This window comes from Tachypleus tridentatus, chromosome 13, assembly GCF_004210375.1.
Source record: "Tachypleus tridentatus isolate NWPU-2018 chromosome 13, ASM421037v1, whole genome shotgun sequence".
NCBI lineage: Eukaryota > Metazoa > Arthropoda > Merostomata > Xiphosura > Limulidae > Tachypleus > Tachypleus tridentatus.
In genome coordinates, this window is record NC_134837.1 from 252,907,848 (window position 1) to 253,046,417 (window position 138,570).

The 138,570-nt window shown below is 35.1% G+C and overlaps 1 protein-coding gene across 1 annotated transcript; it reads right to left on the reverse strand.

The window, feature by feature from the left end:
• Positions 1-44,598: 44,598 nt before the first annotated feature.
• LOC143236651 (glutamate-gated chloride channel-like) lies at positions 44,599-109,646 on the reverse strand. The gene is made up of 10 exons (XM_076475024.1): positions 109,125-109,646; positions 65,475-65,561; positions 64,486-64,565; positions 60,287-60,351; positions 59,635-59,855; positions 57,539-57,621; positions 56,411-56,555; position 56,263; positions 52,517-52,948; positions 44,599-51,110 (listed from the first exon to the last, which is right to left on the reverse strand). Exons 2-10 carry the CDS (start codon positions 65,552-65,554, stop codon positions 50,796-50,798), a joined length of 1,422 nt encoding a protein of 473 aa, XP_076331139.1. The 5' UTR covers positions 65,555-65,561; positions 109,125-109,646; the 3' UTR covers positions 44,599-50,795.
• Positions 109,647-138,570: the final 28,924 nt, after the last annotated feature.

The window sequence follows — 138,570 nt, forward strand, 5'->3', positions numbered from 1 at the left end:
AAATAAATTTATTGTTTACATGGTTTTTACGAAGATATTTTAAAATTTGTTAACGTAAAACTATTAAAAGATGTTTACGGTACATCATACTGTTCTAAAAACAATGTAGTTTTTATTAGCAGAAAACTTGTTTTGTTCTTAAATAATGTGTTCTGAAATTTATTACAATTCTCTGAAATGTGCTTCGTAAATAACATATCGAAGACAGTTAATCTTTATCTTGAAAGTCTTTTTGAAATCTAACAATAGTATAGTTTTATAATACTTATATTTATTGAAAGAGTTTTTAATTAAAGAAGCTAGTTAGTTTGAAAACTAGTGATAACTTTCTGTCAACTGAGTGAATTTTAGAAACAAACTGTATACAGTAACAATTTGAAAATGTTTGTAGAAATGTTTTGTTCATGTTTAACACTGTTGCAATTAAATAAATGTTCACTGTTCTGATTCATATTATTGTGATTTTCAAAGTAAGGGCGATTCCGTTTCTTAAAATACTGCTCTATAATATTATGACTGCAGAATAAAACACTATAACCACAAAACAACACATTGCACTCTATTATCACAACACAGTGTTGCAGTATAATTGATACTGGAAAAACAAGAAAACTAAGAATTCTTTTAAAGCTCTTTAAATATAATATCTCTGGAAGTCTACATAATTAAAGTAAATACGTAGAGTAAAGAGGCAGAATAAGTGTTAAGTTAACATGTACATACCTGTAAATTTAAAGCACATATATTTTCGTGACCTATTAATTCCATAAGCATTAAATACAAGATTGAAAACTATTTTTACACCAAAATTAGTTGAAGAGCTACAAACGTCTAGGATTAGAGGGTACATAATAAAGTAGGTATTAAACCCAAATATGGCGAGGTGATAAGCGTGCTCGACTCTTAATCTGTGGATTGCGGGTTCAAATCCCGTAATACTAAACATGCTCGCTCTTGCATCCATGGGGGCGTTATAATGTGATGATCATTTCCCCTATTCATCGTGTAAACAGTAGCCCAAGATTTGACGATGGATGATGATGACTAGATGCCTTCTCTCTAGTTCTAAACTGTTAAAAGAAGACAGTTAGGGCAGATGTCTTTGTCTATCTTTGCACTAATTTAACAAAAACACAGTTACACACAAAAGCTACTGATTAGTAGTGAGGTTCAAGATGCAGTTAGTTTTTAAGGGGCCTTACTTGTAATCGGAGTATGCTGACGCCTAAAGACATGAAGCTAGATTAAAGATTTCCCTTTGTGTGTGGTACTCCACTAATTTTGAGTCGCGTGACGTCATACATACAATGGCATCAGAGAGCTTTAAGTTCCAGATTGTTAATAAAGTCCATATGAAATTATTTCACATGAATAAGTTATTGTAACATTGCTCCTATTCTTCAGCAAACAGTTTTCTAGGTTAATGACCAACTATAGAACAAATATACCATTCCGTGTAAACTTTTCAAACAGTGGCTTGTGAATTCTTTGTTCTACCAAACATACTTGTGCTTTTAGCCATTCGGACACAATAACGTGATGGTTAATCCCATTTCTCGTTGGTAGAAGAGTAGCCCAAGGATTCGCGTAGGGTGGTGATGACTAGTTTACTATCATTTTACTGCTAAACTATAGATGGCTGGCGCAGGCAGCTATTGTGTAACTTTGATCGAAATTCACAACATATCAAACTAGACCGTTGATAGATCTGAGTGGTCAGTGAACGAAAAAACTTCTTCGTCATAAAAGTTATTAAAGAGAATCGAAAAGAAAAGTTTTATAAGTAATGAAGTTTCTTTTTTGTACGTTGTTTTGCACATTGGTTACAGTGATGGTTACTTGTCAATGTTAAATATTCAGTTTTTATTTCTTTAGGCCAACGTATTTGCAAGATAAATTGGTATTTGTGTTGTCATGTATGCAAATCGTAAAGTGAAGCTAAATTGGATTGTAATTAGCTCATTTTATGTCTATTGAATATATGTATACACTGCTGGCCAAAATCTTAAGGACAATGAACATAAAGAAAAAACTATGCATTTTGCGTTGTTAGACTCAACCACGTATTTGATTAAAGCTTCGAAAGATGAAAATAAGAAAAGGAAAATAAAACTCTTTTATCATTTAATAGGGAAAATATAAACACCATGAAATTAGCCTAAATACTAGCTGATCAAAAGTTTAAGATCATACTGAAACGAAGCGTTAATTGGTAAACACGTTACAAAATTTAGTCACTTATGTTCAAGCATTAGCGTTGTCAACATCTCCTGTGTTTCATTGGGTAAAAACATGGCAAAGGCTAAAAAGTTGAAAGAATTTGAACGTGACAGAATTGTCGAGCTGCAAAAGCAAGGTCTCTCTCAAGGTGCCATCGCTGGTGAGATTGGGCGTAGTAAAACTGCTGTTGCAAATTTCGTAAAAGACCCTGAAGGATACGGAACGAGAATTTCAAGTGGTCGTCCCAAGAAAATTTCGACGGCGTTAAGCAGGAGGACTCGACTGGTTGTCCGGCAAGACACCAGCCGATCGTCGAACCAGATTAAGGCCCTTACGGACGCAGAGTGCAGCTCAAAAACAATAAGACGGCATCTATGAGATAAAGGCTTTAAGACCGTAAACGTCTTTAAAGGCCACACCTCCTTCCACACCACGAAACAGATCGGTTAAACATTGCTGAGAAGCACCAAACATGGGAAGTAGAAAAGAGGAAAAAAAAAGTGGTTTTGTTCTCTGATGAGATAAAAATTTACTTGGATGGTCCAGATGGCTTCCAAAATTACTGGCGCGATAAGGATGTCCCATTGGAAACTTCTTCTATACGACACAGTGGAGGAAGTTCCATCATGATCTGGGGTACTTTCTCCTTCTATGGAACAATCGAGCTTCACGTAATACAGGGGCGTCAAACAGCGGCTGGCTACATTGGCATGTTGGAGAAAGCATCCTTATTAACTGAAGGTCTTCGCTTGTATGGAAATGACTGGATCATTCAGTAGGACAACGCTGCAATCCACAATGCCCGCAAGACAAAGGATTTATCGTGGCGACTAACGTGATCGTTTTGGACCATTCAGTGTATTCACTCGAACTGAACCACATTGAAAATGTTTGGGGATGGATGGCAAGGGAAGTCTATAGAAATGGACGTCAATTCCAAACAGTGCATGATATTCGTGAAGCCATCTTCACCACTTGGCATAACATTCTAGCCAGCCAGAATTTTTGAAGTAATTCGCAATGACGGCTATGCAACTCACTACTGAGACCTCTTGTTGGGCATTTCCTACCATGTTTTGGACTTCTTTTTTGGTATAGTCTTAAACTTTTGATCAGCTAGTATTCAGGCTAGTTTCATAATGTTCACATTTTCCCTATTAAATGATAAAATAGTTTTTTTTTTATTTTCCCTTTTCTTATACTTTTCTGATACACTGGCCAGTAGTGTATATACATATATATATTAAACGTTATATGCTAATATAAAAATAGTTACGTACATTGCAACTTAAATAAGCATATTTATAAATTATTAAGTTCGCCGTGTAAACTTGCCCCTGGTAGCACATTTTCAAACTTTCTGCCTCTAATAACTTATTTTGAAACTATCCGCCCACTGATGCCATTTAGTAGAACTATGACGGCACGTGTGCTCCAGTCCTTAAGGAATAGCACTCACTGAGCGGTAGGTAGCCTTTGATCTTCCTTCTCCTTCATGTCATCAAACGACGGAATCCTTTGATTTCAGGTGAAATTCCTCAACTACTTTTATATATATTTTACATTGAAAATGAGGTATTTCATTCCGTTCTTTTGTCATTTTTTTGTAATGAGTTTTGCAGTAGACAAAAAACTTAAAATTACTCAAGGTATTCTATCTTCCGGAAGTAAAGTGTAAACAAATAAGGGTTAACTTATAACGAGTTCTGTGTAATGTGTGTGTAAACTTTTTATAGTTTGTTTATTTGACAAAAGCTTGTGATTAAAGTGGATTAGTACAATGAAAATGTTTAATTCCAAAAAAAATTTCGGAATATTTTCTTCCTTTATTATACTATTTAATTAATTGTAGTTTGGTTTGAATTTTGTGAAATCTTCCACTAGAACTATCTGCGTTAGCTGTTCCGAATTTAAAAAGGAAACCATCTAGTCATAAACACCCACAAAATTACAAAATGAGCAGATTGAGGATAATGAATATAGAAAAAAGTAGAATCTTTTCTAGTTGGAAGAAGACATTTAAGGAATTATAGCTCAAGAGAAACAGAAGGATCCTGACTAAGTACAAAGGTAAAAAGGGTTGTAAAAAGTGAGAAAGAATAGCAAAGACAAACAAAAATTGTCACAAATATGAGAGGCCATACAACAACCTTTCCAGGGTACCAGAAGAAATCAATGATATGATAGAATGCAACATATCTTTGTTACCAGAACAGTGAAGAATGGAATTAGGGTTGGACAAGAAGAGTTATTTAGTATGTTAAACATTCCTTTTAAAATATTTTTATTGTTCAACGCAATACCTTATTATTCTGCTTTTTATCGATATCTTGAGTGTATATGCAAAGTAATCAAACTATGAAACCAAGTAAAGATAAATATTATTAAAACAATGAACATCGAACATCGAGATTGTTAATATTATACCTTTAGTCCATGTCCCTGAGGTATGATAAAAATAACATATATAAGGTATGTGATAAGAATGTGATAACAGAATATTATCTTCACAGTTTATTCTATCTGTCAGCAGAAAACACTAAGTCATAATAAACCAGTAAAGTGTTTTAATCAACAAGTGAGGATAATTTGTTAATCAAGTGGTGGGGATTTCTAACCTTGGCAACATTTTAATCAAGTGGTAGGGATTTTTCAATAGTGTTGTGAAATGTAGAAACACTCATCTGGTTGAAATCGTTTCGGTTTAAGCACAAATTATTCTATTTGTTTCTTCTTAGGCCGAGAATGACACCAACGATATTTACGGGGAACTCGTACAGTAAACTACACTGGACGTAGCGCTGATCTAAAAATTGTTCCTACTGCTGCCAATTATAAATGGTTTAAGTTAGCACAAAGCTACATGAGGGTTAACTGCATTAACAGCCTCTAATTTATTTGTGAAAAACTGAAGGGAAGGCAGCTAATTATCACCACCCACCTATAGCTCATAGAATGATTCTATAAGCAAACAGTGGGATTGACCGTAGCATTATGATCGACACATGGATGAAAGGGCGAGCAAGTTTGGAGCTGGGAAGATTGTGATCCAACGCGCTTACCACCTGGTAATGCTGGACTTAGAATCAAAGTTTGTTTGTTTTTTGAATTTCTCGCAAAGCTACAGGAGGGCTATCTGCGCTAGCCGTCCATAATGTAGCAGTATAAGACTAGTGGGATGGCAACTAGTCAACGCCACCCTCCGCCAACTTTTAGGCTACTTTTTTATCAACAAATAGTGAAATTTACCGTTACAGTATAACACCTCACAAGGCTGAAAAGTCGAGGATGTTTAGTGTGATGAGGATTCGAACCCACGATCTTTGGTTTACGAGTCGAGCGTCTTAACTACCTTCCCATGCTGGGCCAGGACGTATTGACAACAAGTATGAGCTGAAAACGGTCTTACCTACTCTCACAGTGTCAATAAAAATTATATTTTTCTAAATAAACTTATAAGTAAAAAAGAAAACGTTCCTTTCGATGAGGTTAATTTGTTTAACAATTTTTACTAATCTTAAATCAATATGCTTCAATTTGTGACAGAAATATCTGTTTCCTCGGAAAACGGAGTGTTTTATTACAGTAAACTAAAACGACGTCACTTTTACTGGTGAAGCGGAATATTGCTTAATAATAAACTACAACCACGTCACTTTCAGACGATCTCAAGTTTTACAGCGGACTTACATTGCTAAAAAACCGGGTTTCGATACCCATGGTGGGCAGAGTACAGATAGCGCATTGTGTAGCTTTATGTTTAATTCAAAACAACAACACTTTCAGACGGGAATCGGAGTATTGTTTTCAAATAAACTACAACGACGTTACATTTACACATAAAATGGAGAATTGTGTTACAATAAATTGCAACAACGTCCATTTTACACGTGAAGCGGAGTATTATATCACAATAAATTACAACGACGTCACTATTACACGAGATTTCTAGTAATTTCGTAACAGTGAAATCGAAAAGCGTTCAGCACGTGTATCATATATAGTTCAATTTAACGGTAACATTACTGATCTTATTGTACCTAAGTACATGTAACAGTGTAATATTGTCTGAAATAACGTTTAGATCCGTTATTAGAGAAAAATAGGTTTATATTGATACATTTATTTCTCAACTTGGAACTTTTAAGTTACTTCAGGTAAATCTTTAACTTCACAAAAGTTCAGCAGTTCTACCTTCTAAATAACTTTTAATCTTATGCGTTACATTGGCTAACTTCCAGTTCACTATATTAACACTATTTTTTATGTGTAGAAACAGAGTATTATTAGTTGTGGCCCAGCCTGGCTAGGGAGGTTAAGGCGTGCTTCTCACAATCTGAAGGTCGCGGGTTCGCATCCTCGTTGCACAATACATCCTCGCCTTTTAAAACGTGACGGTCAATCCCACTATTCGTCGGTAAAAGAGTAGCCCTAGAATTGACGGTGGGTGGTGATGACTAGGTGCCTCCCCTCTAGTCTTACACTGTTATATTATGTATCGCTAGCGCAGATAGCCCGCGTGCAGCTTGGCGCGAACGTAAAAAAAAACAAAAAAATTATTATTCTAACTTTTGTCATTTTTTTTAAATTTATCTGCGAATCTTGCACCAGAATTGCTCCCTGTTTTTCAACAGCATATTTTTTCTACAGATTGGCAATGGGGATATGTATATTGACCCCTCACTCTTAATTTTGGAGCCCACTATTTGCATAGTATGTGGACTTATATCGCTATAAACCGGATTTGGATAGCGGTTGTGGTCAGAGCAGAGATAGTCCACTTGTGTTTAATTACAAAGAAACAAGCACAAATTGAAAGCGAACAAAGAAATGTCAGTTGCTTCTTTGTTTTTGAAATTCGCACAAAGCTACCCGAGGGCTATCTGTGCTAGCAGTTCCTAATTTAGCAGTGTAGGACTAGAGGGAAGGCAGCTCGTGATCACCACACACCGCTAACGTAAAGTGGGAATGACTGTAACTTTTAATAAAATCCTGCCTTGAGATTCAACACAATCTGAAATCTTACATTTCCGTCCCATATCTCTTTACAAAAGATAATTCAAAATAAACGGAATACTTAGTTTTTTTGTAGATATTATTTCTATTTGACGACATTAATAACAACCCACGTTTCTTTTGTCACTTCGTTTCTCATAAATATTTCTACAATCACGTACACAGGAAGTAATAATATCTCGTATTTAGTTTTACGGATGATAACGATGGTTATCAGTTAACGCACCTCGATTTTTTTGGCGTTTATCTTTACGTGGGATTAAAAACAAAAACGGGCAGTTTGGTGTGTAAAGCTGTTGGTGTTTTATAAATGAAACAGGAATACCAACATGAACAATAATGAGTACTCGGAAAATCCGATTTTTACCACAAATGAGTTTGAATGATGAAGTTACCCCCAGTAGCTCAACGGTATGTCTGCGGACTTACAACGCTAAAAATCGGGTTTCGATACCCGTGGTAGGCAGAGCACAGATAGCCCATTGTGCAGCTTTGTGCTTAATTCAAAACAACAATACAACAACAACATGATGAGGTCAAGGTTTTAATCTTAAAGTCCAAACCTCAGGTGTATACAACTACATATCTTTAGAGTTGTATGATATATTAACCACATCTCCTACGAGCTCTTACGTACAAACATCGGGAAAAAAGAACCAGATAGAAGCGCAGTTGACTTTTTAATAATTTAGGTACAATGCATCTAAAGTCATATAGTATCTAATAAGCCATATTCACTATAGATTCAGGAAGATGAAACAGTTTATCAAAGAGTAAAACACAAATATAAAATATTGGTTGTGGTATTTATGAGGAATCTCAGGTGAAAAGTATTTTACGTGGATACTGTTCTTAGAAACGAACTGATCCTAAATTTAGTTCAAGAGAGCATGAAGGCGAAGTTAAAAGAGTGAAAATTGATATGGTTGAGGCATTGAAAATTGAAAAGCGCCCCCTAACCAACTCACCATGCCGATCCAGTGAACAATCTGAAATAACTGAATGGCATTATGGCTTCAGACTTTGCATCCGTGTTGATTGCTTTTCCTATTAAAAGAGAATACACACGAAACTTCAAATAAAATTTCGTTTCTAATTCATTACAAATAATAATCAAGACAAAGAGTTGCGACAACAGATGAAAACATTTTGCACATGCAAACATGACCGAGTTACGAATAAGGGGGGCTCGAATGACCAGGTAGTTAAGGCACTAGACTCGTTATCCGAGGGGCACGGGATCGAATCCCCGTCATACCAGACATGCTCGCTCCTTCAGCTATGGCAGCGTTAAAATGTGAAGGTCAATCCCATGATTTGTTGGTAAAAGCGGTGAGTGCTGATGACTAGCTGCTTACTCTCGTGTCTTACCCTGCAAAATTAGGGATGCATAGCACAGATAGCTCTCGTATACCTTTGTGCGAAATTCAGAAACAAATAAACAGTAAACGTTTATTTTAATTGCAACAGTGATAAACATAAATAAAACATTTCTATAAACATTTTGTAATTATTATTGTATAAAGTTTGTTGCTAAAATTTACTCAGTCGGTAGAAAGTTATTATTAGTTTATTAGTATCACACAGAATAAATGGCGAAACAAGTTAAGCCTAATAACGTCAAAGGTAGCAATTTGGTGATAAAGAACGTTACTTCACGCCTGGTAATAAAAGAAGCAAAACGTTCTTAACGTCTAAGGCCTGATAGAAAAACGCTATCAGAAAAATGTTTATCTAATGAGTTTGTTTGTACTTAAACACAAAGTTACACCACAGGCTATCTGCGCTTTCTTTACGACAGGTACCAAAAGATAATTTTTGGCGTTATAAATTTGCAAATATACAATTTAGCCAAGAGGATAAAAGCAGCTCTTTAGTTGACTTAGGAACCCAAGGTTGAAATGACAATTACCTCTGTAACGTTTCGTTATTAAAAATAAATTGAAGTGACAGATAATTGAGTGAAGTTTAGCTTGAGAGACAAGGTTGAAATGCCAAACACCCAACTAAAGTTTCGCGCTTGGCATGGCCAGGTGGTTAAAGAACTCGACTCGTAATTCGACGGTCGCGGGATCGAATCCCCAACAAATATGCTATCCCTATCAGCCGTAGGAGTATTATAATGTCACCATAAATCCCACTATTCGTTGGTAGAAGAGTACCAAGAATTGACGGTAGATGGTGATAAGTTGCTGCCTTTTCTCTAGTTTTACCCTGTAAATTAGGGACGGCTAGTGCAGATTGCCCTCCTGTAGCTTTGCGCCAAATTCAAAACAAACTAAAACTATATATGTAAAAACGGCTCGTTTGGGTTGAGAAAACACCCTATCAGACACTAACAAATTAAAGCCAATACATACAAATCTAACTAAGACACACGAAACGGAACTAAACAAAATACTACTAAAAAAAAAATCCAACACAATTTCACAAACACTTTATTTCTACCAACAAAAAACCGACTCACGCACACCACAAATATACGGTATCCCAAAACCTCATACACTAGATTGTCCATTACGACCAGTAATGTCCACATATAAATCGTTAAATTATAACCTTGGTGAATACATAGCATGGGCATTCTCCAAATATGTAATATCAGCCAGCTCATTCATCAAAGACTCTTTTAATTTTAGGTCTAATCTTAATCAACTTAATCATAAAGCCTTAATGGCCACTTTCGATGCAATATCTCTCTTTACAAAAGTTCCAACCGCTGAAGATGCAAGATAGCTTTAGAACTCTATATCCGAGACCCAAACCCATCTATAGACATTCCCAGCAACCAATTAGTAATCCTCACAGAATTCACCACAATGAAGACAAACATCATGTTCCACAACCACAACTATATTCAAAGAAATGGCCTAAGTATGGGCAACCCAGTATCACCAGTTCTAGCCAATATTTTTATGACACAAGTTGAAACACAAGCAATTAACAGAGCATTACATTTACCACTATACTGGTACAGATATGTAGATGACACGGTTGCGGGATTCACATGTACAGAACATACACTTAATTTTTTCAATCACATTAACGCTATACATCCCAACATCAACTTTACATGTGAACAAGAAAAAAGCAATCAAATATCATTTCTTAACCTCAAAATTACAAGATCCGATCCACAATTTAAAACAGAAATCCACCAAAAAATCACCCATACTGGACTATACATTCCTTGGGACTCAGCACATAAAACAAAACAAATACTCAACGTACCAAAAAACCAGATAAACACAGCAATAAAACAGTGACAAACACAACACCAACATTATTTATAAAATACAATGTGATAACTGCCACGACTTCTATATTGGGAGAAACAAGTAGAAAAATGGAAACCAGATTCAAATAACATAAAAAGTCAACTTCACACGTTTTCGAACACTGCAAGTCAAATAAACACAACATAACCATAGAAAACACTCAAATACTAAATAAAGAAACAAACATAAAGAAACGCAAAATTAAAGAAGCCTTACTTATACAACAACTTAAACCCAAAATAAACCAATACAAAGGAACACCTTTATACCTATATTTAAAAAAATAAAATAAAATAATATATTCAAACATCTGACACCGCCCTCTATATTCCGACACTCAGTTACACAACCCCTTTCAAACATGTGGTCAGCTTCCGGTCAGTTACCTATTTCTTTCTTTGTGATCCTTACGATGACCGAAGAAGGTCGAAACGTTAATCGCTCTTCTACGTAAAATGTTTTCTCAACCCAAACGAGCCGATTTTACATATATATTTTTTCTCTACTAGTGTTTTCTCGACATCACTGATTATTATTTCAAACCAAAATCTAACGTTTCGCTAGAGAGAGAGCCACGGACCAAGATCTGGAGGAATGGAGGAAGAGGACTTGTGCACCTGACCCCCCTGGGTATTTAAAAAACTCAACATACCCAAATACCCACAAAGAAGAAGCGAAGCGCTAGAGAGAGATTAGGTTGAAATTAGACATCTTGATGAAGAAATATATGCCTTAAGAAGGAACAAACGTTTCTTTATTAAAATGTTTAAACACATTGGTTGTTTACAGTAAATGAATGGTAATAGTGGAGTAATGTTATTTTTTAAAGATTCCTTAAGTGTTTGAGAAATTCTTCGCGATGTGTAAAATTCTTCGCGATGTGTAATAGTGCTTTTAGTACAAAACCTCTTCAGAGAATTTGAAATGCCTCATTTTCTATCAGTATGTCATAGAGGAGCCTCACTACTTGTAATATTATGTCAAGTAAGACACTTTAAGTATCTGAAAGATCTCTCACTGTGTTTCATGTAAATATTTTAACTGTGTTAAATTTTCTTAATCTTTCTAGTTGTGCATCAAGTACATGTTAAATGACTCAGATATGAGTCACTATTGAAAGTGTTACTTCGTCATTTCTTCTCACGAATGAGCAAATTAATTCAAGAAAACAATCATTAATACAATAATACATGATGTAAAAATAATTAACAATTAAAGAGTTCATTGTTAAAAAATCCTTATTCTAATTCTCTTGTTCGCTGACTTAAATAAAACTGATGAAAATAATACTTCACCACTTACTCAATCTCACACCGTAAAAGCAATATAAAATGGAGTTTCAACCCATTACTATAATGGGGTTTTTATAATTATTATTATAACACAGAAACAAACTAACGGCATCATTCTATAAATTAACTAGTGCACCAACCAAGTTTATTTCACCATACAACATATTTCAAGAATCACAAATCATAAAACAAAATACTTAAAGGACAAAACTCACGTAAATATTATGTATTTTCTCTTTCAGGTCTCGGGCACAGGACAGGTAAAACTTTCGGCGCCTGTCCTGTGAAAGTGGGTTTTTCTCGGGGCGCTCTCGTTTCCCCCACAGCAAAAACTAAGGCATTGGATCTTTAGATCCTAGTCCAGGCAACTTTATTGCCATGCCCTGAATCGGATCGTTTGTGTTCACATTTACTAAGACAGCTGCCTTGCGGGACGGGATTTGGCTGTTTTCTCCAGTGCTACCTTGGCCTTGTTCATGAATGATATTAATTATGGCCAACTTCATTCCTTCACCCAAAAAATAGTTAAAAAATAAATAATAATAATAAAAAGGTAAATTCAATAACCTTCCACGAAAGGAGACGAAGAGGAACCACAACGTTCCCGAACACCCCAGTTGGAGAGAGAATTCTTCTGATTTCTCTCTCTAAACTAAACCCCTGCCACGTTAGTTTGCGTTTGCATTATTATAATTGCATATAAGAGCCGTATTAGTTATCACACTAATGAGGTCACTCCTTATTTGTAGAATTGGTTTGACTTATACATGTTGTGTTTCAGAGACGTCTAATATTTTCATCACATGTTCAGTTCAATACATAAATACAATAATATCATAATAAATGACTTACATAACTTAATCCTCTTGTGTGATGGTGTGAGTCAGTTATTTTATACCCAAATTACATCGTTAATTGAAACATTTTCCCATCCAGTTGTTTTCAGCTTTTGCCTCAAAGATGAAATATTAATTTGTGATAAAAAAACAAACCGAAACTGATAAATGACGTTGGAAAAACCATAGATCTACAATTAAATATTTCGAGACTACGAGAAATGTCTTTGACATAGAAAATCTTATTACAGAAATTACACATGTATAAACAAGTAAACAATATTCATAAACATACGTTTGTCGTGTTTGATTTGAAATGTGACAATAAATGTTTTATACTTCGTGGTACTTTCATTGTTTTTCAGGAACGTTCACAACAATCTAAAAGGGGACGTTAATTTTGTAAGTAAAAGTAAGTGGTTGACAAAAGCAGTAAAAATTGTTATAATATAATGGAATTTTATATCAATGACTGACTGTTATCAAACCAAGTACAATTAAAAGTTATCTTTGATACAATAATATAAAATGTTTCTTTAGATATTGTGGAGGACACACAATACATACTACTGTTTAACTGTCTTCACTATCAGCAAATTTAGGTTTAACATCAACGGTACTTTTCAAGCATGCTGTTTACTGTTGCCGTCTATAGCATTAGGGCTGGCCCGACATGTCCAACATGTTAAGGTACTCGAAACGTAATCTGATGGTCACGGGTATGATTCTCCGTCATAATAAACATGCTCCTCTCGCTTTTTCAGCTGTGGAGGTGTTATAATGTGACGGTTAGTAGCACTATTCCTTTGCGGTAGTTGGTGATGACTAGCTGTCTTCCCTCTTGTCTTAGAGACTTAGGAACGATTATTAGAGACACCCTTCGTGTAGCTTTGTGCAAAATACTAAAAAATTTAAAACAAACGAAACTATAGAATTAGGAATGAAAGTTATATTTCATAGCTCGTGTTGTACAGACATAAACTATTGTCACTGATCTACTATTTTTCCTGATAGTGAACAAAACGTAGCGTTGGTTCTTAATTTTGATTTTTATGTAAATACTAAAGATAACTTGTCGAAGTGAGTTAAATGTCGACGTAGTATGTACAATAGAATCTCGTTATCATAAATCTCCGAGTCAGAAGTGGTACAGTATTTACAGTACAGAACTTGGGCTCATGCTGGAGTATTGCTACCACAGTGTCGTTTCCCGTTAAAAGTGCGTTATAAGTATGGTAATTAAATCTCACTGTTTGATTATAGTATCCTAAGTGAACGCGGTGGGTGATGTTATGTATAAGTTTTCTCTCTACCGTATCAGTCACAATATAAGGCTGGTTGATAAAGATATCTTGATTTTAAAGATGCAGAAACTGTTCGGGAAATTTTCATCTTTTTTATTTTTAGAGCCAACAATTATATTTTGGTGAAGGAAGGAGTCTCCAGCTGAACAGTTCCCATCTCCCATGGCTTCCTTTCCGTTCCTGTTGAATGATTTTGGTATCAATTAATTGTTAGTTTGTTACAAATTCTTCGGGCTTACATGTTACGATTCAAATCATATCGGCTCGATATGGCCAAGCGTATTAAGGCGTTCGACTCGTAACTCGAAGGACGCGTCGCACCAAAACCATGATCGCCCTTTCAGCCGTGGGGACGTTATAAAGTTCGGTCAATCCCACTATTCGTTAGTAAGAGTAGTCAAAGAGTTGGTGGTGGGTGGCGATGACTAGCTGCCTTCCCTGTGATATAACACTGCTAAATTAGGGACGGCTAGCACAGATAGCCCTCTAGCAGCTTTGTGCGAAATTCAAAAAACAAACAAACAAATACTTTGCGGTTGTCTGATGTAAAGACGTTAAGAATTTAAATCTAACACTAAAGGGACGCTATTAAGCCTGAAATAAACATAAGATTTGCGTACGTTGATATTACTTAAAAGTTATATTCGTAACAGATTTCCCACGCTATTTCTGAGGTTAGAGCACTGTTAGCCTATTTATAATTAATCGTTACTTAATTAGTTAGAATCCTTCACACTTGCCCTAATAGTCTTTTATAGCACGAGTTCTGTCCGTCTGTTACGGAGAGTGAACAACAAATTTCAGGTGCACACATATCGGGGGGTTCATCACAGGGCTACGCTCGACTGTTGTTTCGTCATACGTGCACCCGCCTTATCAGTAATTCAGAAACAAAATGCTTGGAAAAACCAACAATAAACAAACGTGTAATATTGTTCTCTTGTTATTATTACTGGTCGTATCGATTTGATATGCTATTAAGCATTTCTTTTTAGTTACAATTACAAATGTTACACGTACGTGGGTGTAACAGTATTTTCCAAAGGATGCGTGTATAAAACATTTAAACAGGGTCAAAAAACAGCTTCAGGTTTAACTAATTGCAGTATTATTATTGAAAATAGGAACATGCTCGGTATTCGGTCCGTGTTTTGGACCAGGAAGAATCATTTCCTTTTACCAACAAAAGTAGTGCCCTATATATAGATTCTTGAGTAGACCCATGAATTACAAAAGTAGTACCAAGAAATATAAAACATTTAGTATGATATGATACAAAAAATAAATGTATGTTTCTAAATATTGTTCAGTGTAATTTGTTTACACTCGCATAACTTTTATAATAAGATTGTTTACATCAGACAAATTTCCCGTAGTCTTAAAGCAATCAACTCTTGATGATATGGTTTCTCCAATGTTATTTGACAATTTCGTTTATTTATCAAAAATCAATATTTTATCGTTGAAAGTAAAACTTAAACAACTGTGGTGAGTTTTTCTTCAAACAGGATGTACTTGCTCATCTGATAGAGCACGACCTTTGTTTGATGTACTTTCTAGACAAGAATTAACCCTAAAGTTCAGAAAAAAGACTTTAATATATAATATATTGGTTTAAAGTCGTATTGAAACGATCATAATAATCGAACGATAGTTAGCTTGGAAATAATTTTATTCGTTATGAACCCGAAAGTAGTTGGGAAACACAGACTGTATTTCTCTAAACTATTAAACTTACTGCTTTGTTATCGTAGTCCAGCTTACAAGATGATGACAGTTATATAAATATTGTTTGTCAATTTGTTTGTTTGATCGAAAATAATGGTGAATTTAAATTTTAACTTTATTAAGAAATGAAGCAAATCGAAAGCAATTTTATTAATTAAAATAAGAACCTATTTGTCAACGATAAACAAAGTTATTTATATCATAACGATAAAACTCTGAAGTTCTAGAACTCAAAAATTTTTTAAAGACATTCTCTGCTGCTGTTCAGTTGTTGAATCGTTTGTCCTGTAATAAGTTGTCCAAAGTGGTAGTCGGTGGACGACACGTCTTGGGAGTAAGGAGAATGAGGCAATGTTTCATAGCCCAATTCGTTGAGCTTCTGGAGTGTCATATGAGTAACGTGTGGACTACATTATTATTAACTAAGATTGGTACTTATAGATTTACTGATTTTGACATTTTTTACGCTACTTTCTATGGATTTCTTCCATTTCTTGACAGTCACTCTCTGTAGTAATATTCTGGCCCTGGTTGAACAAATTGTAATGGATAATACCGTCCATAGATCATTATACAGGGACCATAATCTTCTGTTGGTGCAACTTTGGCTGTAGAAAAAGTTTTGAAGCCTCGTCACGGTTGAACCATTGTAAAGGTTACTTTCTGTTTACGTAAAGAGCCCACTCTTCGCGGCAGGTCATAATAAAATCAAGAAATGGGCCATTTCTGTTGAGCAAAAACAGCAAAGCATAGTTCGAAACGGCGATTTTACTGATTCTTACTGAATTAGCGTGAAACCTACTTGTAGAGATTTCTAACTTTTGAAAATGCTCGACATGGTCCTAAATTGTGAAAATGCCAACACACAATTCTTGTGACATTTCTCAAACAGATTAGCACGGGTTTCTTTCCACTAATGCTTTCAATTGGTCGTTTTCAACAGAAGAAGGACGTCCTCTGCCCTCCTTATATTTAAGACTGACATCTGCAGTACGACGTTGGTTCCAAAAGTTTCATCGATAATATTAATACTCAAATATTAAGTAAAATAAGATAACGTCGAATAAACTTGTCAGCTTTCTACAACTATCTGCCGGCAGTAAAGTGTGATCCAGATGTTGAACGTTGGGTGTTTCAGTACTCATATTTCCCTCTCCTAATTACTATTTCTATTCTTTACTTATTATATTTTGTATCATTATTTGATTATTTTTATGTCGGACTGGGGAACAGAGGTGATGTCTGAAAGAAGGTGTATCCCCACCACATGGTGGATCCTTCTTCCCTAGCCACCTCCGTAGCTAAATATTTCAAATAATTATAACCCACATGCATATCTAATGTTTACTGTAATTAGAAATCATATATTGTATGTTTGCCAAATTCATCAAGTTATTTAAATCTTTTTGACTCAGAGTACCTAAATATAATTATCAAAAAATAACCAACTTACCATTTCTTTATCTGTCATTTATAGAGATAACCTGCTTTATTTCATTTAGTCATTTATCTGCCCAGTAACTAATTTATTCATAAAACTATAAAGATAAATTTTTAACAAGCATTTTATGTGGTACTTTATCACGTGCTTCGTAAGAGTCTAAGTTATCCAAATTCACACCAATACTCTACAACAGTAATAACCTTCTGTTTTATAAATGTAAACAGATTAATAAAGAAAGATTTTCCTTTCGTGAAATCTAACAATATATTTAACTTTGTTTACTTACTGTACAAACCATCTTTTATAAATAGGACTTTCAAGAGTCTTTTCCTTCATTGATCTAAGAACTGCAGCTCTCAAATTATCTTGATAAATCATATCACTTCCCACGATAAGAGGAAGGACATCTCTTCTGTGGCTTTAAGATTAAAATCTCATCTTATATGTGAACGAAACAAGTATTAGTGTTGTAATGTGTACTTTGATTACAAAAAAGGGGCCGAAATACAAGAAAAATATTAAACAAAATCTTGATATTGGATTTATAGAAAATGTGGGAAAAATAAGACTTTTGTTAAATCTCAGAAACTAGTTTGTATTTTAAATTCTGCTTTCAATTAGGTAATATAGATATCACAGATAAGTGTGATTTTTATAAATTGTTCAACTTCACGAACAGTGAGAGAAAAGTAGAAGACAGTTTACATCATGTAGATTTAAGGAAGTGGGTTTTATTAAATAAAATCAAACTAACAGATATCGATTAAACTTCAGTAAACTGTAACAGGAAATCCATATTACTGATAGATATAAGGGATCCCCAAGAACATCCATATTACTGATAGATATAAGGGATCCCCTCTGGGTTTTTTTAAGCGTTATCATCCACACTTGAAACTCACACACTATATATATAGAGACATGAATTAAAAGAAATAATATTGTTGTATATTCCTACTATTATCGCAGCAGTCAGATGGTATTTCTGATTCTCATGATATAAATGATATGATTCTCATGGCTACTTCGAGTAAAATGGAAATATTTTCTATGTTTTTACTTTGTGTTTATTTTCTGTCCCACCAAAAGATTCTCATCGTTGAATCCAGCTCAAGTTCTGCATGCCCTATAAGGTAGGATTGAAAGATGTTTGAAATAACGATATTACTTAGGAATAAAGCAACTGACTTACATCAGTACGTAAGTGGATTAAGTTATGTTTGTCATTTATTAATATATTATTGTATGTATGTATTGAGCTCAACATATGATGAAAATATTAGACGTCTCTGAAACACAATATGTAGTACTCCAAACATTTCTACAAATAATGAGTTATTACATCATGGTCTTAATAACGAAACTTTACTCAATTATCTGCCATTTCAATCTGGTGTCACTGATATATCTGGCATTTCAACTTGATGTCATTAAGGTGTTTTCCTTCCCCTAAACTTCAAACTTTAGCTTTCGATGCATGTCATGAGCACAGTGCAAATAACCTATGGCGTAACTTTGTGCTTACGTACAAACAATCTCATAAGATGAGCATTATCACATCGCGTATTTCCATCCTGCCTTGGACGCTAATATCGTTTTGCTTCCTTTATTATCAGGCATAGACTGGCGTTCTATATCATCAAGTTGCTACCTATCATATTACTAGGGCTAACCTGTTTCGCCTGTGATTCTGAGTGATAGTAAATTTAATTAAATAACATAAGAAATTAACAAATAATTGAATTTAAGATTATATTATTAATACCTACTGTACAAATCTGTTTTGTAAATCACTTGAATAATAATTTATAACTATAACGATTTAGCTACTGAATCTAGTTCACATCAAAAGACTGTGCTACTGAACATGGTTCACACAATAAAATACATTGTACATTGTATATGATCATTTTTGTCGTTTTGATGAAACCTCGTAGTGAGTGAAGGGCCTTGTCGACCTTAAATATGATAGATGAAGTGTGGTTGATATATCGTAAAATATTCGTCTGTGCTTTCTCTCATATATTTAAGTAAATATTAAAGAAATCAGTAATTCTAACAATTAATTTTAAGTATATATGTATATTATTATTTGTAGGTAGTTACAGATATTTTCATATTTCAGGAAAACGACAGAATCGTCCAAAATGATCCCAATAGAAAAGCTTACATTTCAAGAAATTCAAAATGGTTGCGTTAATATTGCACGAAAATATCCTGCATTCTTCAGTCAGGAAATTAAACTGAAACTATTTTCAACCGGAACAAGTCGTTCAGGGAGGGACTTCAAACTCTTATTAGCTAAAATTAAAATTATCCGGGAGCAAATCATTTATTTTCTAGCTTGTAATAACAACAACCGGTCTGTCAAGTCAACAGTACCTTTCATTCCTTCAAGAAATGACAACATCCAGGTTGAATGTGCTAGAACTGAATGGGGTTTGAAGCGTGTTAAAAGAAACAATTACCTTCTGTATCCAATAAACTGCGATTGCAGTCCTATAGGCGGAGCTACGTGTTCTTTAAAATATCGAGTGTGTCATTGTTTGAGAAGAATGAATGGCACGAGTGCGATCGATGAGTCTAAAGCATTTATGAGACCTGAATGATGACGTAACGTATCTGATTTAAAATAATATATAACTTATTGATGACAAAATCTAAAATGCTCAAGATTAATTTCCTAGATCTTTCAAAACAGATACTGATTATATTGGTATTGTTTTTGTATTTTTGTTAGACAGTCACAATTTTTTCCCGCGTTTTCATTGATGTTGAATTAAAATAAATTCAATGCTTAGATGGTATTCACATAAATATTTAAAATTTAATAACGTTAAACCATTAAAACGTGTTTACCGTACACCATACTGTTCTCAAAACAATATTTTTTATCAGCAGCAAACTTTTTGTTTTTAAAGAACGTGATCTGATATTTATTACAATTCTCTGAAATGTGCTTCGTAAATAAGATATCGAAGACAGTTTTTCTTTTACTTGAAACGTTTTGGGAAATCTTAGAAGGGCATAAGTTTTAAAATATTTATATTTATGAAAAGAGTTTTTAATAAAAGATATTCCTTATTCTGAAAAGTAGTGATAACTTTCTACCGACTGAATGAATTTTAGTCGCAAACTTTATATAATAACAATTTGAAGATGTTTATATAAATGTTTTATTCATGTTTATCACTGCTACGAGTAAATCAAAGTTCATTGTTGTGATTCAGACAATTATTATTTTAAAAGTATCGGACGATTTCGTTTCTCAAAATATTTCATTATAATATTACTATAGCATGTAGCACTATAATCTCAACAGAAAACATCGTACTCTAATATAACAACAAAATTTTGATACTGGAGAAACGATAAAACTAACTATGCTTTTAAACCTTTTGAACAATCATGTCTCTGGAAGTCTAAAGAATACACAAAAAAGAGTAAACACATGGAGTAAAGTGGCAGAAAAAATGTTAAGTTAACACCTACATAACTTGTAAACTTAAAACATATCTTTTTCTCATGAGCTATTAATTCAATTATCAATTTAAATACAATATGGTAAACTATTTTTTCACCAAAATTAGTTGTCAAACTACACCTTTCTAGTATTATAGGGTATCTAATCAAGCAGGTATTACACACAAACATAGCTATGTGATAAGGGAACTTGACTCTTGATCTGAGAGTTGCGGATTCGAATCCCGTAATATTAATCATACTCGCTCTTTCTGCTGTGGGGTCGTTATAATGTGATAACCATTACCCTATTCATGTCTGAAGACAAGAAGCTTGATCAAAGCTTTCCCTTTGTGATACTACACCAATAACTTGGAGTCACGTGATGTCATACATACTGTGGCATCAGAGATCGTTAAGTTCCAAATCGTTAATTTAGTCCATAATAAATTATTTCACATCAATTAACTATAGTAACATTGCTCCTATCCTTCAGCAAACAGTTTTCTAGGTTAATAACAACCTATAGAACAAATATACCATTCCGTGTAAACTGTTCAAACAATAACTTTTTCTCGTGTTGTGTAAAGAATGTGAAAAAAAAGCTACACTTATTATTTTAAGTTTCGTTAAAGACAAACAACATCTGTTTGTATGTGACAACTTTTGGTAGAAATATTAGAAAGAGAGAAATATTAGAATATAAGTTTTTTACATGAAAAATAAAAGTAAGGATTTTCAAACGACAGACAACAACAACAAAGAGGAACAATTAAAATGTGCTTTGTTTATTTATTATATTTATAACTTATACCAGGGGCAGTTCTAGACAATTTAAATAAGGTTGGACAATGAAGAGTTATTTAGTGTTTCAAACACATTCCTTTAAATATAATGTTTTATTATTAAACGCATTACATTTTTATTCTGCTTATATCGATTGTATCGATATCTTGAGTGTATATGTAAAGTAATCAATGTGTGAAACCAAGTAAGGATAAATATTATTAAAACAATGAACATCGAATACAGTTGAAAAAACACTGTGATTGTTTATATTATCCACATCATCCATGTCCCCGAGGTATGATAAAAATAATGTATACAAGGTATGTGATAAGAATGTGATGACAGTATATTAACTGATTGCAGTCGTTTCGGTTTGAGCACAAATTAGTTTATTTGTTTATTCTTTGGCAGAAAATGAGACGAACGATATTTAAGGGGAACTCTCACAGTAAACTGCACTGGACGTAGCGCTGGACTCAAAAGTGTTCTTGTCACTGCCAGTTATAAATGATTTAATTTTAAGTTAGCACAAAGCTACACGAAGGTTATCTGCTTTAGCCGTCTCTTGTGATAAACTGTCGGAAAGGCAGTTAATTTATTACCATCCACCACTACCTCGTAGGAGGTCGTTACAAGCGAATACTGGGATTTACCATAGCATTATAATCCACACATGAAGCAGAGTTTTATTAATGATAAATTACAACGACGCCACTTTTACAAGTGGAACGGAATATTGTGTAACACTATACGACAAAGATGTCACTTTTACACGTGAAGCGGAGTATTGTATTACAATAAATTACAATAACGTCACTTTTACACGTGAAGCGAAATTTTGTATAACTGTAAGCTACAACGACTCAATTTTACACTGAAGTGGAGTATTATTGAATGATAAACTACAGTGACGTCACTTTTAGATGTCAAGCGGAGAATTACTGAATAATAAACTAGAATGACGTAACATTTTGACGTAAAACGGAGTATTATTTAAAAATAAACGAAAACGATGTCCCTTTTACACGTGAAATGAAGTATTGTATCAGAATAAATTACAAGACGTCACTTTTACACCTGAAGCCTAGTTATTTTGTGAAGTCCTGAAGTGTATTACTCACTTAGCCGTAAAATTACTGATCTAATAGTGTCTTAGTACACGGACTGAATACAGAGTAATATTATTTAAAATAACGTTTAGATCCATTATTAGAGAAAAATTGGTTCATATTGATACATTTATTTCTGAACTTGGAACTTCTAAGTTACTTCAGGACTAATCTTTGTGTTCACAAAAGTTCAGCAGTTATTCCTTTCAATTAACTTTCAGTCTTATATGTTATATTGGCTGAATCCCAGTTCGGTATATGAACAAGATTCCTTATATGTAGAGTTTTATTTGTTTGACTTTTTGTCATTCTATTCTGGTTTTCTGCGAGTTAGTTGCTTCTTTATATTTGAAATTCGCGCAAAGCTACATGAGGGCTATCTGCGTTAGCAGTTCCTAAGTTAGCAGTGTAAGAGTAGAGGGAAGGCAGCTAGTGATCACCACCGTCAACGTATAGTGGGAATGACTGTAACTTTTAATAAAATCCTCCTTGAGATTCAACGCAATCTGAAATCTGTCATTTCCATCCCATATCTGTTTACAAAAGTTAATTCAAAATAAATGGAATACCTAATTTATTTGTGGATATTATTTGTATTTGATGACGTTAATAACAAGTCATGTTTCTTTTGTCACTTCTTCTCTGATAAATATTTCTACATTCACGTACATAGGAAGTGATAATATCTCGTGTTTAGTTTTACGGATGATAACGAAGTGATGAAGGCTTGGTATTAGTTAGCGAATCGATTATTTTTGCGTTTATGTTTTCGTGGTTTTAAAAACAAAAGAAAACGGATAATTTAGTATGTACAACTTTGGGTATTTCTTAAATGCAATGGAAATACCATATCGTATTTATTAAACATTATTTCATTTTGTATGGCATCAGTTTAAACAATTATGAGTTGGTGGTAAATCCGTTTTCACCACAAATGATTGATGAGGTCAAGGTTTTAATATTACAGTCCAAACCTCAGGCGTATACAGTTCCACATCGTTAGTGTTGTGTGTTATATTAACCACGTCTTCTATGAACTCTCACCTACAGATGTCGGTAAAAAAGAACCAACCTAAAGCGCAGTTAATTTTCCAATAATTTAGATACAATGCATCTAAAGTCACAAAGTTGTCAAATGAAAAAGACGTGATTGAAACAATAAAAATTGTCAAGTGAAGAATACGTTATTCAGTCAGTAAAAATTGTCAAGTGAAAAGATGTGGTTGAAAGAGTCAAAATTGTCAAGTGCAGAATACGTTATTCAGACAGTAAAAATTGTTAAGTGAAAAGATGTGGTTGAAAGAGTCAAAATTGTTAATTGTAAACGATTTGGTTGAGGTAGTATTGAAAATTGAAAAGCACCCCCTAACCAACTCAACATGCCGGCCCAAAGAACAATCTGAAATAACTGAATGGCATAATGGCTTCAGACTTTGCATTGGTGTTGATGGCTTTTCTTGATAAAGAGAATACACATGAAACTTCAAATAATATCTCGTCTGTAATTCATTTCAAATAATAATCAAGACAAAAAAGTTGCGATCACTGATGAAAACATTTTGAATTTGACCAAGTTAGGATGAAGGGGCCATGAATGACCAGGTGGTTAAGGCACTCGACTCGTAATCCGAGGGTCGCGGGTTCGGTTCACCGTCATGCCACATACGCTTTCCTTTCCGCTGTGGAAGCGTTATAATATGAAGGTGAATCCTACGATTTGTTGGTAAAAGCGGTGAGTGGTGATGACTAGCTGACTTCTCTTTTGTCTTACTCTGCAAAATTAGTAACACCTAGCACAGATAGCTCTCGTGTACCTTTGTGCGAAATATAGAAACAAACAAACAAACAGTGAACGTTTATTTAATTGCATCAGTGATAAACATGATAAAAAATTCCTACACTTTCATGTACCATAAACATCTTTTAAAGATTTTACATTAACAAACATAAAATATTTAGGTAAAAGCCATATAAACAATAAACTCATTTCTAATACAACATCAATGAAAATACCGAGAAAAGTTCTGAATATTCAACAAACAAATGATACTTATATATGTGTGTATTTTCTTCTAAAAAAGCTACATCAGGCTATCAGCTGAGCTCAATGACGGAAATCGAACCACTGATTTTGACGTTGTAAATCCGTAGATATACCGATTTACGAGCGATGAGCGATACTCATATAATCAGTTTCTATCCCATTGTTCTGAAAGACGTAGTAAATTATTCTTGAGTCTTTTAAATTTTGTCATCATCACGTTTATATATTGATTTTAAATCAGCTTAAATGCCTTAGAGAACCTTATTGACATCATCATTCAATCCTCGATTTTGTAAATGCCTTAGAGAACTATTATTGATGGCACTGTTCCAATATTCAATCAAAAGTATATTTTTCTCAAACAATGTCTACATCCTCGCCTACTATTTTTACGTACCTCAACAAATCGCTAAAAGTAGCGTGGTGGTCAGAGCACAGATACACCACTTGTGTTTATAGGACTACAATCGCAGTGTATTGGATAGAGAAGGTAATTGTTTCTTCAAACACGCTTCAAACTCCATACAGTTCTAGCATATTCAACTTGGATGTTGTCAGTTCTTACAGGAGTAAAAGGTACTGTTGATTTAAAAGAACAGTCGTTGTTGTTACAAGCTAGTTATATGTTGTTACATATAAACTATATTAACTACCATGGAAACGAGATAACTCTTTCTTTGTACATTTGTTTTAAGTACTAAATGTAGTGTTTCAGAGACGTCTAAAATTTTCATAACAGCTTCAGTTCAATACCTATTTACAATAAAATAATAATAAATGTCTAACGTAACTTAATCTTCTTACGTGATGGTGTAAGTCTGTTGCTTTATTTCTATATAATATCGTTATTTCAAACATCTTTCAATCCTATCATGTAGGGTATGCTTTCATGGAGCTCCATTCAACGATGATTTTTTTTTGCTCAGACTGAAAATAAACACAAAGTAAAAACACAGAGAAAATTTCCATTTTACTCGAAGAAGTAAATTTAAATTATGAGAACCAGAAATACCACCAGACTGCTACGAAAATAATAGGGACATACAGTCATTTTATAAGGCCTTTCTTTCCACTGCTGCCTTTGCCTCCACCCAAAAGAACATTTAGTGAGACATTCTCCACCCAAAAAGTCAAGAATAATAACGATAATTAATTTATTAAAATAATAATAAAAAAAAACCACCACTTAATCTTAATAACAATCCACGAAAGGGGACGAAGAGGAACTACAAAGTTCCTGAACACCCCAGTTGGAGAGAGAACTCTTCTGATTTCTCTCTCTCTAAACTGAACCCCTGCCACGTTAGTTTAGTTTAGTTTAGTTTAGTTTAACTTATAAATACAAATGAAGACTTTTACATATCTTATTTTAACTCCTTTAAATAATACAAGAGCAAAGTAAATAATCTCTGTATATATGGAAACAGTTAAAAGCCTGTAAATTAAAAATTACCTTTCATACAAGGTTTTAAAGTGTTCATCTAGATCTTGCGGAGAACGGACAACAGATACAATGGACAGCCTTGTAAAGCTCGATTTCTGTCCGTCTGTTACCGAGAGTGACCAAAAACTTCAGATGTACACATTACCGTATGTTCTTTATTGGGCTACTCTCGACTGTTGTTGTGTTACATATACACAAGCTTTATGAGTAACAGTGATAGTATGTAACTCAGAAGGAAAATGTTGGGAAAAACCAATAATGAACAAACGTGTAATATTATCCTCTTGTTATTAAAACTGGTCGTATCTATTTTATATGCTATTATTTTCTTTAATCAACTGATAATTAAAAAAAAAGGTTCTTACAGTAAAATTAATTTGTTTAACACCTGAAACAGAGTATTGTGTAACAATAAAGTACAACGACGTTACTTTTACACGTGAAGCTGCGTAATTTATATCAATAAATAACAACGACGTCACTTTTAGACGTGATTCGCATAGTTTATGACAATAAATTAAAAAAGTCCCTTTTTTCGCGTAAAGCTGAGTATTGTTTGATAATAAACTTCAACGATGTCACTTTAACAAATGAAGCGGGGTTATTTTGTGACAGTGAAGTCTTAAAGTGTTTCACATGTTTATCACATATAGTGTAGTATAGCCATAAAGTTACTGATCTAGTGGCGCTTAGTACACGTTACAATGTAATATAATCTAAAATAACGTTTATATCCATTATTAAATAAAAGCTGGTTAAAATTGATATACTTATTCCTGATCTTCGAATTTCCAACTCATTTCAGTTATAATCTTTGGATTAATAAAACGTTAGCAGTTCTTTCTGTGAAATAGATTTCAGTCTTATATGTTATATTGGCTGATCACCAGTTCACTGTAAAAATAAATAGATTTCTTATCCGTAGTCCTCAGTGGCTGAGCGGTATGTCTTAAAGAAAGATAAGTCTCTTTGGTCACGTCAAATTTCCCCGAGTGTTTTTAAAGAGGTCAAGGTTTGGATATGCGAGCGAGTTGTCACTATTTTTGTTTAGTTCTTGAATAATGGACAAGTACCAACAGATTGGAAATTAGCTAATGTCACTCCTACCTACAAGGTAGATGATAGAAGTTGTCCCAGTAATTATAGGCCTACTAGTCTTATATCAGTTGCAGGAAAAGTTTTAGAAAGCCTGGTTTAAGATAGTTAGCAAAGTCATTTAACAAAGTTCAGAATTTTATCACATAGTCAACATGGTTTCATTAAAAGAAAATCTTGCCTTACAAATCTTCTAAAATGCTTTTAAAATGTTACTGCATATATGGATGAAGCTGAGGGTGTATATTTGGTGTATCTGGATTTTCAAAAATTATTTGACAAGCTGCCGTTTGAAAGATTTGTAAATAAGTTATCTCTATAGGTGTGTGGGTTAAGTTAACTTATTGGATAGAAGAGTGGCTTGATGAAGGAAAGCGGAAGTTTTTTATAAATGTAGTTCAGGGCTCAGTGTTAGGATCATTGCTGTTTTATTTACATTAGTGACGTAGAAGAAAAAATAGTGAATAAATTACTTAGGTTTACAGATGATATTAAGGTTTTGGATCCTGCTAGCTGTTAAAATGCTGCTGGTGATTTTAAAAAAGTATGGATTTTAATTACAATACATGCAAGGTATTGGATGTGGGATATCATAACTTATTATTATATTATACGTTCAATTTATATAGGAATAACTTAAGAACGTCGTTAAAGAAAAGGATCTTGGTGAAATGGGTGATCAGTCTCTCAAGTCATCCAAGCAATGTGCTATTACTAAAAGTAGGATTTTATAATGTATCAATGGAAATATTACATATAAAAGTAAAGATGTTATAATTTCAATGTATAGATCATTGGCTGGGCCACTTTTTAGGTATTCTGTTTCTTCTTGTGCTACTTACTTTTGGAGAGATATTGAACTGTTTTAAAGGGTTCAGAGGAGAGTCACTAAAATGGTACCTGAGATGGAGCAGTTGTCATATGAGGAGAGGTTAAGATCCTTAAAATTTTCTCTACAGAAAAAGAAGAGTTAGAGAGAACGTGATTCAAGTATTTAAGATTGCAAAAGATTACCATTCGAACGCCTTAACTCACCTGACCATGCTGGGCCATGACGTAAGTAATGCCAAAACCTCCATGGAAACCAATTTTTTATGACTATAATAATCTATTATCCACAAAGATTTGAGTCGGTGTTACCTCCCCATAGAGCAGTATAAATTAATTTAGGTATGAAAATAATGTTACATGTTATCAAATTTATTATTCAATATTGTTTAGCAGATCATCTGTTTTATGATTATATACATGTGAGTGTGTGATTTAATGATTTTTTTTAATTTTTACAATAGAGAAAATTGAAAAGAGAATCTTCGATATAGTGACCTAATGCATTGTTGATATACAGTAATCTATGCTGCGGAAATTTCATCCATTCAAGAATTAAAGGAACAGCTAGTATCAGCTAACGAAAGATATACCATTAGGCCTCTTATGATGATCAAGTATATATTATATTTTTGTGTCTTATTAGTTCATTTTACTTTACAAAGTAAATTTAGGGCTTATCAGAGCATTTTATTTAATCACGTAAATTGCTTTTTAGTTTAGGTTTTCTGCACTTTGGCTATTGTGGGGAATCGAATCTCGTATTTATCCTGTAATGCATTAACTCACTGCTGACCAATCGGAAAGTTGGTTCGTAGTTACCGTATGAGAAACGGGTAAAAATATATTTCTTAAACCGTAACTACATACGAAAATAGTCCTTGTGATGAGAACGTCTGTTAAAATTTAATCCTTAAACGACGGCCGTGATCAACTGATGCTGCTACCGACAACATTCCCTCTGTTTAAGGGTTAATATTTTGTAAATATCGTTTTCCATTAAGTTTGTCTGAGTTTATCTGTTGTTGTTTCAAAATTTAATAACAGAATTTGTCACCCGAAAACTTTCAGGGGTAAGGGCTTTATCATCAAGTTACAATAAGGACCAGTCCCCTGAAAACTTTCACGGGAAAGAGGTTTATTACAATATTACAATAAGAATCGGTCACCCGAAAACTATTAGAGGGAAGAGCTTTATTATAAAGTATAAATTTAAAAAATTCACTATTCCAATACACTGAGCTCGTGCTATGTTATATTATCATCATTAGTGTCCGGTAAATATCTACCGTGAGTTGAAATGGCTTATTGAACTGGAATAGCATATCAGTGTGAAAATTATGACACTGACCTCCCACGGCTAAAAATGTGCAAAAGGGTAATAGGAGACCTGAGTATGCGCACACAAGTTTATTTTCTAGCTGGATCGAGAAATTAATTAAACGTATTGGTTTACATTCTGGTAAGTAAAGTGTCTTGACATAACCAGAAATTTACACATTGATCAATTCAGTGGTTTTACTTTCGGTTTTCACTTCAGCCAAACATTTGAACGCATTTGACGAATTCGTAATTAATACTATTCACCGCGAATCTAATAAATAAAAATTGAAATTGTGAAATTAAAAAAAATAATAATGTGTGGTATCGTGATGTTAAATTCATTGGCCTGATTTTAGGACCTCGTAAAAGACACGAAGAAAGTTCTGGAAGTAAAGAAGCCGAAAACCGCCTTCACTTTGGATCAACTCGCGTTTAAAGAAAGAATTCCAAAAGAACCGATATGTGACAGATGAACGACGTCAAGGTTTGGCCAAGGAACATCAGCTAAACGAATCTCAAATTAAAATATGGTTTCAGAACAAGCGGGCTAAAACTAAAAAGGCCACTGTTCAGAAAAACCCCTTGACCCTACAGTTGATGGCAGAGGGACTCTATAATCGCAGCACCTTACTTGATCTTAAAGCTGACGACCGATGAACTAAAAACACATTTTTTTACTGATGTTACAGCTGATGACCCAGGGACAGTAACTTCTGCAAGTAATATACAGATAATGACAGAGGTTCCATATATAATCCTAACAGTTTACCGTTTGATGATGTAAGGGGATTTATAATCATAGAACATCATGTATCCTTACAGCTGACTATCAAGGAGCTCTATACACACAACCGACCTTAAAGGTGATGACCAGAAACACTATAATTATAGCAAATTACCTGCCCTGAAGTCCTAATAATCAGTAAAACTTACTTAACGTTACATATAATAACCTAGAAGCTTTAGTAAACACGACACGTTAGTTGACCTTACATTTAATGACCTAGAAGCCCTAATTATTACAACACATTTTTGACCTTATATTCAATGATTTTGAAGCTCTAATGATCACAACACTTCACTTGACCTTACACTTGATGACGTATAAACTCTAATAATTACAACATATTACTTGACCTTTCCTATTAATCTGTATTTAAACACTTAACTCATCTCAGTTTATGTTTATAACGAAAAATATTTCAAAATTTCTAAATCAACTTAAAACCTAAATTATGAAGGTAAAGTAAAACTGAGTTAGAATGTATTACATTAAGATTTTGATGTTAATCTATACAGGTTGTGCTTTAACTAAAGTCTCATGCACACACATAAGCGACATATCTGAATTTATTGTTTAGTATATTGAAACATGTCACTGAATATTAAAATTAGACACGAATTATAATACATTCTAACTGTTCACAAACGCCTGATGAGTTATCATTACTACGAGATGGAGCTTATTTAATTTTTCACTGTTTTATACTCTAGACTAAAATAATACTTACTATGAAATAATAATATTTATATTGAAATATTTTATTAAAATATTAATGTTACAGTAAAATGCTTGAGTGCTTGTAAAAAAAATCGATTATAATAAATATATATAGAGTACATAAATCATGGTAGTACTTTACAGGATAGGTGTTCCATTCCCCTCGATGGGCTGAGCAGATAGCCCTATATAAGAAAAAAACACACACACACACTTTAAGGGCGCCATCTAATGTGTTATAAACTAAATTCCACTTTGCCTTACACCGTGCTGTCCTTATTTAAGGAGACACGTCTAAATTAAACGACACTAAACGTTAATTTTACAGAAATAATCACTGAATAACGATACTATGTGTTGTCCGTGTGTTACATTTTGTTTGTTGTTTCACAAACACTGAAACACACGAAAGAAGAAGCTAAGGTGTGTTTATGTTTCTCCGATGTCTTCATTACGCAGGTTCATAAAACATGGAAAACTTTCTCCAATTTAACTGTTTGTTAACAGTCTACGGCTACAGTAAATATTGGAGAATACTGATAGCAAAAAGGTGTTTCGAATGTATATGTATATAAATAAAGAAATAAAACTAAAATATTGACCAAATAATAACGCTTTGTTAGTGTTAGAGTAAAATTAGAAAAAAACAAAAACATAGACAAAAACATAAATATCAGTTCTGTGACTGACAAAAATATTCTTCAGTTTATAAAATAAAACACTTTCTGATAAGACTTATGACTAGTATATTGGTAGACCCGAAGTCGGAAATCTGCAGTTATATTTGGGTGTTTTTTATTTATTTTCTTACATTAGCCATAATCAAGAATATTTAAAAATATCTTAAGTTTTTATATTGTTTCAATTTATCCATCATATTTTTGAAAAAATTATACCTGGTTCTTTTCGATATCTTATTTACCGATAATATTTCAGAGAATTGTAAAAAATATTAGAACGCATTCTTTAAAAACAACAAACGTTTCCTGATAATAAAAATTACATTGTTTTAGAACAATATGGTGTACCATAAATATTTTTTACTTGTTTTACATTATTAACTTATTTACGTAAAAATCCATCTAAACAATAAACTTATTTTTAATACATCATCAATGAAAATATTGGAAAAGTTTTCAACATTTAACAAAATAATCTATGTAAAAAACATGTAAACAATAAATTTATTTTAATTCAAATCGATGAAAATCCAGGAAAAAAATGTGACTGTTTGACAATAATACAAAAACAATAGTAATATAATCAGTATCTGTCAAAGTAAAAAATCTCTTGTGTTGAAAGACCGAGGAAATTAATCTTGAGCCTTTTAAATTTTATGATCATCAAGTTTTATATTATTTTAAATCAGACACGTTTCGTCATCATTCAAATCTCATAAAAGCTTTAACCTTATCTATAGCACTCTTTCCTTTCAATCTCCTCAAACAATGACAAACGCGATTTTAAAGAGCACGTTACTCCCCCTTTTCGGATTACAATTGCAGTTTATTAGACACAGAAGGTAGTTGTTTCTTTTGACACGTTTCAAACCCAATTAAGTTCCAGCACATTCCACTTGGATGTTGTCGCTTCTTGTAGGAATGAAAGGTACTGTTGACTTGATAGAGCGGTCGTTGAAGGTACAAGCTAAAAAATAAACAATTTTTTTCTCGGTGATTTTACTTTTAGCTAATAAGATATTGAAGTCCTTTCCCAAATCACTTGTTCCGTTGAAAAATAGTTTCAATTTCATTTTCTGACAGAACAATCTAAGACATTTGCTACAATATTAACGCAAAAACATTGAATTACTTGGAATGTAAGCTTTCCTATTGGGATCATTTTAGCTGATTCTGTCGTTTTTCTGAAATATGAAAATATCAGTAATAAGCTACAAATAATAATATATCTATATATATTTAAAATTAAAGATAAGATTCTTTAACACTTAGAGATATGAGAGAAAGTACAGACGAATACCTTAAGACGTATCAACCACAATACATCTATTATATTTAAAGTCGACAAGGCCTTTCACAGACTACGTAAGCTCATCAAAACGGGAAAAAATGAGCTGGATCCTATTTTTATCATAAACGATCGTATACAATGACTTTTATGATGAAAACTAGGTTCAGTAGCTAAGGCTTAAGGTGTGAAATGGGTTCAGTACGAAAGTCGTTATGGTTATCAATTTTATTTAAATATTTTACAAAACAGATTTGTACAGTCAGAATTAATAGCATCCTTTTAACACTGATTACTTATTTAATTTTACTTTAATGTCGATTATTTATTGTTCTTTATATTTTCATTATTTTATTTGTATTAAATTTATTATCACACAGAATAACTGGCGAAACAAGTTAAACTAAATAACATCAATTGTAGCAATTTGATAACACAGAATGTCAGTCTATGCCTGATAATAAAGGAAAGAATACGTTATTAGCGTCGAAGTCCTGATTGAAAAACGCTTTCTGAATAATGCTTATCTCATGAGTTTGTTTGTACTTAAGCACAAAGGTACGCCATTGGCTATCGGTGCTTTCTTTTCGATAGTCATCGAGAGCTGATGTTTGGCGTTATAAATCCACAAACATGCCATTAAGCCGCTAAGGAAAGGGAGGCTCTTTAGTTGACTTATGAACGCAAGGTTGAAATGACTGAATTGAGGTAACAGATAATTGAGTGAAATTTAGCTAGAAAGACAAAGTTGAAATGCTAAATTCCTGACTAACGTTTCGCGCCAGCCACGGCAAGGTGGTTAAGGACTGGATTTGTAATCCGACTGTCGCGGGTTCGAATCTCCAACAACATGCTCGTCCTTTCAGCCATGAAGACGTTATAATGTGATGCTCAATCCCTCTATTCGATGGTAGAAGAGTAGCTTAAGAGTTGGCGGTGGATGTTGATAACTAGCTGCCTTTCCTCTAGTTTTACACTCCTAACTTAAGGACGGTTAGCACAGATAGTCCTCGTGTAGCTTTGCACGAAATTCAAAACAAACAAACCCACATCCAACCTAACGTTTCGCTTGAGAGAGATCATGCAAAAATTGGAGTCCTCAACTTAAAAATATATTCCTTTCTTTGTGCTTTATAAGGAACAAACGTGTCTTTATTTACTATTAAAATGTTTAAAAGCATTTGTTTTTTAATGTATATAAATGATGATAGTGTTTTTTAAGATTCCTTAAGTGTTTGAGAAATACTTCGCGATGGTTATAGTGCTTTTAGTATAAGACGTGTTCTGAGAATTTGACATGCCTCATTTTCTATCAGTGTGTCACAGAGGAGCCTCATTACTTGTAATATTATGTCAAGTAAGACACTAAGTATCTGAAAGATCTCTCACTGTGTTTCATGTAAATATTTTAACTGTGTTAAATTTTCTTAATCTTTCTAGTTGTGTATCAAGTACATGTTAAATGTCTCAGACATGAGTCACTATTGTAATTGTTACTTCGTAATTTCTTCTCACTAATGAGCAAAGTAATTCAAGAAAACAATTATCAATAATACATGACGTGAAAATACATTAACAATTAAATAGTTCATTGTTAAAATATCCTTATTCTAATAAAATGTCTGCTGCCTAAAATTAAACTGAAGAAAATAATATTTCACCATATAGCCAATCTCACACAGTAAAAGCAATTTCAAATAGCGTTTCAACCCATTATTAGCAATTACATCTAAGAGCCGTATTAATTATCAATCCAACGAGGTCACTCGTGATTTGCAGATTTGTTTTGAGTACTACACGTATTCTTTCTGAGACGTCTAATATTTTCATCACATGTTCAGTTCAATACATAAATATTATAATATCATAATAAATAACTAACATAACTTAATCCTCTTACGTGATGTATAAGTCAGTTGTTTGATTCCTCAGTTACATCGTTAACTAAAACATCTTCCCATCCAGTTGTTTTCAGTTTTTGCCTTAAATGTTAAATGACGTTTGAAAAACCATAGATCTACAATTAAATATTTCGAGACTACGAGAAATGTCTTTGACGTAGAAAATCTTATTACAGAAATTACCCAAGTATAAACAAGTAAACAATATTCATAAACATACGTTTGTCGTTAATTTTTTGAAATGAGACAATAAATGTTTTATACTTCGTGGTACTTTCATTGTTTTCAGGAACGTTCACAGCCATCCTTATTGGGGACGTTATTTTTGTAAGTTAAAGTAAATGGTTGACGAAAGCAGTAAAAATTGTTATAATATTATGGATTTTTATATCACTTACTGACTGTTATCAAACCAAGTACAATTAAAAGTTATCTTTGATATAATAATTTAAAATGTTCCTTTAGATATTGTGGAGGACACACAACAGATACAATTGTTTAACAAACTTCGCTCAGCAAATTTATGTTTAACATCAACAGTACTTTTCAAGTATGCTGTTTACTGTTGCCGTCTACAGCATTAGGGCTGGCTCGACATGTCCAAGATGTTAAGGCACTCGAAACATAATCTGATGGCCACGGGTATGATTCTCTGTCATAATAAACATGCTCGCTTTTTCAGCTGTGGAGGTGTTATAATGTGACGGTTAGTAGTACTATTCGTTTAAGGTGGGCGGTGATAACTAGCCGTCTTCCCTCTTTTCTTACAGTGATGAATTAGGCGATTGTTGGAGATAACCTTCGTATAGCTTTGTGCAAAATACTAAAAAAAACGAAACTATAGAATTAGGAATGAAAGTTATATTTCATAGCTCGTGTTGTACAGACATACATTATTGTCACTGATCTACTATTTTTCCTGATAGTGAACAAAACGTAGCGTTGGTTCTTAATTTTGATATTTATGTAAATACTAGAGATAACTTGTTGAAGTGATTTAAGTGTCGACGTACTATGTACAATAGAATCTCGTTATCATAAATCTCCGAGTCAGAAGTGATACAGTATTTACAGTACAGGACTTGGGATCATGCTGGAGTATTGCTACCACAGTGTCGCTTTCTGTTAAAAGTGCGTTATAAGAAATGTAAAGAAATCCCACTGTTTGAATAGAGTATCCTAAGAGAATGCGGTGGGTGATGTTATATATAAGTTTTCTCTCCACCGTAACACTCAAAATATAATAATGGTTGATAAAAATATTATTATTTTAAAGTTGAAAAAACTGGTCGGGAAATTTTCATCTCTTTTATTTTTAAAGCCAACAATTATATTTTGGTGAAGGAAGGGGTTTCCAGATGAACATTTTCCATCTCCCATGGCTTCCTTTCCGTTCCTGTTGAATGATTTTGGTATCAATTAATTGTTATTTTGTTACAAATTCTTCGGGCTTACATGTTACGATTAAACTCATATCGCAAACAATAAAGTATCGATTGGTCACACCTTACTTAATGTAAACAATACTGGTAAGGTGTTGTATTAAAGATATGCTGTCCATGAGACTCTATTACTGTATGCTCTTCTTATTGTTCAACGTTCGCAGGTACTAGTTTAGGAATATAATGCTAAGAATATAATAAGTTTCGTATAATGGCTTTTAACAAATTTAATTATTTCTATCATGCTTTGTAAATTTTCAAAAGGCGTTCATACCATAATAAAGGTTTTTTTCACATGTATCTCATAGTGTTACTTAGTTTTTCGTTATTAACGCTGATACATATGATGCGTTTTTTTCTTATATTCGCGTCAAACTGTATCCAAGGTCTATCTTCATTAACTAAACTTATACTTTGACTTTTAGGGTAGAATAAAAGCAGCTAGATAACAGCACTCACCGCCAACTCTAGGAATATTCTAATCGATTGTTGTGGGATTTAACAATCTCAGTGGGACATAGCTTGAGCTCAAAGATTTTAAGTCCGGCACCTAAACAGTGATTATAGCTAAACAGTTGTATCTGTTGTTCTCCACAATATCTAGAGAAACACTTTAAAATATTGTATCACAGATAACTTTTAATTGCAATTAGTTTGACAATAGTCTATAATTATTGTAATTTGTACACCTTCTAACTATTTCCACATATAAACATATTATTTACTTTGCGATTGTCAGATTTGAAGAATTTAAATCTAACACTAGAGGGACGTTATTAAGCCTAAATTAAAGCATATAATTCACGTGCTTAGACAATACTTAAGAGTTATTTTTGTAAGAGATATCCCACGCTATTTCTGTGCTTAGAGCACTGTTAGCCTATATCTAATTAAACGTTGCTTAGTTAGTTATAGTCCTTCATACTTGAGGTTACAACCCTAATAGCCTTGTATTTCTGTCCGTCTATTACAGAGAGTCACCAATGAACTTCAGGTGCACATATTCCGGTGTAACGATTTCAATTTACCCCGTTTTCAAGTTATGCCCCCGGTACTATGAAATCGTTTTTGGAGGATCGGGGGAGTAACATGAAATCAAGTTCAAATTACCACTTCTTCTAACGCCAAAATGACAAACATAATGATTGCTTTTCATATTTGTAATGTGTGCCGAGTACGTATCTAAGTACATGATAATAGGCAAAAGGCAAACAAAAAGACGGGGTTTACACAAAATAAATAGTTCATATGTGATATAGTCGGGGGGGGGGGGTGACAATACGTTTTTTTTCCAAATAAATAACAAAATCTTTTTCGTGAACAGCAATTTTATTTGGTCAAATCTGACCCTTTTGACAACAATGAACACTCTTTGTTCCTTTTAACGTCGATATATATATATACAATCGATCAGAAAATATCACCTGCGTCCGCTCGCGGTAAAAAATAATTATTACTTGCGCAAAATATATTTTATTTCGTTTATTAAAATTGATGATTTATATAAGATAAAAGGTATTTTAAGGGCTCGTCCTCGCCAGACCACAAGGTCTACATACTGTCTTCATTCAATATTTTGTAATTTATACATATTAATTTTTTTATATTTTTTCATGCGCACTGAAATAAAAATGAGTGATTGATAGCATGAGTTATAGAACATGATAAATATTAGAATTTTTACATTATTATTAATGTGTTAATTTCCTTTACACACACTGAGTGCGATAAAAACGTCTAGCATCTTAACAAACCGTTAAAACGAGTCTATCGGGAAGAGGGTAGTTTGAAATCAAGGGATGTAAGATGAAATCGATTTCAGACTACCCCGGGAATAACCTGAAATCGATTTTGTTCTACCCCCAGTAATATGATAACGAATTCAAATTCATGGGGGTAGTTTGAAATCGTTACACCGGGGGGTTCATCATAGGGCTTCGCTCGACTGTTGTTTCGTCATACGTACACCCGCTTGATCAGGAACTGTGATAGTATGTTACTCAGAAAGAAAATGTTTGGAAAAAACCAATAATGAACAAACGTGTAATATTATCCTCCTGTCATTAGTACTGGTAGTATCGATTTGATATGCTATTAAGCATTTCTTTTTAATTATAACTACAAATGTTACACGTACACGGGTGTGACAGTATTTTCCAAACCATGAGTGTATAAAACATGTAAACGGGGTCTAAAACAACTTAAGATACGGCTATATGCAGAATTATTTTCTCCAAATAGGAAGTACTTGTTCAACAAATAAATAATGACCTTTGAAGTACTTTCAAGGTTTGAATTAACCCTAAAGTACAGAAATATGTCTTAAGACATGAGGTATTGCTTTAAGGCAGTTTTAAAACGATCATCATAATCGAATGATAGTTAGCTTGGAACGATTTTTATTCGTTGTGAACCAGACGTAGTTTCGGAAATCTGGATTTTAGTGTTATAAGCTGCTAGTCCTAGTGCATTGTTATCTTAGGCCTGTAACATATCTGACTGAAAATAATATATATCTTGATAATGACAAAATCTAAACAGCATAAGATTAATTTGCTACGTCTTTCAGAACAAAGGGATTTGTTATTTATAGATACTAATTATATGAGTATCATTTTTTTTGTTAAATATTCAAAACTTTCCCAGTACTTTCGTTTATGTTGCATTAAAATAAGTTTATTGTTTAGATTGTTTTTACGTAAATATTTTATATTTATTAATGTAAAACCATTAAAAGATGCTTACGGTGCATCATACTGTTTGTAAAACAATATGGTTTTTTATTAGCAAGAAATGTTTTTTTGTTCTTAAAGAACGTAAATTTTAGCAACAAACTTTATACAATAACAATTTGAAAATGTTTATCCAAATGTTTTATTCATGTTTAACACTGTTTCAGTTAAATAAATGTTCACTGTTGTGATTCATATTACGGTTAGTTTGAGATTATAGGGCGGTCCCGTTTCTAAAAATATTGCTCTATCATGTTACTGCACAATAAACCACAACATAACACATCGTACTATAATAACATAACAAAGTGTTGCACTATAATTGACGATAAAACTAAAAAGTCTTTTAAAGCTTTTCAAATACCATATCTCTGGAGGTCCACATGATTGGAGTAAGTACGTGGAGTAAAGTGGCAGAAAAAATGATACGTTAACAAGTACATTCTTGTAAATTTAAAACATATTTGTTCGTGACCTATTAATCAGTGATGTCGAGAAAACCCATTTGTAGAGAAATATATATGCAAAAACGGCTCATTTCGGTTGAACCTAACGATGACCCAAGAAGGTCGAAACGTTGTTCGCTCTTCCAGGTAAAATATTTTCTCAACCCAAACGAGCCGTTTTTACATATATATTTCGTGACCTATTAATTCCATAAGTATTTTGACAACAATATTGAAAACCATTTTTCAACCATTTTTAAACACAATATTGTAAACTATATTTGCCCAAAAATTAGTTGTGGAACTACATTTTTCTTGGATTCCATGGTATCTAATAAAGTAGGTATAACACACAAACCTGAAGAGATAATTAGGGAGCTTGACTCTTAATCTGAGTTGCGAATTCGAATTCCATAATACTAAACATGCTCGCCTTTCTGCCATGGGGGCGTTATAATGTTATGATCATTCCCGGTGTTCATCGTAAAAAGTTTAGCGCCCAAGATTTGACGATGGGTTGTGAAAACAAGATGCCTTCTCTCTAGTTCTGAACTTGTAAATAAAAACAACTAAGGCAGATAGCTTTTGCCGATCTTTGCACTACTTTAACAAAAACAGTTACCCACAGAAGCTACTGATTAGCAGTGAGGTTCAAAATGTAGTTAGGGTGTATAACTTGCAATTAAAGTATGCTTAAGTTTTATGGGGCCTAACTTGTAGTCGGAGTATGCTGACGCCTGAAGGCATGATGGTAGATCAAAGCTTTCCCTTTGTGATACTACACCAATAACTTGGAGTCACGTGATGTCATACACACAATGGCATCAGAGAGCGTAAAGTTTCAAATTGTTAATTTAGTCCATAAGAAATTATTTTACACCAATTAATTACAATAACACTGCTCCTATCCTTCAGCAAACAGTTTTCTAGGTTAATGATAACTATAAAACATATATACCATTCCGTACAAACTGTTCAAACAATAACGTTTTCCTCCTGTTGTTTGAACTAAGTAAAAAAAGAAGTAACACTTATTATATTAAGTTTAGTTAAAGACATGTATCATCTGTTTGACTATCACAACTTTTGACTCGTGATGGAGTTTTTTTGAAAAATGGGATTGACCGTCATATTATAACACCCCAACGGATGAAAGGGTGAGATTTTGGGTTTGGAAACCGCGGCACTCAAATTGGAAGTTGAGCGTCCCTAACAACCTGGCCATGGCCGGGATAGTAGAAAGTTTACATAGTTATAACAATGAAATCCGAGGTTTGATTCCACTTAGTAAACACAGCAGATAGTTCATTGAAACTTGGTTCTAAAATATAAAAATTTATAAAGACACCTTTGTAACATGTTCTAATTTAATTGATAAACAAATGTCATATCTTTTGGAAAAAAACACAAAATTTTCGTGGAATTATGTATAAAGTTTATAAAGCTGGTTATTACTTATCCAGCAAAAAGAGTGATACTAGAATCTAAGAACTATTAAAATGTGCTAAGTGTATATGTAAAGTAATCAAAGTGAATTGAAGATAAATATTATTCAAACAATGAACATCGAACGTAGTTGAAAAAACACTGTGAATGTTTATATTATCCATATCAACGTTTCTTTTGTCACTTCTTCTCATAAATATTTCTACATTCACGTACAAGTAATAATATCTCGTGTTTAGTTTTACGGATCATAACGATGTGATAAAGACTTGGTTATCACTTAATGAACTCGATTTTTTTTTTGCGTTTATCTTTCCGTGGGATTAAAAACAAAAGAAAACGAATAATTTGTTGCGTACAACATTCGGTGTTCCTTAAAGAAAATGGGAATACCAAGATTGTGTTTATAAAACATTATCCCTGTTTGTATTGTATCAATTTAAACAATTATGAGTAGGTGTAAAATCCGTTTTCACCACAAATGATTGATGAAGTCAAGGCTTTAATCTTAAAGTCCAAACCTCAGGTGTATACAGCTGCACATCGTTAAAGTTATATGTTATATTAACCACATCTTCAGGGACCTCTAACGTACAGACGTCGGGAAAAAAGAACCAACCTAAAGCGCAGTTTATTTTCCAATAATTTAGGTACAATGCATCTAAAGTCACAAAGTACCTAATAAGCCATATTCACCATAGATTCAGGAAGAAGGAAATAGTTTATCATAGAGTAAAATACAAACATAAAATATTGGTTGCAGTAATTATAAGGAATCTCAGGTGAAAAGTATTTTACGTGGATACTGTTCTCAAAAACGAACTGATACTGATTTTCGTTTAAAAGAGCATGAAGTGAAAATATTCAAGTGAAAAAATCGTGGTTGAAACAATAAAAATTGTCAAGTGAAGAATACGTGGTTCAGACAGTAAAATTTTTAAGTGAAAAGATGTGGTTGAAAGAGTCAAAATTGTTAATTGTAAACGATTTGGTTGAAATATTGAAAATTGAAAAGCGCCCCCTAACCAACTAAACATGACGGCCCAAAGAACAATCTGAAATAACTGAATAGCATCATGGCTTCATACTTTGCATTGGTGTTGATGGCTTTTCTTGATAAAGAGAATACACACGAAACTTCAAATAAAATCTCGTTTTTAATTCATTTCAAACAATAATCAAGACAAAAAGTTGCGATCACTGATGAAAACATTTTGAATTTGACCAAGTTAGGATGAAGGGGCCATGAATGACCAGGTGGTTAAGGCACTCGACTCGTAATCCGAGGGTCGCGGGTTCGGTTCACCGTCATGCCACATACGCTTTCCTTTCCGCTGTGGAAGCGTTATAATATGAAGGTCAATCCTACGATTTATTGGTAAAAGTGGTGGGTGGTGATGACTAGCTGACTTCTCTCTTGTCTTAATCTGCAAAATTTGTGACACCTAGCACAGATAGCTCTCGTGTACCTTTGTGCGAAATTGAGAAACGAACAAACAAACAATGAACGTTTATTTAATTTCAACAGTGATAAACATGATTAAAAAATTCCTATAATAATTTTCAAATTGTTATTGTATACATTTTTTTTTGCTAAAATTTACTCAGTCGGTAGAAAGTTATCACTAGTTTCCAAACTTACCAACATCTTTAATTAAAAACTCTTTGTATAAAAGAAAGGTATTCTAAAACTTATTATCTTCTTAGATTTCCAAAAAAGTTTGAAGATAAAGAAAAGAAAATCTGTCTTCGATGTCTTATTTACTGAGAACCTTTTAGAGAATTGTAATAAGTGTTAGAACGTGTTCTTTAAGAACAAGAAAACGTTTGCTGCTAATAAAAACTATATTGTTTTAAAACACTTTGAGGTACAATAAACATATTTTAATGGTTTTACATTAAGAAATGTGAAATATTTTCGTAAAAGCCATCTAAACAATAAACTTATTTCTCATGCAACATAAATGAAAATACCGAGAATAGTTCTGAATATTTAACAAAAAAATGATACTTATATAAGTGTGTGTATTTTCTTCTAGCAAAGCCACATCGGGCTATCTGCTGAGCCCATCAAGAGAAATCTAACCACTGACTTTGGCGTTGTAAATCCGCAGACGTACCGCTTTTCTAGCGAAGAGCGATATTTATACATTCAGTATGTATCAAAGAACAAATCCCATTGTTCTGAAAGACGTAAGTAAATTATTCTTGAGTCTTTCAAATTTTGTCATTATAAAGTTTTATATTATTTCAAATAAGATACGTTACGTCATCATTCAGGTCTCAGAAATGCTTTTTACTCATCAATGGCACTCGTTCCATTCAATCTTTTCAAACAATGACATACTCGATTTTTTAAAGAACATGTAGCTCCCCCTATAGGACTACAATCGCAGTTTATTGGATACAGAAGGTAATTGTGTCTTTTAACACGCTTCACACTCCATTCAGTTCCAGCACTTTTAACTTGTATATCAGTTCTTGCAGGAGGAAAAGGTACTGTTGACTGGAGACACCACTCGTTGTTAGAAGCTAGGATATGTAGGATTTTCTTCCTGGTGATCTTAATTTTAGCTCATATTTTGCATTTACAAAATACCGTAATGTGATGCTTACAACCTATTTTATCTAATGTCAGTTGTAATGGAGTAATAGTGTTACTATATGTGTTACTATTTCAATTACCACTTCGGCATTTGTTTTTACTGATGAGTAAATTTATTCTAGAAAACAATCATTAATAATACATGATGTAAAAATACATTAACAATTAAAGAGTTCTTGTTAAAATATCCTTATTCTAATTCTCATGTCCACTGACTTAAATAAAACTGATGAAAATAATACTTCACCACTTAGTCAACCTCTCACACTTAAAGCCATAAAAAATGGCGTTCCAACCCCTAATTTATCTTCAGTATTATATACTGCCTAAAAGAACACGGGTATTTGCAAAGGACCTCGTTGGAAGTGAACACAGCAGACGTAATTATGATAATATACTGTTGTCTACACGCTTTAAATTCACTCGGAAATCATTATTAATAATTAAATATAAACCATATTAGCTACCATGGATACGAGATAACTCTTCATTTGTACATTTGTTTTAAGTTTGTTTGTTTCTTTTGAATTTCGCACAAAGCTACTCGAGGGCTATCTGTGTTAGTCGTCCTTATTTGGTTGTGTAAGACAAGAGGGGAAAGCAGCTAGTCATCATCACCCACCGCTAACTCTTGAACTATTCTTTTAAGAACGAATAGTGTGATTGAACTGAAGGAAAAGTATCAAAAATTGATATAAGTGTTATTTATGGAAGTTTGTTAGAATTCTCGAATACTGTTTTTTTTTGTAACAAATAAAGTTAAACGTTTTCCATCTTTTAATGTTAAGCCTTGAAAAATATATCTAATAACGAGAAAAAAACAAGAATTTTAGGTTCTAAAGTTAAATAAAATAATTACTAGGACTCTGACAGGTTAAACAAGTTGATAACTATTCCATCAGATAATTCGCAGGACGTAATTCGTCCTATTTGAGGTATTATGTTTTACACAGACAGAACTTCGCTCAACGGGCTTGTTTGTAGCACCACTGAGATTTCGTAACATAATTTATAAAATAACACAGAAATACGCAAATAAATCTACAACGCTGTAAGTAGTAACTTACTAACCCGGAGAATCTGCGTAATTAACATATAAGGGTTGAATTTTAGGTGAAATAACCCCCCTTCGGGCAGAACTTATGTCTTCCTCCTGCGTTGAACAAGGACATCAGTTAGTAAGTATTTCATGAGTAATGTTTACACAGGAGTGACTACAAAACACAGTTTCATCGTACTAAATTATTAGGAATATTTTATTAGTTCTGTATCTATAACGTTATTCTACACCAAACACAGAAAGAAGGTTTAATTTTAGCAGTGTAGGTTAAAAATTAAAAACTTAAATTAACAACTTCCACAGTTAACTGACCAAGTAAGACAATTATGTCTTCATCATGTTCTCTCCCCACACTTCAGTCATTAACGTAAGACCATAACTACAGTTCTCAAAGTACAAGTGAAAGAAATGTCGTTGTGAATTACTGAGTAAGAAAAGCGACTTAACACAAAACTTTGATTTCAACAATACAGGTTATTAAGACTAACACTGAAACAGATTCATGTGAATATTTAGGAAATTTCGTTTAATACACTGATATGTAGAAGAAAGATGGGAGGTATATTACATTACAAAGATAAAGTTTTAGCTGTGGTCTAAAGAAGTTTATAATGACCATAAAGTTAAACGAAGAAATGAGTCTATCTTTCCTGGGAAATACAAGGCTTTATTAACTATGTTAAAACTACACATCTATAAAAATGGAGAAGTTGAAGAAGAAATATATTAAGCTGGAATATATTTTAGCTTCAAGAAAGGTGATAAAAGTTGTCACAGTAATTATAGGCCTACTAGTATTATATCAGTTGCAGGAAAAGTTTTAGAAAGCTCAGCGAAAGACATTTAGCAAAATTCAGAATTTTGTCAGATAGTGAACATAGTTTCATTAAGAGAAATTCTTGCCTTACAAATATTTTGACATACTTTTAAAAATGTTACTGCATATATAGATGAGGCTAAGTGCGTACATTTGGTGTATCTGGATTTTCAGAACGCATTTGACAAGCTGCCGTTGGAGAAACTTATAAATAACTTATCTCTATAGGTGTGTGTGTTAAGTTAACTTATTGGATAGAAGAGTGGCTTGATGGATGAAAGCGGAAGTTTTTTATAAATGTAGTTCAGGGCTCAGTGTTAGGATCATTGCTGTTTTATTTACATTAGTGACGTTGAAGAAAAATAGATAATAAATTACTTAGGTTTACAGATGATATTAAGGTTTTGGATGCTGCAAGCTGTCAAGATGCTGGTGGTGATTTTAAAAAAGTATGGATTTTAATTACAATACATGCAAGATATTGGATGTGGGATATAACTTGAGTTATACGTTCAAATTATATAGGAATAACTTAAGAACGTCGTTAAAGAAAAGGATCTTGGTGAAATGGCTGATCAGTCTCTCAAGCCATCCAAGCAATGTGCTATTACTAGAAGTAGGATTTTAGAATGTATCAATGGAAATATTACATATAAAAGTAAAGATGTTATAATTTCAATGTATAGATCATTGGTTAGACCACCTTTGGGTTATTTTGTTTAGTCTTGGGCTCCTTAACTTTGGAAAGATATTGAACTGTTGTAAAAAGTTCAGAGGAGGGTTACTAAAATGGTACTTGTAATGGAGGAGTTGTCATATGAGGAGAGGTTAACGTCCTTAAAATTGTTTTCTCTTGGAAAAAGAAGTTAGAGAACATATGATTTAAGAGGTTAAAACTGTAAAACGAATTGATAATATTGATGTATCATCATTTTTCATACTTAAAAGTGAGAATCATAGAACTAGGGAACACAAATATAGATTTAGACAAGGCAAAAGCCGTCTTTAGATAACACAGTTTTGTTTTTTCAAATAAGGAGGTTGGTAGCTTATGAAATAGGTTGTTGGTTTCGGGTATTGTGGAGGCAGAAATATGAACGGATTTTAAAGATGTCTTGATAGATATATGAATGATAAGGGCTAGTCTTAAGTTTTTTAATAGTTGTAGTTTGGCTTATAGAATGGGACAGCCAAAATTTCCCTTGACATTCCTAATCATTATGTTATATGTTATATTAAACTAATATCACTGTTGTAACCATTTCACGCAAAGCTACACGAAGGCTATCTGCGCTAGCCGTTCCTGATTTAGCTGTGTAAGACTAGAGGGAAGGCAGCTAGTCGTCACCATTCACCGCCAACACTTGAGCTACTCCTTTACCAACGAATAGTGGGATTAACCGTCACATTATAACGACACTACGACTGAAAGGGCGAGCATGTTTGGTGTGACGGGAATTCGAACCTGTGACCCTCATATTACGAGTCATGTGCCTTAGCCACCTGGCCATTTGAACTCAAATGATTTTTCTTAAGTTACCATACTTGGCGTATACTTCAGTTGCTGCCTGTACTAAATACTATCTGATACCATCATGTTGACTATCTGATTTCATTATATTACTAATTAATGTCATCATATTACCACCTGATATCATCAAATTAATACTTAATCTCATCATAATACCACTTGATATGATGGCATTACTATTCCATACCATCAGATTTCTATCTTATCCCATAAGGTTTCTACCTCATATGATTATATTTCTACTTGATATCATCATTTTCCCAAAAGGGAGCCAAAGACCACCTGAACGGGTCACCTATTTTAGTAAGTCGCATCATTATACAATAGCGTGTTGTCTGTCAGTCAGTCAGTAGCTGTTAAAATGACGTCATAAGAGAGGGTGAAAGTTGCAATCTGAACTGTCGTGACGTGGGGAAAACGTGGACATGCTATGAGTGATGAGAAGAACCACGCACACTACAGGCTACAACACAACATGATATATGAATTTCAAAAGCAGAAAACAAAACTGTTTTACCCTTAATTTTGGTTTTATTTACCCTTTAAAGAGAACACTATTACTATTTGATAATGTAAAGTTATTACCTTGTATTATCAGAACTGGATCCATTTCTCATCGCTTCATTTTAATATGAAAAATTTAAAAAAAACAAGGCAACGTGCAATTTCAATGTACCAAAGTAGAAGCTATTCATTCCGATCCACTTCAACCTGGACAAACACGAGTGATGTAGGGTCATTGAATATGTTTTATAGCTCAAGTCTGGTTGAAACATCACAAAGGATACACCTAAAACACACCGGTTTATTTCAAGAGAACAAGGATGAAGTAACTTTGGTTTTATCGAAATGTATTTTGTAACAGTACTTTATGAATGTATTTAACACTGTTTTTCTCTGTACAATGTGTATTGTAAAGTTCTTATGAGAAACACTTTTACATTTTGGTATAAGGACTGCTGTAGGTAGAAGAGAATTGTATCTTTTATTTATCAAAATTGCCAGAGAAACAAATAAAATAATATTTGTCACATGCTGGGCCTAATGTGTTAACACTAGAAGTATGTATCTAGTAAGTGTTTCTACTTGTGTTTTACTTAAGTGCCTATATTTCAAGAGCGTACAACACTGATACCACTAATTTAGTCTTCAGAATTATTCAGCAGGTAAACTGTGTAGAGTATTAAATATTTAAATATTAAGGCCAATCTATCGTTTGATTCACAAACTGTCACTGTGTTATAACGGTTTAGGGGAATTTCGGGTAATGATAAACCAAACAACAACGTCAACATATGAAGAGGGAACCCAGTTAGCCGCGACTGCAAATAGATCTCAAATCAGTCAAGAGATGGGGCTGTGGGTTAAAGGTTTGTACTTGAAAAAAACACAAAAACAACAACAACAAAACTGAAAGCCGTTATTTCATGACTTAAAACTAAAAAAAAAAAAGTACATCAGGGTTACTACTCACGTGCATTGTATATTTTATATTTATACATGGCTTTTAATAAAACACTGTAATTAGTCAGTCGTTGTAGAAAGATTTATCTGTTCGTAGTTAAGAACAAAGCTGTGCCCACAATGGGTATCGAAACTCGATATTTATCGTTGTACATCTTTAGACATATCGCTGTGCCACTGGGTGTGTTTTGTAGGTTTTGGTTGCAGTTAAACTCAAAGCTACACAATGGGTTACTGTGCTTTGCCCATCACGGCTGTCGAAACCCGGTTTATAGCGTTGTAAAACCAGAGACATCCCGTTGTGTCACTGGGGTCATTATTGTAAGAATAATAGTGTAAAGAACTGTTGGATATTATTTATAATTGAAATAACATGTTTAGTAAGAGTCAACACATTGGCAAGAAAAGCTTGCCCAATAGGATGGAATGCTATTATCGTATTAGTATAAAGAAAACATACCAAAAAGCGTGTAAAAGGCTCCTAACATTAGTCGGAATGTAATAGCCAATATAAAAAGTAGAGAAATATTCATTACACTAGAAGAAGTGAACTATCATTATTATATCTATTTACATATTCTATAAATATGTACGAATCAAGGTATAAAATTTTATAGTATTTTTTTTTTAATTTCGCACAAACTTCCTCGAGGGCTATCTGTGCAGTGTAAGACTAGATGGAAGGCAGCTAGTCTTTACCACCCACCGCCAACTCTTGGGCTACTCTTTTACCAACGAATAGTGGGACTGACCGTCAATTATAACGCCCCCACGGCTGAAAGGGCGAGCATGTTTGGTGCGACGAGGATTCGAACTCGCGACCCTCACATTATGAGTCGCACGCCTTAACGCGCTTGGCCATGTCGGGCCACTTAATATAATTAATTATATATTATTAATTAGTGCTAAGTTGGGATAAGTTAGTGAAAATATTATGAACGAATACAAAACCTGCTAAAAACCAATAAATTGTTGGTCAACATATATTCAATTAATTTATAAGTTATCTCCAAGTTCTTGAGGCTACTTATCATAAAATATTTTCTGCGAAATTCAAGGTATATTAAAATAATCTGACCAAATAAATTCCAATTATAAGGAAAGATCAAAACCTGTTTTGAAAGTAACTCAATATCTGATTTTATGCGCTAGACTTCTCTAGTATTGAACGGATAGACATAGAAAAGGAAGCTAGTAACCAGCATGCTACACCAACTCTGAGACTAGTGTAATCCAATAGTGGGATTTGATCGCCAGTGTTATAATGCATCCACGACTTTAGTTTTACAATAACAGTTGAATCAGTTACCCCTGAATTAACCCACGACTTTAGTTTTACAGTAACAGCTGAATCAGTTGTCCCTGAATTAACCCACGACTTTAGTTTTACAGCAACACCTGAATCAGTTACCCTTGAATTAACAATCCGACATGCTAACTACTAGACCACCCTTGCCAACTCCCATTTGTTACATATGTATATATCATGTGAGTGACATCTGTGTTACCTTCTTGTATCGATGGAATTGTTTTCATGTATTAATTCTAATATAGCTAATGAACAGAAAAATATGTAACAATGAACCGTGAATATGAATGTTACTTAGTGTAAGGCAGACTCTTTCACTTCTAAACCATAAATACCTAATTAATTACATTCACTAGATTGACCAACAATGTAATACATTGTCCCTATTAACACCAGAGTATTAGAGCACACTCTATATTCGACGTAAAAACAAATCAAAATACAGGGTGTTCGGAAAGTCACTGTACACTTATACATTTATTAAAAGACATGTTTCAAAAACAATACAGGAGGTAAATATGAATGACAATTATAAACAATGTTGAAAGTGACCCCCGTTGGCATCAATACAGGCCTGGATCCTTCTTATTTTGTTTCTAAACACCGCTATCAGTTGCTGGCTTGAAATAGACTGAATGAATGCTGTTATCACTGCTTTCAAACTGCACAGTGACTTTCCGAACACCCTGTAGTATTCCATATTTTAAATTAACAGTTTTCTGTTAACTATATACAAACTAATATTATTTAAACTTTCCTTTTTACCAGCACAAAGCAATTTTCAGGCACAAATTCAATGGAGGTAATAGAGAATCACTCTTCTGAGAAACCTCACTTCTCTTGTAAACGTTAGGGCTCATTTAATTTCTAGAAATCAAAGATAAAATTCGAGATTTTCGCCGCTTGAAAGAATAGCATATAAATAATCCAGTGAAATTACAATAGTGTGTGATGCATTGTAATATACAAATCAGAACTGACAACCTAGATAGTGAATAATCCATGAACAATAACTAAATGCGAGGACGAAAAGGTTTTATACGTTTAAAAATTCTAATCTCGACAAAGATGTGGTTTGTTTAGAACTGTAGACATTTCCAGAAGAGCTGATGGAACGTCACAATAGAAACGTTGCATTAGAAAAACAACGGTCTGCAACAATGTTGTTACTTCATCTCGGAAGGAAAACTGGGAATAATGAAATATCCAATACTGAGTATTTTCATTTGTGTTTGTTTTTTTATCATAGAGCTATGCGTCTTCTCTCTCCTATGTTTAAGCCACGTAACCCAAGGATTGAAAGAGCACAATGTTTTAGCTCTGTACAGGAGGAAGTTGTTTTGACTGTTTATCATCTCATTTTACTCAGTAAGAGTCCAGTTTTCGTCTTGCATTGGTTCAATCACTGCGTATGTTAAGAAGAATCCCAGAGCGAAACAAAAGAACAGCAAGGGAAACACCAGTTTGGAGACGTTGTCAATCTTCTTGGCAAGTTTTGGTCGAGTTCCCATGCACGGTTCTCCAACAACAGACCGGCACAACCAATCAACAAACGAAGCAACAATTCTGGATTTTCTTCTGCGGAATCGGTTTACATCTATCGTGGGAACCTCTGGTTGGATATTATTACTTTCATGGATGTTGTCTTCGAGTCCAATCTTGTGAGAACAACTACCCTGAACAAAGTAGAAAAAACAACAACAAGTTATTTCAGACATTTTGTATATAAAACAAAAATTAGAAATAAGTAAAACAAAAAAGTAACCCAGACGGTGGGACTGTTAAACATACAGGGTGGCCCGTAAGTCCCTACCCATCCTTAGGGACTTACGGGCAACTCATAATCTGAGGATCACGAATTCGAATCCCCGTCACACCAAATATGCTTGCCCAATTAGCCGTGAGAGCGTTATAATGTAAGAGTGGGTGGTGTTGACTAGATGCATTCCCTCTAGTCTTACATTGCTAACTTAGGGTTGGCTAGCACAGATAACCCTCGCATATCTTCGTGCGAAATTTCAAAAACAAACACACATCACTGGATGAAGAACTTACAAAAGAATACGACCCTAGAGACACAGTGGTAAGACTACCGACTTATAATGGAAACCAGGTTTCATACCCATGATGTGCAGAAAACAACTAATCCGTTTCTTGTCCTTGATTACAAACAAATAATTAAAAAGTTGTGATGTCACTGCAGTGTATTACATAATTTTTAAAATCTCCAACTCCTTGTTTTGCAGCTCAGTTACATAAGGAATTGTAAATACTTATGCATATATTATGTTAAAATTGTTTGTAGAAATACATGAAAATAATATCTAACTGTTTACCCACTCAACGGCAAAGTGAAAACGTTTGACGAGTTAATTGTAGGTAGAACAACCAACATCTTGATGTAGTTTATAAAGCAATGAGCACGAGATGGCGCGAATTAGTTTGCACGATTCGTTTTTTTTTTGCTTTGCTTTCTTTTTCTATCAAATAACGATATATTTTATACTCTTCTGTAATTACTTTATGAGTTCCGGAGTTCTCTTGAATTACAATTGGAAATTAGTTGTCTATGGTCCTACAAAATACACCCTGAGACATGCATAATTAAACATAAAGAATTTAACTTTTACCGTTGTTGTTTTGAATTAAGCACAAAGCTACACAAGGGGCTATCTGTACTCTGCCCACCAAGGGTATCGAAACCCGATTTTAGCTTTGTAAGTCCGCAGACATACCGCTGAGCCCTGGGGGGCAACTTTCACCTTTCTTACGTTTCTTTACCATTTATTTTCGGTAAAATATCGAACGAAATATTATGATTTACTGAATTTTCGGTAAAATATCAAATATATCAATAATTAGAACAACAGTGACAAAAACCTTTTGAGCACGATTAGTAAGAAAACCAAATGAAAGAAATGTTTAAACAGAAACATGTACTATAGAAGTGAGAGAAAGAACAGACAAAAGAAACACCACAAATAATGAGTCTTAAGATGCATTAGATATTATGTGTACGTTAATCGGAATGATTTAACTTGTGCTTCGAAAACAAAATCAAACAAACAAACAAAAATCGTACCACCCCATATTTCCCGAACTTGCGGCTCTCTCGGGTCATTGCTGAACTTGTTCGTGTGGGCTCCGTCGGAGGCTGGTTCACTGCAGATTCTGGACGACTGGTGGACTGGTGAAAGCCAGGTTTTCTGTACAGGTAGTTCACTGCTATGAACTCCAACATAGAGGCGTAGATAAAAAACATGCAAACCCCATCCCACATGTTCATCGCAGTTATGCTGGAGACCACAGGTAACGTGGACCGGAAACTGTTGGTCGTAGTACAGAAGTTCAACATTGTGGTCACTCCGATCATTACGCGGGCTGGCACAGCGTTGATTTCCAGCCAGAAGCTGATGAAAGAACTGGAAACCAGGATAATTCCCGGAGCGAAAACGGTACTGATGTAGAAAGATTTGTCTCGGGTGAAAACGAGTAGAACTCTTAAACAGCTGTACTCGTCTGCAGGAAGAGCGAAAAGAGTTACTATGTTAACCTGGACCAGTAGAACACCATGAGCTAGGTCGGTTAAACAGCTAAACATTCCACTATGGTGTTTTTGTTGGGTTTTTTCAGATGTCATTACGTCCTTACAACGCTAACAATCGGGTTCCGATACCCGTGATTAGTAAACAACAGATAGCTCATTGTATAGCTATGTGCTTTACGTCCAACAAACAACAATGGACTGGCATGGCCAGGTGATTAAGGTAGTCGACCAGTAATCTGAGGGTGGAGGGTTCGAATCCCCGTCACACCAAACATGCTTATCGTTTCAGCCGTGAGGGCGTTATAATGTACGATCAATCACACTATTCATCGGATAAAGAATTGCCAAAGAGTTGGCGGTGGGTGGCAATAACAAGCTGCCTTCTCTCTAATCTTACATTGCTATATCAGACACTAGCGCGTATAGCTCTCGTGTAGCTCTGTGGGAAATGCAAAAAGCAAACAAACAAGAAACATGGTTACATATACACAAATATACCAGTACCATTTCTCTACGACAAGTACAAGGAATAAAGAAATATAATTCTTATAACAAATGAGTAAAATCAAATTAGAGTATTTCAACCAATCGACACGTGACACTTTTATAGCCGACAAGACCTTTTGCACATATAATACCGGTCAAGGCTTTACTTATTAAATTTTATTAATATGACTGTTATGGTGTGAACTATATTAAGTAACGAAATATTATTTTTTCAGTTTTCTTTATATTGTTTACTAATCAGATTTAAAGCGTAAGTATTGACTAGACGTTTTTTTTATTAATGTTTATTTTAACACGAATTATTTAAATACTTGGTATCACAATATTTTAATTAGCATTATAATCACGCAATAGCACAGGACAACTAGCACATGATCCTCTTGTTTATGTAAATAAATGTTTGGCGTGAGTTGAATTTCGCGCAAAGCTCCTGGAGGGCTATCTGCGCTAGTCGACCCTAATTTAGCAACTCCTTTACCAACGAATAGTGAGATTGACCGTCAAATTATAACGCCCCCGCAGTTGAAAGGGCGAGAATGTTTGGTGCGATGGGGATACGAACCCGCGACCCTCGGTGCCTTAACCACCTGGCCATGTTTGGCCAGAAATAAAGGTAAAATATAAACAAATGATGACCTAACCAGAGTCAACTCAAGAGAGGTTCTAATCCAGCTCTGACAAGTGAGGCTAAAATGAAAGTGTTTGAAGAAATAAAACAAAAGTGGGAATGTTCATGAAATAAATAAATAAGAACCGTCAAAAACTGAAACATAAGCTTGTACAAATAAACTGTGTTGAGTATGAGACCGTAATAAAAACATATGTGGTTTTAAAATCAAACTAAAATAGCTACTAAAATATTGTTTTACAAAGTGTTTTTTTTTAAAAAACTGGATCCCTTTAATTTCCTGAGAGATAATAAGCAGCGACATCTATTGTCGAATCCTAGAACAACTGCGAGTTTTTGAAGACTCAAGGAATTTACAGACTAACTAACAGACTAGTGACTTTAGGTCACTTGTTAATATTTTGCACAATAATAATTACAACGCTTTTATTCGGAATGGGCTATTTGTGCTGTACCCAAATCGAGTATCGAAACCCGGTTATTAGTGGTTTGAGCCTTAAGGCTTAACGCTGAGCCACTAGGAAGCCGTTGCAACTGTGCAAATTTATCAATCACTTTGCAAGAATATTTTAACACCGACTCAGACGTATCAGCGATTACTGCAGTTGATTCACGAAAGAAAAGGGAATCAGGAAGAAGTATTTATATAACTATCTATTGATTGAGATGCAAATTCATTTTGCTACTAAAACAACAAACACATTCGTGCCTAATTAGAAAAAAAAATTAACAGTGAAACTCATCCAGTTATTCCTGATTCACTAATGTCTTTTTTTTTTGAAAATATTTAGTTTTTTATTTATTAGTTTTGATGTTTTAAAAGGTGGTTATAATCAGCTGTTGTCATCTATGAAAGGCCTCAAGTGTCACAATGTCATGTCTTTGGAATCACACCATTAGAAACCGGTTTTCGATACCCATGATGGGCAGAGCACAGATAGACCATTGTGTAGCTTCGTGTTTAGTTCCAAAAAATATCTATGGAAGTGTTAAGAAAACAGTTAGTGTCAGATACGGTTGGCTGTCAATATAAAGTTCTCCAGTGTTTATCGTAATTATTATATTTAAATTAGATCAACTATCTTATCGTGCAGAGGACCTGGAGAATCAGCGAAATAGTTCCCTTGTTTATAGAGATAAAAATGAAGTATAATATGAACAAATGATGGCCTGTCCAGCAGGAATTTACTGACCAAAGTCTGTGATTAGATATGGAAGATTGAGCACATATAGCCGATTGTGGAGTTCCCACTAAGCAAACAACAACAGTTAAAGTAAATGATAATGCGAAGCACATTCATACTGAGAAACTAAATACACGGAATTTATAAGTTGAGGCAGCAACCAATCTCTCAATACATACCCCATAACGTATAGGAGAGTTCCACTTGATTTCACAAAGATTTCACTCGGAATACGTAACCATTGTATCTAAGAACATAGAAATGGTCCTTTTCAGGACTTTTTTTGAAAACAGCAACAGATTAAGAGTCAAACATTGAATAAAATACTTAGCATATAAATATTATAAAAACATCTCACTAATAATCAGAATTAAAATGATAGTGTAGGCTAATACCATAAAAATAATTACAAACACATGTCTCTAGAAATCTACACGAAACTCATATCTATTTGTGGCTGCTTCTAAGTTTTGATCTGGCATACTATAAGGAAGTTAACCAGTTAGTAACATAAAGCTAACTAATGGGCTATTATTTTCTGACTGAATAACGAGATTTGACTGTCACTATTATAGCACACCCACGAAGTTAAAGTACACAGCAAACTTTGTGACAGTGAAACCCGAACAATGAATTCTCGGATTCAAAGTCTGAGCACACTAAACATTTGGCCACTCCTTGTTCCTTTGAGAGAAGTATTTGTTTCAAATTTTTTCACACTCAGTATTTGTTTGTTTGTTTGTTTTTTGAATTTCGCGCAAAGCTACACAAGGGCTATCTGTGCTCGCCATCCCTAATTTAGCAGAGTAAGACTAGAGGGAAGGCAGCTAGTCATCACCACCCTCCGCCAACTCTTGGGCTACTCTTTTACCTACGAATACTGGAATTGACCATCACATTATAACGTTCTCACGACTGAAAGGGCGAGCATGTTTGGTGCGACAGGAATTCGAACCCGCGACACTCGGATTATCAGGTGAACGCCTTAACTACCTGGCCATGCCGGGCCCACAATCAGAGATGCACATTGTTTGATAAACATTGTGTAGCTTTTCATGAAATCCAACAACAACAATAAAGTTTTTTATGATAAAACACACACACACACACTTGCCTCGCCAGGTGTATCTCCTGTCACAATCTCCTGTATTGTTTTTAACCAAATAAGCGTTGTGTTTTCTCAGAGATGTAGCGTTGATTATGTTCCTTTCTGCGGACGACCACTGTAGCTTTACCTCTGTCTTTTCGTTGGACACTATTTATTGAGAAACAAAAATAGAAAACACCCAAATACTAAATAACGAAACAAGCATAAACAAACGCAAAATTAAAGAAGCCTTACTTATACAACAACTCAAGTCCAAAATAAACCAATACAAAGGAACACCTTTATACCTATATTAAAAATAATATAACAAATAATAATAATATAATAAATAATATAAAATTACATATTCAAACATCTAAACACGCCCTCTACATTCCTACACTCAGTTACACAACCCCTTTCATACATGTGGTCATCTTGCGGTCAGTTACCTCTTTCTTTCTTTGTGAACCTGACGATGATCGAAGAAGGTCGAAACGTTGTTCGCTCCTCTACGTAAAATATTTTCTCACAACCCAAACGAGCCGTTTTTACATATATATATTTCTCTACAAGTGGGTTTTCTCGACATCACTAAAAATTAGCACTTTTGACGTTCCGAACAATGTTTTTTTAGATGATGGTTAATGAAATTCCTCAATTCTTAAATTTTGGAACACGACGAGAAGAGTAAAATCAGTGTAGATCAAGTTCAATTAATTTTTTCCTACTTGATAAGGACGTTCATTCACAAGAGTCTATCAATATAGAAAAGTAAGAAAGAAAACAATAATCACACAACAACCATTTGAGATTAACATAAGCACGTACTTCACAAGCCTAAATTACCAGTTATTAGGTGCATGTTGAACTATAAGAAATTTCTAATAATTATAATTCTTGTATCTTAAACAAAACACTTGAGAACAAACGTAATGTTTTTTAACTGAAACAGTTAAAGACAGACCAAACGGTATCTCTAACTCACAGTCATAATTATACCATATTTTAATTCGTAACTGAGATGTTGAAACTCTTTACGTATGATATTCTAAATAACGATTTTACAAGCAAAATTTACATGCTGTTTTTACAGTAACGACAATAGATTTTTGAGCTAATTTTAGGCAAAAAAATATTACTACACTTACCACTTTCATAAGCAAAAGGACACTTAGGATTGTCAAAAGGGAAAATTCTCAAGTTTCCTTGACAGTTTAAAACCATCTCTCTTCTGTAACAGGAAAAACAATGATAAAACCCTTTTGGAAACTGTAAAAGTAGACGTCGATTATCACGTTGTTCAGATGTTCGATATATCACAGAACATTCTCACGTTACTTAGTTTTAGTTACAAAGTTTCCAGAGTGTTAAAACTCTGCTTCATACAACGTACAGACATTTCAGACATGGAAGATTTCATACCATAAAACAAGAACTATCATGCTGTTGGAAACAAAGGTGAAATATTAGGAACTTTATATTTTGTTTAATTAAGAATCGAATAACCAACTGTAATGAAGAAAATATTCTTATTAAATCCTTTCTGAACTAAAACTGGTATTAGTTTCAAGACGTATGAATATAACACTTACATACACCAGGATCGGCATGGAAAGGTGGTTATGGTACTCGAATCGTAATTCGCGGGTTCGAATCCCCGTCACGCCAAACATGTTCACCCATTCAGCCGTGGGAGCGTTATAATGTGACGGTAAATCCCACTATTCGTTAGTAAAAGAGTAGCCCACGAGTTGGTGGTGTGTGGTGATGACTAGCTGCCTTCCCTTCTAGTCTTACACTGCAAAATTAGGGACGGCTAGCGCAGATAGTCCTCGTGTAGCTTTGCGCGTGGGTCCGTCGTGGCCATGTGTGTCTAGGCGTTCGACTCGTAATCCGAGGGTCGCGGGTTCGAATCCCGGTCGCACCAAACATGCTCGCTTTTTCGTCTGTGAAGGTGTTATAATGTTACGGTCAATCCCACTATTCGTTGGTAAAAAAGTAGCCCAAGAGTTGGCGGTGGGTGGTGATGACTAGCTGCCTTCCCTCTAGTCTTACACTGCTAAATTAGGGACGGCTAGCGCAGATAGCCTTTGAGTAGCTTTGCGCGAAATTTAAGACAAACAAACAAGCTTTGCGCGAAAGTCAAAACAAACAAACTTACATGTTACCAAACAATTTTCAAATGAATAAATACCTTATAAATCATTTTGGAGAATAAATTGGACATTCGTTTCAAATATTTTTGGGCTAATGTTTAAGTAAATCTTATTGCAATCAATACATACAAAATAAAGAAGAAATTAGACAGCAGTTTCCAAATATTTCACCCCCCAAAATGTAAGTACATATTTCTTCAACATATATCCGAGCAATGAATTCTAAAAGTAGTGCGTAAATCATTTGAAACAGAAGAAAAATTAGGCCTTAGTTTCCAATGTTCTTTGCCTGAAATATAATAAGTACACGCTACGAAAAATAATTCTTTCTTTATTAATTCAATACACGTATATGGACTTTCTATTCATATTTTAATTGTAGAGCTAAGAATGTTAATTTCAGACACCAGATTACATATGAGCAGACACGAGCCCTGTGTCAATGGTGAACAGAGACTCTGTATAAGAGAGTCAGTTCATATAAGTTGTGTACAGAAATTAGTGTTAGCTTTACAAGTACTTTACTGTGGATACTACGACAACGTTGTTGTTTTGTTTTAATTTCGCGCAAAGCCACACAAGGATTTAACATACTAGAGGGATGGATGGTAGCTAGTCATCACTACCCACCGCCAACTCATGGGCTATTCTTTTACCAACGAATAGTTGGATCGACCGTAACATTATAGCATCCCCACGGTTGAAAGGGTGAGCAAGTTTGGTGTAACGGTCATTCGAATCCACAACCCTCAGATTACGAGTCGAGTGCCTTAACCACCTAGCCATGCTGGGCCTATGACAATATAGGAAACGATGTTTGTGGCTACCAAATAGCGATATACATACAAGTAGCTTATAGATTATTATGTAAAAATTAGTTTCATTTGGTTTGGGGCCAAAACTGAAACACCAAACTGCCTAATAAAACCAAACGAACAATCTCACAAGATGGAATATAAAATTTTCAGAAAATTTTCTGTTTGCATTTATTTCAAGTGATTTAGAGTCTAATATTCAAGTACAAATTACTCAGTACGTTTTAAACCAGAAACATTCGTGAAAATCATGATTTCCAGACTTCCTTTTACCTTTGAGTATACTGGACAACGCCATCTGGAGTAACCCGGAGAGTGATGTGGACTGGAACAAGGGGATACTTGAAGTCGCCATGTTTGATGAAATACGTTTCTGGTATCCATATCTTACCAGCATGTGTTAAAGCATTCAAACTTTTATGTCGACTTTCACTGTTATACTCCAACCTTGGGTCCTCCCAAACCTGATGCAATAGAAATTCCACTTCATATCGCTGAAGTACAGGATAGATAAATAGAAATAAATATTAACAAAATATTTTGTGTCATAAAAGTTCAATATATATATATATGTTATCCATTTTTTCATATGATTAGTTCCTATCATTAACGTGTTTAGACATGACCTTACATTATTCACTGGTACTGATGAAATCCAGTTTTTACTTTGTAATATTTAAATAAAACATTATGTAGTGGGGGAGAAATATACTTAAAATTTTAAGATCACAGCACGTGGTTTTGCACGATTCCCATTCGCTCTTCAAAAGTGCCCAGTCATTTTATTCATTACATCTAATCAATGCTTTTATTCATAAAATGAAACTGTTCAAATGTCACATAACGAAGAACCTTTGTTCGTGCAATTTGAATTTAAATACTACAGATGGCACTAGTTTCGTAAAGATAAAATGGCGCTGCTTACCAAACTTGATTCGTCTGGGGAAGACAATGTGAGGAGAGTCACTGTGACGTTAACGACCGTCTCATCTGGATTACAAACGAAGCAAAGTTGACAAAAAAAAACTGCTTTTATAACTTGATAAGTATATTAAAGTTCAAAATCAATAATTACATCAATTGTAAGCTATAATTATATTAGAATCTCATCACTAATTGGAGACGGGGTCAATTGCTGTAAAGAAATAATTCTTAGGTTTTTTTTTTTTTTCATTTTTGCACACGTAACACCGTTATCTAATGAATATGGAAAATAGATAAAAGTTTTGTGTGAAATAATGTCTACATCAATAGAATAAGGAGAACCAGTTTGCCTTGACATTTCAGGTGATCTGATACTCGAAAAGAAACTAATTGCATGGGTCAAAAGTACCAGATACACATGTACACACATACAAAACAATGAGAAAAACAAACCATTTTTTAAACTTGCAAAGTTCACGAGAGACAAACACACGAGCAGAAACAATGGTGCAATACAACACTTCTTCTTAATTTGTTACTTATCCCAATACATGTTCAGTATTACCTCTAAATAACCGCTTTATGTTATGACCAAATTTTAGCAGTCAATGATAATAAATTTATGGTTTACGTGCAGCGGTGGTGTTCTCTCTGAGAGTGGCAGTCAAATATATTAGGCAAAAATATACCAAGGGTTGACGTCGGATGTCGTTGTCCTGCTTATTTTTCTCTGGCCTGTCAGCTCAAAATTAGAAATATTTATGTGCATATAACATTGCAATAATATATCGTTCATAGGATATAAGCTGACCTGTTCCCATCCATGAATAAGTGTCTTATACACACAGATATACAGAGTACAACTCTTTGAAGATTAAAAATTATATGTATTTTCCCAGAGTTCCTGAAAGTGTTTCTTTACAAGAGTAAATAAAAGTAAGATTAAGACTAACAAGCATTCACATTTATTTTTATTTTGGAGTCCATATGTAATACTGTGTTGAAGCGTACAGAGAACATAATTTTTCTCGTGATTCATGGCATGCGCATGTTTTACTGGTGTAACAACAGTAGAAATTGCAATGTTAAGCGTCCCTTTATGACGTCATTTTTATGTGTACTGACTGACTGACAACACCCTACTGTAGACTGATATTAATTAGTTAATTAACGTTTCCTTTAATTACTTAATTATAGGAAAGTTTCGTAAACGATCATAGAAGGAGTATTGAGAGCTAGTAGCAATTCTAGGATTTTTAACACGTAACAAACAGAAGTAATTATAATTTTTAACTTTGTGCGTACATTAGCTAAATGATCAGGTGAGAGACCCTTACGTCTCAGGTATGGTTGTTCTTACTTTTGAACTACTGAGCAAGGGGTGTGCAGTCATTTGGGTGTACCCTTTCTTTGCTTAGCTCTTTTACAACACACCTAAACAAAATCGTAGATTGACATCATTTGCCCAACGCCCAGCCCTAAATATATCGAAAAAGTTAATTTGCGAAATAATTGTTTTACACAAAAATCATTACAAGGGTTGAATTAAGTTCAGTGTTGTTAAACAATAAACCTGTTGTCTAGAAATTTTAGAAATAAAGAACAAAAATTGTGTTCGTCTTTCACATAAGATTTTTTTTGTTACACAACATTCGTACACGATTAAGAAGTATTCATGCCTTAGATATATATAGCAGTTACTTCTATCGTATAGATAAAAAGGGACATACATTTCTCTCATTCCTATGAGTTCTATATTACGATTTTTGTGAATTCTATATTACGATTTTTGTACAAATCAATAGACTACTGATAGAAAAAATGAATAAAAACGATGTAGGTATTTGACTTGCATTTGTAACAAACGTTATCGTCACTGTTTATTTCAAATGGACCCGGCATGGCCAGGTTGTTAAGGCACTCGACTCATAATTTGAGGGTCGCGGGTTCGAATCCCTACCACCCAAAACGTGCTTGCCCTTTCAGTCGTGGGGGGCGTTATATTATGACGGTCAATCCAACTATTGGTAAAAGATAGCCCAAGAGTTGGCGGTGGGTGATGATGACTAGCTGCCTTCTCTCTAGTCTTACACTGCTAAATTAAGGGCGGATAGTGCATAAAGCTTTCGTGTTGCTTTGTGCGAAATTCTAAACAAACAAACAATTTGATTGTGATGAAATCATAAAAAGAGAACGTATAATAATATAAAAGCGTACAGCCTTCCCTCTGTTCGCACATCATGAATTTTTTATTCAGTTAAAATAGCCAATCCCTATAACAACAACGATATTTATTATGGGAAGGGGTGGAGTATATTTCATCGGCAAACAAGGTTTCTTAACTTGAAGAATCAACATTAAAAACTATATAAATATATTTTTATTTTGCAAAAGGGAAAGAGAAGCGACACCACTAATTGGTTAAGAAAATTACAAGTTGAATTTATATAAAATAAATAAAATGTTGAATGATTTAGAGATAAGTTAAACGGTCTTTTTAAATTTGTTTATGGATCTTTAACAAACAAAAACATCAAAGACGTGCGTAAAATTACGTACAGAAATTGATTCGTATGATTGCTGGAAAGACGAGTGAGTTAACTAAACGAATTGGTTTGTTTATGGTATTCGCACAAACGTTTCACAAGGACTACTACACAGCCTGTCCCCAGCTTTTAGCTGATAAAACAAACAAACTGACGAAATGATTGATAGTTAACAGTACCCACGGCCAGCTCTGAAGCTACACTAATCATTCAGTAGGACTTGACTGTCGTCCTCAGAAGGCATCTCTGCCCCCTCTGCTCAAATAGGAAAGATATGTATTGCAGTAACGAGACAAGGGCCATGAATCTCCTGATACACAAATCAGTAAGCTAAACATTAGGCCATATCCAGACGAATAACAAATTTAAAACAGGATGTTTTCAAGCGAATTCCCCATCTAATAAGTTCTGGAATCGGTTTCTTTTAAAATTGTCCAAAGCAATGCTATACATAAGTATCAATAAATAAACAACTATATATATAGATGTTTCAAAATGAAAATTTCTTTCCCTCAGGGAGTGGAGGGAAATAGTAGTGTACGTTACACCTATGCTACGAGAACAAAGTGAACCATTTTTCTTTTACAATTACAACGACGTTGGTTGGAAGGAAATACGTGTACAGATATTCAAAGTATTGCACTCTGTTTATACAATTACAACGACGTTGGTTGGAAGGAAATACGTGTACAGATATTCAAAGTATTGCACTCTGTTTATACAATTACAACGACGTTGGTTGGAAGGAAATACGTGTACAGATATTCAAAGTATTGCACTCTGTTTATACAATTACAACGACGTTGGTTGAAAGGAAATACGTGTACAGATATTCAAAGTTATGCACTCTATTTATACAATTACAACGACGTTGGTTGGAAGGAAATACGTGTACAGATATTCAAAGTATTGCACTCTGTTTATACGATTACAACGACGTTGGTTTGAAAGAAATACGTGTACAGATATTCAAAGTATTGCACTCTGTTTATACAATTACAACGACGTTGGTTGGAAGGAAATACGTGTACAGATATTCAAAGTATTGCATTCTGTTTATACGATTACAACGACGTTGGTTAGAAAGAAATATGTGTACAGATATTCAAAGTATTGCACTCTATTTATACAATTACAACGACGTTGGTTGGAAGGAAATACGTGTACAGATATTCAAAGTATTGCATTCTGTTTATACAATTACAACGACGTTAATTGGAAGGAAATACGTGTACAGATATTCAAAGTATTGCACTCTGTTTATACAATTACAACGACGTTGGTTGGAAGGAAATACGTGTACAGATATTCAAAGTATTGCACTCTATTTATACAATTACAACGACGTTAATTGGAAGGAAATACGTGTACAGATATTCAAAGTATTGCACTCTGTTTATACAATTACAACGACGTTGGTTGGAAGGAAATACGTGTACAGATATTCAAAGTATTGCACTCTATTTATACGATTACAACGACGTTGGTTGGAAGGAAATACGTGTACAGATATTCAAAGTATTGCACTCTATTTATACGATTACAACGACGTTGGTTGGAAGGAAATACGTGTACAGATATTCAAAGTATTGCACTCTGTTTATAAGGTTAAAAAGATTTCAACTTCTTAAATAAATACATATATCTATCTTACCTTTTGGTCGAACTCTGAAGTCATATCTAACGGGATCTAACAAATAGTCCAAGATGGTTTTGTCGGAACGGTTATGGAAGCTGAGAGGAAACAGTAAAAATATAAACAAAAAAAGACATTAAGATGGCCCACTAATAATCAAAAATACCTTAAGTTGCCGATCTATGCTGCTAATTTATTTGATATAAATGTGAACATTTTATATCGTACACGTTCTTATAATCTCGAAGATAGATGCAAAAGAGGTCATTGGACGTAAAGGAGAGGTTTCTTTAAGTTTATTTGTTACAAATATAGCCCTAGTGCATCTAGATGTAACAAAATTGAAATTTTCTTGGAACTATATAAAAAAGTGATTTATTGAAATAAAACCAATGATAATTAGTTGTAATTTAAAGAAAATGTACCATTTAGGCATGCAAACCGCGTAATTTTGATCTTTTAGTTTCGAAGGTATTTTCTGTTTCAGAAACCGATAATAATATAAACAAACACATGGTTCAAAAAAAATTGGTAAGTCACTTTGGAATACCCAATAAATTCGTAGAATTCTAGTGTTTTCGACAGGTGCTTTCCAAAACAAAGGAATTTTATCTGATAAAGTCAAGTCCATCTGTCGAACGGGCTGGGGTTTTATTAGTATTTTTAAAAATAGTAACCGTTCTCGAAAGTTCTTGACAAACCTCTACACTATACAACAATCTGCCAGAAGTTTGCAACGAGACACTGTTGTGTAAAGTTATCTAGTTAAATACGTTCGTGACAATATTCTGTTGTATAAACCAGTCTGATTTAGAGATTGCGGCAAAACTCTGGTTCATAAGGTAATTTAGAGTTTACCTTGGAAGGTCTGACTTAATGACAGCAGCCAGGATTATTTGTGACTAAACTCTTTCGTATAAACTAATCTAATTTAAAATATACAACAAAACACTGCTATATATACTAATCTAATAAAACTCTGGTTCATAAAGTTATTTGGAACTTACCTTGGGAGATCTGATTCACTGACAACAGCCACGATAAACAAAATTGCAAGTGAGAAGATATTTTCAAGTTTATAACTCATTTTAAGCCTGCAAAAAAAAAAGAAGATAAAAACGTTTTATAGTCTGTTTTATCTTGTCTTCTTAGTGAAATAGGTTCATAAATAACTGATGTGGACTTTAAAACCTTTCCACTTTCGTCACACGGAGAACCTTTCGTTTTTCCTCTTTTGAGTGATAAAATATGAAGAAATTGACTACGATTCCTACGTACAGGAGGCAAGATAACAGAGTTTCTCGTGGTTTAAAAAACTGAGGTTTAAAGATGAATAAAATTAGCTGTTTTAATATCAACCATTGTTCTGTCTACACATTCTTTGATTAAGCTGGACTAAGGAAGTCCATAATGTATTTAATAATTCAAACTATCAAGGATAACAGAGTCGCGATTTTAATCGAAATATTGTTACAGTGGACTAATATCTATAGATTGAACTGTTGTATATTAAAATCCCTCAACATTTAAATAAAAGAGTAAAATTCCCATGTTCTTGATTTCAGGTGGATAGATCCAGTGTAGCTTGTCTTCCTTATGTAAATATTAGGTTGAGGAATAATTCGTGAGCGTTTTTAAATAATTTCATTCAAGCATTACATGCAAGACTATACAATACTTCAATGCATGAACACATTACACCCAAAACATTTATTATGATACTTTATTTCATGTAATACCTTGGTATATAGTATGCATTGTTTTAAACGAAATTGCAAGAAATTAAATGCGAAAAGCAGATGGTGTCGAAAATGCTCGATTTTGTCCACTTGACAGTCCATTTAATGAGCTGAAAATGAAAGCAAAAATTAAAGACATATGAAAATCAAACACACCGTCTATTAGAGCAAAAAATTATCTACCAAATGACATGAAATATTTTGCGAAAGCGTTTCATTTATGAATATATTTTGTTAACTTGAAAAAACGCTCACGAATTATTCCTCAACCCAATATTTAACAAATAAATTACTTATGAAAAATCGCGGGAAGTAACGACCGCGCGAAAATTTCCCTCTTCGTTCTTGTCCATCTTGAAGTAAGTCCATACTGCTAATCCTGAGAGCCTCCACACAAATATTTTGAAGTTGGTTTTATCATAAGAGGAATTGAAAAGTCAACAAACCTAGATACACCATAGATAATTGATAGTAGTTATTAAGAATGTTCAAAGGATTAGTGTGAAACAAAGTCTCCAATAGGCCAAGTATTTACACAGTTTTTTTATCCTAAAATAATTACAAATTTTTGTTCAATGTATCTTTCTTCAAATTTCTAACTTATTTCTACTATTCACGTGCAGAGAATTTTTTTCTCACTAATTTGATTCTTCAATATCTAGTTATTCTAAAATAAAACAACTGGTGACGACTGAAGTTATCGGAAGAGAACACTGCCTTTTCCACCAACTAACGAATAATAAGTTATAGACCCCCGCTGGGACAGCGGTAAGTCTATGGATTTACAACGCTAAAATCAGGGGTTCGATTCCCCCTCGGTGAATACAGCAGATAGCCAGATGTGGCTTCGCTATAAGAAAACACACACACACATAATATATTATAATAAAACCTGACTTGTCTATAGATGAAAGGTCTCCTGTAGGACCATGCGAAAGTTCGATGTATTTGAGAGTACTATACTATATATAATTGAACGTTTTTCTAAACCCACAAAATGTTTCACTCAGATAAAACATACTAAACAAAGATGGCAATGAAAATAAAAGGAATGTCGTCGAGAGTATAGTGCTTGTTGAGGATTGTGTATCTATTACCGGTGGTCAGGAAAATAACATGTCTGAGGTAGAGTGTATTAATATATAAATAAGATATATCGTATATGTACACAAACATTTCAGTGAGAATTTACAGACCATGTTTATTTGTTTGTTTTGAATTCGCGCAGAGCTACACGAGGGCTATTTGCGCTAGCCGTCCCTAATTTAGCAGTGTAAGACAAGAGGGAAGGCAGCTAGTCATCACCACCCACCGCCAACTCTTGGGCTACTTTTTGCTATTAAATAGTGGGATTGACTGTTACATTATAACGCCCTCATGGTTGAAAGTACGAGCAAGTTTGGAGCTCTTGGGCTCTTTTACCAACGAATAGTGGGATTGATCGTCACTTTATAACGTCCCCACAGGGGCTAGCATGTTTGGTGTGACGGAGATTCGAACCTTCAGATCACAAGTCGAGTGCCTTAACCACCTGGCCATGCCGGGCATTTTTGTTTTACGATTTTGCAGACTCGTCTACCTTTTAGTTTTAATTAGCATAGGTAATTACTGATAATTATTTAATTTAGTTCCATCTGAATATTTGAATTTTGTATCCGAAAGGAATTTTGCCCTTCGCTCTGTGTGGTTCTGACTATTTTATCTTCCAGTCTCCCAGAAATTCTTAATTAAATATGATTTACTAAATTGATTTGCTTACGTTCTTTGACAGAAACGGTGAATAAAAAAAAAAACGTCGTTAAACAAACACTAAACGTATCGAATACCTACGTAGTAAGATGTCTTGCAAGTTACGTTTTAACAGTTTAACAGCAACCATGAAATTTTTAATGTGCAGTTTGTGTGAATGTACGAGGGATGTTTTTAGACTAATTTGATCATTAGGCCGCTTTGCAATGTTACCAGTCGATCATATGGGCTTTAGGCCTATCGAATGTCACAGTTCTTTAGGTCATCATTGTGTTGAGGTCCTCACCATTGCTAGAATAATGGCGTGCGCAGCACTTGATTAGTTGTTTTTCAGTCGCACATGTTATAAGGAACACTGGTCTCGAAAATAAAAATAACTTAAATTTGTAGTGAATGTTTGGCTGTTGTTTTTTTTAATCTAATCATTTGTGATTAAGTTGTTATTTATAAAGTTGCGTGGATATTTTATATGCACTGAATGAGAGTTTCTATTTTAATATAAAATAGCAGAAAACTGTTTTCATATAAAGTGGCCAGTTTATGGAAATGTTGATCAGAAAGTCCATGGTTGGCTCTGTTTAGATACATAACGCGTTGTAAATTAGACAGCCAATCCCACCATCCGATTCAAAGCCGGACAAAGACCTTGAAGAAGTGACTGCTACTAACAGGATCTCTTCTATCTAGTCAAAAAGATACTTTCTTCACCAGAAAATTATACACTAAAAAAAAAAAAAAAAAAAAAAGGTAAATGCATGTACTATCATTCAGCCGGTTAATGTCCTCGTCAGGAAAGTTGTCATACTAATCAAACTAACACCGTGTTACGATACAAAACAAACATAGTGACCAAAAACTGAAGCAAGTTGCTGAAACGGCAAAAGGATACAACAATTAATTTTTAATTTTCCTCCGAAAGAGAAATTAGAGAATGTTGGACATTGGAAGTGATAAAAAGTTTTGCTTCCATTCGTACAGTATTTTCTTTAAGTGCGCAAAGGAAATGTAGTCGACGGTATATTTCAATATACATAGAAAGTAAAGTGAACCATAAACGTGCAGGAAAAAAATAGATGTCATCTTTGGATGCATTTTAATAACTGTGTAAATGTCATGTGCTTAATTGAAAAAAATTGGGCTATTACGTATTTTTAGGGAGTTGAATACTTTTAATATTTTTTTCCAAAACAAACAAACTTGGTTATATGCACTTTTTGAATTGTGTATAAGTTTTAATTTCAATATGCATGATCGGCCTGGCATGGCCGAGCGCGTAAGGCGTGCGGCTCCTAATCCGAGGGTCGCGGGTTCGCGCCCCCGTCGCGCTAAACATGCTCGCCCTCCCAGCCGTAAGGGTGTATAATGTGACGGTCAATCCCACTATTCGTTGGTAAAAGAGTAGCCCAAGAGTTGGCGGTGATGACTAGCTGCCTCCCCTCTAGTCTTACACTGCTAAATTAGGAACGGCTAGCACAGATAGCCCTCGAGTAGCTTTGTGCGAAATTCCAAAACAAACAAACAAACAATATGCATGTGTAACAAATGTGTAAATTATGTACATATGTCAATTATATAAAAATATCAAATTAAATGTATGAATTTAGTCAGATGTGTGAATTATATATGAATGCTAATTTCAATATTCACACGCAACCAGATGTGTGTGAATTATATATGAATGTCAATTTCAATATGCACACGCAACCAGATGTGTGTGAATTATATATAAATGTCAATTTCAATATGCACACGTAACTAGATGTGTGAATTATATATGAATGTCGATTTTAATATTCACACGCAACCAGATGTGTGAATTATACATGAATGTCAATTTCAATATGGCCCCGTAACTAGATGTGCAAATTATATTATTTTAACTGTAATTTCCTCCCTCACTAAAAATATCCGTTTTTTACCTTAAAAAGTAGTCTTTCTAAAGAATATTTCATAAAACTTTACAAAATTCAGTTGATGTTTTAGCCCATTTGAAATAAACGGCGTTTATCTCTTCGTTTTTACAATAAACAATAATGTAAATATATAATATAATTATCTAGTGGCGTGTCGTATCATTATAAAAAGTGTACCTCTGTCAAAAGCAGCTCAGCAGGCGATTTACTCCAACAATGTTTAAGTTTTAATTGTTAAAATTGAAACTATAATAGGGTTAACAATGGAGATTTTAGACAGAACCAGTGTTGGATTTCAGAATCAAGAGATCGGGGTTCGAAACCATGTTATATTATAAAATATTCTTAACTTTATTCTGTGTTTCTTTGTTTGGAGTTAAGCACAAAACTACACAATGGGCCATCGACGCTCTGCCCACCATGGGTATCAAAACTCGGTTTCTAGCGGCCTGAGTTCGCAGATATAACGCTGTGCCACTGGGAGGCCCGGCATGGCCTCGCGCGTAAGGCGTGCGACTCGTAATCCGAGGGTCACGGGTTCGCGCCCGAGTCGCGCTAAACATGCTCGCCCTCCCAGCCGTGGGGGTGTATAATGTGACGGTCAATCCCACTATTCGTTGGTAAAAGAGTAGCCCAAAAGTTGGCGGTGGGTAGTGATGACTAGCTGCCTTCCCTCTAGTCTTACACTGCTAAATTAGGGACGGCTAGCACAGATAGCCCTCGAGTAGCTTTGTGCGAAATTCCCAAACAAACAAAAGCCACTGGGAAGACTTTACTCCGCGAGTGCTTTGTAAGAGTGTGTTTGTGTGTGTATTTTCTTATAGCAAAGCCACATTGACATTGAACTATCTGCTGAGCCAACCGAGGGGAAATGAACCCCTGATTTTAGCGTTTTTATATAAGAGCAAGAATCAATTTTTTTTAGCTTCAATTATATCATGATAGGATAAGGCTTACTGTTTACCTTTCTTACATTCAGCTGCTTAAAATTAAGGACAGTATCTGATAACCATCGAAGGTTTTCCATTTGTACGAAGTCCTTACAGAAGTCAGTAATTTACAACTAACGTAGTAAAAATGTTTGTTGCGAACTTTTAATACAACTGTATAATCCTTTCAGTGGTTGGTAAGATTTTTTTACTGATTTTGGTTTCCATGAGATTTAAGAAGGATGTTTTCACAGAACCAAGTTGTCTTAGCTTTCCATTTGACCGTATGCAATAAAAAAAATAAGATTTTCTCAGAAAACATTGTTCGGTTCTACAGGGTGTTCGGAAAGTCACTATGCAGTTTTGTCTGTTAATAAATATATAAGTGCACAGTAACTTTCCGAACACCCTGCATAATTAACATAACACACAAACATTTAAAATAAATAGATTGCCTTGTTCAAACTCACTGATTAGATGTTCGTTTTTTTAGAATTTTGCGCAAAGCTCTACGAAGACTATCTGCGCTAGCTGTCCCTAATTTAGTAATGTAAGGCTGGAAAGAAGACAGCTGGTCATCAACTCTCCTCCAGCTTTTGGGCTGCTGTTTAACCAACGAATAATGGGATTGGTCGATACATTAAAACGCCACCACGGTTCAAAGGCAAACATGTTTTGTGATGAATTTTTAACCCGAGACCCACAAAATACAAGCCAAGCGACCCTATAATTAATACAGTTTTATATGAAGAACTGTAGAGTTTTGAATCAGAAATGTGTACTAGTTGTTCAGAGTTCTACAATAAATTATATATCATAATCCTTACAATTATACATTCAGCAATCTACATTATACATCTGTTGTTGTACCCTGAATTGTGTTTTATAATCCACACAAGTATACATTCAGCAATCAAACATTATAATCTGTTGTTGTACAGTAAGTTATGTTCTGTAATCCACACAACTATACATTTAGCTATCTACTTTATACATCTGTCGAGTTGTGAGTTGTGTTTTAAAGTAGATAGCTAAATGTATAGTTATGTTTTATAATATACACAACTATACATTTATCTATCCACTTTATACATCTGTTGTTGTACCCTAAATTCTGTTTTATAATCCACAGAACTATACATTTAACTATCTACATTATACATCTGTTATTGTACAGTGAGTTGTGTTTTATAATACACACAACTATACATTCAGTTATCTACATTATACATCTGTTATTGTACAGTGAGTTGTGTTTTATAATACACACAACTATACATTCAGTTATCTACATTATACATCTGTTATTGTACAGTAAGTTGTGTTTTATAATACACACAACTATACATTTAGCTATCTACATTATACATCTGTTATTGTACAGTAAGTTGTGTCTTATAATCCACACAACTATACATTCAGTTATCTACAATATACATCTGTTATTGTACAGTAAGTTGTGTCTTATAATACACACAACAATACATTCAGTTATCTACATTATACATCTGTTATTGTACAGTAAGTTGTGTTTTATAATACACATAACTATACATTCAGTTATCTACATTATACATCTGTTATTGTACAGTGAGTTGTGTTTTATAATCCACACAACTGTACATTCAGTTATCTACATTATACATCTGTTATTGTACAGTGAGTTGTGTCTTATAATACACACAACAATACATTCAGTTATCTACATTATACATCTGTTATTGTACAGTAAGTTGTGTTTTATAATACACATAACTATACATTCAGTTATCTACATTATACACCTGTTATTGTACAGTGAGTTGTGTTTTATAATCCACACAACTATACATTCAGTTATCTACTTAGCGGAAGATTTTTTAACTCGACGTCACAGACGTTTAAAAAACTTACTAAAATTGTTCTTTTTATCAAACCCAAACATTTTGATTTCTTACATTACCTTTACTTGTTTACTTTATAAAGACCACTCTAAGCCTGCTAATAAACATCTCATTGCCATTAATACAGAAAGAAAAGGCTAAATAAAAACTGCTTCGTCAGGCAAGAACAAAGTGTCGTTAATGTTTTTCCAGGGCGTTGTCTATATTTACTATTTTTATCTTTATACCATAAATGGAAACGCTCTTCGCCAATAAAGACAGACTTTTATGTTAAGGATTTTCAAAAAAAAAATACTTTTGTTGTTTTCTAATGCAATAGAAACTTTTCATAAAAGCTTTCACGACCCAAGTTTCGTACCAGATAAATCTCTTTAATCTTTCAAGTTCAGTTTGTGGAATAGATTATTAATCAATGGAAACTACATCTGTATTATTAATTTGTGAGATGTTTTATATGCAAAGTGGTTGAAGATATCTGCCTGACTTTTTTCTTTTTTTTGAGTCCCAAGGCTGCTTACAAACATTTGGAGTACGTGAGATGATAATGCATTATTGGTGGTGGTTCTTCAGCAGATTCTTTTTGAGTTAGCAGTTAAAGATTAAACGAAGGCAACTACTCAACACCAGCCACCGCCAACTGTTGGGTTACTTTTTTTTTAAATCAATGAATAGTGTGATGATCGTCACATTATAATGCCTCCACGGTTGAAACGACCAGTATGTTTAACGACAGGAATTCACACCCGCAACTCGAATATTGAAATTAGAGCATCATAACAATCAGCCATGCTAGGCCCAACTAGATATACATTAATTGTTTATCGACATTAAGTTTGGTTTGTTCTGAATTTCGCGCAAAGCTACACGAGGACTATCTGCGCTAGCTGTCCCTAATTTAGCAGTGTAAGACTAGGAGAAAGACAGCTTGTCATCACCACCTACCACCAGCTCTTGGGTTATTTTTTTTACCAACGAATAGTGGGATTGACCGTAACATTATAACACCACTACGACTGAATGGATGAGCACGTTTGGTGTGGCGGGGATTCGAACTCGTGACCCTCGGATTACTCGGAGTCGAGTGCCTTAACCACCTGGCCATGCAGGGCTTGACGTTACGTCATGATACCTTAACGAACTATGTCTGTTGAGGTAAATTCATCTTTAGAAAGATGGTTACATGTCTTTTGAAGTAAACTAGTTTCTAGAAGGATGGTTATGCGTCTGTTGGCACATAAAAAGTGTTGTGAACCCACTGTAGTTTTCATATCTTGTAATTCCAATTCACGTACAAAATCATCAAACAAGTTTTTCTGCAATTGTAGAGTCGTTAAAAGATATTTTAAAAATAAGAGATTTGATGTTATGGAATAGCCAGGTCAATCACCTGATAGCAAATTAATTAAAAATTTATAGACTAAGTTAAACTGATTAACGAAATATATATTCGCCAGACACAGAAGATGAACTTTATGAAATACTGAAAGAAGGACAGCAGCTAATAACACAGGAATATTCGTACAAACTTATTGACAGCATGTCATGTCGATGTGAAGCAGTATTGAAATCCAAGGGAATTTTCACTAAATATCAACTTGTGAAACTTGTTTCTATTATTTCGAGTTTCATTTTTATGTTCAGTTATTGTAGAGAAATTCGTTGTTAGGTAATTCTCTGAGACTAGTTGTAACAAGAAAATCTAATAAACTACATCCAGTCGTACAACACTTTTTATGAGAAAATATAACTAAAATCATGAAAAGTTCAGATATTTATGAAATCCAGTGATAAAATTAGGACATGAGATCATATCTGAACAGATCTCGTCGAGTGCGTTTTAAGAACTTATAGTTTCACATTTTATTCTGTTATCTAATGAAATATATAAAAAATTAATAACATGTTCAAGAGGGGCCACATTTTTGTCCACTTCCTATATATATACGACTCATACAGAAGACATTAAAACGTTAGATATATATACGACATACACAGAATATATGTTTGTTTATTTCTCAGTTTCTCGCAAAGCTACATGAGGGTTATCTGCGCTAGCCGTCCCTAATTTAGCAGTGTAAGACAAGAGAGAAGTCATCACCGCCCACCGCCAACTCTTGGCCAACGAACAGTGGGATTGATCGTCACATTGGGAAAGATCGAAAAAGACACTAGATTAATACTGCTTTATTATCAAGTTGTTCAAAATATTTTCAGAGATTAAAATTATAAGTTAATTATTAGTTTGATTCGTTTCATTTCATTTGTTTTTCTTTTGGGGACAAAATGTTTAAACAGGTACATACTGTATAGAAGTAAGTTGTGGACTATTTCAAATTTGTGAAACAGATACATACTGTATAGAAGTAAGTTGTGGACTATTTCAAATTTGTGAAACAGATACATACTGTATAGAAGTAAGTTGTGGACTATTTCAAATTTGTGAAACAGATACATACTGTATAGAAGTAAGTTGTGGACTATTTCAAATGTTTAAAACAGATACATACTGTATAGAAGTAAGTTGTGGACTATTTCAAATGTTTAAAACAGATACACACTGTATAGAAGTAAGTTGTGGACTATTTCAAATGTTTAAAACAGATACAGACTGTATAGAAGTAAGTTGTGGACTATTTCAAATGTTTAAAACAGATACACACTGTATAGAAGTAAGTTGTGGACTATTTCAAATGTTTAAAACAGATACATACTGTATAGAAGTAAGTTGTGGACTATTTCAAATTTGTGAAACAGATACATACTGTATGGAAGTAAGTTGTGGACTATTTCAAATGTTTAAAACAGATACATACTGTATAAAAGTAAGTTGTGGACTATTTCACATTCTTAAAACAGATACATACTGTATAGAAGTAAGTTGTGGACTATTTCACATTTTTAAAACAGATACATACTGTATAGAAGTAAGTTGTGGCCTATTTCACATTTTTAAAACAGATACATATTGTATAGAAGTAAGTTGTGGACTATTTCAAATGTTTAAAACAGATACATTTTGTATAAAAGTAAGTTGTGGACTATTTCACATTCTTAAAACAGATACATACTGTATAGAAGTAAGTTGTGGACTATTTCACATTTTTAAAACAGATACATACTGTATAGAAGTAAGTTGTGGACTATTTCACATGTTTAAAACAGATACATACTGTATAGAAGTAAGTTGTGGACTATTTCAAATGTTTAAAACAGATACATACTGTATCGAAGTAAGTTGTGGACTATTTCACATTTTTAAAACTGATACATACTGTATAGAAGTAAGTTGTGGACTATTTCAAATGTTTAAGACAGATACATACTGTATAGAAGTAAGTTGTGGACTATTTCACATTTTTAAAACAGATACATACTGTATCGAAGTAAGTTGTGGACTATTTCACATTTTTAAAACAGATACATATTGTATAGAAGTAAGTTGTGGACTATTTCAAATGTTTAAAACAGATACATTTTGTATAAAAGTAAGTTGTGGACTATTTCACATTCTTAAAACAGATACATACTGTATCGAAGTAAGTTGTGGACTATTTCACATTTTTAAAACAGATACATACTGTATAGAAGTAAGTTGTGGACTATTTCACATGTTTAAAACAGATACATACTGTATAGAAGTAAGTTGTGGACTATTTCAAATGTTTAAAACAGATACATACTGTATCGAAGTAAGTTGTGGACTATTTCACATTTTTAAAACTGATACATACTGTATGGAAGTAAGTTGTGGACTATTTCAAATGTTTAAAACAGATACATACTGTATAAAAGTAAGTTGTGGACTATTTCACATTCTTAAAACAGATACATACTGTATAGAAGTAAGTTGTGGACTATTTCACATTTTTAAAACAGATACATACTGTATAGAAGTAAGTTGTGGCCTATTTCACATTTTTAAAACAGATACATATTGTATAGAAGTAAGTTGTGGACTATTTCAAATGTTTAAAACAGATACATTTTGTATAAAAGTAAGTTGTGGACTATTTCACATTCTTAAAACAGATACATACTGTATAGAAGTAAGTTGTGGACTATTTCACATTTTTAAAACAGATACATACTGTATAGAAGTAAGTTGTGGACTATTTCACATGTTTAAAACAGATACATACTGTATAGAAGTAAGTTGTGGACTATTTCAAATGTTTAAAACAGATACATACTGTATCGAAGTAAGTTGTGGACTATTTCACATTTTTAAAACTGATACATACTGTATAGAAGTAAGTTGTGGACTATTTCAAATGTTTAAGACAGATACATACTGTATAGAAGTAAGTTGTGGACTATTTCACATTTTTAAAACAGATACATACTGTATCGAAGTAAGTTGTGGACTATTTCACATTTTTAAAACAGATACATATTGTATAGAAGTAAGTTGTGGACTATTTCAAATGTTTAAAACAGATACATTTTGTATAAAAGTAAGTTGTGGACTATTTCACATTCTTAAAACAGATACATACTGTATCGAAGTAAGTTGTGGACTATTTCACATTTTTAAAACAGATACATACTGTATAGAAGTAAGTTGTGGACTATTTCACATGTTTAAAACAGATACATACTGTATAGAAGTAAGTTGTGGACTATTTCAAATGTTTAAAACAGATACATACTGTATCGAAGTAAGTTGTGGACTATTTCACATTTTTAAAACTGATACATACTGTATAGAAGTAAGTTGTGGACTATTTCAAATGTTTAAGACAGATACATACTGTATAGAAGTAAGTTGTGGACTATTTCACATTTTTAAAACAGATACATACTGTATAGAAGTAAGTTGTGGACTATTTCAATAAAGTTAATTTAAAAGTGGCCTTCTCCATTTACGTTTATAGGCCCGGCACGGTGAGGCGGTTAAGGCTCTTGACTCTTCATCCTGTGGTCGTCACACCAAACATGAGGGCATTATATTGTGACAGTCAATCCCACTATTCGTTGGTAAAAGAGTAGCCCAAGTCGTTTTACACTGCTAAATTACGGACGGCTAGCGAAGATAGCTCTCAATTGTCTTTGCGCGACGAGGTGGTTAAGACTCTTGACTGCTCATCCAAGGGTCGCGGGTTCGAATCTCCGTCACACCAAACACGGGGGCGTAATAATGGGAGAGTCAATCTCACTATTCATTGGTAAAAGGAAAGCCGAAATTGGTTTACACTGCTAAATTAGGAACGGCTAGCGCAGATAGCCCTCGATTGTCTTTGAGCATAGTCCAAAAACAAACAAACATTTATGTTCACTAAACCTGTATATAAGTTTCACTTAAACATGTCTAAATACTATACAATTAATATTATACATCGTATTTATACAAAGTGCAATATACAGTAACCAAGGTTTCTTAGTAGATTACAACGGTAAAATCCGATGTTCGATCCCTCGCGGCGGATAGTATATAGAAGCTCATTATGTAACTTTGTGCTAAAGAAAATAGCCCACAACATGTCACGAAACTACAGATTTTTTTTTTATTTGAGAAAGGGAGGAGGTAACGTCAATTGGTTTTTACATCTACTCAGATCATTACCAGGCAGAACCAAGACGTTCGTAAAACAAAAAAGTATAGAAAGAGCTCATCGGTGTTCTTCGAATATTAAGGTAAAATCTAACTGCAGCATCACTTGTGTAAATGTTGTACTCAATCGAGAAAGAAAATAAACGATCACTTGGGTTAAATGAGCTCAAAGAGAAATGGGCCGCCTTCTCATCCAGTTGTGTACTAGAAAATAACAATTTTAGTTCCACTGTTGTAGGCTTTCACATTAGATATCTGGTCTACAATGTGTAACACGCAAAGCTTATGTAAAAAAAATACACGTTTGATAGTGTGTGTTCATTATTTTTCTGTTTGTGGGTTGATGATTTGTTGAGCAGAACTTTGGTATGACGTACACGCGAAATATACCATTTTCATTTCGGTAGCTGGTTAAAACGGTTTCGCTGGGTTTGATTTGTTTTGAATTACGGGCAAAGCTATTCGAGGGCTATCTGCGCTAGCCGTCCCTAATTTAGCAGTGTGAGACTAAAAGGAAGGCAGCTAGTCATCACCACCCACTGCCAACTCTTGGGCTACTCTTTTACCAACGAATAGTGGGATTCACCGTCATATTATAACGCCCCCACGACTGAAAGGTTGAGCATATTTGGTGTGACGGGGATTCGAACCCGCGATCCTCGGATTACGTGTCGAATGCCTTAACTCGCCTGGCCATGCTAGGCCATTTTTTATTCTTCTAAGAAATGCGTTCTAAACGCTCTCAGGTACAAATTTTAAAGCTTGCAAGTGAACCCCATAAAGGTGGGAAACGTTTGGTTTGTTTGTTTGTTTTGGAATTTCGCACAAAGCTACTCGAGGGCTATCTGTGCTAGCCGTCCCTAATTTAGCAGTGTAAGACTAGAGGGAAGGCAGCTAGTCATCACCACCCACCGCCAACTCTTGGGCTACTCTTTTACCAACGAATAGTGGGATTGACCGTCGCATTATAAGGCCCCCACGGCTGGAAGGACGAGCATGTTTGGCGCGACTCGGGCGCGAACCCGCGACCCTCAGATTACGAAGCGCACGCCTTAACACGCTAGGCCATGCCAGGCCCAAAGATGAGATGTTTGTTGTGACGGGGATCCGAACCCGCGACCCTCAGACTACGAGGCGAGTTCTTTAATCACCTGGCCATGGCGGGCCAGGTGGGAAACGAACAAAGAACACTGACAGTTCTACTGTAACAAAGTTTGGGGGAAAATTTCATGAATAAAGTACATTTTCTCGAAGAAAACAATATGCTTATAAATAATATAAAATATAATTGAAATCTGAATGTTCTTAACCCTAATTTGTATTAAGAACGAAATCAATAAAAGGCATTTTTTTTACTTGCTTATTCCTTTAAATTAGTTTTTTTTATTTTATTGTTAAGCACATAACTACTTAATGGGCTATATAGACAGTGCCCACCACGGGTATTGCAACCTGTTTTTAGCGTCAAAACTCTATAGACTTACGTCTCAGCCTCTGAGGTGAGGTGCCTCCTGATTGCCCCCCGCTAGTACAGCGGTATGTCTTCGGATTTACAACGCAAAATCAGGGGTTCGATTCCCCTCGGTGGGCTCAGCAGATAGTCCAACGTGGCTTTGCTATAAGAAAACACACGCCTCCTGACTATGAATTAACGTAATACAGTTTAGTCCTATGTTCTAGTTCTAAAATAACGGCTCTTTATAGCCAGGTGGTTAGGGTGTTTGCTTGACTTCCGATCTGAGGATCACGGGTTTGAATCCCCATTCCAACAAACATGCTCACATTTTCAGCCGTGGAGACTTTCTAATGCGACGGTCAATCCAACTACTGGTTCGTAAAAAAAAAAAGCCCAAGAATTAGTTGGTGGTGGGTGGTGATGACTAGTTGTCTTCCTTTTACTTTATCACTTCTACTTTAGAGACGGCTAGTACAATTAGCTCTTGTGTAGCTTTGCGCCAAATTCAAACAAGACCTTCTACAAAAGTGACAACGTGTTTATTTATTTAAAAATGTTCGAACAACGTTTAATAAAGAGTTATCCAGGTGTAGCCATCTTTATCTTTGAACTAATACATTACAGATAACGTAATGAGTCAATAACCACCGCTAATTCTTGGGCTAGTTTCGTCTGACCAAATGGTGGACACTTGCTCGCAAAGTACGGGGTGCGTTTTCTCGACAACAAAGTTCGTCTTCCCCTTAACTAATGTCCAAGTGATGTATATCGACCCGGCAGGTGGCCAGGTGAGTTAAGGCACTCGACTCGTAATCTGAGGTTCGAGGGTTCGAATCCCCGTCACACTAAACATGCTCGCACTTCCAGCCGTGGGGGCGTTATAATGTGACGGTTAATTCCACTATTCGTTGGTAAAAGAATAAAAAAAAGAGTTGGCGGTGGGTGGTGATGACTAGCTGCCTTCCCTCTAGTCTTATACTGCTAAATTAGGGACGGTTAGCACAGATAGCCCTCATGCAGCTTTGCGCGAAAATTAAAAACAAACAAACAATCTAGATTGCTTATCGGATAAGAGTTATCTCATAGGTAGTGAGCTGCTGAGTAATTGCCTTCCTTCTGCCCATCAGTTCAGAATTAGAACCTGAGCCTTAACATCACTGATCTAGTCGCACCCATGTGATGCATAAGGTGCCATTATTGGTTGAAAATACCAAATTTGTGAAAAATGTGGAACCTATTTTAATTCATCATTATGGCTGAATGGCATGTTTATGGGCTTATAATGCTACAAATCTGGTTTCGATAGGCAAAGCACAGATAACCTATTGTATAACTTTGCGCTTAAAAACAAAATAAATAAACAATACAAGATTTATACAAGCGTCACGTTTATTTGTAATGAATTTAAATCAAAGTAAAATGAATAACTGGTCGAAGCAGTGAAATTAATTTATTTTCACTCTTTCTCTCATATCATTTTTACCAACCTTTTATCGTGTAAGATTGGTGTTGGCATAATACAAGTCACACTTAGAATTACAGTGTGACTTCAGTTTCCATTATCTTCTACTAAACCACAGAAAAAAAATGCATTTGAAAAACCATATTCTTTGATTTGTTTTGGTTAAAATTGAATAAAATCGAATTTTTATACGAGAGCACGATATTAAAAATTGTTACTTTATTTGTTAACAGGTTACCATATTTTTAAACTTTTCCTTAGTCGTCGACGCGTACATAGAAATACAACTATATGAGAGAGAAATGTTCACATAAAATTATTCGACATTGTTGGCTTGGTATACAGAGTTAAGACTCGCCTAAGCCGCTTAGATATTATTGGGTATACGGACAAAGATATTGTTAACACGGACTGTATCCAATTGATGAAATAATACATTCTAATTGTTATACACAGCATCGTTCAAATACTATATTACTACATATATTTACGCTGATGGCCAAAATCTTAAGACCAATAAACATCAAGAACAAATTTTGCATTTCGCGTTGTCAGACTCAACCACCTATTTGAGAAGAGCTTCGATAGATGAAAATAAAAAAAGAGAAAATAAAAATAAACATTTTCAGCATTCAATAAGAGAAAATGTAAACACTATAAAATTAGCCTAAATACAAGCTGGCCAAAAGTTTAAGACCATACTGAAACGAAGCGTTAATCGGGAAACACGTAATGAAATTTAGTCATTTGTGTTCAAGCTTTAGCGTTGTCAACACCTTCCACTGACATCTCCTGTGTTACCAAGGTCTCTCTCAACGTGCCATTGCTGGTGAGATTGGGCGTAGTAAAACTGCTGTTGCCAAATTTCTTAAAAGACCCTATAGGATATGGAACGAAAAGTTCAAGTGGTCGTCCCAAGAGAATTTCTCCAGCGTTGAGCATGAAGATTCGACGGGTTGTCCTGCAAGACATCAGCCGATCGTCGAACGAGATTAAGGCCCTTACGGACTCAGAATGCAGCTCAAGAACAATAAGACGGCATCTACGAGAGAAAGGCTTTAAAAACCGTAAACGTCTTCAAATGCCACGCCTTCTTCCACACCACGAAACAGCTCTGTTAAACTTTGCTGAGAAGCACCAAACATGGGACGTAGAAAAGTGGACAAAGGTTTTGTTTTCTGATGAGAAAAAAAAAATTAACCTGGATGACCCAGATGGCTTCCAACGTTACTGGCACGATAAGGATATTCTACTGCAGACATTTTCTACACGACACAGTGGAGGAGGTTTCATCATGATCTGTGGTGCTTTATCCTTCCATGGAACAATGGAGGTTCAGATTATACAGGGGCGTCAAACAGCGACTGGATACAATGGCATGTTGGAGAGAGCATCCTTATTGACTAAAGGCTCTCGCTTGTGTGGAAATGACTGGATCTTTCAGCAGAACAACGCTGCAGCCCACAATGCCCGTAAGACAAAGGAATTTTTCATGGCGAATAAAGTGATTCTTTTGGACCATCCAGCGTGTTCGCCCGAACTGAACCCCATTGAATATGTTTGGGGGTGGATGGCAAGGGAAGTCTATAGAAATGGACGTCAATTCCAAACAGTGCATGATCTTCGTGAAGCCATCTTCACCACTTGGAATAACATTCCAGCCTTCTGCAAACGTTTATATCGACCATATCAAAGCGAATGTTTGCAGTTATTGAAAATGACGGCCGTGCAACTCACTACTGAGACCTCTTGTTGGGCGTTTTCTACCCTGTTTAGGACTTCTTTTTTGCATGGTCTTAAACTTTCAACAAGCTAGTATTTAGGCTAATTTCACGGTGTTCACATTTTCCCTATTGAATGATAAAAAAGTTTTTGACTTTTATTTTTGTTCTTCTTATTTTCATCTTTCGAAGCTCTACTGTATGTATATATATTTAGTTTGCAGCTCTGATCACAAGTTGATATTAATTATGAGGCTAGAAACTTATTTTGTCTTTAAGTTTTTTTAATTTTTGTATTTTGTTTCTTTTCATTTTCATAAGATGATTTTTGTTCAGTTTATTTTGTTATGTTTTCATTCCATGCATCGTGTATATTCCATGTTTTATTCACATTCTTCTTATTTTAAAGCAAATATATCATGTTTTTATTTGTTGCTGTTTTTCAATTTTATTTTTAATGGTTACCACACCGAGCTGTGAAACTGATTGTCAACGATTCGCACCTCGTTTTCGCAAAAATCTCACTTAGTACTTTGTGGCTGTGGAAACACTTTAGGTTTGTTTATTTATTTGATAATTACCGTCAGATAGAAGTGTGGGGTTTCACTGTTATCTTTACAAAGCACGTGCGCTATAAGCATTCGTTTAAAATAGTCAAACAGTGTCGGTGAGTGCTGGGACTAGTTGTCTACTCTTTTGCCCATCGGGTCCAAATTAGGAACTGATATCACAGACAGATCTCACGTACCTCTTTGTATATATCCAAAACAACCACTTATTTTTTTTCTCATATTGAATGTGTTTAACTAAAAGGGCGAGCATGTTTGGTGCGACCGTGATTCGAACCCGCGACTCTCGGTTTAGAAATCGAACGCCTTAACACGCTTGGCCATACCGTGCCTGAAATAATAAGGATTCAAAACTAGTTATTTCAAAATGTGTTGTTTTTTTTTAGTGGAGCACAAGAAATTTCTATATATTTTTCTTTCTTCGAAAATATTACTTTCATTGTTGCAACAAAGAAAGAATTTTTAGATATAAATTAAATATATGACGAACAAAAAGGGGCTGCTCTATTACGTAGGCGGCAGGAACTATATTAATATTAAAAACAATGTTTAGGCTTAGAGAGAGAAAGAACGCATGTTATAATTTGGATCACGAAAGATTTATTGTATAGCGTGATTTAAATAAAAAAATATTATCGTGGGTTATATAGAGTATAATATAATGTGGAGTCTGTAATAAGCCCATGTAATTAGGGCTTGAAATATTACTCTTAAATGTAATTTAGATACTCTTTTCAAACCAGGAAAACTCTGTAAACATGATTAGGATATGCGACTATTCTATGTGTGTGTAAATCAACCTGTACGTATATCTATTTTTAGAACAATGATTGTTGCTCACGTAACCAGAATATACGTAGTAGAAATATCAAATCGAAAATTAATAAGGAGGTAGTTTTGAATAAAACCATCATTAACTCTCTACAGATATTTAATATTTTAAACTATAAAAAGAAGAACGTTTAATTGACCATACGACTGACCATGCTGTTTTTTATTAGTTTTTTATTGCGCGATGCGCGTGTGTGTTTTTCTTCAAGCAGAGCCACATCAGGTTATCTGCTATATCCACCGAGGGGAATCGAACCTCTAATTTTAATGTTGCAAATCCGTAAGCTTACAATGACCCATGGGTGAGGAACAAAATTAACGCATTTGATTTTTTAAAAATGCGTCAGGAATTTCGTTTGGAATAACAAAAGCGAATTATTTACAAAATCTTGTTAAATGGAAGAAATTATACGTATCTAACCAGCTGTGGGCCTGGCATAGCCACGTGGTTAAGACGCTCGACTTGTAATCTAAAGGCCACAGGTTCGAATCCCCGTCACACCAAACATGCTCGTCCTCTCAACCGCAGGGGCATTATATTGTGACGATCAATCCCAGTATTCGTTAGTAAAAGAGTAGCCCAAGAGTTGGCAGTGGATGGTGGTGACTAACTGCCTTCCCTCTAATCTTACACTGCTAAATTAGGGACTGCTAACGCAGATAGCCCTCGTGTAGGTTTGCGCAAGATTAAAAAACAAACAAACTAGCTGCGAAACGTTCGTGTCATAACATTTATAAATATTTGTTTTAGCAAAGAGAAGGTTTATGGTTCTGGAATTAAAAGCGTGTTTTATTTAAAATACCGAATTTTAAAGGCTGTTTAACTACACTCATGTGTATCAAAGTCCAAGCAATGAAGCTTTATTTGATAAAATAATTCAATAAATATTTGTACGCTGGTTTCTATGGCTGAAGGGTGAAGATGTTCCACGTTGGATTTCGATCTTGCGACCTACCTATTGCTGGTCGAGCGTCCTACCAACCAGACCAAGCAAACTGGACTAGAGAGAAAGTAGTTAATCGACAGCACCCATCACTAACTCTTGAGCTACACTGGCTAAAGAATATGATTTGAACGACATTCTTTTAATACACCCACGACCTTATAGTGCGGAGCGCAAATTTTCAACGACAGATGAAATCGAGTAACACACCCCGTCATCATGGTAAATTATATTCTGTTTCAAAGAAATAAAACAAAAAAAATTGCAATGCTGTTGAAACAGCGAATACTGACTGCCCGCCTTCTGGTCAATTGTTTAAGATTAGTAGTAACTACAGTCGGCCGGGGATGGCCAGGTAGTTAAGGCACTCGTCTCGTAATTTGAGAGTCGCTGGTTCGAATCCTGTCACACCTAACATGCTCGCCCTTTTAAACGTGAGGGAGTTTTCATGTGAGTTGGCGGTGGATGGTGATGACTAGCTGCCTTCCCTCTAGTCTTACACTGCTAAAGTAGGGACTGCTAGCACAGATAGCCTTCATGTAGCTTTGCGCGAATTCAAACCAAACGATAACTACAGTCTAGAATCCCATTAAGGGTATTACTAAAAAATTAGGGACGACTAACGCAAATGACCCTCAAGTTATTTGCGCAACGTTTATCAAAAAAAAAAAAAACTTTCTAGTCTAACAATTCAAAACTAAGAACTATCTACGCAGGTCGTGGGAATTCCTGAAACTAAGAAGTATTAACATCAAACGGCTTACAGAAGATGTCGGCGGAGTGTAACGTGCTTCTAACTATGAACTAAACTTCACGTTTAATTCTACACCTGCTCGCGATTGATTTTGTGGAATAAGCGTGCTTACCGTTAAGTGGACTATCACTAAGACACCATTCATATTTCCAAGTTTATTACATTCTTCACACGTGCGGTTATAAGCCTATAATGTAAGTTGGAAGTAATAAAAGAAATTGACGATTTGTTTTGTTTTTTGAATTTCGCACTAAGCTACTCGAGGGCTATCTGCGCTAGCCGTCCCTAATTTAGCAGTGTAGGACTAGAGGGAAGGCAGCTTGTCATCACCACCCACCGCCAACTCTTGGGCTACTCTTTTACCAACGAATAGTGGGATTGACCGTCACATTATAACGCCCCCACGGTTGAAAGAGAGGGCATGATTGGTGTGATGGGGATTCGAACCCGCGACCCTCGGATTACGGGTCGAATGCTTTAACCACCTGGCCTTGTCGGGCCAGAAATGGACGAAACAGAGGAATGCGTAAAATTAAACCGAATTAAACAATTGAGTGTCACTTTTGTAACGCATCCATAGCTGAAAGTAAGGAGCGAATTCAATGAACTCATGTCTCGAACCTTCGACCTTTAACAATTGGGACGCGCCCAGCCCTCACATAAGAATACACAAAAAATACGTAGATGTATACAAATAACTGGCAACCAAAGGCAAACAGCTTTAGAAGTAATTCATTTTAAGTTACGAAAATCTGAACCGATACTCATGCAAGTATTTACACTAATTATACATTTTTATAACATACTCAGCAGAAAGCTTTTCATAACCAAACCTCAGCAAAGTAAAATAACAAACATTTATAACGAGGCAAACGGCAGAGCTTTCATTTTTTTTTTTTTTTTACTTTTATCAATATAAAAGCATTAAAGACTCACACAATAATTTGACGCGTGGTGATTTCAACATAGATATAAAATAATTATTAGAAATTCATTAGATACTTTTTAACAACATTACTAAACCTATACAAATCGTAGATTAACTTAAACAGCACATATGGACATTTATTTTTCCAATCATTGCTACATAACTTAAAAAGGGGTTTTGCTCACACATGAGTTGACAAAACATCCCCTTGTATTTTAAATAGCCATATATCTGAAGAATAGCTATTCCCAAACATTGCTGTGGGGTGAACGCCTTTTCTATGTTGGGGAAGCACTTTCATAATTAATTTTACCTGTCATGAGAGAAAAGTATTAGGCTTAGCACATTCATTTATTTTGCGTTCTTTAACTAGTCTTTATTGTATTTGTTTTGCCCACGTAGGTCTGATGAGCTCTGGATTGAGAGAAATGCTTCGTCGGTTATGGATATCGCGAACACAGTGTGGTTCGAACGTTATTATTGTATACACTCTTCTTGTCATTGAAACTTCTTTAGAGACCTGATAAATAATATAGTGTTAAAACAAATGTAACAGGCCTAATACTAACGTCTTAAGAGAAGTATAACGAAATATAGTTCTCTTCAAAGTTCAGGGTTAAAGATTTAGTATTTATAAGCAATTTCAATATCGTCACAAAAAGAAAGGAACCACATTGAAGCTTTCATTTATAAAGTTCTACCGTTTCATCACATTACATTTCGATGACAAACCTCCAAACAATGTTCCATACGACATCAGAGATTAACTTTATTCACCTATTGGGACAGAAGATCAAACTTCCATTTGTTAATATATGAGAATGTTAAAATAACACTTCGATATCAAGTGAAATGAGTGTTTTCCCTGAAATATATGCTATGAAGGCTACCCTCTACTTAAAATAATCTCATTCGGTTGGTGTTACGTATAAATTTTTGACCAATCATAGTGTTGTAAAAAAAAAAAAAAACAAGTTGAAACTATAATGCTTCTTTTATTGTTTGTTTGTTTCGAATTTCACGCAAAGCTACACGAGGGCTATCTGCACTAGCTGTCCCTAATTTAGCAGTCTAAGACTAGAGAAAAGGCAGCTAGTCATCGCCACCCTCCACTAGCCCTTGGGCTACTCTTTTACTAACGAATAGTGGGATTGACCGTCTCTTTATAACGCCCCCATGGCTGAAAGGGCGAGCATGTTTGGTACTGCTTTTAATTACATAAACTCCAGCTTTCGAATCTCTTCGGTTACTTTCTAGCTCTTGACAACATTTCTTTAAGCATGATAGAATCAAAGCGTAACAAGAGAAGAGTAGAAAGAAGGTTAATAGCACGCCCTCTAGTGGTCTTGCATGGGAATCGTAGCGTCTGACAATTCTTGAGGTAAAGCAGTACAAAGCATGTGAATGAATTATTCCTAAACTCTGATGTAACATGTTTTCTGGTTCTTACTTTATTATAAAATGTCTGAAAACTGAATTTTTTTTAGTGTTACAAAAACTTTAACCAATCACTACAGTTTCCCAGTTTTTGGAATCCTCGTAAGGTGGTATGTCAGCTAAATGTCATTGACAATGAAACCTTTTATTACATTTGAATTGAATAACACAGATAGAATTACGAAAGGTTTGTTTTTTAATTTCGCGCAAAGCTACACTAGGGCTATCCGTGCTGACCGTCCCTAATTTAGCTGTGTAAGACTACAGAGAAAGCAGTTAATCAAAACCACCTATTGTCAACTCTTGGGCTACTCCTTTACCAACGAATAGTGGGATTTACAGTCATATTATAACGCCCCTACGACTAAAATAATGAGCACATTTGGTGTGACGGGGATTCAAACCCGCGACCCTCAGATTACGAGTCAGTTGCCTTAACCACCTGGCTATGCCAGGGTCCTATCAAGAGGGAAGGAGATGTTACTTCACGCAATAAAAGTACGAAACTTCACTTATCAGCCATGTTAAAAATGAACAACAACATTATACATATGTATTTATCTGTATATCAAACGTTCCACACGTGTATTAAAAACTTTTTGAAAAAATTTCTTTTAAACTGCATGTAATTGTTACTTTTTTCAAAGGTAAGTATTTTAATGTCGTGAGCCCCAAGCATTAATAATTTGTTGTTTGTATGTTTTTTAATATAAATGACTATAATGTACCTTTCTCATTAGAACACATATTTTCAATTAAAAACAATCTTAATTGGTTAAAAACTGTTTTGTGAAAATTCTCTACACGTAATAAAGTAATTGGCATTTATAACAATAATACGTTTAATAAAATGAGTAACATGTTGCAATTAATTAAATTAGCTGATAAAATTAAATCTACGTAGATATCTATTAACTTAATAATTCAATATACAGAACACCGAAAATAAAATATAAACGGTACCTTATGAGAGACGTGAATAACATAGACAGAGATAGCACTTTGTGCAGCTTTGTACTACAACAAAGTTCAGAAACTTCTACAGCCTAAGAGCTATCCATAATTTATAAATTCTGGCCAATATTGCTTGCTTGTTTTGTTGAATTTCGCGGAAAGCTTCACGAGAACTATCTGCGTTAGCCTTTTCTAATTTAAAACTGATAAATAAAAGGAAGGCAGCCAGTCAACTATTGAGCTACTCTTATCAACGAAAAATGGGATGATGCCATATTATAATGTCTCCACAAATGAATGGGTCAGTCTGTTCGATGAAAGTGTTAGAATCCGTGATCCACAGATCGCGAGTCGAGCGCCCTCACCACCAAACCAGATCCCAATTACAGTTCAAATGTTATTTGCTAGTGTCTTTGTTTATATTTAGAACGATTTCTAAGTAGACTTTGTTAAAGGAAATTCGGGCTTGCTTTGTGAATGGATATTCTGGTGTTTATATTTTGTGTAAGCCATTTAAAATTACCAAACGTCATCACCACCCAAAGCTACTCTATCACAAGCAAATAGTGGGATTGACCATTATATTATAATGCCCTTACAGTTAAAAGGACGAGCATGTTTGAGTATGAGAGAGATTCGAACTCACGACCAACAGATTACGAGTCGAGAGCCCCACACCACCACGCCATGTCAGGTGTGCACTGAATGAAACTAAAAAGGAACGACTCGGTTTATCCATGTTATTCAGTATATAAATGTACAATCGACTGTCTCTTTAAACTTCAGAGTTTATGGCGCGAAAATTCACGATTCTCCTCCTTTGACACAGATAGCATAGACAGTCTATTATTTATCTTTGTACTCTAAAACATTCTAACAGTTTTTCAGAATACTTACACATACTAAGTAAAAACGAACAAGTTCACTACTTAAGCACGTAAGGTAAGGCTTGAGGGCGTAGAACAGTAAAATTCGAGGTCTGATCTAGGTGATGGACACAGCGCAGATTCCTTATTGTGTAGTTTTGCGCCTAAACAAACAGATTTGGCACACAGGATCCTGTAGTGATACGTTTGTATTTCACACAGACTGTTTGGAATCACAACATACAATTCAACTAAACATATTTCGCTGCTTTCAGCTAACTTTCCAAAAACATTTTGTTAAATAACAGTTACATTTGTGTTCTTTGTGAGTATTATCCTCTACTGTTTTTTATTGGTATGGCACAATGATATGTCTGTTCACTTACAACGCTAGAAACCAGGTTTCGATACCCCTGGTAGGCAACATGCAGGTAATCTTTTGGGTAGGTATGTGCTTAACTACAAACAAACAAATAAGTTATATGTATGAAAACACACACACATACATATACTTACGCTGCAAATTATAATCTATTATTCATCAATTAATGGGCCTGGCATGGCCAAGCGCGTAAGGCGCGCGACTCGTAATCCGAGGGTCGCGGGTTGGCGCCCGCGTCGCGCTAAACATGCTCGCCCTCCCAGCCGTGGGGGCGTTAAAATGTGACGGTCAATCCCACTTTTCGTTGGTAAAAGAGCAGCCCAAGAGTTGGCGGTGGGTGATGATGACTAGCTGCCTTCCCTCTAGCCTTACACAGCTAAATTAGGGACGGCTAGCACAGATAGCCCTCGCGTAGCTTTGTGCGAAATTCCAAACAAACAAACAATCATCAATTAATGAACACAACCCAAATTTGTATCATACGATAGCACATCTTAATACACCATACTCAACCCATATTGTTACATTATCTGAAACTCAGGAACAAGGGAGAGGAAGTGTATTTTGATATAATTTGTTTACAAAGTCTTTACTTACATACTAACTCGATTAAAACTTCAATCATCCATTTTTTCTAACATCTGTCAAATATTTATAGAACATTTAAAGCATACGAACCTTTTTCTCTTTTTAGAGTGGGGACTGAAACACTTTCAGTAACCTTTAGTAAGTTCTTCTTGTAATTACAAATCTGTGACCTAAAACTACTTCACGTTATCTTTGTAGATCTGGATCTCGAAACACTTTCGAGAGTTTATCGCGTTTTCATACTAGTTCTGGGATTTTACGTGACATGTTAGATTAGAGGTATGGCAGGTAATCAAGGCTGCCCACCGCCAACTCTTGGGCTACTCGTTATCAAGGTATAGTGGAATTGACTGTCACTTATAATGACCCCATGGTTGAAAGTTTGGAAATGAATTTCAATCCCGTGACTCGCAGGTTGCAAGTCAAACGTCTTGACCACTAGGCCATAATAAATTCTAAACACAATGATATGACTAAGTAAGTGCATTACTAGTAATTATAAACTCGAAAGTTTTTCTATTCTTGAAAGCCTGGACTGTTGTCCAAATGATGCAGGAATTATTGTGTTATCTTACGATCAAAAACAGACTTTCCTACCATCAGAGTTATGATGTCATACACCACTTTCCCTCCACCCAGAGCTACAGTGTTTCACACTGATTTTCGTAAGAGGATTACCAGTATAGTTACAGCAGTTCCAGCTATAATACACGTTCGTTTGACTCTATTAAACAAACTGTAGTCAATCCTAACTGCTGTCATAGCAACAACGATAATTGAATTTATATCTGGCAGAAGCTAACCACGTTGCTTCCAATGTCTATGACAACAGACACTGGTAAAATTAAATGAAAGACAAATATGTCAGTTATTTTCTTTGGCAAGCAAACTGCACGTACGTTAATCTGGAACCCAGCTTACACGAATACTTTAGTAGCTAAACTTCTTAACTTAGAGAAACAGAGCAGTTCGTGCAGAATAGAAGTTTACCTCAAATATAATAACAGTACGAATAACAACAACATATATATGATAAGGAACAGCTTCAATTATTATGGAGCAAGAGCCAGTTACCCCGAGCTGTTGGTTTGTCTGGCTCTCCCTGGCGTGTTATATCATTTAAGCTCTTTGTCACAAATTAACAAAACTTCCATTTTTCCCTGCTTTAACTAGCTCCGAAATACATGATGTATTCGGGTATATTCAGTGATCTATTTAACTGTTATTTCGCAGTTGTTAAAGGGTTATCACGTTTACGTCTTCTTACCAATACAAAAAATACGTGAATGTATTTGGAAAGCAACGTTTGTTCGCAGACGTTTAATGGAAGGTATTATCACCAGTGTTGTGGAGATGATAATAAACCCACTGAGTTCAAATCTTTTACAGGAATAGTCGGACTAATGAACATGGTGTCAATAAGTTTCATTCGTACTAACTTACAGCATGGCCAGGTGGGTTAAGGCGTTCGACTCGTAATCTAAGGGTCGCGGGTTTGAATCCCAGTCGCACCAAACATGTTCGCCCTTTCAGCCGTTGGATCATTATAATGTGACGGTCACTTTCACTATTCCAGTGGTTCTTAACCTTGTTGGAGGTACTGAACCCCGAAAGTTTCGTACTTGCATTTACTGAACCCTTCATAATTGGAAATATAAAATATGATATTATTTCAAATTCAAAACATATGTAGATATTTTATTAGAGCACAAAATGAACCATGCATCAGTTGCACACAGTATCACTGTGTTCAAAGAACAAAACCAACAAAACATGAATTTCAACAAAAACAAAAACATAACTCAATGAATATTTACTGCAAATCAATGTGACTTTTGCTGTTGTCTTTCAGAGACAAGTTCAGAAATGCGCGGCTTCGCCTTGACAAGTGCCATTCTCATATCATTTTCGCAACAAAGTCTGTTCCTTTTCTTCGTTTTTATGTCTACCATCCTCGAAAAGGATTGCTCGCAAAGATACGTTGTAATAAACGGTATGAGTATTTCAAGGGCTTTCTTAGCAATAAGAGGGTACGCTACAATTTAGTGACACCAAAACGTTGAGAGCGTTGATGTTCTGAAAGGTTACTGTTGAACCTGGCTCTGCTGAAGTTCAATGATTTTATCGAGGTATTCATCATTGACATCTGCTATCTGCTGTCGCAACACTAAACGTGAACGGCTGTCTCGCCCATGCTGGATATGACTCTCTGGTGGGGAAGTATCCGTCAAGAGACTTTGCGAGCTCATCTAAGTGCATGGCAATTGCTTGCTTCAGTCCACAGGTACAGAAATATCTCCGAATTCAGACACATCTTCGATCTTACTTACACAGTCGTCCAGCAGGGGAAAGTTTGCGAAGTTATCATTCTCTGTTCCTCGTTTGTAATAACGGTAGCTTTTTTTTAAAAGCCTTCAGGTTTTCTTCAGCTTCGATGATGTTGACTCCACCGCCCTGCATCTGTTGATTGAGATCATTGAAGGTATCGGCCATGTACGCCAAAATGAGAATGAACTCAGATTTTTTAAGGCCATGTGATGTGACGTGATCAGCCGCAGCCAACGATGGCCAAGTGAAGCATGACTTCACGAATCATAAGAGTGGGGTGAACAGAACGGACACACACAGTATGTGTCTTGACCTCCGCCGAACCCCTGGGGTTCGATTGAATCCAGGTTAAGAACCACTGCACTATTCGTTGGTAAAAGAGTAGCCCAAGAGTTGGCGGTGGGTGGTGATGACTCGCTGCCTCCCCCCTAGTCTTACACTGCTAAATTAGGGACGGCTAGCACAGATAGCCCTCGAGTAGCTGTGTGCGAAATTCCAAAAAAAAAAACCAAAAAAAAACAAGCCTATTACCTTTCTGGCAGTAAACAATGGATTATACGCCATTGATATCGGAGTAACAAATGTTTCTTTATCTTAAGCATTGGTTATATGCCTCATAAAGATTTCATTTGCATACATAACAACCACTACGTATGATTTAAGTTAAATTTAAAACATTATCTAATTTTAATTATCGAGACGTTTCAGATTCTGATTGATAACATAATCACTGGTAATAAAGAACTACATTATCGGCCTCAACCTATCAATAACACGTTTATCACATCTGTGAGAGACGAAAATCCACTCTAATGACTCACTGCCAGTTACATTGTGTCTAATAATGTCCTCTTTTTTCATATTAAAACAACAAAATCCATATATTTTTATTACAAAGCGTTTTTATTTCGATTTCGAAGTTTTTGTTGTTGTTTTTTTTTGAGTCAGTTGACAATTACTCTTTCAGATTCGGAAGTTTTTCCAACCAATATTTTAGAATATTTTAATACGTTTCAACTGAAAAAGCTTAAAAGATTATATTTACATACATTGTAATGTAATGCTATAGAAATCACCGAGTACATAGTTTTGATTCTGTTCCTGCTTCACAGTTCACTGTTTGTTTCAGAATTTTCGCGCGAAACCAACCGGAAAACCATCTGTACATAGCCGCTCTTAATGTTCAGCTTACACATTTAGAGAGAAACAGCTGGTAAACAACACTCACAGTCAACACCTGAGCACACTAATGGACGAAGAACACGTCATTCGAAGTTGTGGCACACAAACTACTTGATCGACCATACGTCATTCATAATTCACGGTGAATAAGATATAGTTTGATAAATATTATTAAAGGGCGGATTCGTCAAAGTAACCCTGTATCAAACTTTGACATTTATATGAAACGGGTTTTCTATTTCCAAGGACTAAAATACACAATTCGTGTGTCAAATTAGTGCTAATGGTAACCGAAATTTAACGAACCATAAGCTCTAACACATTCCAATCAACACAACTTTTATTAATTCTGCAATCAATATCGTAAGGAAGTGCGATATTTGTTCTTAAACACAAGCTACATCATGGGCTAACTGTTGCTCTGCCCAACATCAGTAACGTTATAAGCCCTCAGACTTTCACGATGCCCCACCAGGTGACACCGTAAGATTATTTGTTTTTGAATTTTGCGCAAAGCTACACGAGGGCTATCTGCGCTAGCCGTCCCTAATTTAGCAATCTAAGACTAGAGGGAAAGCAGCCAGTCGTCACCACCCACTGCCAACTCTTGGGCTACTCTTTTACCAATGAATAGTGGGATTGACCGTCACGTTATAACGCCCCCACGGCTGAAAAGACGAGCATGTTTGGTGCGATAGCGATTCGAACCCGCGACCCTCAGATTATGGGTCGAATTCCTTAACCACCTGGCCATGCCGGGCCAACACCGTAAGACAGAGTTATAGTTCATGATAAACGCTATAGTAATATAATTTTCCTCATTTGCGTTAGTTTCCTTTGTGAATTTTTTTTCTTCTCAAGCACCTGACGTAAGTATAACCACGCCCCAAAACTACCTCTATGCCAGTGAGTATCGTTTCCATGGCAACGAGTTGAAAGTTGTAGCAATAAGAAAGGTTATTGGGATTTCCTGTTATTATTGGAAAAACTTCTTGGTGGTTAAGCCTCTTTTACGAATTATTGTAAAATAATATCCCGTGGTGGCATGTGTGCTAAACAAAAGGGAGAGGGGAAAAAAAAAACACCACTGCGTTATTTGTGTTACCAAATATCAACTAATCACGTTTTAATAAGAACTACAAATTCGTAATTAAACGAATATAAAATATATCAAGTTTCTACTGTTACATTTTCGCTATTTTCAGGTCTGGGTATTTCGTACTGTCCCTTATGAACAGACATCGTCGTAAGAAAATCAATATAAGTGTTGTCAGCCAGTGGCACAGTGGTATGTCTGCGGACTTACAACGCTAAAAACCGAGTTTCGATACCCATGGCGGGAAGAGTACATATAGCCCATTGTGTAGCTTTGTGCTAAAAACAAGAACAACAACAATATAAGTGTGACTTTATTCCATAAGAAATTGTCGATAATTACAAAATATATTGTAGCTCTTTTAGCATGATATACGTATTTGTTTGAAGTTTAGCATCAAGCTACACAATGGGCTATCTGTGGTCTGCCCAACACGTGTATGGAAATATTTATTCTAGCCTTGTCAGTCTGCAGACATGCCGCTGCGCCAATAGAGGGCAATCAATATAAGCAACATATGATTTTCAAATATTTATTGTGCAAGTGTTTTAATGAATGAGTAATATAAGGCGCATTTTTTTAAATAAATAAATTTATTTTTTTTCTGAAAAGAATTCATCTACGCTAAAGAAATATAAAACAGCAACGACTATTACTATTAGGATTAAAAAAACTAATGTTCTGTGGAACACTAATCTGATATTGGAATACTTATAGGAGAAATTCTAGTCCAAAACACGCAGTCCGTCCAACCAAATACCCTCGCTCCTTCAGCTGTGGGGACGTTATGCTGCAATGACCAATCCCACTATTTGTTGGGAGAGGAATAGCCCAAGAGTTGACGGTTGGTCTTCCCTCTCGTTTTACAATGCTAAATTAGGGACGGCTAATGCAGATAGCCCTCGTATGGCTTTGCGCGAAATTCAAAACAAACAATAAAAAAATGCGGTTATTGTAATAATCAGATGAAAATGCAAATAATTGTGGAACTTTTAAAAGAGATATGATACATTTGCACAAATGTACTTATCGACGATGTGTAGACATTGCCCTGAAAAGGTTTGTTTGTTTGTTTGTTTTCATTTCGCACAAAGCTACTCGAGTGCTATCTGTGCTAACCGTCCCTAATTTATTAGTGTCAGACTAAAAGGATGGCAGCTAGTCATCACCACCCACCGCCAACTCTTGAGCTACTCTTTTACCAACAAATAGTTGGATTGACCGTAACGTTATAACGCCTCCACGGCTGAAAGGGCGAGCATGTTTGACGCGACGGGGATGCGAACCCGCGATTCTCAGATTACGAGTCGCATGCCTTCACACGCTTGGCCATGCCGGGCCGTCTCTGAAATGGACCGCAGTAACTGCGAGTTACTGTAGTGTCTGCAGTGACATTTAAGAGAAGGGTTCACAAAAGTTAACGAAGGAGAAAGAGGTCGAATGAACCTGATTCTTCGAAGTATATCCACTACCAAAGCCCCAACGAGGAGACGAGCGAGTTAACAAAACAAAATAAATGTGTTGGCTGATACAGATCTTCCACGTTGAATTATATTCGGTCTGCAAACACATAATAAAAATGTGTCTTCAGAACAATTTATTTAAATAGAAACTTTTGAAGTGAAAACATTACGTCGTGAAAACATACAAGGCCCGGCATGGTCAGGTGGTTCAGGCACTCGACTCGTAATCTGAGGATCGTAGATTCGTATCCCCATCGCAAAAATGCTCGCCCTTTCAGCCATGGGGGCGTTATTAATGTGACGGTCAGCCCCACTATTCGTTGGTAAAAGGTAGCCCAAGAGATGACGGTGGGTGGTGATGACTAGTCGCCTTCCCTCTAGTCTTACACTGCAAAATTATAACGACTAGCGCAGATAGCCTTCGAGTAGCTTTGCGCAAAGCTCAAAACATACCAAACCAAAACGTACAAACTTATGTGTTTATATTGAGTTATATATCTGTGTTTGGGGTAACACAATGTATTTTGCCATGATATAGACAGATGTGTGTGTTGGTTTATAACACGCCTTTTTTACAGTATATTTGACCCAGCCAGACATAATTGAAGATTTTGTCAATAATCAATCAAGCTAAACAGCTACTGTGAATGGTTATTTTTTTTCTTTGTAAACTATAGATTTAACATTGCTCACATTTTCCTTAGGCACCGTTTTTAACTATAGGGGCACCCAATACAGCGTTGATCATATTCGGTCCTCAAAAAATATGAAAGTGTGTCTGTATGTTCGTCGTTCTCGACGGACACGGATCATGTGTTGCAGGACCATGAGGAATGGTATTATACTTTATGTCCACAAAGTTTTATCAAAATCTGATCATTTTTGACGGGGTTATGAGTCAAAAATAGTGTTAAAAATCGGTTCCAATGTTAACACATAGGATATTTTTTTTTATTCTTGTGACCTTACTGTGACCTTGACCTTCATAAAACTAATCACTTATAAATTGGGTTATAGTTCAAACGTATATTAACTTTCGTCCAAATCCATTTAGCTGTTTTGAAGACATCTTTTTGACAAACACTCAGACAAACGGGATTAATATATAACCAAGTACACATAGTTTGCAAATTCATGAAGTGAAATAATATAAAACGAACTAGGAAGTTTAATCTCTTCCACATTCTTTTTCAAGTTGGTTAAGTCTAATATATCGTAATTTCAATACATGTTTTATTCTCTTTTTGTAATGTAAGAAGTTCATAGGCTTGGTGAAGGCCAACGTTATGTACTCAGAACTTTATTGTTAAGGCTTACTGACACGTACTGGTCATCACCACCCACCGCTAACTCTTGGGTTTCTCTTTTATCAACGAATAGTGGGACTGATCGCCCATTATAATGCCCTCACGGCTGAAAGGGCAAGCATGTTTGGTGCGACGAGATGTAGAACCCGTGATCCTCAGATTAAGAGTCGAGCGTCTTAACCACCTGGCCATGCCGGGGCCCAGTCATGAAGTAAATTCCATTTAATTGGTAGCTTTGGCCATACGTTTGCATTACAGATAATATAGGACCAACAGATGTGACACTATAACTCTACAACTGACGCGACCTGGTGGCGAAAACAATCTAATGCTGATGGGTTTGATACTAGTGTGATAATGTGACAGTCAATCTAATTACTTGTCAATAGAAGAATAACTAAGGTATTGGAAGTGGACGATGTCAACTAGCTTATTTTTTTCTTAAATATATCACTTCAAAATTAGATCGACCAGCGCAGATATCCCTTATATAACTTTGCGCAAAATTCAATAAACAAACAAACAAAACAAATCGTAGCTTTAATTACACAACTACTTGTTCACAACAATGTTATGCAACCATTATAAATACATCCTAGAATTTTTATATCCTATCCAACAGCACATCTAAATTCAATTTCACAGTCTAGTATCATGATGTGCCCTTTATTTTTATTATTATTACTCCTGGTTGTTTTTTTTGGAATTTCGCACAAAGCTACTCGAGGGCTATCTGTGCTAGCCGTCCCTAATTTAGCAGTGTAAGACTAGAGGGAAGGCAGTTAGCCATCACCACCCACCGCCAACTCTTGGGCTACTCTTTTACCAACGAATAGTGGGATTGACCGTCACATTATAACGCCCCCACGGCTGGGAGGGCGAGCATGTTTGGCGCGACTCGGGCGCGAACCCGAGACCCTCAGATTACGAAGCGCACGCCTTAACGCGCTAGGCCATGCCAGGCCCAATTAATACTTTCATTCCCATGCCGGGAATTGAACCCGATTATTACTCCAAAATTCCATTTACGAAAATTTTTCTGCGTAGGAAAACGAAAGGAAATTGCAATATACGCATAACAAAGTAGTTCGGTTGACAATTCTTTTGCGTGCCTTGAATCACGAAGCAGAGCACGTGTTTAAAAGAATGAAACTATCACTATAATTAGTTAGTCGAAAGTCTACGCAATTAAGGATAAGAGATGCACGAATCTCCCCTTATTCTGCTTGTTTGTGTTAACATAAAGACTGATCCACAACGATTTTGACAAATCTCTGTATGTAGATATCCGAACACGTTACCATCCATTTATATTTCATCCATAGATACATTTTTAATACGCCTCGACAAGAATTTCTGTTAAATTAACAAAGACACGTGCCCTGAATGAAATAAAGACACGAGTACTGAATGCTATAGACTAAGCTAATGATATCCGTTTCTTTAGGAACAGTGTAGAAATAAAACTTGAACATGGCTTATCAGGAGACGTCTGTCTCATTCTGATCCTGTTTCTCTCGTGTTATAATTTCGTTAAGACTTTCCGACAGACAATTAAGTATATAAAGGTTAATTATCAAAGAAATGGAAAAGTGACATATTTATAAAATAATCCCATTTTTTAAAATAGTTTTGATATATGGAATACTCCATTAAATCTCAATCTTCAGTCAACATATTTTAATATTTTGTGGACGTAAATTAAACACTTACATGAGTCACTATTTCTAATACGAATTATCTTAAGTATGAACTAGTAAAATAATAAAAAACGTGAATATTTTACCGTAGGAAGTGTTGAATAAAAATATTATTTCACGTAACTACAGCTTATTGCATTTTCTCTTTTTTAACTACATTAAATGAATTAAATACACATATTTTCCCATCCTTTCAGCCGTGGGGACGTCATAAAGTTAGGTCATTCTGACTATTCTTTGGTAAAAGAGTAGCCCAAGAGTTGGTGGTGGGTGGTGATAACTAGCTGCCTTCCCTCTAGTCTTACACTAAAAAATTAGGGACGGCTAGAGCAGATAGCCCTCGAGTAGCTTTGCACGAAATTCAAAAATAAAACAAATTAATCAATGGATTTGTTTGAGTACGATGGACTACCCGCAATCGTCGTCCGAAGAAATCAAACACCGAATTTTAGCATTATAATCCAACACGGCACTTACACTTTTTAACTGTTAATGGTGTACATTAGTGTGTTTAGTATCGAACTGCTGTACATCTATAGTTTGCAATGTCTAACATTTAGACACTTCGATATTTTTATGAGTAAGAGTGCGCGTATGTACATGCACACTTTTATTGATGAATACACACTGACTGATCTCACAAATGTTTGTCATTTATGTTGATTATGATATTACGTTCTTAAGCTTCAAAAACTGGAACGTTTTCGCGATACTGTAGTTTTACGATCTTTGTAGATTCTGCTGATAGCGAGCTAGTTTCCATTTGTCACATTAGTCACACACATCCTTTTGTACGTGTTACAGTTTTTTACTTTCGTCCTTATATCGCTAAGGGGAAACTTTCTATTTAGTGTGCAGCAATTATTTACGTAACTGGTAAAGTAATAACTTTTAATCATTCGAATGTTATTTTCAAAAATAATCTCAAAACGAGGTGCATCCAACAGCAATATTCATCCATAATATAATCTTATATTTTTCCAAACAAATTGGAGACCAATATTTAATTGATATTTTGACGGCAGTGGCAATTGTTCACCCTTTGAATGAGCTATGAGTTTGGGAGATGGCGAGCCGGGTTCGAATCCATGCGATACCATAAAATATTCTCCCCGCTCTGAGAGCTATAGATGTGTTATAAAAGTGACAGTATCACTTAACATGGATGGTGGGTGGTAGGGTATTGTTGATTGAATGACTCGTTCCCCGTTGCTCTTTGATCAAAATTAGGGACAACAGCAGACAGCCTTAGTAGATTTGCCACAAAAACAAAATAAATAATTTTATCCTAGCAAGTGAGTCAAGAGGAGATAATCGAATGTAACTGATGTTGTCAACACATCAACTAAAAGGCCTAATGTTCAAACTTAGCCATCCAATTCTTAGAACTGATTACCAAAAGAATGACAGATAGTCAGCAGCACCTGACTACGTTTAATTGGCTTCCACTTGTACAACGCACCAAAAGTTCTAAGCATGGAACATGATCAGCAGTATATCCCTAGTTTGAACTGTGAGCCCTCCTGCCTGCAGCCTGGAACGTTAACTATTAGATCATGACCTAATGGAAGGATTTTAATAGATCCCAGCTTAATGTTTTTCATACAAAAAAACAACAATATATAATCGGAAACCATTAATCGTTATATAATCGTTTAATATCGATAAGTAAGCAAATAAATCACGTGAACATACAAAACACACGTTAAGGCAAACAAACAACGATGAAATAATTATATAATTAGGAAAATTATTTACATTACGAACTTTTTATTCTCAGTACAATCAGATGTAGAAATTTTCATCTTAATTTACACTCAATAGTGGATCTTCAAAAGTAACAAAGTAGCAGTGGGTTATCTACTGTGTCCGCTGCAGAGAATCGAACCACGGATTTTAGCTTTAGGAGACCGTAAGCTTACCGCTGTCCCATAGAAGGTCTGTAGATCTTCCAATGCAAATCTAGATTGTCTTCTGATGAAAGTTGTCTGTGTATGGCATTTATGGCTTTTGCCAGGGCTTTACGGATGTGGGCAAACAAGGATGGAATTAGGAACAATGTTTACATTATTAACATTCCACTTTGAGCCATTACAGATATAGCTGTGCATGTTCATTGCACTTTCTCTCCTAACCAGGACTGGGCGTCTGGATGTCTACATAGGAAATCCTCCTCAGATCTGCAGAAGACCTAAGTTTCTGTCCATCTGACAGCTTGTTCCTAACAATGCCGTTTCAGAATTGGGAGTTGTTGTTGCACTTGTCGGGTGGTGAGTGTTGTAGTTGGGGTGTTGAGGGGCTCGTACTTTGGCTGTGTCTCAGGTGAACCGCTGTTGTACTGGTATTTGGGATACAGTCACTCTTATAACGCAGTCATTGACGAAAGTATAAAGTGAGTTTGATAGCACCACGACTCTAGCTCGAGACTTTCGAATTCCCAGCCCAGTAGACCACGTTTAGATCGTAAGCTTAAGAACAGCTTATTTCTTAGAGAAATTTGTGCTTAAAAAGGTGGTTTTATTCTTCTTAACGCGAGTACATTTTACTGTTATTGTCTTAAATTTCTCTCGTTGACTTAGTGTCCAAGGGTTTATAACATTAAAAAACTGGTTTCGAAACTCGCAATGAGATAACACATAAAACAAGTTGTTTAATTTGTTGCTTAGCAATAAAAGTATTTATTTTACAATCGCACTAAATTACTTTCATAATGGTATGGAATATTTCAACTGGCTGAGTAGTGATTGGATATATAACTGATAGGCCTACTTAACAGGAAATTCGAAATATGAATTAGGAACGGTTCAGGTTCGGTACGGGTTTGGATAAACGTATGAGTAAAAATTAACTAAGTGAGAGTTTTTCTATTTAAAACAAAACGTCGTATTTACCAACTCGAAGTATGATACACCGTGATTGGTCATTCTCCTTCCACACTGGCTGGTCGTAGTTACCAACTCAAAATATGATACACCGTGACTGGTCATTCTTCTTCCACACTGGCTGGTCGTATTTACCAACACAAAATGTGATACACCGTGACTGGTCATTCTCCTTCCACACTGGCTGGTCGTATTTACCAACTCGAAATATGATACACCGTGACTGGTCATTCTCCTTCCACACTGGCTGGTCGTATTTACCAACTCGAAATATGATACAACGTGACTGGTCATTCTTCTTCCACACTGGCTGGTCGTACTTACCAACTCTAAATATGATACAACGTGATTGGTCATTCTCTTTCCACACTGGCTGGTCGAGAACATTACCCTAACCTTACGCGCAGTAACATGAAGTACTATTTTCCGTGACTCATAACAGGTGTCACTTGACATTGAAACTTACAAAGAAACAAAACTATGGTTTGAATTTCGCCGAAAGCTACACGAGGGCTATCTGCGCTAGTCGTCCCTAATTTAGCAGTGAAAGGCTAGAGAGAAGGCAGCTAGTCGTCGCGTCCCACCGCCAACTCTTGTACTTCCCTTTTATCAAAGAATAATGGGATTGAACGTCACATTATAACGCCCCACCGCTGATAGAGCGAGCATATTTGGTGTAACGGAGATTCTAACCTGCGACCCTCGGATTACAAGTCGAGTGCCTCAACCACCTGGTCGTGTCAGGCCAGAGACAAAAGTAAGCTCAACCAACATCAATTCTACAATATTCTTTACAGTTTGTTGTGCGAAACACGTGCGCGTATTAAGTAAAAGATAAAAATAAATGTTAGCCATACAGAAAGAAAAGAAACATATGGCATATTTATATACGACAGTGAAAACCAGTATATTTGGAACAGTTTTCTCGGACTGTGAATGTTAGGGTTCATGGTTTGCGGCCCGTTTCCGCATAATATGAGCTTTGCAGTTTGGAGCCATGGGCTCAGTATAAAGGAGACAATTAAATTTCACAATTTGGTCAGATTCTACTAGCCCAAGAGCTGTCGGGTGCTGTTGACTAGCTAATTCCCATATATCCAACCTGGCGCTCGACTCGTAATCTGTGGGTCGCAGGTTCAAATCCCATTTACACCAAACATACTCGCCTTTCCAGCCGTGGAGGCGTTACAATGTACGATCAATCCCACTGTTCGTTGGTAAAAGAGTAGCCCAAGAATTGGCGGTGAGTGGTGATGACTAGCTGCTTTCTCTGTAGCCTTACACTGCTAAATTAGAGACGGCTAGCGCAGATAGCCCTTGTGTAGCTTTGCGCGAAATTATAAAACAAAGAAACAAAATATTCTATCTGTTCAAAATTAGGGACCGCTATACGAAGACAGTCATTTGTATAGCTTGGTGCGAAAATTCTGGAACAAACAAAGAAACAAATCCCTTGATGTCTTTCGTTGCCCTCTGGTGGTTCAATGGTAAATCTTCGAGCTTACAACACACAAAAAACACAACAAATTTCGATGCTTGTGGTGGGTATAACGCAGGTAGCCCTTTGTGTAGCTTTCTGCTTAATAATCAACAAAACATTTTGTTTGTTAACCCGAACATGTTAATCATGTTTTATAACATGATTTCAAATCCTCTTCTATAATCTACAAATAAACGTCCCCTTTCCGAAATGCCCAGAGCCAGAACGTTCAAAGATATTTTTTAAAGTCCGTGATCAACATAACATTTCTAAAAATCTGCCTTACAATTCAAACTTCCTTTCTTTATTGTAACATTTTCCTATGCGTAAGTTTTTTACTTAAGGAACACCTTTCTCAAAAAAAGGTGTTAGCAGCTGCTTTTAAATTTCCTCAGATTAAATCTAATTGAAAATAATGGTGTGAAGTTCAACAATAAAATAAATGTGATTAGACTTAGAGACGTCTGTTCAATATAGTCAAGTGTGAAAATTACCACGTTGAAATTTATTAAGTAAGGTTTCTCGGCTGTGGCGTGACAATTAGAAGGGTGATCAAAAAAGCAAAAATATAGTTTTGAGAGACGTCCAGCGAAACTGGCACAAGTAACAATTTAATTAGGAAAACAGTGGCGCGCTGAAAAAAAAAAAAAAAGAGTTTTGAAATGTATTTTTTACCGAGCCTGGAGTGCAAATGTTCATTTCACTGCTTTCTTGTAAATGCTAATCCCTTAAACTAATAATACGAGTTTGTTTAACCCGAGAGTGCCAGCGTGGAGGTATAGTGATTCCATTCCATCCGGTGTTAATGCTTGTGAGTTTTTAAATTAGTAACGTGAAATTTAAATCCGGAACTCTCGTGATCACGCAAATCTTCGTTAACTTTGTAGTGACTTACAAGGGGAGCGGAGAGCCTGAAGAGTTTCGACACGTAATTAATTGTTTGTTTTGTTATTACGCATAAAGCTACGCAAAATAACCATCTGTGATCTGCCCACGACGAGTATCGAAACCTAGTTTCCAGAAGTGGGAGTCCACCGACATGCCACTGTGCAACTAGGGGACATTTCAGAAAGGAATAGTTGTATATCCTTTGAATCATATAGCGTGCAAATCGTTCTCAATTCCCAAGGGAAACTTACAAGTATCTATCGATAATACTTCTCAGCTCAAATGCTTAGACGTCTGGGCCTGGCATAGCCAAGCGTGTTAATGCGTGCGATCTCGTAATCTGAGGATCGCGGGTTCGCATCCACGTCGCGCCAAACATGCTCGCCCTTTCAGCCGTGGGGGCGTTATAATGTGATGGTCAATCCACTATTCGTTGGTAAAAGAGTAGCCCAAGAGTTGGCGGTGGGTGGTGATGACTAGCCGCCTTCCCTCTAGTCTTACACTGCTAAATTAGGAACGGCTAGCAGAGATAACCCTCGAGTAGCTTTGTGCAAAATTCAAAAACAAATAAATAAACAAAACGTACACGTCTTATTTTGGGACGTGCAGATAATGACGAATTTAATGAATCTTGGAATAAAAATCCACATAATTTCAAACATTACAACATAGTCATACCACTGTACAAGTGGGGGATAGGGGGGATAATTGTGTGAAATGTGGTTATAAGAAACAATTCCAGCTAGAAATAGCATTCATACGGTTGGGGTATAAGGTGCTGTGGTAATTCTGTCTGGATAATTTCATCAGCAAACTAGTATACCCTGCAACATAGTTTGATTATAACGATAGTAAAAACATATTGTGTATTTAATAAAGTACAATCTGTGCAAATAATCGTGTTAACACTCCTACGAAAAGTGGGGCCTAATAGGCCCCAGAGCAACTTGAAAGGTTATTAATATTAGGCTAATAATTTTGTATTTAAATGAAATTGCCATTTAAATCCATTAATGAATGGATTAACGAGGTTCCCACTGTCCCTATCTACTATCTAGCGAAACCACAGCCAGGGGAACGGGCTTGGAGAAATCAGGACTAGAAACGTCTTTTCGTAGGAGTGTTAATGGAACAACTGACAACGATCGACGAACTTTGAACATAGTTTTTCCAAAGCACTTCATTCTCCTAATGATTCCGTGTATGATCGGGAGAGAGATATTAAAGAGAATCCTGCACGAACTGCTTATGTTTCCAGGAGCTCTCCTTCTATCACTGTCTTATAAACATTACACCCACGTGTACGATATAACCATTGCTGAGATTTTCAATTTCAGATTTGTTGTTCTGAAACGCATCTTTATACGTTGGATCAAGTGAAGAGCTGGCTTTAACTAATATGCATAGAAAATTCAAAAACATGTCGAATGACATCACCAATATATTATTTCTACTTTCTCTAAACGTAGAGTGTTCATTTTTTGTAAGTAAATTATGATGTATTCTAACACTAATGGTGACTTTTAAAATGTATATTTTTTTGTTAATTACACGAAAAAAATGCTTGTTTTCCCTATATGCTAATATTCTGCATCTATATAAATATAACACTACTGTCTGTTGTATGTCCATGTAACTACTCATCTATATAAATATAACAGTACTGTCTGTTGTATGTCCATGTAACTACTTCGCAGGGTGTGGATGGATCTCTACCAAAATCGGTATGGAGGTTCATAACATTAATACAAATTTTCTGCTTTGCATCCTGTGGACTTTATAGTAGTTTTTCTTTTTTATTTCAGGACTACTTCTTCCTCTGTAGATGGATTTTCATCAAATATTACACGAAAATTCATTAGGTTTGTGGGGATATTAAATGCAAATTTTCTGTTATGCATTTTCACTTTGCTGTTTTTATAGGAATTTTTTTATAACTATCTCACCTCCTTTAAATGAATCTGCACCAAATTTAGAATGAAGGTTCATTGGTTCCATAGGAAGATACATTTCAAACCGAAACCTTTGTGATCTTCAGGTAAAGATAAAACAAAATAATCAAATCATTCCAAATAAATAAAAGGAAGCTAACTGGTGTTACGTGAAAAGATCACGTGACGTTACACTTTCTTTCACGTTTTAACAGACTGAACAATATACTTCAGAAGTTAGGATCCTTTCGTTATTGTGGTTATGTTTGTTTGTTTAAATTTCGCGCAAAGCTACGCGAGGGCTATCTGCTCTACCCGTCCCTAATTTTACAGCGTAAGACAAGAGGGAAAGCATATAGTCATCACCACCCACCGCCAACTCTTAGGCTACTCTTTTACCAACGAATAGTGGGATTGAACGTCAAATTATAATGCCCCCTCGAGTAAAAGAGCGCTCATGTTTGGTGCGACAGGAATGAGAACCCGCGAACCTCAGATTACAAGTCGATCGCCTCAACCAACCTTGCCATGCTGGGCCCTATTGTGATTAACAAAATATGAAGTACAACCTACTTATTTCTCAGAATAATAGAATAAACAGTAGTCTGTGTTAACGAATGTTCTTTAGATATCAGACATTTTTTTCTAAATGTACCCATTTCCTGCAATTTTTGTTTTATTTCTTCAACAGCAGCTCCCATATTTACCGGGATAAATTCTACGTATTTCCTGTTAGATGAACTAAATTAAAATTATAGTTTAGAAAAGGTATAATTCCAGTTAAATACATGAAACACGACGATCTTCCATTGTACAGGGTGGCCCGTAAGTCCCTATCCATTCATAAGTTAGCATGTTATATTCAATTACGCATGTATATAAACTTTTTTTCCTTTTTGTCAGAGAAATATGGCCGATTTAAGCCCATTTACACTTGCAAATGTCTCACAGAACACGGCGTCGCTTAATATTACGCAGCGAGAATGAGGGACAGTACACAGATACACTGGATACATAAGATATATGGATGGGTAGGGACTTACGGGCCACCCTGTATATTGTGCCCAGCATGGCCAGGTAGTTAGGGCGCTCAATTTGCAATCTGTGTGTCATAGGTTCGAATCGCCGTCACACAAAACATTCTCCCCCTATCAGTCGTTGGGGTGTTATAATGTCACGGTCAATTCCACTATTAGTTGGTAAAAGAGTAGCCCAAGAGTTGGCGATAAGTGGTAATGACTAGTTGCCTTCCCTGTGATCTACCGCTGCTAAATTAGGGACGGCTAGCACAGGTAGCCCTCGTGTAGCTTCGCGCGAAATTCAATAAAAACAAACACTGTATATTTTGCGGGCTCGTTCTATTTACCACGTTTATGAACTTATACCTCGCTAAAATTTGGGATTCTTTTTCCCGCGATGGATCCAGCAAACAGTCCTGTGTAGCTTTACCATAAAATAAAACGTACGTACAAACATTTTACCACGTTTAAAATGTATGGAAGATTTTAGTTTTAAGATAAATAACTGTACCAAAAAAAGAGAAAGTTTGTTTTTAATTTATTGGCACGCGTTACGGCATAGATCAATTGCTATTTTATTTCATTTCGAGAAATAGGTAAATATAAAAATTATGTTTTCGTTTAATTCTTTAAACTGGAGTTTCTCATAAACATTATTTTAGACGATTCGTGTAGTAGCAAAATAAACGTCTGTTTGGTTAAAAATAAGCACACTATAGACTTACCTTTAAAACTGTTGACAAAACAGCCAAGCCGACTCTCAGAGCTGGGATTCGTGATGGCATAGGTCTGATTGCTTGTGTTGTTCAGAGTGGCCTGGAATGTTTTACCTCGCTTGTCCCTTTGTCGGAATAGCTCTTGCGACAAATAAAGTCAAATCGACCTATTGACTTACGAAGTTTGTGTCAGACGAAGTGAACACCTGGACGTGCGACACAAATATTAACACAAACAAAACTCATGAAGATTTATTTATGCATCACACAAAACTGAATTTTCTATATGTTCTTCATCTGTCTGTAAAATAAGTTAAAACACGATTTTTTTTCTTCTTTTCTTATTCAACAAAAAAATTTTAAGGCATTCAGCAATCTCATAATCAGCTTTAAATTCCTTGAACAGATTACTAGAAGCGAGAAAGGTGAGTTATAATGAGAACTGTTATAAACTTTTAAGACAGCTTCAGACATTTGCTATACAGTTATAAACAGTGGTTTCAAACAAGCAGGAACCGGTTGAAAAGACTGGTGGTGGAGCTTGAATTCAGCTACAGAGGAGAAGACACTAAACATCTATACTGCGTGACATATTACCTTGGCAACAAAGTGGTGTGTGTGTGATCATGCGCACTATTGACTACAGAATAAAAATTGGAGGATTGATATGTGTAGTAGGACGTAACTATTTCCTGCCGTAAGTTTAAATTTGTAATGAGGTTGTGCCACATCGTGTCGTTCATGCTGTGTACTGTTTCCACACTATGATGTTCTAAATTTTACTAAACATTAACATGTTTCTTTCATTTCTGTTTTCTTAGTGTTTAAACTCATTACCAATGTTTCAGTTATCAAATGAATTGCGCTGTTAAAAAATGTAAGTGAATGAATACTTCTCGTTCGTGGGCTCCTAAAGGCGAGTTTGTGTTTTTTCCAAAATGTCCTTTGAAACATTACCGGAAGCAATAACCATTAATTTATTTAAATTGGCTCATACGACTTATATAAAATAAGAGACAATTACTGTTCTTTGAATAGGCACTAGATAGCTAGTACTGTAAATGTATGTTTGATCGATACAGAAGGAAGTCTTGCCAAAACACATATCTGATAGTTGTATAAAATCAGCCTTTCATTTCGTGACACCATTATTAAATTGTTTGTTTTCAATTTCGCACGAAGCTACTCGAGAGCTATCTGCGCTAACCGTCCCTAATTTAGCAGTGTAAGACTAGAGAGAAGGCAGCTAGTCATCTCACCACCCACCGCCAACTCTTGGGCTACTCTTTTACCAATAAACAGTGGGATTGACCGTCACATTATAACGCCCCCACAGCTGAAAGTTTAGTGCGACCGGGATTCGAACCAGCGACTCTCGAATTACGACATTTTTAAAACCAGTCTTTGTGTGTTTTGGTTTACATAAAAAAGGCACTCCAAAATAAACCTCTAGATTTAGTTTGGAAATTTATTGCTAGTCAATGACAAATATTGATAAGTAATTGTAAATCAGTATTTGAGAAAACGATAAAAAAAATCTAAATAAAACATAGCGACGTACTGATTGATTTATATTTGTATGAAAACACATTATACACGAGTTCAAAAAACAATTCAAGGTACATGTTTTTGAGTAGACATGTTATTTTTGTTTTTTTATTTTTTGCGTATTTATTACTGTTGAAAAATATATTTTTAACTGTGATACAATTCAAAATTAATAAAGATACTTAAAATAAGACATTTTTATGTTAATTAAAAATTAAACATACAATTATGTAAAATTGGAAACAAACACGGAGTGTAAATCGACAGATTCACTTTCACCTATATCGTCTCAGAGACCCCTAGTGTTCAGGTATTCAAATCTAAACCTTTCAATCATAGACAGCTAACGAACCAGCATTGCTTCACATCACCAATCTTTTAACCACTTAAAATACCAGGATTATCATCTACAGGTGTGTGTGTGTTTTGTGTTTTTCTTATAGCAAAGCCACAAAAATTTAACTGCTCAGCCCAACGAAAAGAATCGAACCCCTCATTTTAGCGTTTAAAATCCGGAGACATACCGCTTGAATAGCAAGGGGATCACCTACAGATAGAAAAGAGGAGTGTTTTCAGCAGTATCACATCTCAAACTTTGGATCCTTCATTTCTCAAGCAGAAACGTTAACGCCTATGTGTCGTGTTTAAAACATATATTTAAATCACTACCTGATTGAACGTGCTAACTAACTCACTGCCTGACTAAACTAACTAACTTACTCACTGCCTGACTGAAATTGCTAACGAACTCACTGCCTGATTGAACTTACTAACTAACTCACTGTCTGACTAAAGTTACTAGCAAACTCACTGCCTCTTTGAACTTACTAACTATCTCACTACATGATTAAACTTACTAACTAACTCACTGCCTGATTGAACTGACTAACTAACTCGATGCCTGACTGAACTTACTATCTAACTCACTGCCTGACTGAACTTACTAACTCACTGAATGATTAAACTTACTAACTAACTCACTGCCTCTTTAAACCTACTAACTTACTCACTACTTGATTGAACTTACTAACTAACTCACTGTCTCATTGAACTGCCCAACTAACTCACTGCCTAACTGAACTTACTAACTCACTGTCTGATTGAACTTACTAACAAACTCACTGCCACTTTGAACTTACTAATTATCTCACTACTTCATTGGACTTAATAACTAACTCACTGCCTGATTTAACTTACTAACTAACTCACTGCCTGACTGAACTGAATAACTCACACCCTGATTGAACCTGCTAACTAACTCATTGCCCAAATCAATTTACTAACAAAACAACTGTCTGATTGAACTTACTAACTAACTCACTGCAGGACTAAACTTACTAACTAACTGCCTGATTGAGCTTACTAACTAACTCACTGCCTGACTAAACTTACTAGCTAACTCACTGCCTGACTAAACTTACTAACTTACTCACTGCCTCTTTGAACTTACTAACAAACTCACTACCTGACTGAACGTGCTAACTAACTCACTGTCTGACTGAACTTACAAACAAACTCACTGCCTGACTGAACTTACTAACTAACTCACTGCTTGACTGAACTTACTAACTAACTCACTGCCTTTTGAACTTACTAACTATCTCACTACTTGATTGAAGTTACTAACTAACTCACTGCCTTATTCAACTGACTAACTAACTCACTGCCTGACTGAACATGCTAACTAACTCACTGTCTGACTGAACTTACAAACAAACTCACTGCCTGACTGAACTTACTAACTAACTCACTGCTTGACTGAACTTACTAACTAACTCACTGCCTTTTTGAACTTACTAACTATCTCACTACTTGATTGAATTTACTAACTAACTCACTGCCTTATTGAACTGACTAACTAATTCACTGCCTGACTGAACGTGCTAACTAACTCACTGTCTGAATGAACTTACAAATAAACTCACTGCATGACTGAACTGACGAACTAACTAACTGCCTGATTGAACTTACCAACTAACTCACGACCTGATTGAATTTACTAACTAACTCACTGCCTGACTGAACTTACTAACTAACTCAGAGCCTGATTGAACTGAGTAACTAACTCAGTGCCTGACTGAACTGACTAACTAAATCACTGCCTGACTGAACTTACTAAAAAACACACTGCCTCATTGAACTTACTAACTAACTCACTGCCTGAGTAAACTTACTAACTAACTCACTGCCTCTTTGAACTTACTAACTATCTCACTACTTGATTGAACTTACTAACAAACTCTCTGCCTCATTTAAGTTACTAACTAACTCACTGACTGACCGAACTGACTAACTCACTGCCTGACTAAACTTACTAACTCACTGCCTGATTGAACCTACCAGCTAACTCACTGCCTCTTTGAACGTACTAACTATCTCACAACTTGATTGAACTTACAAACTAATTCACTGCCTGGATAAACATACTAACTAACCAACTGCCTGACTGAACTACCTAACAAACTGAACGTGCAAACTAACACACTTCCTGACTAAACTTACTAACTAACTCACTGCCTGATTGAACTTACTAAATAACTCACTGCCTGTCTGAACTTACTAACTAACTCACTGCCTGCCTGAACTTACTAACTATCTCACTACTTGATTGAACTTACTAACCAACTCACTGCCTTATTGAACTGACTAATTAACTCACTGCCTGACTGAACTTACTATTTCACTTACTGCCTGATTGAACTTACTAACCAACTCACAGCCTTATTGAACTGACTAATTAACTCAATGACTCTTTGAACTTACTAACTATCTCACTACTTGATTGAAGTTACTAGCTAACTCACTGCCTGATGGAACTGACTAACAAACTAACTGACAAACTGAACTGAATAACTAACTGCTTATTGAACTTACTAACAAACTCACTGCCTCTTTGAACTTACAAACTATCTCACTACTTCATTGAACTGACTAACTAATTCACTGCCTGACTAAAGTGTTTAACTAACTCACTGCCTGACTAAACTTACTAACTAACTCACTGCCTGACTGGACTGATTAACCCACTGCCTGATTGAACTTGCTAACTAACTCATTGCCCAAATGAATTGACTATCAAACCAACTGCCTCATTGAACTTACTAACTAACTCACTGCCTGACTTAACTTAATAACTTACTCACTGACTGACTAAACTTACAAACTAACTGTCTGATTAAACTTACTAACTAACTCACTGCCTGACTGAACTGACTAACTAACTCACCGTTTGACTAAACTCACTTTCTAACTCACTCTCTAACTGAACTTACTAACTAACTCACTGCCTGGTTGAACTTACTAACTAACTCACTGCCTCTTTGAACTTACTACCTAACTCACTGCCTCTTTGAACTTACTAACTATCTCACTACTTGATTGAACTTACTAACTAACTCACAGCCTGACTGAACTAATTAACTAATTCACTGCCTCTTTGAACATATTAACTATCTCACTACTTGATTGAACTTACTAACTAACTCACTGTCTGACTGAACTTACTAACTAACTCACTGCCTGACTGAACTTACCAACTAACTCACAGCTTGACTAAACTTACTAATTCAAAGCCTGATTCAACTTACTATCTAACTCACTGCATATTTTAACTTGCTAACTATCTCACTACTATATTGACCTTACCAAATAACTTACTAACTGACTGAACTGACGAACTATCTCACTACTTGATTGAACTTACTAACCACCTCACTGCCTGATTCAACTGATTTACAAACTTACTACCTGACTGAACGTGATAACTAACTCATTGCCTTACTGAACTTACTAACTAACTCACTACCTGACTGAACGTGCTAACTAACTCACTGTTTGACTAAAGTTACTAACTCACTGCCTGACTAAACTTACTAACTAACTCACTGCCTGACTGAACTGACTAACTAACTCACTGCCTGACTCAACTTACTAACTCACTGCCTGATTGAACTTACTATCTAACTCACTGCCTGACTGAAATTACTTACTAACTGCCTGCCTGATTGAAGTTATTAGCTAACTCACTACCTGATGGAACTGACTAACAAACTAACTGACAAACAGAACTGAATAACTCGTTGCTTATTGAACTTACTAACAAACTCACTGCCTCTTTGAACTTACAAACTATCTCACTACTTGATTGAACTGATTAACGAACCCACTGCCTGACTGAAGTGTTTAACTAACTCACTGCCTGAATGAACTTTCTAAGTAACTCACTGCCTGATAAAACTTACTTACCCACTGCCAGATTGAACTTACTATCTAACTTACTGTCTTTTTTAACATACTAACTATCTCACTACTTGATTAAACTTACTAACTCACTCACTGCCTGATTGAACTGACTAACTAACTCACTGCCTGTTTGAATATACAAACAAACTCACTGCCTCTTTGAACTTACTAACTATCTCACTATTTGATTGAACTTACTAACTAACTCACAGCCTGACTGAACTTATTAACTAATTCACTGCCTCTTTGAACACACTAACTATCTCACTACTTGACTGAACTTACTAACTAACTCACTGCATGGCTGAACTTACCAACTAACTCACAGCTTGACTAAACTTACTAATTCACAGCCTGATTGAACTTACTATCTAACTTACTGCCTCTTTTAACTTACTAACTATCTCACTACTTCATTAAACTTACAAACTAACTTACTGCCTGACTGAACTGACGAACTAACTCACTGTTTAATTGAACATACTAACTATGTCACTGCCTGACTAACTTATTAACTAACCCACTGCTTCTTTGAATTTACTTACTATCTCACTACTTGATGGAACTTACTAACCACCTCACTGCCTGAGTGAACTGATTTACAAACTTACTACCTGACTGGACTGAACTTGCTAACTAACTCACTGACTTACTGAACTTACTAACTAACTCACTGCCTGACTGAACTCTCGAAGTACCTCACTGCCTGAATAAACTTACTAACTCACTGCCAGATTGAACTTACTATCTAACTTACTGCCTTTTTTAACATACTAACTATCTCACTACTTGATTAAACTTACTAACTAACTCACTGCCTGATTGAATTGACTAACTAACTCACTGCCTGATTGAACTGTCTAACTAACTCACTGCCTGATTGAACTTACTAACTAACTCACTGCCTCTTTGAACTTAGGAACTATCTCACTACTTGGTTGAACTAACTAACTAACTCATTGCCTGACTAAACTTACTAACGAACTCACTGTTTGATTTTACTTACTAACTAACTCACTGCCTGACTGAACTTACTAACTAACTCACTGACTGACTAAACTTACTAACTCAATGCCTGATTGAACTTACTAACTAACTCACAGCTTGACTAAACTTACTAATTCACAGCCTGATTGAACTTACTATCTAACTCACTGCCTTTTTTAACTTACTAACTATCTCACTACATGATTGAACTTACCAACTAATTTACTGCCTGTCTGAACGTACTAACTAACTCACTGTTTGACTAAACTTACTAACTCACTGCCAGACTAAACTTACGAACTACCTCACTGCCTGATTGAACTTACTATCTAACTCACTGCCTGCCTGAACTTACTAACTATCTCACTACTTGATTGAAATTACTAACAAACTCTCTGACTGATTTAAGTTACTAACTAACTCACTGCCTCATTGAACTTACTAACTTATTATTGCCACTTTGAACTTACCAAGTGTCTAACTACTTGATTAAATTTACTAACTATCTCACTACTTGATTAAACTTACTAACTAACTCACTGCCTGATTGAATTGACTAATTATCTCACTGTCTGACGGAACATACTATCTAACTCACAGCCTCCCTGAACTTACAAACTCACTGCCTGATTGAACTTACTAACTAACTCACTGCCTCTTTTTACTTACCAACTATCTCACAACTTAATTGAACTTACTAACTAACTCACTGTCTGATTGAACTTACTAACTAACTCACCGCCTCTTTGAACTTACTCACTCTCTAACTACTTGATTGAAGTTGCTCACTAACACACTGCCTGACTGAACTGACTAACTTACTAACTGGCAAACTGAACTTAATAACTCACTGATTATTGAACTTACTAACTATCTCACTTCTTGATTGAACTGACTAACTAACTCACTGCCTGACTGAACTTATTAACTAACTCACTGCCTGACTGTACTTACTAACTAACTCACTGCCTGATTAAACTGCCTAACTAGCTCACTGCCTAACTGAACTGATTATCTAACTCACTGCCTAACTAAATTTACTTACTTAAACACTGCCTGACTGAACTTACTAACTAACTCACTGCCTGATTGAACTTACTAACTAACTCACTGCCTCTTTGAACTTACTAACTATCTCACTACTTGGTTGAACTTATTAACTAACTCATTGCCTGACTGTACTTACTAACTAACTCACTGCCTGATTAAACTGCCTAACTAGCTCACTGCCTAACTGAACTGATTATCTAACTCACTGCCTAACTAAATTTACTTACTTAAACACTGCCTGACTGAACTTACTAACTAACTCACTGCCTGATTGAACTTACTAACTAACTCACTGCCTCTTTGAACTTACTAACTATCTCACTACTTGGTTGAACTTATTAACTAACTCATTGCCTGACTGAACTTACTAACTAACTCACTGCTTCAATTTACTTATTAACTCACTCACTGCCTGACTGGACTGACAAACCCACTGCCAAATTGAACTTGGTAACTAATTCATTGCCCAAATGAATTTACTATCAATCCAACTGCCTGATTTAACTTACTTACTAACTCACTGCCTGCCTGAACTTACAAACTAACTCACTGCCTGACTAAAATTACTAACTCACTGTCTGATTGAACTTACTAACTAACTCACTGACTGATTGAATTTACTAACTAACTCACTGACTGATTGAACTGACTAACTAACTAACTGACAAACTGAACTTAATAACTCACTGCTTATTGAACTTACTAACTAACTCACTGCATCTTTGAACTTACTAACTATCTCACTACTTGATTGAACTTACGAACTATCTCACTGCCTGACTGAACGTACTAACTAACTCACTGCCTGACTGAACTTACTATCTAACTCACTGCCTGACTAAACTTACTAACTCACTGCGTGATTCAACTGACTAACTGACTCACTGCCTGACTGAACTTATTAAATAACTCACTTCCTCTTTGAACTTACTAACTATCTCACTTTTTGTTTGAACTTACAAACTAACTAACGGCCTGACTGAACTGACTAACTCACTGCCTGATTAAACTTACAATCTAACTAACTGCCTTATTATACTTACTAACTAACCCACTCCCTGACTGAAATTTCTGATTAACTCACTGCCTGATTGGACTTACTAACTAACTCACTGCCTGACTCAACTTACTAACTAACTTACTGCCTCTTGGAACTTACTTACTATCTCACCACTTGATTGAACTTACTAACCAATTCACTGCCTGACTGAACTTACTAACTAACTCACTTCCTCATTGGACTTACTAACTTACTCACTGCCTGACTAAACTGACTGACTCTTTGAACTTAATATCTTTCTCACTACTTGATTGAACTTACTATCTTACCAACTGCCTGACTAAACTGATTAACAAACTCACTACTTGACTCAACGTGCTAACTAACTATCTGCCTGATTGAACTTACTAACTAACTCACTGCCTGACTAAACTTACTAACTAACTCACTGCCTCTTTGAACTTACTAACTAACTCACTGCCTGACTGAACTTGCTAACTGACTCACTGCCTCTTTGAACTTACTAACAATCTCACTACTTGATAGAACTTACTAACTAACTCACTGCCTGATTGAACTTACTAACTAATTCACTGCCTCTTTGAACTTACTAACTACCTTCAATGCCTGACTAAACTTATTAACTCACTGCCTGACTAAACTTACTAACTAACCTACTGCCTGACTAAACTTACTAACTAACTCACTGTATTATTTTCAATCTCCATAAAGTTCGAGACAGCACTTCAATCTAAAATCCTGGGAAATTTCATTATCATTCTTGCAGAAAACCAATTTATTGAAAACGTTAAATTATTGAAAAGATATAGCTTTAATAAATCCTGACCTCGCCGTATATTGTACAGTCTTGAACAATCTTAGTAAACGAATAAAACAAATAAATCTTAAACTTCTGATGAAAGAGGAAAACAAGAATGAATAATTGTGAGGTTAAATTTTACCTTAAAAGCAGATTATTCTACACTAAATTGTTAGAAATTAATCACTCTGTCATTTACATTCCAAAATGTGACGTATTAAAAATGTCGATATTTACCACATGGTGAGTGGGTCTTAGCATGACTGTTGAACATTTCATTCATGTATGGTGGTATAAATAGCTCAGAGCCTCAATTCTTTGGTTCTGAATGAAATCACGAGTGCATCACAGTTATTTCTTTTAATGTCTATGAACAACTTTTAATTGATAGATTAGCTTAACTATTCCCGTCACTGGGATGGATACTTTTCCCAGTTAATAATAGTTGTACTATTGGTCGCTAGATGGCAACATCAGTTTCATTTATTTAACGAACGTTTGTGACTTTTCATTGCACAGAATTATATTTGCCAAAACAGTTTCAATTGAAATTAATAAATAAGTACAAATAACCTAAAAATTATTCAAGGCACCAAGGCACAAACTAGTTATGGAATTGACAGACCTATGTATACGTTATTGATGTCCGAATGTAAAACACTCCAGTTCATTAGTTATAAAAACAATACATTATATAGTGGTATAGTTTTAACTCAGATATCTAGTCAAACTAGGCCTAACAGCTGTATGCGTGTAAAAACAATTACAGTCTCGTTAATGTTTCTTCCATTGGAATTATTGTTTTCGTTAGCACTTTTTGGATTTGTCACTCTTGTTTTAGATTTGTTTTGGTGTTTAACAGTCAGTTGCTATAGTTTGTCCGTTGGAAGGGTTTGTTTTCTGTCTCGCTGGACATTCGTGGTGGGGGAAAAGTACCATGATTGGTGTTAATAAACCGTAGAACAAGCCAATGTCTGTCCGGTACGTTGTTTCTTCGACATTCCAACTTAGTGACATTATTACTTCTCTATGGATTGAACTCTGTGATGTTTCATCAGTTTGCCTTCACCATCTAGGGTTTGTTTGTTTGTTTTTGAATTTCGCACAAAGCTTCTCGAGGGCTATCTGTGCTAGCCGTCCCTAATTTAGCAGTGTCAGACTAGAAGGAAGGCAGCTATTCATCACCGCCAACTCTTGGGCTACTCTTTTACCAACAAATAGTGGGATTGACCGTCACATTATAACGCCCTCACGGCTGAAAGGGCGAGCATGTTTGGCGTGACAGGGATGCGAACCCGCGACCCTCAGATTACGAGTCGCACGCCTTAACGCGCTTGGCCATGCCGGGCCCCACCATCTCGGGACCGATATATGTGTAACTATATTTACAAGTGTTACTGTTGCACAGAAGCTCCTCGGACGTGATAGTTTCCTCCACCAGCACGAAGTGATCGCCATTAATCCTGCTGGTTCCAACTTGAAGCGCACAAACACTCCTGATGACGAAAAAACCACTTGAAATAAAAATGTTAACCTGAAGATAACCTAAGAAGGTCGAAACGTTGTTCTCGGCTTATCAGTAAAAGTGTTAGTACCCATACCAGCCGTTCTGAGATACATGAATAACCACTCGTTTCTTACTATGTGAACTAGGTAATGACATCATTTTGACAACACATTCGGATTATTATCATGTCCTCCATATTGAAGAAGAACATTATTTTTTCCCACTCCGGTCCTCTCACCAGTAACCATCGAGTTCGTATGGACATGCCCATTCTTGTTCTTAACTTTATTTGTATTGACCATTGACCATTTACTTCAGTGTGGATGACCTTTGAAGACGATATGGTCTGCAAGGACATTTCTCTAAGGATTGTGTTACACGTAAATGCTCTTGATGTTTAATATATGGTGATATTGTTAGTGCCTTTATTACAGCGTGTGCTGTCTGTAGTGGTAACCAAAGTGTGTTGCTACGTGCCCACAGTGCCAGTGTTTTGTTTCTCACACATTTTCTCTTTTGGAACCACCCTCTTCCCTTCTATTAGAACCAGTTACTATGGTGAAACCCTCGCCTGTTACAGACATTCCCATTGGTTTTGAACATATCGTTCAAGGGAAGGTCTTTCTCCCATTTACGTAGCCTAACAGAGTTTATCATCATCACCTCTCATCACATGATCAAGTGTCACGGATGGTCCTTGCAGAAGTTCCAGTTCCACTGGACTGTTCCACTATAAAGCCACCAGGAGCTGCTATCTATCTTCACATTTCACCTCTATAGACTACATTCGTTGATAGGTCCATTTCACAAATAAAAATTAACAAGCATTTATTTGTTACATTTTCTTTGGTTTATACAGATGTGTGATGATGAGATAAATACTACTTCCTTGAATTTCTTCTCCAATGCACCAACCTCATTAATGACATGTTTGACTGCACCTTTGTGAAATGTATTAACCTTGAAGGTTCGTGGGAAGTGGCCTTTGAATCACAGTATCCTCCTTTCTGACATAATGACCCATCAGCAGATGAATAATTAGATATGGCACAATCGTATCCATTTTCTCAAGTAGATTTACACCTGAATAACAAACTCATTTTATCGTCTGACAACCTTAACGCTTATAAGGTCAACATGGAAACTTTACTGAGTTATAATGGCAAAATTAAGAAAGGTCACTTTGTATCGTCCTCGTGGATAAAAGACACAACTGATAATTTTGACAATTTCAATTTTAACGATGGAATCAAAGGCTGACACATGTGTAGCCAAACAGTCAACATGATCATTAGTCTACATTGAAACATCTTTCCACAGATAAAGTTCTTGCGTAATGTTGTAAGTTTAAAACTGCAACTCATATGAAGTAAAGATCCGTTTTATATTATATCAAATGATAAATCAGGATTCAACATTGTACTACAACATGTTTCTATTTATAGTATAAAAGTCAATATCAGCTCGTCAGCCGTTCTCTCACATGCTAAAGCATTTCAGAAAGGTTTGTTCATTTGAAATTTAGTACAAAGCTACACAGTGAACTATTTGTGCTCTGCCCACCACGGTATCAAAACCCGGTTTCTAGCGGTGTGAGTTGTTATTGTTTTGAATTAAGCACAAAGCTACACAATGGGCTATCTGTGCTCCGACCACTACGGGTATCGAAATCCGGGTTTTAGCATTGTAAGTCCGCAGACATATCGCTGAACCACTAGGGGGCTCCAGTGGTGTGAGTTCGCAAACATTCCGCTGTACCCCTAGAGGGCATTTCAGAAAGAAACAGTTGAATACCCTTTGAAACATATAGCGTACAAATCGTTCTCAATTCCCAAGGGAAACTTACAAGCATCTATTGATAATACTTCTTAGCTCAAATACTTACACGTCTTATTTTTGGGACGTTTGGATAATGATGCATTTAATGAATCTTGGAATAAAAATCCATACAATTTCAAGCAATGAAACATAAGTTTTGTGGAAATAAACGTGAATCTAAACTTTACACCAGATTTTGAAGCTGATCTGTACGCAAGAAGCGAAGAGTGTATATCCACTCTGGGATCTTACGCCGGATCTATCTGGTGGAGATTCTCTCTTTAACTTTGTAAAGCAGGAAAATGTACAAGTTAAAATGTATACTGATGGTGTCTTCACCAACACTATAGATGTTTTAGCATATACAGAATTTCATTCAATTTTAGAAACAGATCAGTCTGTAAACATCATAAGAAATATCTGAGAAGGTGTGAATACATTAGAAGTTTATTCTATACTCTCGCAGGATTTACATACGGGAAAAATATATGTTTGTCAGTAATCAGCCACCTGACCGTACAGTAAAACAATTATACATTGTCAAAATGGATCCCAAGCTTAAATCTGGTAGCCATTGGATCTGTATTTAGTTTGGTCAAATTGAAGGAGAATATATTGATTCATTAGGACTGACTCCACGTAGTCTCTGTGTAAGAAAATTCATCAAGAAAAATTGTCGAACGTGAGCTTACTGCAAGGACCGTATTGTATGTATTATGTCGTTGTTGACACGCATCAAAACAAAACAAAACAAAAAAACTCCTATCTAAAGATATTAATATAAATTAAATTTAAAGATATCACATAAAGATATTTATATAAAATAAAGTTAAAGATATTCCATAAAGATATTAATATAAAATGAAATTAAAGATATCTCATAAAGATATTAATATAAAATAAAGTTAAAGATATTCCATAAAAATATTAATATAAAATAAAATTAAAGATATCCCATAAAGATATGTTTATTCATGATTTTGTTTTAAAACGTTTTCATTAAATACGTGCTGAACAGAAGTGTCTTTTCTCATGTATATCAGGTTTGTAAAACCTTTATTGTGGGAAACTAAATAAATTATCAAAAAGAATTATGGATATGTGTTTTCTTACAACAAAGCCACATCTGGCTATCTGCTGAGTCCATCGAGAGGAATTGAACCGCCAATTTTAGCGTTGTAAATCCGTAGACTTACTGCTGTACCAGAGTATGAGAAAGAAATTATGGTGTCCAGAATTTATCTTTTCGATGCCTCCCACCCATCCTTGAGATAGTAAATTAGCGTAAGGCGGCATCCTTTGTATGAGGGAGTGGAGAGGTAACTACCTATATAGTGTAATAAAATGTTAACAGACAAAAATTAGATAAATTAAACTCAGTTGTGATTGAATAGTTTTATATATATATATTGCTACAAGTTAATTCATGGTTTTGCTGCCATGTAGGAATGATGCAAATGCCATCCCTTCTATCTTGTTTACATTTTGTTTGAAGAATTCTTATTAGCCATCCTCAGTTTACTTCCTTTTACTGAAAAGCCTTTTTCATTACTTCTACAGGGTGTTCGGAAAGTCACTGTGCACTTATATATTTATTAACAGACATGTTTCAATATGGAATACAGGGGATAAATATGAATGACAATCATAAACGATGTTGAAAGTTACCCCCGTTGGCATCAATACAGGACTGGATCCTTCTTATTTTGTTTCTAAACACCGCTATCAGTTGCTGGCTTGAAACAGACGTAATAAAATATGATTGCAAAACTGCACAGTGATTTTCCCAACACCCTGTATATATCGCAAGTATCAGATTGCAAATGAATTGTGTTATACTGAGTACAATAAAAAACTGTTTAGCGAAATAAACTACTCATTATCTTGATTATTGTCTAAATTGTTTATTCACCAAATATTTTAGCAGTTTTCTTTTCCTTGGCTAATGACACCATAAATGAAAGACCTCTTGTCCTTTATCGTCACCTGCAGTAATGTCAAAGGGAAAGTTATTTCTTGTTAGATGGTCAAAGTGTTTAATCTTTGGAATCTGTCTGGGAATGGTTTCAATCCCTGATCTCTTCAGAAGGTTGATTTACCACTAGAAGATTCTTTTCTGAATTCGTGTCGACAGGAACCTTGGAAATTATTCTGTCAATGTCCTTCATATTTTTATGTAGTGAGATCATATTAATATGCACTGAGACAACACTCGGTACATTCATACTTCTATGTAATCAGATCATACTTGGTACATACATACTGATATGTACTGAGATCATACTTGGTACATACATACTGCTATGTACTGAGATCATAATTGGTACATACATACTGCTATGTAATGAGATCGCACTTGCTACGAGCATTTCTATGTCTACTAAGTTTAACTGAATAAAAGTTACGACATCAATGGTGTCAAAGAGTTCCGCTGTTGAGGAATTGCATTACGTAGATCAGATCTCGAACACTGGTACATATTTTTCATTCCTGTAAAACTTATTATATGTTTATTTCTCGTATTTTGAGAACAATCTTTCATAGATGAATTTAAGATTTTTAAATTTTCGTAAAATACAGTAAGTTGATGCAAAACACGTAAATTACATGACCTATAATTTCTTTAAAAATTTAGTTTTATATATTGTGTTTATATCTGGTCAATAGAGGGCGATAATGAAATAACTTCTTCCGGCTGTGTATGAGTAATACTAATAATGAGCTTTCCCAGGCACATGACATCATGCGAAATTAATGCATGCGTGCAAAATAGATTTTCTGCGTTTTGTTCACTAAAGGAAATCGAGCCTTGAATCTTAGCGTTATAAGCCCTTATTCTTACTACTGACCCACTGAGAAATCATTAGATTATAAAAGTATTTTAAGAGTATTACGATAATCATACGTGTGTTATTACGTTAAGATACTCAATACCTAAACGTTATCGCTTTTGCTCATAAAATAAAAATAAAGAAAAGAAAAAAAACACACACTTAATAATATTTAACAAAATATGCAGTGAAGTATACAAAAATACGTTGTGCAAATGGCTTTAAACTGTATTACACTGATGGGAGTGGCCGTATGTCTCCGACTGGATAAATATTAATTATGATGAAATTACAATTAAATTATTCATCATTTGTCGATTAAAATTGATTAGCTTAGAGCACGTGTTTAGGATTAATTGTTATGCTTATAAAGGGACCTAGCGATTATACGTGTTTATTAAAATAGGAACATAGGCATAAACATACATACGTATACATACATACATATATATATATACATATTTGCGCATGTAAACGAGCATGCATTGGCAAATATTTGATGGTAATACGAGAGTGTTATTATGTGTTTCTTATACTATCTGTGAAAAAAACAAAAGAACTAAATTATTTAAAAAGTTATTTTATGAAACAAGCAAACTTGTAGAAACACCACTTAACTACAAAGCAATTGTTGCACTAATAACAAGAAAAATTCAATATTAAAATCAGGATTTTAAAATGTTTTGTTTTTTTCCAGTTTCTCTATGGAAAATCATTACGTAATGTTATAAAACAGACGTTGATCGATAACATTTACCAGTTGGCTCTAGCATGGCCAGGTGGTTATGGGACTCGAGTCGTTATATGAGGGTCGCGGATTCGAATCCCCATCACACAAAACATGCTCGTCCTTTCAGCCATGGGAGCGTTATAATGTTACGCTCAATCTCACTACTTGTTGACAAAAAGTAGCCCAAGAGTTGGAGGTGGGTGGTGATGACTAGCTGCCTTCCCTCTAGTCTTATACTGCTAAATTAGGCACAGCTAGCGCGGATAGCCCTCGTGTAGCTTTGCAGAAATTCAAACCATTTTACCATTTTACTTTTTAATACCTATTTTGCTTGTAAGTGTTTTTTGTATTTTTTCACGTAAATACCTCACAATTATTTTGAAGCTGGTTTCAACTAGCCGAAATAATTTCATTCTCACTAAATAGTTCCTAGAAATTATTAATACAGTTCGCTCTAAGGTATTTTAATACAGGTTATTTTAAATCAATAAAGGGCGCAAATTAGCCTATTGGAGTTTGTTTGTTTTGAATTTCGTGCAAAACTACACGAGGGCTATCTGCACTAGCCGTCCCTAATTTATTAGTGCAAGACAAGAGGGAAAACAGCTAGTCACCACCACCAACGTTTGAATTACTTTTTTACCAACGAATAGTGGGATTGATCATAACACATTAACTCCTCCGCGGCTGAAAGAGCGATCGTGCTTGGTGCGACGGGGATTCAAACCCACGACCCTCAGACTAAGAGTCGAGCGCTCTAACTATGTGACTACGCTGGTTCTCCCTGTTGGTGAGCTCTGAGCTGTCCAACCTGGTTCAAATCCGTGCGAAAACACAAAAATATCCCCTGAATTTTAAGGGTGACAATCAATTCGTTTGCAGAAATCGTTAGTAGTAGGCTGCTGCTGACGGTCTGTCTTTCCTCTGACCATTAGTCCAATATCAGATACGGCGGGAGATAGTCTTAAGTAGCTTTGCCATCAATGCAAATACAAGATCAAGTTAATTACTATGAGATATTTCGTTATCAACCGATTCTCACAAGGAGTAATGGTCAATAAATACAAGAGCAAATATAGCTGATTTAATACAACGTTTTTTATTACGGTTTGTGTGCAATATTATTATTGTATAACTATAATAAACATTTAGTAAATTTAAAATGTCTGGTTTTCTTATATAGGGTGTTCGGAAAGTCACCGTGCAGTTTTGTAATCAGCATTCATTCAGTCTACTTCAAGCCAGCAACTGATAGCGGTGTTTAGAAACAAAATAAGAAGGATCCAGGCCTGTATTGATACAACGGGGTCACTTTCAACATTGTTTATAATTGTTATTCATATTTTCCTCCTGTATTCTGTATTGAAACATGTCTGTTAATAAATATATAAGTGCACAGTGACTTTCCGAAAATCCTGTAGTAATCACAGATTGTACGAAACGAGCAAGTGTGAAAGTAAACCCAGTTGAAAAAATAGTGATTATTGTGAGATAAATTACTTGTTTTAATGTCTGAAGAGAAACTGAACCATGGAGCTCCTCAACATGAAAACAATTACAATTTCACTGTTTTAATTCAAAACCAAGAAACTAAGTTTTATATCTGTGTCTTTTAACCATCTCTTAGTTGGAAAAGAACTCTACTGCAACCAATATGAATGCCTGACAATATGTTACAAGACATGATATAAGCTTGCACAGAAACTAAATATATATATTTCAAGTGATACATACACATATGTATAAAAATCTTATCCTTAAAACACTGTAAAGTCGTGTTAAATTTAAATCGTATTCCAAATAAAAAAAAAACATGGCATTATGTACAACAACTAACAGTGTAATTATTTTCAAAGCTTTGTTATAGCAATTCTTCCTAACGGCCAGCACACGTGATACACTGATTGAATGACCCAGTTTCATGAATATAAAAGAAAAAAAATGTACATTTAGGAATGGCTCATATAAATTATTCAAAAACAATGTGAATAAGATATGGACGACATTTGCATCATCCGTACATAATAGCACTAGCTTACAGTGTAGTAGGATGTAAACAGACATAGATAGGATAAAGTAAAATCATTTCTATATGAACACTTCTTCTCCGTGTTATTATGTAAGGATGGTGAAAATGGTGTGAAGAGCACAGATAACCTATTGCACTTAACTGTAGACAAACAAACATAATGTGTAATTTATTTGCGAGAGGACAATAAGTTGGTACTGTTCATGAGTTCATTAAAATTGTACTTTTATGTGAAACATAAAATATTGTTTGTTTTCAGTGTGTCACCCTGTGGATTAATGGTAGCGAATGGACTTGCAAAGCTAAAACTCGTGAAGTTAGATTTCTGTGGTGGAAGACGTATAAATGCCTTGTTGTGTACCTTTCACTAAATCACACAAGAAAGTTTAATGGGTTTAGAGATCCACATCAATGAATCTCACTCGTGGCCATAAAGTGGCTCATGTAAATGGTATATGTAATTAAACTTGTTATAAGACAATTAGTATTAGGCCTATTATAGTTTTAAACACTACCTTACACATCTACTCTTTTTTAAGATTTTCAGAAATTAAAAGAGCGTATAATAAGTGGCGCATTTAGGTAGGGGCTGGAGGAGGTTCAGCCCTAGGGCCCGTAGTCTTAATGGGGACCCGTTAATAATTTTATTCTATGTAAAATTACATGGGATTTATGGCCCACAAAAATGATTAACTCCTGGGCCGACACAACCTTGAATCCAATACTGTGTTAACAATATTATTCCACACACACTCTATACCAGTCGTATCCATTTCTGACGACGCGTTTCATCCATATTGTGTTTCATGTTTTGGACTGGAAAATTTAATATGTAGTGTGGTTAGCTGGTCATTCTACAAAGCGACAGGTCCAAAGATCTTGTCGCTAGGTCACTGAACACGAATTCATGTATAAAAATAATGTAATTAAGAGTGACACCCAATCAAATCCGTTAATTGGTTTGGTGGTGAACATTGCTTGTAGCTAACCGTCTTCCTACACTTTGGTCAATAGATTGTGGATAGAAATGTCCTTTTAATCTTTTCATTTAGACCACGTGTGCATAAGGTGTTGATTATGTTGAAAATATCGATATGTGTCTAAAATAATTGTTTAAACCTTGTTACACATCACTGAACAACAAAAGTAGCCTTTGACCTTTCCTCTGGCATGATTTCTTCTTCCTTCATTGCTTTTACTCGTGTAGTGACCAGTAAATAAAATTTATTGTAGGTTCTAGGCCCGGCATGGCCAGATGGTTAAGGCGTTCGACTCGTAATCCGAAAGTCACGGGTTTGAATCCCCGTCACACCAAATATTCTCGTCCTTTCAGTCGTGGGGACGTTATAGAGTGACGGTCAATCCCACTATTCGTAGGTAGTTATGACTAGCTACCCTCTCTCTAGTCTTACACTGCTAAATTACGGACAGATAGCGCAGATAACCCTCGTGTAGGTTTGCGCGAGACTCGAAAACAAACATTATAGGTTCAGGTGGTTGCGAGGGTCAAATGTTTATCACCAACATGCTAGCAGTTGTAAGTAAAATGCACAAAGATTTGAACATATTTTAAAAAGTGTAAATTTGGTCAGTGGGCTATTTATTATTTTTTGTCAATACACTTTTATATTAAAAATATGTATATATATATATAATATACATAATTCTTTAAAATCACAGAACTTAGACGGCAACAAAAATTTAGGTTTTATTTTATAATAATACGTGGACACGAATGATACAAACAATAGGTTAATTTTTATATTTCGCCACTTTCAGTATTTGTTGTCTCTATGCTAGAAAACACAGAGGCGAGACCAGTTCTGTATAATGGTGGAACAGTTGTTAAGTCTTCGAATTCACAACTCTAAAATCAGGGGTTCGATTCCCTTCGGAGAACACAACATACAGCTCGAAGTGGCTTCAAGCTATAAGGTAACACCCACAGATATTTCTGTACAGGATGTTATTCTCGAAAATAATGGAGTAGATGGTTGATGGTCAGCAGTGCTTAACAGTAATATTTACTGTTCATCGATGAGGTCTTTTTTTTTTCTTATGCTTGCAAGACAGAAAATTATTAAATATTTGACTTTCAACACAGCGAGTCGGATTTACTTCTGTAAGCACCGCTGTTCTAAAAATTAAAGGCTGGATATTAGCACAGCTTAAATTTGTTTTTCGTCGTTGAATGATGAAGACCTATCTCGTTGAAAGTTTTAGAAACTAAAACTTGAATATTTTCAATCTTCGTTCCTTAAGCCTACGAAACTGTATCGTCATGAATTATTTAAGAATTAGTTTAGTTTGTTTTGAATTTTATGCGAAGCTACACAAGGGCTATCTGCGCTAGTCGTCTCTAATTTAGCAGTTTAAGACTAGAGGGAAGGCAGCTAGTCATCACTACCCACCGCCAACTCTTGAGCTAAGCGGTAGCAATAGTGACGCAATAATTATAAATATGTAGCGACAACAGTGACGCAATAATTATAAATATGTAGCGACAACAGTAGCACTGCTGTTTTTTGTTTCACTTGTTCTAGCGGTAAGCGGCGCTTCATTGAAGAGATAGTGCGCACACAACCAAACTGCACAAACGTTCATTGTGGGCAACCAATTATGGGACGGTAGTTAGGTGTTCAGTAATAAAATCAAATAAAGAATAAACAATCAAACCACAGGTAAATAAACCTAAATAGTTTAGAATAATAATAATAATAGCAGCGAAATGCACATAAGATACGAAAGGGGAAATAAATGAAACAAAAACAAATTAAATAAAAAGTTTATGTTTTCCATTCACAAATAATCCAAAGCAACCGAACCTGGGACAGTGTTAAGTCTACAGCTTTACAACACTAAAATCAGAGGTAGACACGACAGATAGCCCGATGTAGCTTTGCTATAAGAAAAACACAGAAACACTCAGCTTCATTGAATGAGAAGTGGAAAAAAAGCACCGAAGAAACGGCACCATGTCAGTTATTGTAGAAATAAATTAATTAAGACACCATACAATAAAGTAGGGTTAAGTATGGGTAAACTCAATTAACCTTCAATCGTTTTACTTGCATTAGAAAGCAAAATAAATAAATTTAAAACGAAAACAAGCAGTGGATTAATATTATAGGACTGAAAGCGTTAAATGAGAAAAGGAACATTAGATTGGGAGATAACAAACCGGCCGTGCCAGTTAAAGTGATTGACGGTCAACAAATTCACAAACGGGAATAATTGTCTTTACAGGTGGAAAGCAAAAATTTAAGGATAAAACTAGAATCATATTTATTAAATGTAATGTTATACTTATTGAAAATCAGTCTCTATACGTTGATCATCGCAGCTGACCACCGAATCTGTGTTTTTTAGTCAATTGTTTGACATAGAATAAAAGTGTCCACATTCATTACAAACAAGCATTATGTTTTCAGTTGAGAAATAATTACTGCTTTAATTATGGCATTAGGGATTACACCGTCAACTAAAATTGTGGTTTTGTTTGTTTTGAATTTTGCGCAAAGCTACACGAAAGCTATCTGCGCTAGCCGTCCCTAATTTAGTAGTGTAAGACTAGAGGGGAGGCAGCTAGTCATCACCACCCACCGCCAACTCTTGGGCTACTGTTTTACCAACGAATAGTGGGATTGACTGTCACATTATAACGCCTCCACGGCTAAAAGAGCGAGCAGGTTTAGTGCGACTACGATTTGAACCTGCGACCCTCGGACTACAAGTCGAGTACCTTAACCACCTGGCCATGCTGAGCCGTTATTTAAAAACTTGGAAAGCATTACACTTCACATGAGAGGAGATTAGTCGGTGCTTTTTGTACGACACTTACGTCATCTGTACTTTTCGCATATAATTCTCTACGCATGCGAATAGAACAGTCATTTCATGTTATAGATTGGTACGTATTACTCATGTACTTACGAAAGAATAGTAAGCTTGACGTCCAATTATCTTTCCTTTTGCTAATTCAAACTTGGGCCTGGCATGATCAGGTAGATAGAGCACTCGGCTCGGAATCTAAGGGTCGCGGGATCGAATCCCCGTCACACCAAACATGCTTGCCTTTTTAGTCGTGGGAGACATTATTTTGTGACGGTTAATCCCTTTATTCGTTGGGAAAAGAGTAGCCCAAGAGTTGGTGGTGGGTGGTAATGATTAGCTGCCTTCCCTCTAATCTTACACTGCTAAATTAGGGACAGCTAGCGCAGATAGCCCTCGTGTAGACTTTGCGTAAAATTCAAAACAAACAAATGAACAATAATTGAAACTTACACAGCAGGGTAATAACCACAAGAGTCGCATTTCTGAAAAAAGAACACATAAGAAACGTTCGATAAAAAATAGGGTTATGACTGTACCCTAACGAGAGTCCACTCATAGATCTCTATATTCATTCCATAAAATTCAGCAAGACGTCACATTTAGAATGAAATCGAAATTTTGAATTAAAATTGCGAGCATATGCGCATGCTTGAGTCTACAGATTTTTCGCATCAAAACTTAATTTACTGCCTACAATTTCGGATATCGGCGGAAAGTTACACAAAAAGTGTCTGTTCTAGCCATCCTTAATTTCAAGCTCATAAACGAAAGAAACTACTATGGAATTGCTCTAATGGAGTAGTAAGACTTGACCGTCACTCTTATAAAGCACCTACGAACCCAAGATACAGAACGAAAATTAACGATGAATAATTGATCATCCGATTCAAAGTACTGAACGCTAATCATAGGCCACACCCAACCCAACAATAATGTTAAACTCTCAGCATTACAGCTCAGTAACAGCCAGACAATACTGTTGTAATTAAACTTAAAATGATCTGATGGTTAATTTAAGTTTGGTTTGGTTTGAATTTCGCGCAAAGCTACACGAGGACTATTTGCTCTAGCCGTTTAATTTAGCAGTGTAAGACTATAGAGGGAAGGCAGCTAATCATCACCACCCACCACCAACTCTTGGGCTACTCTTTTACCAACGAATAGTGGGATTGACCGTCACTCTATAACGCCTCCACGGCTGAAAGGGCGAGGATGTTTGATACGACGGGGATTCGAACCCTCGACCCTCAGATTACGAGTCGAACACCTCAACTCATCTGGCCATGCCAGGCCCCGCTTTGGTTTGAGATTCATTGCATTGAATGTTCCAAAGGTTCATTGTATTATTCTTTGTAGTTTTGTTTGTTTGTTGTCGTTATTTTGTTGTTTTGGGTGTTGTTGTTTTTTCGCTGACAAACAAGGCTTTTCTAGTTTTTTTTTGTCTACATTTCGTTTGGTAGTTAAGCCTTCAAATTAGAGAATTCTCTTATTAATAGTGAAAGTAAAGTTATAATCTTCAGGGATAGTCAAACGTGCAAGGTTGCTACGGAGGTTAAGTTTATTTCAGTGTGTACATTTCGGTTATGTGTTTTCCCTTTAAAGTTTATTTTTAAAATGTTATTTGAGCTTTATCATTGATAGTTTTAAATTTAACGTTAAGCTGAAGGTTCAGTTTTATTTTAAGATAGGTGATGTTAATTAACATAAAAATACATTCTTAAATGTCAGTTTGGTTGTTGTTTTTGTAATAATATAATTTTTTTTTTCTTTCCTGTCTCTCCTTAGCATGGGCAGATTATTTTGGTGAGACTTAAGTTGTTTAATGGTAACATTAAGCCCAAGGTAAATTAATAGGAAAGCTGGTTTAGAATAACAAAGAACATAAAACATAACCGTTAATTTAAATTACAGTAGTAAGTGAGTTTTGTTCGTATTACTTGAGTTTATTTGCAGCTCATAAGTATTACTTCACAAAAGAACCAAAGTTGGTCGAAACGTTGTTTGCTCCTCTATATAAAAATTTTCTCAACCCAAACCAGCCGTTTTTACATATATAATGTATTATCATGCTCTATTAATATCATTGTCATAAAATTTCGCTTACATTTCAAAAAATAAGTTAAGACGTAATAATAAATATTGTTATTAAGAAACGTTAGGTTCACGTTTTTAACTAGAGTTAACAGTAGCCATCTATCTTAGCTATCGAAGTCCTCAAATATCAAACTGACCGAATGTAGTTGGGATGAATTTTAATGAGTATATGGACTACAAACGAAAAGATATTTAATAATCTCTAATAAAGTGTTTATTTCCTCGAGGGGTCATCTTTTTAAAAGCTCTCACCACTATGCAGTATTGTGTTCTCTGTCTGTCAGTCAATCAGTAGATACTAAAATTACGTCACATAAAGAACGCTTAACGAAGCAATTTGTACTGTCGTTACGTGAGTAAAACGTGCACATGTCATGAATCACGAGAAAAAAATGAACTTTACAACACAACATGACATATAAATTTCAAAAGTAATAAATATAAATAATTGTAATTTTTAATTTTAGTTTTCGGGTAGTCTACGGAAGTCAATCTAGTATACATATATTAATGAGTACAGTGGCACATAATAGAAGGAATCGACAATGTTTCCAAATAATACACACGCTGTAAACTACCCTATTTAACTTCTAAACCACCAAAACTCACCATTCAAAGTATTGGTTGCGATATACTGTGTGCATATATATATATGTGTATATGTTTAATAAAAGCTTAAAATTTTCTAAAACAGCAACTCTTTCGTCCATTATCTATCTACCTGATCACGTCGGCGAGAATAGGCCCTTAATAGCTCGGATTATCGCAATAAGATTTCATCAGTTTATATGTTTTGTTTTTGAATTTCGCGCAAAGCTACTTGAGAGCTATCTTCAGTTTACTTGACTAGTCTGTGGATATCCATTTTTTTATATTCTTATACAATTTATAGATACGGCTTGGCCAGGTGGTTAAGGAACTCGAATCGTAATCTGAGGGTCGCGGATTCGAATCCCCGTCACACCAAACACGCTTGCCCTTTCAGCCGTGGGGGCGTTATAACGTGACGGTCAATCCGACTATTCATTGGTAACAGAGTAGCCCAAGCGTTGGTTGTGGGTGGTAATTACTAGCTGCCTCCTCTCTAGTCTTACACTGTTAAATTAGGCATGGCTAGCCCTGGTGTAGCTTTGCTCGAAATCCGAGCTATCCCTACGTAGGTAGTGCTGCCATCTGTCCAATGATCAATTTGTTCACGCACTTCAACTAGATGAAGAAAGATTGTGGACTTCATATTTTAACCTTGAGAATATATCGAGTTTTATCACCTAAGAAAATAAGTGGCAAAGTTTGAAATTAAACCACTTACTAATACTATTACATGTATATGCTTCTTGGCAACACATTAGCAGTATCAGTTTTACCATTTACAAAGTTGGATTAATTTTAAGAAAACAACCCATTTTATGTTAAGGAAAAGCCTTTTGGAAAAATTAATTATTCAAGATGACATTGAACTTCTTTCGTATTGATTATTTTATACACTGTTTTAACAGTTCTCCATTAGTTCTAAATGACTTTGAAAAGAAAGTATCAGCTCATATATTTAATTTACAATGAAATCTAAAATCTTGTAATAAAACTGATTCTTCGTAATAACTTTCAGGGAGAAATAAATATGGTTATTCATATAACTTATATTTTCAAACAGTTAAAGAACCTTTTCAACCAAGACTTCGAACATAGACCATTAAGCCAAAAGTAGATTTTAAGTACATTATTGAAAACCTAATAATCAAATCGGATAAATGAAGTATCATAATATTTGACAGGGTAAATCAGTAAAGAATGAAATTGGTATAAGATGTTTTTAATTGAAAGAACGGAAAAAGGTAAGTTACAAATATCTTTTGTAACAGGAAAACTCACATGAAAGCCACAATACAATTAATAAAATCTATGCTACAACCACCCGGAAACTATAGTTTCGAGGAGTGTAACCTCTCACTCTCTGTCAATATTAATTTAGTTCTTTGACTCTATATTCCTTCTGACAACAGCTGGTTATCATGATTCATATAAAATTAATCAAAAATACAGTTCTCTATTAAGTATTGTCGCCGATGAAAACTTGTATGAGACATGGCAAGAATAGAGCTAGCTCGCATTCCCCCCAGGTGAAGTGTACAGGTATATCGACATAGAATTAATTCGCTTTTCGTGAACCGTCAATAAAATACTCAGTTCCAGACCAGATAGAAGACTAAGTGTTGTTTGCAAGTTTACAAATCTCTTGTATATAAACCATTATTTGTAATAACTGTTATTATAAATTGTATTGTTGTTTTATATTAAAATATATTTGTGTTAAGAAAACAAAATTATGGGTACAAATCTTGTTGGCAAATATCATAAATTCGATACATATCGACAATTAATTAACTTCTAAATTAAAATTTTTAACGATTTTAAATCGTAATACGCAGCCTAATAAATCTGAGACTCCTCAGAGACATTTTAATACATAACAATAAATATTTATAGTAATTTCCTAAAAATTATATTTTTGTATCTGGTAAGTCACAACGTTCTAGCGTGAGAAATGAAATGTCTTTACGTAATTAAATATTTTTCATCACTAACATGTTAGCGAAGGGCCTGAAAGATACTTTTTATATTTGATAAGATTAGTTGCAACCAGTTTTAACAAAAATTTTACTGTGTTAAAATGCAAGATTTCTTCCAAACTCAAAGAAAAGAATCAATGATAAAAATCCTTTGTATTCATAAGAATATCCATAAATGAAAATGTTAAATTCAGATATACTTAATAAATATTAGGCCTATTTATGGATGTATAAGGAAGTGGAAAATTAAAACATTGTGTATGTAAAGAAAATTCTTTCAAACCATAAAGTGTTTTATTTTTATTTACATTTTGAGATACACGTAGTTTGTTAGAGTAAAATAAAAGCTTAGAAAAAATAGTTATACTTCGGTTCATGCTTATATAATATTTATTTTTAAACGGTATAAAACACGCAGAGGGAGCTGCAGCTACATTCCATTCTTTTCAGTTAAGTTTGTTTGTTTAGAATTTTGCGCAAAGCTACAAGAGGGCTATCTGCGCTAGCTGTTCCTAACTTAGCAATGTAAGACTGAGGGAAGACAACTAGTCATCACCACCCACAGCCAACTCTTGGGCTACTCGTTTACTAACGAATAGAGGGATTGACCGTCAAATTATAATGTACCCACACCTGAAAGGGTGAGTTTGAGGACGTAGATTCAAACTCGCGACCCTCAGTTAACCACTCGAACACTTTAACCCACCTGACCATGCCAGATCTTTTAAGTTGATGAATTACTCTGCGTACAAGTAATAAAATATTTAACTTAAGGTCTAGCATGGCCAGGTGGTTAAAGCGCTCGACCTGTAATCCAAAGGTCGCGAGTTCGAATCTCCGTCACCCCAAACAAGTAGCCCAAGAGCTGGCAGTGGGTGGTGATGACTAGTTGCCTTCCCTCCAGTCTTACATTGCTAAGTTAGGAACAGCTAGCGCAGATAGCCCTCTTGTAGCTTTGGGTAAAATTCAAAACAAACAAATTATTGATAATATTTTTAATTTGACTCACCAGAATAAGTCACGAGTTGAAAATACTTAAAAGAAAAATGTGTCTGTGTGTGCCCAATATATGTAGTTTCTATTGTTTAACCTACCAAAACCCAGTCTCTCTTGATATGAACAACAAAACTTGGTATTCATGTCTGAAAAGGCAAAAACAACTTATAAAAGTTGGGTGAGGTGGTGTTTCAAAATCTTAACAACACGTGTAAGACGTTATCATAAACCACTCAAAAATACTTTAACATATCAAACTATTTCACTTGTGTTTGTGTGTTTGTGTTTTTCATATAGCAAAGCCACAAAGGGCTATCTGCTCAGCCCACCGAGGGGAATCGAACCCCTGATTTTAGCGTTGTAAATCCGGAGACTATTTCACTTAAAAATATTTTTATCACGCAATTACAAAAACCACACCACAAAAACGTGCGACATAATTCCGAAACTAAAACTACACAAATTCTGTCAACACAGTTACAAAAAATATGTCACAAAACAATGCACTTAACATAAAAAATACAACGCTAATTCCTATCATCTAAACCTCATAACACGCAATTTCAAAACATATCACAAAACAACGCAATATAGCGTCAAAAATACCTTAATAATAACTCCCTTCCTACAAACTTTTATGACAAAATAACTGACATTTGTCTAGTGAAATAAAAAAGATAGTAGTAAAACATAAACGATTTTATCAAACATTAAGTATTAAAATTAAAATATCAAGAAACGTACAGAGATTGTTTGAAGCTATGTGAAAGTTACAATGGGTTTATTTCTGAGAAGATATGCTCTGTGTATAATAATGTTTTAGACCCTTCTGCTCAGAAAATAACAACAACAAAAGAAAATGGTAGAATTTCTCTCCCAGAAAATTAACCCCAAACCTGTTACTTCGACTTTCATGAGAAGTGATGTTGTTTTTATTTTGGAACATTTGTTTTATCATTAAAAGACTGTAATAATTTTAGGCCTGGCATAACGACTAATAAAATGGCTCTTAGCTGTTTTTTGTTTTTTTTTAAGTACAAACGTTTAGCTCACAGCTCCATCATTTCTTGACCAATTTGAGATCTGAATTAGTTTTGAACTTAGAGATCAAACCTTTCGATTCTTGTATTTGACCACGCCAAATGTTTCATAGATTAATTTATTGTAATCCTGCCTAAAAAATTCAATTTGAAGGTAAGCTGGTATAGATTTTTTTTAATGAGTGATAAAATTGAATCAGATTTATGCGCGCACCACCGTTTGGTATTGCTGGCGCACAAAAATATAAGTAGTAAAAAAAAAGAGAAGCCTCAGATTGATTTCTTTTAATCTTGCCTAATAGAATTTCAAGTGCTGCGGCTGTTGAGAATTCCTTCTTGTGTAATATTTTCTACAAAATATT

Coding starts and splice junctions, on each gene's coding strand:
- LOC143236651 (XM_076475024.1), bottom strand. CDS start 65,554: ATGAGTTATAAACTTGAAAATATCTTCTCACTTGCAATTTTGTTTATC. Junction 64,566..65,474: donor AGTGAATCAGATCTCCCAAG/GTAAGTTCCAAA, acceptor GTTTCCTCTCAG/CTTCCATAACCGTTCCGACA. Junction 51,111..52,516: donor AGTTCGGGAAATATGGGGTG/GTACGATTTTTG, acceptor TACTTTGTTCAG/GGTAGTTGTTCTCACAAGAT.